Source organism: Papio anubis, chromosome 4 (assembly GCF_008728515.1).
Source record: "Papio anubis isolate 15944 chromosome 4, Panubis1.0, whole genome shotgun sequence".
NCBI classification, from domain to species: Eukaryota; Metazoa; Chordata; class Mammalia; order Primates; family Cercopithecidae; genus Papio; species Papio anubis.
In genome coordinates, this window is record NC_044979.1 from 138,803,681 (window position 1) to 138,940,059 (window position 136,379).

The 136,379-nt window shown below is 53.0% G+C and overlaps 8 protein-coding genes and 2 pseudogenes across 12 annotated transcripts; 8 read left to right on the forward strand and 2 right to left on the reverse strand.

Moving 5' to 3' along the window:
- Positions 1-5,532: 5,532 nt before the first annotated feature.
- On the forward strand, positions 5,533-5,631 carry LOC116274712 (annotated as a pseudogene).
- A 25,220-nt stretch (positions 5,632-30,851) lies between these two features.
- On the forward strand, positions 30,852-36,217 carry FIS1 (fission, mitochondrial 1). The gene is made up of 5 exons (XM_003895820.5): positions 30,852-31,001; positions 31,843-31,975; positions 34,953-35,029; positions 35,601-35,706; positions 35,923-36,217. Exons 1-5 carry the CDS (start codon positions 30,957-30,959, stop codon positions 36,018-36,020), a joined length of 459 nt encoding a protein of 152 aa, XP_003895869.1. The 5' UTR covers positions 30,852-30,956; the 3' UTR covers positions 36,021-36,217.
- A 125-nt stretch (positions 36,218-36,342) lies between these two features.
- CLDN15 (claudin 15) lies at positions 36,343-43,799 on the forward strand. Of its 2 annotated transcripts, none has more exons than XM_003895819.4 (6): positions 36,343-37,905; positions 38,018-38,491; positions 41,426-41,590; positions 42,978-43,059; positions 43,169-43,285; positions 43,374-43,799. In XM_003895819.4, the coding sequence occupies exons 2-6, from the start codon at positions 38,275-38,277 to the stop codon at positions 43,477-43,479; spliced, it is 687 nt and encodes a 228-aa protein (XP_003895868.1). In that variant the 5' UTR covers positions 36,343-37,905; positions 38,018-38,274; the 3' UTR covers positions 43,480-43,799. The 2 variants fall into 2 exon arrangements, with proteins under 2 accessions (XP_003895868.1, XP_021791397.1); XM_021935705.2 differs by having other exon boundaries at positions 38,058-38,491.
- Positions 43,800-52,439: 8,640 nt separating this feature from the next.
- ZNHIT1 (zinc finger HIT-type containing 1) lies at positions 52,440-59,134 on the reverse strand. The gene is made up of 5 exons (XM_003919556.5): positions 58,603-59,134; positions 53,862-54,032; positions 53,076-53,155; positions 52,790-52,959; positions 52,440-52,695 (listed from the first exon to the last, which is right to left on the reverse strand). The coding sequence occupies exons 1-5, from the start codon at positions 58,622-58,624 to the stop codon at positions 52,674-52,676; spliced, it is 465 nt and encodes a 154-aa protein (XP_003919605.2). The 5' UTR covers positions 58,625-59,134; the 3' UTR covers positions 52,440-52,673.
- Positions 59,135-59,250: 116 nt separating this feature from the next.
- On the forward strand, positions 59,251-71,027 carry PLOD3 (procollagen-lysine,2-oxoglutarate 5-dioxygenase 3). Of its 2 annotated transcripts, none has more exons than XM_021935703.2 (19): positions 59,251-59,669; positions 60,049-60,140; positions 60,317-60,453; positions 60,537-60,700; positions 60,841-60,953; positions 61,675-61,738; positions 63,640-63,737; positions 63,901-64,002; positions 64,189-64,314; positions 64,485-64,606; positions 64,909-65,013; positions 65,143-65,268; positions 66,186-66,327; positions 66,415-66,528; positions 66,698-66,766; positions 68,195-68,299; positions 69,303-69,449; positions 70,116-70,241; positions 70,577-71,027. In XM_021935703.2, the coding sequence occupies exons 1-19, from the start codon at positions 59,564-59,566 to the stop codon at positions 70,730-70,732; spliced, it is 2,214 nt and encodes a 737-aa protein (XP_021791395.1). In that variant the 5' UTR covers positions 59,251-59,563; the 3' UTR covers positions 70,733-71,027. The 2 variants fall into 2 exon arrangements, with proteins under 2 accessions (XP_021791395.1, XP_021791396.1); XM_021935704.2 differs by having other exon boundaries at positions 59,259-59,669; positions 69,360-69,449.
- A 1,152-nt stretch (positions 71,028-72,179) lies between these two features.
- On the forward strand, positions 72,180-73,256 carry LOC101022177 (annotated as a pseudogene).
- Positions 73,257-79,268: 6,012 nt separating this feature from the next.
- MOGAT3 (monoacylglycerol O-acyltransferase 3) lies at positions 79,269-84,964 on the forward strand. The gene is made up of 7 exons (XM_031665523.1): positions 79,269-79,610; positions 79,841-79,948; positions 80,052-80,122; positions 81,498-81,702; positions 81,947-82,121; positions 84,329-84,531; positions 84,620-84,964. The coding sequence occupies exons 1-7, from the start codon at positions 79,502-79,504 to the stop codon at positions 84,772-84,774; spliced, it is 1,026 nt and encodes a 341-aa protein (XP_031521383.1). The 5' UTR covers positions 79,269-79,501; the 3' UTR covers positions 84,775-84,964.
- A 22,641-nt stretch (positions 84,965-107,605) lies between these two features.
- Positions 107,606-112,134, forward strand: NAT16 (N-acetyltransferase 16 (putative)). The gene is made up of 3 exons (XM_021935702.2): positions 107,606-108,189; positions 109,140-109,364; positions 110,006-112,134. The coding sequence occupies exons 1-3, from the start codon at positions 107,788-107,790 to the stop codon at positions 110,576-110,578; spliced, it is 1,200 nt and encodes a 399-aa protein (XP_021791394.2). The 5' UTR covers positions 107,606-107,787; the 3' UTR covers positions 110,579-112,134.
- Positions 112,135-116,979: 4,845 nt separating this feature from the next.
- Positions 116,980-120,047, forward strand: VGF (VGF nerve growth factor inducible). 2 transcript variants are annotated; one of them, XM_003895816.5, is made up of 2 exons: positions 116,980-117,194; positions 117,700-120,047. In XM_003895816.5, the coding sequence occupies exon 2, from the start codon at positions 117,720-117,722 to the stop codon at positions 119,565-119,567; it is 1,848 nt and encodes a 615-aa protein (XP_003895865.1). In that variant the 5' UTR covers positions 116,980-117,194; positions 117,700-117,719; the 3' UTR covers positions 119,568-120,047. The 2 variants fall into 2 exon arrangements, with proteins under 2 accessions (XP_003895865.1, XP_009201011.1); XM_009202747.3 differs by lacking the exon at positions 116,980-117,194 and adding an exon at positions 117,201-117,577.
- A 1,223-nt stretch (positions 120,048-121,270) lies between these two features.
- Positions 121,271-128,102, reverse strand: AP1S1 (adaptor related protein complex 1 subunit sigma 1). 2 transcript variants are annotated; one of them, XM_003895815.4, is made up of 5 exons: positions 127,979-128,102; positions 125,734-125,912; positions 125,036-125,144; positions 123,312-123,449; positions 121,271-122,016 (listed from the first exon to the last, which is right to left on the reverse strand). In XM_003895815.4, the coding sequence occupies exons 1-5, from the start codon at positions 127,979-127,981 to the stop codon at positions 121,969-121,971; spliced, it is 477 nt and encodes a 158-aa protein (XP_003895864.1). In that variant the 5' UTR covers positions 127,982-128,102; the 3' UTR covers positions 121,271-121,968. The 2 variants fall into 2 exon arrangements, with proteins under 2 accessions (XP_003895864.1, XP_009201010.1); XM_009202746.1 differs by lacking the exon at positions 127,979-128,102 and adding an exon at positions 127,475-127,544.
- Between the last annotated feature and the right edge of the window lie 8,277 nt (positions 128,103-136,379).

Genomic DNA, 136,379 nt, shown 5'->3' on the forward strand with positions numbered 1-136,379 from the left:
CCTCAAGGCCTAGGGGACACAGACAGAGAAAGAAAGAGATATTTGTGGTGTGATCTTGGCTCACTGCAACCTCTGTTTCCTAGGTTCAATCGATTCTCCTGCCTCAGCCTCCTGAGCAGCTGGTATTACAGGCATGCACCATCATGCATCCAGCTTATTTTTGTATTTTTAGTAGAGACGGAGTTTCACCATGTTGGTCAGGCTGGTCTCGAACTCCTAACCTCGTGATCCACCTGCCTCAGCCTCCCAAAGTGCTGGGATTACAGGCGTCAGCCACTGTGCCCGGCCTCTTTCTGGCTTCTCAAAGCAGAGCTAGCAGCCAGAAATCTACAAAACCTAACTCACTTCTATTAAGAACCCAATGGGAGAGTTACTGTAGGGAGAGGCAAGAATGTATTTTGGAAGACTTAGCTGGTCCAAGGTCACGAACAAGGCTGGTAGGAGAGAAGCAATCAGTTGATGAGGACTAGAGAAAGCTTTCTTCTGGTCTGACTTTCACCAAACATGGTGTGCGTGTGTGTGTGTGTGTGTGTGTGTGTGTGTGTGTTGCTTCAACACAGGACATATGCCTGATTCTTCCCTTATGAAATGCGAAGCTGAATGCAAGAGCTCTAGCCCGTCCTCTTTAAATCTCTGTTTTTGAAAATATAAAACAAAGAGAAACTGGCATCCTCCTAATGTATCTTTGAAATACATATTACTTCATTTTACCCAGACCTGGAGAAAAAGCACCCCCAGCCCCAACTCCAAATAATCTTCAGCATTTATAGAGATGTGGCCCCTGGAAGTTCATCAGATATACGGGGCCCACCCATGGTGTGTTTCGATGATATTAGAATTTGCAACTGCCATTGTTGCACCAAACCCAGCACCTCTCTTTTTTTTTTTTTTTTTTTTTTTTTTTTTTTGAGGCCGAGGTCTTGCTCTATCACCAGGCTGGAGTGCAGTGGCAGAATCTCAGCTCACTGCAAGCTCCACCTTCGAGGTCCATTCTCCTGCCTCAGCCTCCCGAGTAGCTGGGACTAAAGAAACCCACCACCTCATCAGCTAGTTTTGTATTTTTTAGTAGGCCGGGTTTCACGGTGTTAGCCAGGATGGTCTCGATCTCCTGACCTCATTGATCCAGCCGATCTCGGCCTCCCAAAGTGCTGGGATTGGGGCTTGGAGCCACGCTTGGCCTAAACCCAGCACCTCTCAATGCTGTCCTTCTGCACCCACATATTGTATGATTTTTTTTTGTTTGTTTTTTGTTTTTTTTTTTTTGAGATGGAATCTCACTCTGTTGCCTTGAGCTGGAGTGCAGTGCTTGCGATCCGGCTCACCACAACCTCCACCTCCCAGGTTCAAGCGATTCTCCTGCCTCAGCCTCGTGGCAGCCTACAGGCAAGCACCATGCCCAGCTAATTTTCTGTTTTAGTAGAGACAGGGTTTCACTATGTTGGCCAGGCTGGTCTCGAACTTCTGACCTCATGATCCACCCGCTTCAGCCTCCGAAAGTGCTGGGATTACAGGCATAAGCCACCACACCCGGCTTGTATGATGTTTTGAAGGGCAAAGTCAGTGCACCATTGATGTTTGCTTGTTGCTTTATTCACTCAACAGAGACGTAAGGAATGAAAGCTTTGACTGCGGTGAAAGAAGCAAAAAAGTTTAAACCGTACTTTAATGGGGTTAACGCTTTAATGTGAATCTTAGTAAACCCTGAATTCCTCCAGCAAGTTTCGCTGTGTATCACTGAGGATTCTCTGAAATCCAATAAGGAAAAAAACTGGAAGACATTTTCCCCTTCTTCGTCATCAAGGTTTTTCTTGGGGATGAATTGGCCTGATTAGTGCCTGAAAGTTCTCCCACGTTCTGTCCAAGCTCATTCCTTTTTTTGTGTGAATTCTCCAATGATGAGAAAGCTAAGCTTGTCCCCAAGTGATTTTCCACACTAATTATACTCCGGAGGCTTCTCTCCAGTGTGAATGATCTCACATTCCGTTTTCTCCACGCTTCCCCGAGTTTTCCGTCTTCATTACGTATGACCATTTTAAGTCCCAACCGAATTAGCTGATATTGTCTAAGAATGGAACTCTGATTGAAGGTTCTTCCTCATCCATTATACTCACAAGGCCCCTCTCTGCTACAAAATCCCAGATGTCTGATTAGCTCTGGGCACCATCTCAAAGCATTTTTACATCCATTACGTACATACGATTTTCCTCCATTGTGAATTCTCTGATGTTGAATGAGCTGTACTTTCCCGAAAGCTCTTGCATGGTTCTGCATTGAGAGAGTCTTTGTTGCATGTGAATTAGCTGATGCTGCATTGGAATGTTGACGATGCCTCCCCCATCCCCAGGGATTCTCTCCAAAATCAACGTTACAGTGTTCAATAGCATGGGAGCCCCAAGGAAAATTGCCTGTATAAACGACAAAGATGTTCTCTGTGATACAAACACTGTAATATTGAATAAATTCTAAATTCTGTTGCACAACTTGGCCATATCTTATTTGGAGTTTCTCTCACTTCTAAAACATATAAACGGGATCACAGATTTTTTCTGTATTCGTGGTACTCAGTGGGATGGGGTCCCTAAAATGGTTCTCCACAATGTCCCCATATTTGTAACGGCTCGAGGGGTTCTTCCTGACCACCACACAAACAAAATCCACTCAAGACCGTGGCATTAAAGAGTTTCACTGATGTGAAGAAGCCAGCTATGCCACGTGAGAGATGGAGATATTACTCAAATCAATCTTGCCAATGGCTTGGAGATTAGGGATTTTTCCAAGATAGTTTGGTGGGCAGGGGCCAGGGTAGGGGGCCCGCTGATTCGTTGGGTGGAGGAGATGAAATCATAGGGGATTAAAGCTGTCCTCTTGGGCTGAGTCAGATCCTGGGTGGGGGCCACAGGACTGGTTGGCAGGTGGGGATATCCAGCTGTCAGAAATGCAAAAATTTGAAAAGCAATTTTTTCTTTTTCTTTGAGATGGAGTTTCGCTCTTGTTGCCCAGGCTGGAGTGCAATGGCGCGATCTCGGCTCACCACAGCTTCCGCCTCCCGGGTTCAAGCGATTCTTCTTCCTCAGCCTTCCCAAGTAGTTGGGATTACAGGCATGCGCCACCACACCCGGTTAATTTTGTATTTTTAGTAGAGACAGGGTTTCTCCATGTTGGTCAGGTTGGTCTCAAACTCCTGGTCGAGACCACCCGCCTCAGCCTCCCAAAGTGCTGGGATTACAGGCGTGAGCCACCGCACCCAGCCCTGAAAAGCTTTTTTTTGTAAGTATACATATAGATTTTCCCTATTAATCAGATTTTTATTTTATTTTATTTTATTTTATTTTTTAATTTTGAGACAGTCTTGCTCTGTCGCCCAGGCTGGAGTACAATGGCGTGATGTCAACTCACTGCTAACTGCCTCCCGGGTTGTTCAAGCGATTCTCCTGCCTCAGCCTCCTGAGTAGCTGGGATTATAGGCACCCGCCACCATGCCTGGCTAACTTTTGTGTTTTCAGTAAAGACGGGGTTTCACCATGTTGGCCAGGCAGGTCCCGAACTCTTGACCTCAGCAGATCCGCCTGCCTCGGCCCCCTAAAGTGCTGGAATTATAGGCGTAAGCCACTGCGCCCGGCCCACACTGATTTTTCAAAATGCTGTGGTAAAAACAAGATAGATATGTTGGAGTCAGTAGTCACTTAGAGATTGAAAAATGTCTTCAAGAGGGGTTAAGTGTTGTCAGTTGTGTCTGCATGGCCAAGAACTTAGATACAATGAAAAAGGATGAAAGGAAAATCATGTAACATAATCACACAAGGTTGTGTTCACAATGGTGTCAGGGATCTCACGAAGGTTCCTTAATATAGAAAACATTTTAACAGTAGACCTATTTTAAGCAGTCATCTTTTTTTCTCTGCAATGTATTCCTGGAACTGCTTTGTTAAAAAGTCATATTTTCTCTTAATAATTACTCATATCCTGCAGTAGCATCGAACAAATTCTAATTATAATAAATACATCATAAAAGCAAAAACATGGCCAGGAGCAGTGGCTCACACCCAGCACTTTGGGAGGTCGAGGCGGGCTGATCACCTGAGGTCAGAAGTTGAAGACCAGCCTGACCAATATGGTGAAACCCCGTCTCTACTAAAAATCCAAAAATCAGCCAGGAGTGGTGCCACGTGCTTGTAATCCCAGCTACTCATGAGGCTGAGGCAGGAGAATCGCTTGAAACCGGAAGGCGGAGGTTGCAGTGAGCCAAGATCATGCCACTGCACTCCAGCCTGGACAACAAAAGCGAAACTCCATCTCAGGAAAAAAAAAAAAAGCCAAAAACATAACAATAGGATAGTCTTTAGAAATGTACAGGGGTTATACTATGCTTAGAGTCGTATGACTTCGGATATAGATGTCTAACAAGATTGGTTATTTTATAGGCTTCAGTGTACTCTGAAGTCCACACAAAACACAAACTATTCTGCTATTCTATCCAGTCTAAAAATAGCCCTATTAAAAAAATATATAACATTAACAATGTGCTTTCCTGTTTAGAATTCTAGAGACTCACGAGGAAATTATGTGTAAGATCTAGGGCTCTTTTTAAAATAAGTTTGTCAGAGAAAACTGAAATAATCCTTTCTCTTTCTTAGGATAAATTTCCCTGAAAGAAACAGAAATACGCCAAGTAATCCCACTGATCTTTTTTTTTTCCTGAGACGCATTGTTGCTCTGTCATTTCATCTGGAGTGCAGTGGCATGATCTCCACTCACTGCAACCTCCGCCTCCCAGGTTCAAGCAATTCTCCTGCCTCAGCTTCCCAAGTAGCTGGAATTACAGGCACTCACCACCAAGCCTGGCTAATTTTGGCATTTTTAGTGGAGACAGGGTTTCACCATGTTGGCCAGGCTGGTCTCAACCTCCTGACCTCAGGTGATCCACCCACCTCTGCCTTCTAAAGTTCTGAGATTACAGACGTGAGCCACTGTGCCCAGCCTCAGTTTCGGTTCTTTTTTTCTTTTTGCTCTTGTTGCCTAGGCTGGAGTGCAACGGCGCAATCTCGGCTCACCACAACCTCCACGTCCCAGGTTGAAGCAATTCTCCTGCCTCAGGCTCCTGAGTAGCTGGGATTACAAGCGCGCACCACGCCCAGCTAATTTTGCATTTTTACTAGAGACCGGGTTTCGCCATGTTGGCCAGGCTGGTCTCGAACTCCTGACCTCAAGTGATCCACCCACCTCGACCTCCCAAAGTGCTGGGATTGCAGGCGTGAGCCACAGTGACTGGCCAGTTTGAGTGCTTTCTATCAATCCACCTTTGTCTACTGACTCTTCCTCACCTTCATATTGTTACTGAGTCCATCTAGTGAGTTTTAAACTGTTGTTACTGTATTTTTGTTTTGAAATTTCCATTTGAGGGTAGGTGCTGTGGCTCATGCCTGTAATCTCGGCACTCTGGGAGGCTGAGGTGGTCGAATCACTTCAATTCAGGAGTTTGCAACCAGCCTCAGTGACATGGCAAGACCCTGTCTCTACAAAAAATCAAAAATTGTGCTCGCTTCGGCAGCACATATACTAAAATTGGAATGATACAGAGATTACTATGTCCCCTGCGCAAGGATGACATGCAAATTCATGTTCCATATTCTTGCTGTAGTCCGCTACTCCTTACCTAGCTTTGCTTCCCTTCCCCGTATCCTGCCATAACGTCATAAGGCCCGTGACGTCATAGCCTTCCCATGTCTGTCTCCCGTTGCACCACTGAGGTTGGCGACTGGAGAACAATCTGGTCATCCGCACTCAGGTGTGGCACCTTGCCACCTACTGCTGTAGGCCTCATGCAACAATAAATAAATAAAAATACAAAAATTAGCCAGGCATGGTGGTACACACCTTTAGTCCCAGCTACTAGGGAGGCTGGAGGTGGGAGGATCACTTGAATCCGGGAGGCAGAGGCTGCAGTGAGCTGAGATCATGTCACTCCACACCAGCCTGGGCAACAGAGTGAGACTCTGTCTTTAAAAAAAAAGAGACCAGCTACCATCCTGGCTAACGGTGAAACCCTGTCTCTACTAAAATACAACAAAAACTAGCGAGTGGTGGGGCGAGGCGCCTGTAGTCCCAGCTACTCGGGAGGCTGAGGCAGGAAAATGGCAAACCTCAGGGCTGGAGCTTACAGTGAGCTGAGATCCAGCCACTGCACCAGCCTGAGTGACAGAAGCTGAACTCCGATCTCAAAAAGGGAGGCCAGGTCATGGTGGCTAATGCCTGTAATCTCAGCTACTCGGGAGGCTGAGGCAGGAGAATCACTTGAACCTGGGAGGCAGAGGTTGCAGTGAGCCGAGATCTTGCCATGGCACTCTAGCTTGGGCAACTCCAAGAGTGAAACTCCATCTCAAAACCTCAAAACAAAACAAAATAAAGAAACAAGGCCAGGTGCCGCGGCTCATGCCTGTAATCCCAGCACTTTGGGAGGCTGAGGTGGGTGGATCACCTGAGGTCAGGAGTTCAAGACCAGCCTGCGCAATATGGTGAAACCCTGTCTCTACTAAAAATACAAAAATTAGCCTGGTGTAGTGGCTCACGCCTGTAATCCCAGCTACTCAGGAGACCAAGGCACTAGAATCGCTTCAGGAAGGCGGAGGTTGCAGTGAGCTAAGATTGCGCCATTGTACTCCAGCCTGGGTGACAGAGCGAGACTCCGTCTCAAAAAAAAAAAAACAAAAAAAGCAAAAAAAAAAAAAACTAATAAAAGAATAGTAAGGCGGTACCAAACAACTCTTCCCATATAAATCCAACAAGTTGGATGAAATGACCAATTCCTTGAAAACTACAAAGTACCAAAAACACTCAATATGGAACATCATTTTTAAAATCTTGTAACAATTTTAAAAATGGAATTCATCAGTTTTATTTTATTTCATTTTCATTTTGAGACTACGTCTCACTTTGTCACCCACACTGGAGTGCAGTGGCACAATCACGGCTCTCCGCAGCCTTGACTTCCTGGGCTCAGGTGATCCTCCCACCCCAGCCTCTTGAGTAGCTGAGACTACAAGCACCCGCCACCACACTCAGCTAATTTTTAAATTTTTTGTAGAGATGGGGTTTTGCCAAGATGCCCAGGCTGGTCTCCAACTCCTGGGGTCAAGCAATCCACTTGCCTTGCCTCCCAAAGTGTTAAGATTACAGGTGTGAGCCACCATGCCCAGATGAATTCCCTTTTTTTTTTTTTTGAGATGGTGACTCACTTCATCACCCAGGCTGGAGTGCAGTGGCGCGATCTTGGCTCACTGTAACCTCTGCCTTCCAGGTTCAAGCGATTCTCCCACCTCAGTCTTCTGAGTAGCTGGGTTTACAGGAGCCCACCACCACGCCTGGCTAATTTTTTGCATTTTTAGTAGAGACGGGGTTTCACCATGTTAACTAGGCTGGTCTCAAACTCCTGACCTCAGGTGATCCACCCACCTCAGCCTCCCTAAGTGTTAGGATTATAGGCATGAACCACTGCACCTGGCCTTGAATTCATAGTTTTAATAAAACAATTTCTTGTCTTCGTGGTCACATACAACTAGTTTGGTGATTGCCTGGAAGGACCCACGTGACTGCAGATCAAGTTCTACTCTAGGTGAAGATTTATTACAGTGGAGGACACAATACAAGAACAGCAGGAAAAAGGGTATTAATAGATGAAGGCTGGAGAGGTCAAATGCACACTTTTTTATCCTCTCTCTGCAGGGATGCACAGACACATCTTTTCCCGGAGCAAACTGCAAGGATTTGTGTGAGATGTCCTTGCCCAGGAAATCCCACTTGAGTTCTGGTGTCAAAATTTGTGTGGTTAGACCAGGCACAGTGGCTCACCCCTGTAATCCCAGCACTTTGGGAGGCTGAGGTGGGAGGATTGCTTGAGTCCAGGAGTTTTAGACTAGCCTAGGCAACATGGTGAGACTTCGTCTTTATTTAAAAAAAAAAAAAAAAAAAAAATTAGGCCGGACGTGGTAGCTCACGCCTGTAATCCCAGCACTTTGGGAGGCCAAGGCAGGCAGATCACCTGAGGTCAGGAGTTCCAGACCAGCCTAGCCAACATGGTGAAACCCTGTCTCTACTAAAAATACAAAAACATTAGCCAGGCATGGTGGCAGGCGCCTGTAATCCCAGCTACTCAGGAGGCTGAGACAGGAGAATCGCATGAACCTGGGAGGCAGAGGTTGCAGTGAGCCAAGGTCGCACCACTGTGCTCCAGCCTAGGCGACAACAGCAAGACTCTATCTGGAAAAAAATGAAATAAAATAAAAAATTTGTGGGCCGGGCGTGATGGCTCATGCCTGTAATCCTAGCACTTTGGGAGACTGAGGAGGGCAGATCACTTGAGGTCCCAAGGTCGAGAGCAGCCTGGCCAATGTGGTGAAACCCCGTTTCTACTAAAAATATAAAAAACTTAGCCGGGTGTGGTGGCACACGTCTGCAAACCCAGCTACTCAGGAGACTGAGGCAGGAGGATCGCTTGTACCCAGGAGGCGGAGGTTGCAGTGAGCTGAGATTGCACCATTGCACTCCAGCCTGGGTGACATTCCTGCCATGTGACCAATCACAGCCCTAAACCGCAGGTTGGGCATCATGAATCTTTTTTTCTTTTTTTTTTTCAGAAATGGGATCTCACTATGTCACCCAGGCTAGAGTGCAGTGGCATGATCACAGCTTACTGTAGCTTCTTCTTCTTCTTCTTTTTTTTTTTTTGAGACAGAGTCTCACTGGGTGACAAGAGTGAAACTCCATCCCAAAAGAAAAAAAAAGAATATCACCCTGAGTGGGCATGGTGGCTCACACCTCTAATCTCAACATTGTGGGAGGCCGATGAGAAAGGATTGCTTGAGCCCAGGAGGTTGAGACCAGCCTGGATGACATAGCAAGACCCTGTCTCTACAAAAAATTTTAAAAATTAGCTGGGTGTGGTGGTGCACCTGTAGTCCCAGCTACTTGGGAGGCTGAGATGGGAGGATCACATGAGTCCAGGAGTTCCAGGGTGCAGTGAGCTATGATTGCAACACTGTCCTCCAGCCTGGGGGAACACAGCGAGATCCTGTCTCAAAAACAAACAAGAAACAAAAAACAGACAAAACCTCAGTTCTGCCATTACCTCTTCAAAACTTTTTCTTAACTTGCAGTCTAGAGTTGAAGACCCCTCCGCTAAGCTCTGGTGAGAGGCTAACTGAATAAGAACACTTTGACCATCATATTATAATAATTGCTTTATTTATTTATTTATTAATTTACTGATTTTTAAGACAGGGTCTTGCTCTGTCCCCCAGGCTGGAGCGCAGCAGCACAATCATGGTTCACTGCAACCTCAACTTCCCAGGCTCAAGAAATTCTCCCACCTCAGCCTCCTCAGTAACTGGGACTGCAAGCATGCACAACCACATCAGGCTAATTTTATGGTTTTTTTTTTTTTTTGAAATGGAGTCTCGCTCTGTCACCCAGGCTGGAGTGCAGTGGCGCCATCTCGGCTCACTGCAAGCTCCGCCTCCGGAGCCCACGCCATTCTCCTGCCTCAGCCTCCCGAGTAGCTGGACCACAGGCGCCCGCCACTGCGCCCCGCTAATTTTTTGTATCTTTTAGTGGAGACGGGGTTTCACCGTGTAAGCCAGGATGGTCTTGATCTCCTGACCTTGTGATCCGCCCGCCTCAGCCTCCCAAAGTGCTAGAATTACAGGCGTGAGCCACTGCGCCCGGCCTAATTTTATGTATTTTTTATAAAGACATAAAGGCTTTTTTTATAAAGGGCATCGGTCAGGCACGGTATCTTAAGCCTGTAATCCCAGCACTATGGGAGGCCAAGGCGGGTAGATCACCTGAGGTCAGGAGTTCCAGGCCAGCCTGGACAACATGGTGAAACGCCATTTCTACTAAAAGTATAAAAATTAGCTGTACGTGGTGCCATGTGCCTGTAATCCCAGCTACTTGGGAGGCTGATGCAGGAGAATCGCTTGAACCCGGCAGGAAGAGGTTGCAGTGAGCCGAGATCGCGCCATTGCACTCCAGCCTGGGTGACAAGAGCGAAATTCCATCTCAAAATAATAATAAAAATAAATAAATAAATGAATAATAAAATAAAATAAAGAGGGGCGTCTCGTCATGTTGCCCAGACTGGTCTCGTAGTCATGTTGCCCAGACTGGTCTCGTATTCCTGGGCTCAAGCAATCCACCCACCTCACCCTCCCAAAGCGCTGGGATTACAGGCGTGAGAGCCACTGTGCCCGACCACAGCTGGGCTACATATCCGTATTAAACTTTTCTTTTCTTTTCTTTTCTTTTTTTTGTTTTGTTTTTTTTTGTTTGTTTGTTTGTTTTTGTTTTTTTTTTTGAGACGGAGTCTCGCTCTGTGGCCCAGGCTGGAGTGCAGTGGCCGGATCTCAGCTCACTGCAAGCTCCGCCTCCTGGGTTTACGCCATTCTCGTGCCTCAGCCTCCCGAGTAGCTGGGACCACAGGCGCCCGCCACCTCGCCCGGCTAGCTTTTTGTATTTTTTAGGAGAGACGGAGTTTCACTGGGTTAGCCAGGATGGTCTTAATCTCCTGACCTTGTGATCCGCCCATCGGCCTCCCAAAGTGCTGGGATTACAGGCTTGAGCCACGCACCCGGCCTTTTTTTTTGGATAGAATTTCCTCTTGTTGCCGGGCTGGAGTGCAATGGCATGATCTCAATCTCACAACCTCCGCCTACCGTTTTCAAGTGATTCCTGCCTCAGCCTCTGAGTAGCTGGGACCTACAGGCCGTGCACCCAGCGCCTGGCTAATTTTGTATTTTAGTGAGACGGGGTTTCCTGCGTTGGTCCAGACTGGTTTTGAACTCCTGACCTCAGGTGATCACCCAGCTTGGCCTCCCAAAGTACTGGGATTACAGGCTGAGCCACTGCAGCCAGCTCTGTAAACTTTTTCATCAGGGTCCAGCTGGACCCTGGCTCCTGCCATCCTATGAGGCTGCAGTGTACGGCTAATAAAGATTCTCCCGGGCGGGCGGTGGCTCAAGCCTGTAATCCCAGCACTTTGGGAGGCGAGGCAGGCGGATCCAGAGATCAGGAAGTCAAGACCATCTGGCTAACACGGTGAAACCCGTCTCTACTAAAAATACAAAAAAGTAGCGGGTAGGGTGGTGATACATAGTCCCAGCTACTCGGGAGGCTGAGGTGGGAGAATGGCGTGAACCCAGGAGGCGGAGCTTGCAGTGAGCTGAGATCCCGACCCACTGCACTCCAGCCAGGCTGACAGAGTAAGACTCTGTCTCAAAAACACAATCCCCTACCCCCAGATCTTCCCTGCAGGTTGGCAGAGCTGGATGTTCTGAAACTAGGGCAAGTGGGACAACGGTGCCTGGCCAGAGAAGGGAGGAAGACAATGTGAGGGCTGGTAGGTCTGAGTCTAGCTGCCCATTTGAACACAGGAAGCTGAAGGGGTGGCCTCTGCCCCCTTCTCAGCCCTCCTCCCAAACACCAAATGGGTTTCTGAGAATAGTAAAAGGCTAGCAGATCCATCTTCAGGGCCTCTGTGGTCAGAAATGTGCAAATACCTTTTTCTTTCTTTCTTTCTTTCTCTTTCTTTCTTTCTTTCTTTCTTTCTTTCTTTCTTTCTTTCTTTCTTTCTTTCTTTCTTTCTCTCTCTCTCTCTTTCTTTCTCTCTTTCTTTCTCTCTTTCTTTCTGTCTTTCTTTTTTTCTTTCTTTCCTTCCTTCCTTCCTTCTTTCCTTCTTTCCCTCCCTCCCTTCCTCCCTCCCTCCCTCCTTCTTTCTCTTTGTCTTTCTTTTTCTCTCCCTCCCTCCCTTCTTTCCTTCCTTTCTTTTCTTTCTCCCTTCCCTTCCTTCTTTCCTTTCTTCCTTTCTTTCTTTTCTTTCTCCCTTCCCTTCCCTTTCTTTCTTTCTTTCTTTCTTTCTTTCTTTTCCTTCCTTCCTTCCTTCCTTCATTCCTTCCACTGGTGCACTTTCTGCTTACTGTAACCTCTGCCTCCTGGGTTCAAGTGATTCTCCTGCCTCAGCCTCCCAAATAGCTGGGATTACAGGGGCCTGCCATGTTGCCTGGCTAATTTTTATATTTTTAGTAGACATGGGTTTTTTCCTTGTTGGCTAGGCTGGTCTCCAACTTCTGACTTAACTGATCCACCCACTTAGGCCTCCCAAAGTGCTGGGATTACGGGTGTGAGCCACTGCGCCTGGACCAAAGACCTTTTTCTTCACGCCTTTTGGGAGTTAGTAAAACAGCATTATCTGAAAAGCTGTTTCTGCATCCCACACTTAGAGTGCATGGCGGAATGCACAAGGCTTGCCTGGGAATCACATTCAGCAAGTTCTGGGATAGAAAAACTGAACCTAAGGGAAAATTGTGTTGTGTACTCACCAGTACTTTGTAGAGTGTTTCAGTACCATTATAACAAGAGGCCAGGCGTGATGGCTTATGCCTGTAATCCCAGCACTTCGGGAAGCCGAGGCAGGAGGATTGTTTGAGGCCAAGAGTTCAAGACCAGCCTGGGAAACATGAAGAGACCCCATCTCTACAAAAAATACAAAAATTATCCAGGCATGGTGGTGCATGCCTGTGGTCCCGGCTACTCTGGAGGCTGAGACGGGAGGATCCCTTGAGCCCAGAAGGTCAAGGCTGCAGTGAGCTATGATTGTACCACCGCACTTCAAACTGGTCAACAGTACAAGACCTTGTCTCAAAAATAAAAAAAAAGAAAGACATGAGCTAGCTGACTTTTTTTGTTTGTTTGTTTGTTTGTTTTGAGACAGAGTTTTGCTCTTGTTGCCCAGGCTACAGTGCAATGGCACAATCTTGGCTCACTGCAACCTCCACTTCCTGGGTTCAAGCAATTCTTCTGCCTCAGCCTCCCGATAGCTGGGACTACAGGTGCGCACCATCACGCCAGCTAATTTTTGTATTTTTAGTAGAGACAGGGTTTCACCATGTTGTCCAGGCTGGTCTCAAACTCCTGACCTCAGGTGACCTGCCTGCCTCAGCCTCCCAAAGTACTGGGATTACAGGGGTGAGCCACTGTGCCCGGCCCCATCTCCCCTTCTTATAAGAACACCAGTCAGATTGGATTGCGGCCCACCCCAATGACCTCATTCTAACTTAACTTCTTTACAGACCCCATCTCCAAATATAGTCACATTCTAAGGTCCTGGAGGTTAGGACTTCAACATATAAATTTGGGAGACGCAATTCAGTTCATGACACAGATACATCTCCGGCAATTCAACACCTAACAAAAGCGTGATTTCTTCACGTTTTCCACCGCTTTCATCTTCTCAGTCGTTAAGTCAATAAAAGCCTCCGAGTTTTAAAAATATCTTAGCAATTTTGACATTTAGGAAGGTTCATAGCTCTCAGATTTGCCCAGCTTGACGTGATCTTATTTTTCAGAGGAAGCAGCCTCTATTCAGCTCCTAGTCACAGCCAGCCTTCTGGAACATTCTTTCGAGCATTTGAAGGCTTCCAAGAGGTGGGAGGGGGTGTCTTTTATACTGGAACACTTTGAGTAATCTAGCTCATGCAGGCATTCCTCTTCATGAAGGACTTAGCTACCTGACTTTTGACCAGAAACAGATTATTTTACCTCAAAATTACTTTTTAAAAAAGAAGTTGACCTACCACATATCAAAAAGAGATAATCGTGAATAGAAAAATTACTGCAGACAATTTATAGAGTCAAGAGACCTAGAAAGGCTTCCATTCCCGCTACTACACCTTGAGAAAATTACCCAACCTCTTTGATCATGTTTTGCCAATTAAAAAATGGGCAACTCATCCAGACGCCATGGCTCACGCCTATAATCCCAGCACTTTGGGAGGCTGAGGCAGGAGGAGCACCTGAGGTCAGGTTCAAGACCAGCCTGACCAACATGGAGAAACCCCATCTCTACAAAAAATACAAAATTGGCCAGGCGTGGTGGCGCATGCGTATAATCCTAGTTACTCGGGAGGCTGAGGTAGGAGAATTGCTTGAACCCAGGAGGCAGAGGTTGCAGTGAGCCGAGATGACCCCACTGCACTCCAGCCTGGGTGACAGAGTGAGACTCCGTCTCAGGAAAAAAAAAAAAAAGTGAACAACTGAAGATCTTCAATTACTGGCCAGGTGTGGTGGCTCACACCTGTAATCCCAGCACTTTGGGAGGTGGAAGTGGGAGGATCTCTTGATGTCAGGAGTTTGAGACCACCCTGGGCAACATAGTGAGACCCTGTCTCTACTAAAACTACAAAAATTAGCTAGGCATGTAACATGCCTGTAATCCCAGCTACTTGGGAGGCTGAGAATCACTTGAATCCAGGAGCCAAGATCACACCACTGCACTCCAGCCTGGTAGACAGAATAAGACTCTGCCTCAAAAACAAACCAAAACATAGCAAAAAAAAAAAAAACAATGCAAAGTTGGCCAAATGTGGTGGCTCACGCCTATAATCCCAGCACTTTGGGAGACTGAGGCAGGCGCATCACCTAAGGTCAGGAATTTGAGACCAGCCTGACCAACATGGAGAAACCCTACCTCCACAAAAAATACAAAATTGACTGGGTGTAGTGGCGCATGCCTATAATCCTAGCTATTGGGGAGGCTGAGGCAGGAGAATTGCTTGAACCCAGGAGACGGAGGTTGCAGTGAGCCGAGATTGTGCTACTGCACTCCAGCCTGGGCGACAGAGTGAGACTTCATCTCAAAAAAAAAAAGTGAGCAACTGAATTAACGATCTTCAATTACTGGCCAGGTGTGGTGGCTCATGCCTCTAATCCCAGCACTTTGGGAGGCCAAGGTGGGCAGATTGCTTGAGCCCAGAAGTTTGACACTAGCCTGGGCAACATAGTGAGACCTCCTGTCTACAAAAAAATCAAGGAAATTAGCTGGGTGTGGTGGCACGTGCCTGTACTTACTTGGGAGGTTCCACTTACTGGGGAGGCTGAGGCGGGAGGATCACTTGAGCCCAGGAGGTGGAGGCTGCAGTGAGCCATGCTCGCAGCACTGCACTCCGGCCTAGGTGACCTCAAAAACAAATCAGTGTGGAATTGTGGAATTGTGGAATTGGCCAGGTGTGGTGGCTCATGCCTGTGATCCCAGTACTTTGTGAGGTCAAGGCACAAGGATTGCTTGAGACCAGCCTAGGCAACAGAGTGAGATTCCATCTCTATTTTTAAAATTTATTTATTTATTTATTTTTTCTGCAACAGGGTCTCGCTCTGTCACCTAGGCTGGAATGCAGTGACGCAGTCTCAGCTCACTGCAACCTCCACTTGCCAGGCTCAAGCAATCCTCCCACCTTAACCTCCCAAGTAGCTGGGACTACAGGCACATGCCACCATGCCCAGCTAATTTTTAAAATTTTTGTAGAAATGTGGGTTTCGCCATGTTGCCCAGGCTGGTCTCGAACTACTGAGTTCAAGCTACTCAAGTGATCCTCCCGCCTTGGCCTCCCAAAGTGCTGGGATTACAGGCATGAGCCACTGTGCCCAGCCTAAAATTTTTAAATAATGATAAAAAAAAAAGTCTTCAATCTTTTCCTTCTATAAAATTCTAAGACTTTAATATAAAACAAACAAGCATCTTTCATCACACTGGTATCCTCGTAATTTACCCTACAAATGAAGATTATTCCATTAAAGGTTGAACTTAAGCCTAGTTGCCCCACCATATCCATCTGAAGCAATCCTTAAGAATGCAGAATTGGCCAAATATGGTGACTCACGCCTGTAATTCCAACACTTTGGGAGGCAGAGGCAGACAGATCACCTGCAGTCAGAAGTTCAAGACCTGCCTGGCCAACATAGTGAAACCCCATCTCTACTAATACAAAAATTAGCTGGGCGTGGTGGCGGGCACCTGTAGTCCCAGCTACTTGGGAGTCTGAGGCAGGAGAATTGCTTGAATTCAGGAGGTGGAGGCTGCAGTGAGCCGAGATCGTGCCACTGTACTCCAGCCTGGGTGACAGAAGGAAACTCCATCTCAAAAAAAAAAAGAAAGAAAGAAAGAAAAAGAAAAAAAGACTCTTAACTTGTCCTTGAATTTCCTTCCATATTTGATGGAGTTCTGGACTCTTCTAAAGGTCTCTTTTTTCCCATATTTATTACTTCTTAGATTTAATAAATATGTGTTAAACCCCCCATGATATAAGAGAAAACCTCATGCAAGTCAAAATACAAGACCATGTGCTAAATGGCATTATGGGAGTATAAAGTACTAAGAGAGTTTTGGAAAGGAGAGGATTACAAACTTCAGAATAATTTATAACTGTGTACATTAAAAATCTTCTTTTAAAACTTTTATTTTAGGCTCAGAGGTACATGTGCAGTTTTATTATTTAGCCAAACTCGTGTCACGGGGGTTTGTTGTACAGATGATTTCATCATCCAGGTACTAAGCCCAGTACCCAAGAGTTATTTATTTTTTTCTTCTCCTCTCCTTCCTTTTTTTTTTTTTTCCACTCTGTTGCCCAATTTGCAGTGCAGTGGTGAGATCGTAGCTCACCGCAGTCTCAAACTCCTGGACTCAAGCGATCCTCTTGCCTCTGTCACCCAAGTAGCCGGGAATATGGGCAATACCACCATGTCTGGCTCATTTTTGTATCTTTTGTGGAGATGGGGTTTCACCATGCCTCCCAGACTGGTGAAAATCATATGTCTGCAGAACTTATCTTTGGTATAAATGCTCTGATGTTTAATAAACTTTTAGTGCCCTTGGAAAGCTTCCCCAGCTCATTTCTTTACTATGAATTCGCTGATAGCCAATAAGAGGTGAGCTTGGTGGTCAGGCGCAGTGGCTCATGCCTGTAATCCCAGCACTTTAAGAGGCCGAGGCAGGCGGATCACATGAGGCTAGGAGTTCAAGACTAGCCTGGGCCGGGCGCGGTGGCTCAAGCCTGTAATCCCAGCACTTTGGGAGGCCGAGACGGGCGGATCACGAGGTCAGGAGTTCGAGACCATCCTGGCTAACATGGTGAAACCCCGTCTCTGCTAAAAAATACAAAAAACTAGCCGGGCGAGGTGGTGGGCGCCTGTAGTCCCAGCTACTCGGGAGGCTGAGGCAGGAGAATGGCGTAAAAACCCAGGAGGCGGAGCTTGCAATGAGCTGAGATCCGGCCACTGCACTCCAGCCTGGGCGACACAGCGAGACTCCGTCTCAAAAAAAAACAAAACAAACAAAAAAAAAGACTAGCCTGGACAACATGGTGAAACCCTGTCTCTACTAAAAATACAAAACTTAGTTGGGTGTGGTGGTGCGTGCCTGTAGTCTCAGCTACCTGGGTGGCTGAGGCAGGAGAATCGTTTGAACCTGGAAGGTGGAGGTTACAGTGAGCTGAATTGCACCACACAGCACCCAGCCCTGAGTGACAAGTGAGACTTCATCTCAAAAAGAGGTAGCTTAGTTGAAACTTCTTCCATCGTCTTCACATTCCCTAAGGCTTTTTTTTGCACGGGAGCGAGGTCTAGCTCTGTCGCCCAGGCTGAAGTCTGTGGCCAGATCTCAGCTCACTGCAGCTCCGCCTCGGAGTTCACATCATTCTCCTGGCTCATCCTCCGAGAAGCTGGGACTTCTGAAACCTCCCTCACCCGGCTTAGTTGTATTTTTAGTAAGAACGAGGGTTCACCGTGCTGAGATGGTCTCCATCTCCTGACCTTGTGATCCGCCCGTCTCGGCCTCCCAAAGTGCTGGGATTACAGGCTTGAGCCACCGCGCCCGGCCTCCCTAAGGCTTTTTTCCAACATGAAGTGTCAAATGATGAATGAGGCTCAGTCACCACTAAAAACTTCCCCACATTGTTGCACTTATAAGGTTTTTTCTCCAGTAGGAATTTTCTGATGAGGAGAAAGGATTGAACGTCCTCCAAGCAATTTCCTGTATGCTCTGCACAAAGAGAGTTTCTCTCTCGTGTGAATTATTTGGTGCTAAAAAGTTGATTGTTTTGGTTTGGTTTTACTGAGACGGTCTGGCTCTGTCATCCAAGCTGGAGTGCAGTGGCACAACCATAGCTCATTACATCCTCAATCTCCTGGGCTGAAGTGATCCTCCCGCTTCAGCCTCCTGAGTAGGTGGAACTACAGGCAAATGCCACCACACTCGGCTATTTTATTGTTTGTTGAGATGCAGTCTCGCTCTTGTTGCTCAGGCTGGAGTGCAGTGGCGCGATCTCAGCTCACTGCAACCTTCGCCTCCTGGGTTCAAGCTTCTCCTGCCTCAGTCTCCTGAGTAGCTGGAATTACAGGTGTGCGCCACCACACCCAGCTAATTTTTGTGTTTTTAGTCGAGATGGGGTTTCACCATGTTGGCCAGGCTGGTCTCGAACTCCTGACCTCAGGTGATCCGCCTGCCTCGGGCTTCCAAATTGCTGGGATTACAGGCATGAGCCACCGTGCCTGGCCTTTTTTATTTTTTTTGAGATGGAGTCTCGCCCTGTCGCCCAGTCGCCCAGCCTAGAGTGCAATGGTGCGATCTTGGCTCGCTGCAACCTCTGCCTCCTGGGTTCAAGCGATTTTCCTGCCTCAGTCTCCCAAGTGGCTGGGATTACAGGCGCCCGACACCATGCTCAGCTAATTTTTGAATTTTTAGTAGAGATGGAGTTTCACCATGTTGGCTGGTCTTGAACTCCTGACCTCGTGCGTGATCTGCCTGCCTCAGCCTCCCAAAGCGCTGGGATTACAGGCGTGAGCCACTGTGCCCCGCCTTTTTTTTTCCGCCGTAGAGACAGAATCTCACTATGTTGCCCAGGCTGGTCTTGAGTTCCTGAGTTGAATTGATCCTCCCACCTCAGCCTCCCAAAGGTAGAGACGGGGTTTCACCATGTTGGCCAGGCTGGTCTTTAACTCCTGGCCTCAAGTGATCTGCCTGCCTCGGCCTCCCAAAGTGTTGGGATTATAGGCATGAACCACTGTGCCTGGCTTTGTTTTGTTTTAAGGGAACAGGTCTTGCTCTTTTGCCCAGGCTGGCCTTGAAATCCTAGGCTCAAGCTATCTTCCTTCCTCAGCCTCTGGAGCAACTGGGACTACAGGCACACACCAATGCACTCAGCTTTGAGTAAGTTTTACACTTTTTTTACACTTTGTTTTTTGAGACGGATTCTCACTCTGTCACCCCAGGATGGAGTGCAGGGGTATGATCTCGGCTCACTGCAACTACCGCCTCCCAGGTTCAAGTGTTTCTTCTACCTCAGCCTCCAGAGTAGCTGGGACTACAGGTGCCCACCACCATGCCCATATAATTTTTGTATATTTATTTATTTATTTATTTATTTAGAGAGTCTCACTCTGTTGCCTAGGCTGGAGTGCAGTGGGATAATCTCGGCTCACTACAACCTCTGCCTCCCGGGTTCAAGCAAATCTCCTGCCTCAGCCTCCAGAGTAGCTGGGATTATAGGTGTGTGCCACCACGCCCAGCTAATTTTTGTATTTTTAGTAGAGACAAGGTTTCACCATGTTGGCCAGGCTGGTTTTAAACTCCTGACCTCAGGTAAGCCACCCACCTCAGCCTCCCAAAGTGTTGGGATTACAGGCATGAGCCACCATGCTCAGCCAACTTCTCCTTCTTCTTGAGAAAGGGTCTTGCTCGGTCACCCAGACTGAGTGCAATGATGCAATCATAGCTCACTGCAGCCTGAAACTCCTGGGCTCATGCAATCCTCGAATGTCAGCCTTTCAAGTAGCTGGGACGACAGGCACACGCCACCATGCCTGGCTGGTTCTTTAATATTTTGTAGAGACAGTCTCACTATGTTGCCCAGGCTGCAGATCTGTTTCTTGGTGATAACTAGTCCAGGTTTCCTTTGTGATCACCTTGAAACAACTGACTAATATGGGGTGTCTTAGATACTTACAAGCTTGGAGCTAGGATATGGAGGAAAAAGGGGAGCAGACCAGTGAAAGTTCTAGAATAGCTATAGAGGAGGGACTTGGGGGTAGTAGTGTACTTGAAAGGGGTTGAAGCTGGATCTACACCCTAAGCATTCAGATTTCAGTAAGACCATAATCTAATTACTTGTGGTGGTTTTGGGAAGGAAAAGCTAATGAGGATTAGAGGGAACTAAATCCTCCTAAACCGTTTCTACTGCAGCCACAGCTCTACATCATTGCAATGATAAATTAAATTCTGGGCCAGGCACAGTGGCTCACACCTGGAATCCCAGCATTTTAGGAGGCCAAGGAGGGAAGATTGCTTGAACTTGAACTTAGGAGGTGGAATCTGCAGTGGGCTGTGATCGGGCCACTGCCCTCCAGCCTGGGCGACAGAGCAAGACCCTGTCTCGAAAAAAAAAAAAGAAAGAGGTCTGTCGCAGTGGCTCACACCTGTAATCCCAACACTTTGGGAAGCCGAGGTGGGTGGATCATGAGGTCAAGAGTTTGAGACCAGCCTGACCAACATGGTGAAACCCCATCTTTACTAAAAATATAAAAATTAGCCGGGCGTGGTGGCGTGCACCTGTAATCAGAGCTACTCAGGAGGCTGAGGCAGGAGAATCGCTTGAACCCGGGAGGCAGAAGTTGCAGTGAGATGAGATCCTGCCACTGCACTCCAGCCTGGGTGACAGAGCGAGACTCCATTTCAAAAAAAAACAAAAAACAGAAAACAACAACACAAACAACAACAACAACAAAACTGTGCATAAAGCCATTAAGTATGCCGGTGACACCATCAAAAATAACAATTGTAATTGTTAACTTTTAGAACATGAGGTAGCGGTTAGAGTAGGAATGCTGTCCTTAGCTGACCTGAGTCAACTCTAGACTCATTTTTCTACCAATAATTTGCACATATTGGATAAATATTTGCTAAATGAACAGGTGAATGAATGAATACATCTGGACTCCCTTGTGTAGTTTAGCAAAAGGGGAGCATGCTGGCTGGGCACAGTGGTTCTTGCCTGTAATCCCAGCACTTTGGGAGGCTGAGGCGGGAGGATCACTTGAGGTCAGGAGTTTGAGACCAGCCTGGCCAATATGGTGAAACCCTGTCTCTACTCAAAATACAAAAATTAACCAGGCGTGGTGGTGCACACCTGTAACCTCAGCTACTTGGGAGGCTGAGGCAGGAAGATTGCTTGAACCCGGGAGGTAGAGGTTGCAGTGAGCCGAAGTCATGCCACTGCACTCCAGCCTGGGAGACAGAGTGAGACTCTGTCTCAAAAAAAAATAAATAAATAAAGGGCCAGGCGTGGTGGCTCATGCCTGTAATCCCAGCACTTTGGGAGGCCGAGGTGGGTGGATCACGAGGTCAGGAGATCGCGACCATCCTGGCTAACATGGTGAAACCCCGTCTCTACTAAACATACAAAAAACTAGCTGGGCGTGGTGGCGGGCGCCTATAGTCCCAGCTACTCGGGAGGCTGAGGCAGGAGAATGGTGTGAACTCGGGAGGCGGAGCTTGTAGTGAGCTGAGATCTGGCCACTGCACTCCAGCCTGGGCGATAGAGCGAGACTCCGTCTCAAAAAAAAAAAAAAAAAGGGAGCATGCTAATATCTATTTGATCTTTTCCTTTCCCTCCCTCCCTTCCTTCCTCCTTTCTTCCTTCCTTCTTTCTCTCCTTCCTTTCTTTCTTTTTCTTTCTTTCTTTTTTTCTTGAGACAGTCTCACTGTGTTGCCCAGGCTGGAGTGCGGTGGCACAATCTCTGTCCACTCCAGTCATTAACTCCCGGGCTCAAGCAATGGTCCCATCTCATCCTCTAGAGTAGCTGGGACTACAGGCATTCAGCACCGTGTCTGACTTACTTTTTGTAACATTTTTGTAGAGAAGGGGTTTCGCTATGTTGCCTAGGCTGGTCTCAAACTCCTGGCCTCAAGTGATGGCCCCCGCCTTGGCCTCCCAAAGTGGTGGGATTACAGGCAGGAGCCATCGTGCCCAACCTAGAATACTTAATTCTTTTCTTTCATGCATTATTATTATTTATTATTATTACAGTGTCTTGCTCTGTTGCCCAGGCTGGAGTGCAGTGGCGTGATCTCGGCTCACCGCAACTTCCGCCTCGCGACTTCAAGTAATTCTCTGCCTCAGCCTGCCGAGTAGCTGGGACTACAGGCACACGCCACCACGCCCGGCTAATTTTGTATTTTTAGTAGAGACGGAGTTTCGCCATATTGGTCAGGCTGGTCTCGAACTCCTGACCTCAGGTGATCCGCCCGCCTCAGCTTCCCAAAATGCTGGGATAACAGGCGTAAACCACCACGCCCGGCCGATCAGTACTTTTTAAAAACTCTTAGGTTCAGGGTACATGTACAGGTTTGTTATATAGGTAAACTAGTGCCACGGGAGTTTGTTGTACAGATGGTTTTGTCACCCAAGTCCTAAGCCTAGTACCTGAGATGACAACTTCTGAAAATAAAATAATCTGATAAAAGCGATGGACACTCTTTCACTTACAGGAGGAGCGGCGCGGAGTGGCGCCGCTCCCCGCCCCTCCTGCTGAACTGAGTCGTTAATTGGCCAGTGGGGTCCCTGTGCCCCGCACCGGCCTAGGGCGGCTACAGCGCAGATGCCTTGAGCGTTGCTCCCAGTCCTCCAGCCCACCGAGTCCTCCTCCTAGATCGGCCCCAGAAGAAACGCTTCCTCTTCCCTCTTCGGAGCCAACGAAACCGCCACCCGGAAGCCTAGACGCCCGGAGGTTCTGAGCGTCCTGTTCGGATCTCCTACCGTTACTCTTTCATTCACCCCAGAAATGATTTCTGAGTTCCCGGCCTTTGTCAGAGAGATGAACGAGGCACGGTCCGTGTCCACCTAAAGGACGGTAGGACTGGATGAGCGTTGTTTTCCAAGGTACAGGATGCCGCGCCTCCAAGGAGCCGAAGGGGCGGGAGGCCGCGTAGAGGAGGGGACGGTCCCGGAGCCTCGCCGAGCCTGCGGTGTAGACACCCCTGGTGTCTAGTGGTTGAGGATCTTCTTTTGGCCGAGCATAGTGGGTAGAAGGAACGCTCTGAGCAGAAGAAAAGTGGCTGTCGTGAAGACATCTGCGTGTGGAGGGTGCGTGGGTGCCTGGAGCTGAAGCTGGAAAGGTGAGCAGGGGCGAGTCTGGAGGGCTTCGTGTGCGTGATAAGAAATTTAAACAGGATCCTGAGTAACCTAGGCGGTATTTTAGGTTTTTTGTTTTTGTTTTTTTGTGAGACGGAGTCTAGCTGTCACCCAGGCTGGAGTGCAGTGCCGAGATCTTGGCTCACTGCGGCCTCCGCCTTCCGGGTTCAAGCGATTCTCCTGCCTCAGCCTCCGGAGTAGCTGGGATTACAGGCACGCGCCACCACGACTGGCAAATTTTTGTGTTTTTAGTAGAGACCGGGTTTCACCATGTTGGCCAGGCTAATCTCGAATTCCTGACCTCCAGTGATCCTCCCGCCTCAGCTTCCCAAAGTGCTGGGATTATAGGCGTGAGCCACCACGGCCAGCCTAGGCGGTATTTTAATCTGGACATATGAGCTTGGATTTGCACTTCGAAATACACCAGGTAACCAGGTTGGGTTGAGGAGGAAAAGTCTGTAGCCTGTTTGGGTATGGTGACAGAATCGAGGCGGGGATGGCCTGACATGTGTTTATTGGTGAGTAGTCTTGTGTCTCTTCCATTGACATGTAACTCTCATGAGAGCAAGGACTATTACCTCTTTAGTTCGTTTCTCTTACCCAGCACTTAGAAGAGCGATTAGCCTGGCAAATGGTAGGTTCTTTTTTTTTTTTGAGATGGACTCTCTCTCGTTGCCCAGGCTGGAGTGCAATGGCACGATCTCAGGGCCCACTGCAACCTCCACCGCCCGGGTTCAAGCGATTCTCCTGCCTCAGCTTCCCAAGTAGCTGGGATTACAGGTGCCTGCCACCACACTTGGCTGATTTTTGTATTTTTAGTAGAGATGGAGTTTCACCATGTTGGCCAGGCTAGTCTGGAACTCCCAACCTCAGGTGATCCGCCCACCTCAGCCTCCCAAAGTGCTGGGATTACAGGTGTGAACCACCGTGCCCGGCTGGTAGGTTCTTTTTGTAAGATTTTTATGTGTTTATTTTTTAACTTAGTGTCGGGGTCTGGCTGTGTTGCCCAGGCTGGTCTCGAACTTCTGGGTTCAAGCAATCCTCCCACCCTCCCACCTCAGCCTCCTAAACGTAGTAGGTTTTTTTTTTGAGAGGGAGTCTCTGCTCTCTCGCCCAGGCTAGTGGCACGATCTCGGCTCACTGCAGTCTCCGCCTTCCAGGTTCACGCCATTCTCCTGCCTTAGCCTCTGGAGTAGCTGAGAATACAGGCGTCCACCACCACACCTGGCTAATTTTTTGTATTTTTAGTAGAGACGGGGTTTCACCATGTTAGCCAGGATGGTCTCAATTTCCTGACCTCGTGATCCGCCTGCCTCGGCCTCCCAAAGTACTGGGATTACAGGCGTAAGCCACCGCGCCCGGCTGGTTCTTAAATGTTTTGATGGGTGAATGAATTAATTGATAGTTGACAGAACTTTCTAACTGAATAGCAGATGGAACTGCGAAGTAGAGTAGACAGATTACTGAAAATTGGAAGAACGCAAATACGGAATCCTGTTCAGTGGGTGTTTTTGCTGAGCCCTTCTGGTGCAAAAGGCTGAAGCGGGAAGTGCAAAATAGGCCCCAGCTGCCGGTGTACTCCAGGGAGGGGTCCAGAGCCCAGAATCTGCCCATATACACCAGTTCTAGGTCTTAGTCTCACCACCTAAGATGTCAGTTTCCTTTCTGCCCACCCGCCTGTCTGAATTTGAGAAGTAGCTACTTCTTTGTTTTGTTTTGAATATTGCCATCCACAGGCATAGAATCTATATGACTGTGACTTTAAGCTTTTATATTATTTCATTATATTGATGTATTATCATTTAATAAAACCATTGCCTGGCATTTTTGTTTTTTGTTTACCTTCACAGATAATGCAGGAATGAATATCTTCATGTCTTCCTTTTCCTCCATTTTTTTTTTCTTTCATTGAGTGTTTTCCCAAAGGAGTAATTTTTGTTCTGTTTTGTTTTGTGTTCTTTCCTTTTTTGAGATGGAGTTTCGCTCTTGTTGCCCAGGCTGGAGTGCAATGGCGCAGACTTGGCTCACCACAACCTCCACCTCTCAGGTTCAAGCGATTCTCCTGCCTCACTCAGCCTCCCAAGTAGCTGGGATTACAGGCATGCACCACCATGCCTGGCTAATTTTGTATCTTTAGTAGAGACATGGTTTCTCCATGTTGGTCAGACTGGTCTCGAACTCCCAACTTCAGATGATCCGCCCGCCTCAGCCTCCCAAAGTGCTGGGATTACAGGCATGAGCCACTGCGCCTGGCCTTGTTTTGTTTTGTTTTGACAGCGTTTTGCTCTGTCGCCCAGGCTGGAGTGCAGTGGTGCAATCTCAGCCCACTGCAGCCTCCACCTCCCAGGTTCAAGCAATTTTCCTGCCTCAGCCTCTCGAGTAGCTGGGAGTACAGGCACGTTCCACCTCGCCTGACTAATTTTTTTTAGTAGAGACAGGGTTTCACCATATTGGCCAGGCTGGTCTCGAACTCCTGACTTCAAATGATCCAGCCACCTTGGCCTCCTAAAGTGCTTGGATTACAGGCGTGTGAGCTACCGTGCTGAGCTGAGTTTAAGGGATTTTTATGGAAGCTTGATCACGTAGACATGATCAGTTATTAACTCAATCTCCAGCTCCTCTCTCTTCCCCAAAGGATGAGGGAGGAGGCTAAAAGTTCAAGCTTAGAGTCTAAGCTTCAAATCCTGGCTTGGTCTTCCTGGTGACCAGCCCTCATCCTGATGCTGTCCAGGAGCCCAGCAAGTCACTTCATTAGAACAAAAGGCACTCCTGTCACTCAGGATGTTGCAAGGGATTTTGGAGCTCTGTACAAGATGCTCTTACTGGCCAGGCGCTGTGGCTCACACCTGTAATCCCAGCACTTTGGGAAGCCAAGGCAGGCGGATTGCTTGAGCTCAGGAGTTCTAGACCAGCCTGGGCAACAAAACAGCCTGAACAACATGGCAAAATCCCATCTCTACAAAAAAAAAATATAAAAATTAGCCAGGCATGGTGGTGCGTGCCTATGGTCGCAGCTACTTGGGAGGCGAAGTGGGGAGAATCGCCTGAACTTGGGAAGTCGAGGCTGCAGTGAGCCAAGATCACGCCACTGCAGTCAAACCTGGGGTCAGAGTGAGACACTGTCTCAAAAAAAAAAAAAAAAAAAGATGCTCTTATTTCTTCCATCACTCAGGAAATTACAAAGATTTTAGGACCTTTGTGTTGGGAACCAGGGCAGAGACCAAATATATATATATACACACACACACATATATACACATATACACACACAGATACACACACATATACACATATATGTGTGTGTATATATATATATATTTTTTTGAGACAGCGTTTTGCTCTTGTTGCCCAGGCTGGAGTGCAATGGGGTGATCTCTGCTCACCACAACCTCCTCGTCCCCAGGTTCTAGCGATTCTCCTGCCTCAGCCCCCTGAATAGCCGAGATTACAGGTGCCTGTCACCACGCCCTGCTAATTTTTATATTTTTAGTAGAGATGGGTCTCAAACTCCCGACCTCAGGTGATCTGCCCGCCTCGGCCTCCCAAAGTACTGGGATTACAGGCCCCAGATATATAGTTCTTATTATGTCATGGTGCTTTTATTTGTTTAGTTATGTTTTCCTGTTTTCCCGATGAAAATGTAAGCTCCATAACAGAGCTTCCATTGTGCCAGGCCACTATTTGTAGGCGACTAATTGAGCACCTACTACGTAGTAGTACTACATGGTGAAACCCGCCACCGGGGGTTTGAGAGCTGAAGGATGGCCTATAGGGCTGGTGTACATAGTATATACCAGGAGAGGCAGTGATAGATGAGGAAGAGAATTAAGCATGGCTAGACCCTAACAGACCTTGAAGGCTGTGTTTGTTCTAAGGGCAATGAGAAGAATGAGAAGGCATGAAAGGGTTTGATGTAAATTGAGAACTGCTTTTTTTTTTTTTTTTTTTTTTGAGATGGAGTTTATCTCTGTCACCCAGACTGAAGTGCAGTGGCACGATCTCGGCTTACTGCAACCTCCCTTCCTGGATTCAAGCAATTCTTCTGCCTCAGCCTCCCGAATAGCTGGGATTACAGGCGCTTGCCAGCACATCTGGCTAATTTTTGTATTTTTAGTAGAGACAGGGTTTCACCATGTTGGCCAGGCTGCTCTCGAACTCCTGACCTCAGGTGATCTGCCCACCTTGGCCTCCCAAAGTGCTGGGATTACAGGCGTGAACCACTGTGTCCGGCCAGAGAATTGTGTCTTTGTAAGAGTCTTCTGACTACTGGGTCGTAAATGGATGGTAATGGGGTAAATGGAGGCATGAGACCAGTGAAGCAGCTGTTGAAGTCATCCAGGCAGAGGTGACACCAGTTTGAACATAATTGGGTGTAAATTTTTTTTTTTTTTTTTTTTTTTTTTAGACGGAGTCTTGCTCTGTTGCCCAGGCTAGAGTGCAATGGCACAATACTGGTTCACTGCAACCTCCGCCTCCCGGGTTCGAGCGATTCTCCTGCCTAGCCTCCTGAGTAGCTGGCATTACAGGTGCACGCCACCACGCCCAGCTGATTTTTGTATTTTTTGTAGAGACGGGTTTCACCATGTTGGTCAGGCTGGTCTTGATCTCCTGACCTTGTGATCCCCCTGCCTTGGCCTCCCAAAGTGCTGCGATTACAGGCATGAGCCACTGCGCCCAGCCATTGGGTATAAAATTAACAGGGACTACTTCCTATCACTATGTCGAAGGTGGATGGCTATGCTAACTAGACTGGAAAAGCCACAGACTTCGGATCTCTTCATTGGCACACAACTGAGCCACCTGAGTAAATCACTCTCCCTTCATTCCTTGTTGACATTCAGCAAATCCTGATGGTGCTTCTGCCATGTACCAGGCCTCTACCAAGGGCTGCAGCAAATATAAACATGACTGTGGTTCAGGCTGCCCCCCAAAAAGGAGCCTCCTAATAGAAGTAGTGTCCCCTTTGTCTTCCTGTGTTCCCTGCCTTGCCAGTGTTTGCCTCCCGTCTTCAGTACTGTTTTCAGTCATCTGCTTCATATTGTGTCCATCTTTTTTTTTTTTTTTTGAGACGGAGTTTAGCTCTTGTTGCCTAGGCTGGAGTGCAGTGGTACAATTTCAGATCACTGCAACCTCCACCTCCTGGGTTCAAGAGATCCTCCTGCTTCAGCCTCCTGAGTAACTGGGATTACAGGCATCCACTACCACACCCAGCTAATGTTTTGTATTATTATTATTTTTCAATTAAAAAGTAAACTTCAGTGTCCAAAATGCAAACTTGGGGAGGGCAGAAAGATCACATACAAGGCTGTCACTTCACACGTGGAGAGTTGCACAGCAGCGGGCAGAGGCGCTCCTCACTTCCCAGACAGTGCTGGGGCCAGACAGAGGCGCTCCTCACATCCCAGATGGTGCGAGGGCCAGGCAAAGGCGCTCCTCACTTCCCAGACAGCAGAGGCGCTCTTCACTTCCCAGATGGTGGGTGGCGGGGCAGGGGCACAGTTTTTTGTATTTTTAGTAGAGATGGAATTTCATCATGTTGGCCAGACTGGTCTCGAACTCCTGACCTCGGGTGATCCACCCGCTCTGGCCTCCCAAAGTGCTGGGATTACAGGTGTGAGCCACCGCGCCCAGCCCTAGTGTACTCTGTGCCTATCCCAAGGCCCAGGCAAAATTAGGTGCTCTATATGTCTCTGAATGAATGTGAAGTCTTCTCCTTGAGGCTTATGCTAGTGGGCATCAGGGAGCCAGTTCCCCAACCTGGGGATTCTCTCAAGGCTTACAGAGCTCATTGTATCAGTCATTGCAACCATCCAAGCCAAACAGGGAAGAACAACTCTTGCCTTTCTAACTCATGAGACTATTAAGAGAAAAAATATATAAGAGGCTTGGCTGGGTGCGGTGGCTCATGCCTGTAACCCCAGCACTTTGGGAGGCCGAGGCAGGCTGATCACCTGAGGTCAAGAGTTTCAAACCAGCCTAGCTAACATGGTGAAACCCCATCTCTGCTAAAAATACAAAAATTAGCTGGGTGTGGTGGGCGATGCCTGTAATCCCAGCTACTTGAGAGGCTGAAACAACAGAATCGCTTGAACCCAGGAGGCGGAGGTTGCAGTGAGCCGAGACTGTGCCACTGCACTCCAGCCTGGGTGACAGATGGAGACACTGTCTCCAAAAAAAAAAAAAAAAAAAAAATTACCTGGGTGTGGTGGTACACACCTGTAGTCCTAGCTTCTTGGGAGACTAAGGCAGGAGGATTGCAGGAGCTCAGGAGGTCAAGGCTGCAGTGAGCTATGATTGCGCCCTCCAGCCTGGGTCACAGAGTGACCATCTCTAAAAAATAATAAAAATTAAAGGGGCTTTGCAAAAGCGGAAGGTGTCTGATTATCCCCTGCCTGTGCAGTGCCTTGTTTACAATTAATTTGCTTTTCCCGTGTTTATTCAACACATATTTATTGAGCACTCACTCTGTGCCAAGCCCTGTGCTAGATGCTAGATAAGCAAGATAAGCCTCTGCCCTCAAGGAGCTTACACTCCAGTGTGACTCAAGGGAAAAAAGAATTTGAAAGTTAAGGCCGGGCACGGTGGCTCAAGCCTGTAATCCCAGCACTTTGGGAGGCCGAGACGGGCGGATCACGAGGTCAGGAGATCAGACCATCTGGCTAACATGGTGAAACCCCGTCTCTACTAAAAATACAAAAACCTTGAGGCGGTGGTGGGCACCTGTAGTCCAGCTACCGGGAGGCTGAGGCAGGAGAATGGTGTAAACCCGGGAGGCGGAGCTTGCAGTGAGTGAGCTGACCTCCGGCCACTGCACTCCAGCCTGGGCGACAGAGCGAGACTCCGTCTCAAAAAAAAAAAAAAAGTTACTACCTACCCAGTCCCCTCACTGCACAGAAACCGAAGCCAGAGGTGTCCACCTTTCTCCTTCCCATGCTCTGATAGCTCGTCTCTGCTAAGCTCCCCATTGCCCGTGACCCCATGTGGCAGGTTTCCCGCCTGGGGTCCACTCAGAAAATGGTTTATGTAAATAATATTGAAAAGATTGGACCTTCTCTGCAAAGAAGGGGGCCGTTGCTTTTTGAAAAACTTCCTGTTGATAGTATCTCCTATGACTACCCCAATCTGGCTGTGTGGTTTATAGATCCAGTTGCCTCTGCTCTTGCATTGTGAGAGTCAGCAGAGGCCCAAGAAACCCCGATACTAGTTTGCTGCTGTTGGTGGGTTTTTTGAGACAAGGTCTCAGTCGCCCAAGCTGGAGTGCAGTGGAGTGCAGCCTCAAACTCCTGGGCTCAAGCGATCCTCCTGCCTCAGCCGCCCCAGTAGCTGGGAGTACAGGTGCACGCCACCACGCTGGTTAATTTTTTAAAACATTTTGTAGAGATAGGGTCTCGCTGTGTTGCTCAGGCTGGTCTTGAACTCCTGGCCTCCAGCGATCTTCCCGTCACGGCCTCCCAAGGTGTTGGGGTTACAGGCGTGAGCCACGCGCTCGGTCCCCAATTCTAGTTACGATTTTGTTGCAGGCGGTGAAAAGTCACGTGGCCTCCAAGGTCCTAGATTTCTGAGGGGCGTCAGCTTGGCAGCCTAATGTAAAGTGATCTCCGACTGGCTACCCACCCTCCGCTTTTTGCTCTTTTCATCCTGGGGGCTAACCGCTAAGACATAGCCTTCAGTTTCCCTAGGGAAGCCTCCGCGGAGGAAGGCACCGGCTGGGGCATCCGGGAAGACCCATCTGGGGAAAGTCTCCCTACGTGCAGTCTGCGGGCTGAAGGGGCCGGCGGAGCCTGCGTACTAGCGTCCCGCTGGCCCTGCTGCGCTGAGAGGAAGGGGCGGGGCGTCGCCCGGTCGTGCCCGCATCCGCCGGACGCCGGAAGTGGCTCTCCGCCCCTGCCACTGGGCCATGGAGACTGTGGCACAGTAGATTGTAGTGTGAGGCTCACGGGGGCAGTGGCCATGGAGGCCGTGCTGAACGAGCTGGTGTCTGTGGAGGACCTGCTGGTGAGGCCTGGCCCGGACAGAGGGAAAGGGAAGGTCGGAGGGCGGGTCCTGAGGAGAGTCAGGTATGGGCCGAACCCTCCTCCCGGCATCGGCTTGGCCGAGGGAAGCCGAACTACGGCTCCCGGCAGCCTCCACGGCGTCTGGCTCCTGCCCGGAGGGCCCGCTATGCCGCAGAGGCTCCTGGGAGTTGTAGTGTCCTGAGCCCCCACACCTCAGAGTACGGGCCTGTTGCCCGACAGTGGTTATAACGACTGACGGGTTCTGGGATTATGCAGGAGCTGTGAGCTCAGGGCGCTCCTCCAGCGGTGGAGGAATACAGTGACCATCAGAAGGCGTCACCTATTACTGCGTCCGGCACGGTGCTAAGGCATCGCATGCCAGATCTCAGTCCTTGTAGCTCTAGGAGGTAGGCACTACTTCTATTCCTGGACAGTAAAAGGTCCAGGCCCGGCAGGGTGGGGCAGGATGGGGCCAGCAGGCTCAAATGAGGACCGCGTGGGCTGTTGTTGAGCAGTTCTGACAGTGTGTTTACTGTTTGGCCGCCGGGGTCAGCTGCTCCGGGAGCGGTGCCTGGAGCTGCCACCAGGTGGCATCTCCGCTCGGTACCGCCGGGGGGAGGGGAGACCAGGGGCATCTGTCCCAAGAGCTGGCCCACAGGCCAGGAGGAGCCGAAAGCCTGGGTCCCGTGCATGGAGATAGCAGACGCTGGGGTGCCAGATACCGAGACCCACGAGGGAAAGGAGGCAGAGCCAGGGATATGGGGTGTGACTGACACCATGTCCAGATAGAGAATGGTTGACGCCCTTTATTTCTAAATGATTCCTTTCTTCCCCTGTGGCAGAAATTTGAAAAGAAATTTCAGTCTGAGAAGGCAGCAGGCTCGGTGTCCAAGAGCACGCAGTTTGAGTACGCCTGGTGCCTGGTGCGGAGCAAGTACAATGATGACATCCGTAAAGGCATCGTGCTGCTCGAGGGTGAGGCGCTGTACTCTCCCCTTCCGGCTGCCATCTGGGCTGCTGTACGATGTGGGCCCCCGTAGTCCAGGCACCTCTCAGTTGTCTCCCGTAGATTTACTGCACCAAGGGCTATACTTAGCTTGACGTCTCCCAGTGAACTTTTGGCTACTTACCGCCCACCGTTGTTTTGCCAGACGGAGTCGTAGCTTGTCATTTCCCCCAGGACTATCTTGATCTGGGAAAGTGACTTGAGGTCACGCAACTAATAAGTTCATGGCTGAATTGGGACTAGAAGCTCCCGTTTTGTGAGACCTAGGCCCATGCCCTTCCCCCCAACACCACCACCGTGTTGCTTAGTTAGCAGCTATTGAGAATCTTTTGTGGCATGGAAGAGGCCCAGAGGACTGTCCTACAAAATTGTGAGCACATAGTGCTTTTTGTTTTTTTGGTTTGAGACGGAGTGTTGCTCTGTCCTCCAGGCTGGAGTACAGTGGTGCTGTCTCAGCTCACTGCAGCCGCCCCCTCCCGGTTCAAGCAATTCTCCTGCCTCAACAACAGGCGCCCACTACCATGCCCGGCTAATTTTTGTATTTTTAGTAGGGACAGGGTTTCACCTTGGTCAGGCTGGTCTCGAACTCCTGACCTCAGGTGATCTGCCCACCTCGGCCTCCCAAAGTGTTGGGATTACAGGCGTGAGACACCGCGTCCAGCCAGATAGTGCTTTTTGGATTGGACCCCTATTTCCCATTGGTTTTGTGTGGGTCATCATTTGTCAGAGACCACAATACTTAACCACTTAATTTCTCTGTACCTCCTTTCTTTTGTTCAAGTAATCATTTATAAGCACACAGTCAGTGTACAGCCATCCCTCTGTAGCCATGGGGGATTGGTTCTAGGAACCCTGCCCCACAAATACCAATAGCCATTCAAGTCCCTTATATAAAATGGTGTGGTATTTACATGTAACCTGTGCACCTTCTCCTACATACTTTCAATCATCTGTAGATTACTTATAATACCAAATACAATGTAAATGCTGTGTAAATAGTATACTGTATTGTTTAGGGAATAATGGCAAAAAAAAAGGTCTGTTCATGTTCAGTACATATGCAACTATCTTTTTTTTTTTCCCTGAGTATTTTTGATCCATGTTCGTTGAATCCATGAATACAGAATGCCAACTGTGCTAGCAAAGGATGCCTATTGAAAATCTATAAAAATGGCCGGGCGCAGTGACTCACACCTGTAATCCCAGCACTTTGGGAGGCCAAGGCAGGCCGATCACGAGGTCAGGAGTTCAAGACCAGCCTGATCAACATGGTGAAACCATCTCTACTAAAAATACGAAAATTAGCTGGGCGCGCACCTGTAATCCCAGCTACTCAGGAGGCTGAGGCAGGAGAATCACTTGAACTCGGGAGACAGGTTGCAGTGAGCCAAGATCACGCCATTTCACTCCAGCCTGGGCAACAGAACGAGACTCCGTCTCAAAGGAAAAAAAAAATCTATAAAAGATTCTTTCTTAAAAGATACAAATAATTTTACCCTATGTTTGTCTACTTCGGCAATTCAGATTTTCAGGTTTATTCTACAGCAGGGTGTAGCTGTAGAAGAAACAGCCTCTCTAAGTGATTATCAACAAATTCTAGTGCATAGAGTACAGTTATCCTCTGGGAAGTCTCTGAATTAAGAAAGTTAGGTGGGGCCAGGCACTGTGGCTCATGCCTGAGAAGGTAAGGCCAGAGGATGGCTTGAAGGCAGGAATTCGAAACCATCTGGCCTGTCTCTATAACAAAAATTTTTAAATTAGCCAGGCGTGGTGGTGTGTGCTTATAGTTCCAGCCACTTGGGAGGCTGAGGCAGGAGGATCAGTGACCCCAGGAGTTCGAGGCTGCAGTGAACCATGGACGTGCTACTGTGCTCCAGACTGAGTGACAGAGCAAGACGCTGTCTCTTTTTTTTTTCCTAAGACAGAGTTTCACTCTTGTTGCCCAGGCTGGAGTGTGCAATGGTGCAATCTTGGCTGACCACAACCTCCGCCTACTGGGTTCAAGCGATTCTGTTGCCCCACCCTCCTGAGTAGCTGGGATTACAGGCATGTGCCAACACGCCCGGCTAATTTTGTATTTTTAGGAGAGACGGGGTTTCTCAATGTTGGTCAGGCTGGTCTCAAACTCCCGACCCCAGGTGATCCGCCCGGCTCAGCTTCCCAAAGTGCTGGGATTACAGGCGTGAGCCACCGCTCACAGCCAACCCTGTCTCTTTAGAAAAAAAAAAAAAAGGAAGGAAGACAAAGTCAGGTGGGGTCTTTGGGGAAGGCTGATTGAAGGCAAGTTTTGAGCTATTTTTGTAAAGGGGGATTTTTTTTAACAGTAATTGGACAGCAGGCAGTTTAGTTAAAACCACAACAGCAGCACTTTGGGAGGCCGAGGCAGGCAGATCACTTGATGTCAGGAGTTTGAGACCAGCCCGGCCAACATGGTGAAACTCCATCTCTACTGAAAATACAAAAATTAGCCCGGCGTGGTGGCAGGCACCTGTAACTCCAGCTGCTTGGGAAACTGAGGCAGGAAAATTGCTTGAATCTGGGAGGCGAAGGTTGCAGTGAGCCGAGATCACGCCATTGCACTCCTGCCTGGGCGATGAGTGAAACTCCGTCCAAAAAAAAAAAAAAAACACAGCAGATGCCAAAACTGAGTCGTGCTGCCTTTGGCTTCTCCAGGGCCCCAATTTCCTCATTTCGGTTGGATGGACCAGTTGACTGTAATGCTGCTAAAGGGATGTTCTGTCATTGGTGTTGGGGCAGCTGGGGTTCACCCTGCTCCAGAGCTCTGGCTAGTGTGCTGGGAGTGACTGGATCTGAAAGGGAGGCTTAGGACCGTGACCCTCCCAGGATCACAGAGGCATTCAGAGAGTGCAAGGGGCCTCTGGGACACAGTATTAGGAAAGTATTAGGAAAGAAGCATTTCTCACCCTCTTCTCTGCCCCTCCCCAGAGCTGCTGCCCAAAGGGAGCAAGGAGGAACAGCGGGATTATGTCTTCTACCTGGCCGTGGGGAACTACCGGCTCAAGGTGAGATGGGGCCGCAGTTCCCTTGACCCTCCTCTGGGGCTACAGGACCTTCTTACTACGTCCTCCAGGGTGGATCCCTGGACAGCAGGAAGGCTGAAGGGGTGCAGATGTGCAGAGCGGTGTCAGATGAGGACTCTAAGGGAAGATCAGAGTGGCGAGGGTGTGGGGAGGAAGGTGACGTCAAGAGATTGGGTGCAGGCCCCAGCCTTGCACTGTTATCTCCCGCAGAGTTGGGGTTGTTTGTGGACTCTACTCTGTGGGGTGGGGCTGGAGGGAGGGAGGGGGTGGAGGTCGAGGGAGGAGCCCCCAGGGCTGAAGAAGGGAAGGCCCTTCAAGTGGGCAGGAGGAGTGGTGGATACTGAGGTGTAGCTGGCCCGGTGGCTCACACCTGTAATCCCAGCTACTCAGGAGGCTGAGGCCGGAGGACTGCTTAAGCCTGGGAGTTTGAGGCTGCAGTGAGCTGTGATTGCGACGCTGCCCTCCAGCTTGGGCAACAGAGCAAGACCGCATCTCTTATTTAAAAAAAAACTGCTGAGGTGTGTTTGAAGCGTGCATGTTTCCCCGAGTGCAGGAATACGAGAAGGCCTTAAAGTATGTCCGCGGGTTGCTGCAAACAGAGCCCCAGAACAACCAGGCCAAGGAACTGGAGCGGCTCATTGACAAGGCCATGAAGAAAGGTGACAGCCTCGGCCCCTTTGTTCAGCCCCGCTCTTCCCCATGCCTGGACGCTTTGGTCTCTCTGTAAATGAACCCCTGCAGGCAGCCCCTCAGCCCCGCCCCTTCCAGTCCTCAGAGCCCCTTGCCCTGCGACTCCAGGTAGGGGTGTGCCTCCGTTGAGGAGCAGGGCTGGCGGAAGGGGACGGGCTCCTGACACTGTCCCTTTCCTTCCCCAGATGGACTCGTGGGCATGGCCATCGTGGGAGGCATGGCCCTCGGTGTGGCGGGACTGGCCGGACTCATCGGACTTGCTGTGTCCAAGTCCAAATCCTGAAGGAGGCGTGGGAGCCCGTGGAGAACGCTCCAGGAAGGCCCATCCATCCTCGCTGTCCCTTCCCTGTTCTCCCCCTGCACCCCTGTCTCTGTCCTCTGTGGCCTTCAACTAACTTCTGCTCCCCTGAGACCCGTTCTTCAGCCCCAAATCATGTGCTTTGGGATGAGTGTAAATAAAACGGGGCTGTGGCTTGGGAACCCCCGTGTCTGCATTGAGGGGAGGGGTGGGTTCCGAACGCTGGGCACAGGGGGCGGAGGTGTCACTCCTGGTCCTCTCCTGCCCCTGCCCTCCAGGTTGGCACGGGGTTCTTTGTCCACTGCGCAGCCCAGAGCCCACACCCCTCCTTCCTCCCTTTCCTGAAGCCACGTCCTTGAGAGTGCCGGGCAGCTCGGAGACACGGGGCTTTTCTCTGGTCCCAGAGTTGTGGGAGGAGGCAGTGACTGGAGCAGGGGTGGGCAGAACTGCGGGGTCAGGCCGGGCTTCAGGCCTGCGTTCTCCTCTGACCCACGCAGCTGCCTCTGTGGACTTTACATAGCAAGCCCCCTTGGCTTCCTCCTCCCCGCCCTCCCCTCTCCTCCCTTTTTCTTCCTGTGGCCTCCCCTTCCTCCTACCTCCTCCTCCTCCGGGGATGGGGGGGCCCGGTGGGGGAAGGAATCCTGCATCTGGTATGGAGTAGGCGGGGGTCCTGGGAGGGGTCAGAGCCCAGGACGCCCCAGCTCTCGCCTGTGGGCTGGAAGGTCAGGACTCCGCCCCACCTGGCCAGTTTCGCCCCCTCGTGCCAGGCTCAGCATGGGCCTGTTTTGCTTCACTGCATACCTCTCGTTCCACAGCCCAGGCCAACTCAGCCAGGAGTGGGGAGGAGACACCTGAGGGGAGGCCAGAGAAGCCCAGTAGGGCTGTGGGACCAGGGAGGTGTGCAGCCAGCACTGATGGCCCCCAGGGACAGAGCCCTAGGGAACTGGAGCAGGAGATAAGAGTGTCCACCCTGGGACAGGTGCTCTGCACTGGCTCGGGATGGGAACCCAGAGGCTGCTAATCCATCATCATTAATGAATAGAGTGGGTGACAGTCCCGATAACTGGGAACAGGTTGCAGAGCTTAGCCACAGGATCACGCTCCAGGCTCTTGGCAGCAGGACCAGCTCGATGCTGAGTCAAAGATCAACTTAGGAGGAAATTCGAGTTTTGGGTGAAAGCGACTCCCTGGTGGCCTCACTCAGCCCTGCGGCACTCACATCCAGGACAGTCCCGGGTGCTGAGCGCTGGTTATGTGCAGGGGGCTTGACTCCCTGGTCCCAACGAGGTCTTAGTGTGTTGCCCAGGCTGGTCTTGAACTCCTGAGTTCAAGTAGTCCTCTCAGCCCAGCCTCCCAAAGTGCTAGGATTACAGGCGAGAGCCACTGTGCCTGACCCCTGGTCCCAGTTCTCAGGATAGCCCATGCAGTAAGCAGTCGGGTCTGTCATTGACAGAGCAGAAGCAGGCTCAGGGGACTAACACTCCCTGTCTGAGTTCCCTGGTGAATGGATTGTGGGGCCAAGTTCCAGTCCAGGCTGGATGGAGCCCAGAGCTATGGGTCTCCCAGCTTCCCGTCCCCTCATTCCAGCTTCATCTTCCTTAAGAGACTCACATGCCCCAAACCCTCAGTCTGCGAGTATCTTAGATTGTTCTCACGGTCCCTCCATCCTTCTCCACTGAAGGCTGCTGTTCATTCTCTCTGTCTCTGTCCCTTGTTGCTCTCACGTCTGTCTCTATCATCTTTTCACTCCTTGTCCCTCTTACTCCGTTCTCTGGCCCCCAATGAAAGCTGAGTCAGACAGATGCTTCCCCTCAGTTCCCAGTACCTCCCTTGGGGGCCCCTCGTTGGCTGTATCGTCAGTGGCTCCAGGGTAAGTCTGCCCCCCCACCCTCGTGGGGCGGGGAGCCCGGGGCAGCCCAGAGGCTGGGGGGAGGGGGTGGACTTTTGGCCCGTTTCGGTTATTCCCTCCATCTCGTCAACAGCTGCCGCGCGCAGGCTTAGCTCATTCCTCTGACCTGCCAGGAAGCAGAGAAACCCAGAGAGCGGGAGGGAGGCAGAAACCTGGAGGCAGAAAGTGGAGACGGACCTGAGCCCGAGGAAGACGCAGGCAGAGGCCGTGGCTGATTCCACCCCAGCCTGCCCAGACAACTCTCCTTAGCCGCAGCCCCGTCCAGTTCCCTAGGGGTTCTGCCCCTCCCCCTCTCTGGGGCACCAGCCCCCCAGGGCCCTGCATCCCACCATGTCGATGGCTGTGGAAACCTTTGGCTTCTTCATGGCAGCCGTGGGGCTGCTGATGCTGGGGGTGACTCTGCCAAACAGCTACTGGCGAGTGTCCACCGTGCACGGGAACGTCATCACCACCAACACCATCTTCGAGAACCTCTGGTTTAGCTGTGCCACCGACTCCCTGGGCGTCTACAACTGCTGGGAGTTCCCGTCCCTGCTGGCCCTCTCTGGTATGGGGTGGGGAGCGCTCCAGGGGGAGAGGGCGGCGGGGAAAAGCTGCAGAGACCCCAGGGGAGGGCGGGTACTGCCGTGAGGATGCAGGGAGCCCTGGATTAAGCTCTGGGGGTCTGGGTTCCTGCAGCCAGGAGTGCTGGGGACAGCCCCTGCCTAGAACTGGAGTGAAGACCTTGCCACACGTGGCCCCCTGTGCTAGCGTGGCGCTTTTAGCTGTTACAGGTGCAGGCACCGGAATCAGACCCCCTTTCCCAGCCCTGTGCTGTGGACAAATGATGAAACCAGCCTCATCTCACCCACCTGTAGGGTCGGGGTGAGAGTCCCAGTTCCCAGGTGACTGAGAAAGTGCAGAATGTTAATGTGATGTTAACACACACAGGCATTCAGTACAGTTGAGCATGTGTTGGGGATGGGATTGCTGGGATGGGCAGGGGGAGGCGGCCCCATCTTGGATTCTTGTAGGTTGATCAACTTCCAGGCTCCACAGCCTCCCCAGCCTCACTGTGGGGGCACTGGTCTCCTTGTCCAGCTAATGTCTAAAGGGCCCCTGTGAAGGGAGGCGTCTTGCAACCTGCAGGTTGAGCGTCCGCTTTAAGGAGGCGGTGTGTGTGCAGGTGTGTGGGTCTTTTCGGGGTCTTAGAGGGCTGGCGCCGACAGCTCTTTGGGCCCAGGGCAGTTCTTTCTGTGGCTGCGGCAGCTTCCCACTCCCTGCTCCCTGCTCCCCACTAGGATGAGGCCGCCCCATTGTTTCTCTAGGGCAGTCTCCTTTCCGTCTGCCCCATGCCAGAGACCAAGCGCGGGCGACTGTGAACTGCGTGTGGTGCCACTGCACGCCCTCCTGGGTCCCTCGGGGCCAGTCCGCTTACCAGGCACCGTGTGGCAGGGAAGGAGCCAAGGGCGACACTGGGTGTGAAGCGGGGCTTGAGAGCTCATCCCTGGGGATGTCAGAGCTGCTCTGAGCAGTTAGGGGGCCTGGGTGGGTCTCCTGTGCTCCCACTACTCCCAGCCCCTTCTGAGGCAGCGGCAGAAGCTTTGTGTTGTCATCCATCTCTCCAGGACTGACTATGTTCAGGGCTGGCGCCCCCCCCACCTTCCCTCCCCCCACCCAAAAAAACCCTATAAAAGCTGAGTACAATCTGGGCCAGAAGCCCAGAGTGCTGAGTGGCCAGAAGGGACACTGGAGGCAGCCCCTACACCCACTTCCCAGACACATCATACTGTGAGGAGGGGCCTCTGCTGTAAGCCTGCACACCTGAGAGGGGCACCCCTGGGAACTGCATGAATGACAGTGCCAGAGTCCCCAGGGCACGGGAGTAGAGGGTGGCTGGGTTCTGGGCCTTGGGCTAGGTGCTTCCACCTACATTATTTCCACGGTGGGGAAGTAGAGGGAATCTTTTACAGAAGCTGAAAAACCTTGGCAAGGTGCAGCCCCCCACCCCGAGTCACACAGGCAGGAGAGGGGAGCCGGGATTCAGACTCCACGGCTGGGGTGGTCCTGAGAGAGAGACCTGACTGTGTCTCCCAACCGTGCTCCCCAACCCCTGGCCATGCAGCCCATGTGCCCCGGGCTCTTCCATAATCTCTCCATTGACTGCCAGAGCCACCTGGGGACTCAGACTCGTGTCGGCCCCAGAGGGAGTGGCTGGGAGGAAGAAAGTGCTCCCGGAGAACTTTGCCCCTCCTGCCTACCCCCCCACTCTGCACCCTGCATCTCCTGGCAGGGGCCCAGCCTTTCCCCTTCAGCACCGACGGTTATGCCCCACCCGGGAAAGGGGTGCAAGGTCCTTGGAATGCTTGGCAACTATCAAAGACAGAGAAGGGAGGAGAAGGGGGAAGCAAGAGGGAGCCAGCAGCCTCCTTCAGCCCTGAGAAAAGGGAAACTGAGGCACTGAAAGACTGAGCTAGACTGACCTGGATGGGTCCTGGGCCCAGGATTCCACCTAGATCAGAAACTCGACCATTTGTGGTGGTCCTGAGCTACTCAGGAGGCTGAGCAGGAGGATCGCCTGCACCCAGGAGTTCAATCAAGGCTGCAGTGGTGAGCTGTGGTGGTGCCACTGCACTCTGGCCTGGGTGACAAAGCAAGACTCTGGCTCTAAAACTGCCCTAGACCCTCTGCTATACAGCACTGCTGCCCCCTACCTGTTATTCCAGGAAGAAACCAGGTCAAAATGTCCAGCACTGGGCTAGGACAGTGGGAAGGACTTGGAGTGGAATCAGACATGGGGAAGGCGACAGGGATGCTTAGCTGTGGTTTCTGTAATACCCAGTCACGCGAGAGCAACCTGATAGGGCATCTGTTCTCAGTCAGGCGACTTCGCACAATGATTGTCAGGGCTTGTGGGGAGGGGGTTGCTACTGGCACCCCGTGGGTAGAGGCCAGGGAGGCTTCTGAACATCCCACAGTGCACAGGACGGCCCCCAGAACAGAGTTACCCAGCTCAGGTGTCAAGAGTGCCCTGGAGAAACCTGTAATCCAGGCACAAGCAAAGCATGCCAGGTGCATGGGAGGAGTGAGGAGCGGGGTGGGAAGCGTCCAGATGCCGAAGGAGGGAGGGGTGACTGCAACTGGGTAGGCTGGAGGAGCCCAGGGGAAGGACAGGACTTGGGGACTGTTAGGTACAAGAGAGCAAGAAGGTGAGGGGGGCCTGGCGCAGTGGCTCATGCCTGTAATCCCAGCACTTCGGGAAGCTGAGGCAAACAGATCACTTGGGGTCAGAAGTTCGAGACCAGCCTGGACACCATGGTGAAACTGTCTCTAAAAATACAAAAATTAGCTGGGCGTGGTGGTGCATGTCTGTAATCCCAACTACTGGGGAGATTGAGGCAGGAGAATCACTTGAACCCGGGATTGTGAGGGGCTGTCGGGCTGGCTCCGTCACGGAGGGGAGGAGATGGGGGGAAAGGCTGACGACTGTGCCTGCCCCCAGGGTATATTCAGGCCTGCCGGGCACTCATGATCACCGCCATCCTCCTGGGCTTCCTCGGCCTCTTGCTGGGCATAGCGGGCCTGCGCTGCACCAACATTGGGGGCCTGGAGCTCTCCAGGAAAGCCAAGCTGGCGGCCACTGCAGGGGCCTTCCACATTCTGGCCGGTAACTGGGGGAAGGTGATGGGGCGGGGGTCTGCATGGTGGTGGGGGCTGGGGGTCCCCCTCAGCCGCAGACTTCAGGCTGCTTTGTCCTCACCTCATCTCCAATTCCCGCTCCTCATGCTCACCTCCCCTGCCCTGCTGCATGGACACCTGCTCACCCCTGCCTCATCCGTACTCCCCAAATCTCCTGGCAGCAAATCAGCCCAACGGCACTGTTTCTTGAGCTCCCAGTAGGGGCCAGCCACGGCCAGGTGTGGGAGGGACTTCAAAGATGACAGTGAGCGGCTGCCTCTGGGAGCTTACATCCTGGCTGGGGAGCAGAGTTAGGGTGCACACTGCAGCACACACACAGTGCACAACCACAGTGCCATACCATGGGGCATGGTGGCTCATGCCTGTAATCCCAGCACTTTGAAAGGCCGAGGCAGGGCCGGGTGCAGTAGCTCACACCACCAATCCCAGCACTTTGGGAGGCCAGGGTGGTGAGGATCACCTGAGGTCAGGAGTTGAAACCAGCCTGGCCAGCATGGTGAAACCCTGTCTCTACTAAAAATACAAAAAATGGCGTGGTGGCAGGCACCTGGTCCACCGACTTGAGGCAGGGCAGGGAGAATCACTTGAACCGCCTGGGAGGTGGAGGTTGCAATAAGCAGATTGTGCCCTGCACTCAGCCTGGGTAAAAGAAGCGAAGAGACTATCAAAAAAAAAAAAAAAAAAAGGCCAAGGCAGGAGAACTGGCTTGAGCCCAGGAGTTCCAGACTAGCCTGGGCAGCATAGTGAGACCCCATCTCAGCAAAAAACAAAAACAATGCCATCTGGCCACTGCTTTTCAATTTGCACCCATTGCCTCACAATAAACCTTCGAGGTAGGGTGGGTATTTCTGCTTTCCAGAGGTAAAACAGGCCCAGAAAGGTCAGGAGGCTTGCAGGAGGACAAGCCCCTAGTGAGTAGGGTAGTGCTAGCCTGGGGGTCTTCCTGGCTTCAGGAAAGGACGACCCTGGGCTCCCAGGGCCCAGCTGGGCTTTCAAGGGTGGGCGGGATTTGGATGAGGCTCTATCTGGGTGAGGAGATGATGGGATGAAGGCCCTAGAGGTGAGCATGAACTAGGCAGGTCTGGGATCAAAGAGAGAAGAGGCAGGAGGAGGTCGAGGTAGTGGGAGATGAGCTGGGTGGGCTGGAGTTGGGGGCCTAAGGGCTACCCTGAGAAGTTGACCCCAGGAAGGAGGAAGGCTTATAAACCGGGGTAGGCAGAAAGGAATTGAGTGAAATTGCTGCTCTTGGACTTGGTGCCCCCGTCCTACTCTGGGCAGCCCCTGCCTGCCTCTCCCCCTAAGCCCCCTCCCCCACTATCCCTCCCCCTGGACTGGGGTCGTCCTCCGGTCCCCAGGTATCTGCGGGATGGTGGCCATCTCCTGGTACGCCTTCAACATCACCCGGGACTTCTTCGACCCCTTGTATCCCGGAACCAAGTGAGTGAGGGGACTCCCGCCCCGCCCTCGGGGCAGCGGATGGGACTCAGCCCTGCCCCCCGGCTGGTGCCTCACTGGTCCCCTGCCCATGCGCCGCCTTTGTGCGCAGGTACGAACTGGGCCCCGCACTCTACTTGGGCTGGAGCGCCTCCCTGATCTCCATCCTGGGTGGCCTCTGCCTCTGCTCCACCTGCTGCTGCGGCTCTCACGAGGACCCCGCCGCCAGGTGAGCGGGGAGAGGCACAGGCTGGGACCGGGCAGGATTGGGGAGAGGAGGGCCGTGCCCCGGCTCTGACCCGGGCCTCTCGCCGCAGCGCCCGGCTGCCCTACCAGGCTCCAGTGTCCGTGATGCCCGTTGCCACCTCGGACCAAGAAGGCGACAGCAGCTTTGGCAAATACGGCAGGAACGCCTACGTGTAGCAGCTCTGGCCCGTAGGCCCCACTGGCCTTCCTAGTGCCCCAAGGAGAGGGGTCCTGGCCTGGGCCTATTCCCCTGTAGTAACCTCAGGGGCCGGCCACGCCCTGCTCCCGGAGCCCCGCCTTGGCCACGCCCCCGTGTCTTGCACTCCCGCGGCCCCTGCAGGTCAAGAACTGCTCTTGGGAAGTCGCATATTCCCCCCCTGAGGCTGGATCCCTCATCTTCTGACCTTGGGTTCTGGGCTGTGAAGGGGACGGAGGTGTCCCCGCACGTTTGTATTCTGTATAAATACATGCATTAATAAATGTATATTGTGACCGTTCAGGGCTTGAAGATGTCAGAAGCGGCCGGCCAAGCAAGGGGCGGGGGGTGGTGCCAGGGGTCGGTTCAGGTCTGGGACCCCAGACTGTCACCCTGTCCACCACTTTGGGGCTGTGTCGTACATCAAAATAGAAGGGGGTTGCAAGTGACTTCGCGAGTGGCACATAATTGCTGGTAAGAGTCACCAAGGAGCAGATCCCGGAAGCCCCCGCTCCAGGAAACTGGAAATAGCAGAGCTGACCCCTGGCCAGCCTGAGATCCCAAGCTGCTCCTTTCACTCTCCTCGCTGGTCTAGTGCAGAGCCGCGTGCCCTGGGCCTGAGCGTGGATGGTTATCAGGAGTGATAAGCCTTTTGAAATTCTGTTTAACATTAACTTGGGACTGGTGCAGACTTTCTCTGGGGAAGGTACAGTACCTTCCAGAAGAGCCTCTGGAGGTCTGTCGGCAGGGGTGTGTGGGCATCTCGGTGGTGTCCACCTCAGACACGGTTCTGGGTTGTGGGTGGATTTGCTGCAGGCCCACTGGGTGCTGAGCACAGAGCAGCACCCACTTAAGACCGGACAGTGAGACCAGGTGTGGTGGCTCATGCCTATAATCCCAGCACTTTGGGAGGCTGAGGCAGGGGGTGGCAGGGGAGGATCACTTAAGGTCAGGAGTTCGAGACTACCCTGGCCAACATGGTGAAACCCCTTCTCTACTTAAAAAAAAAAAAAAAAATTAGCCGGGCATGGTGGTGCATGCCTGTAGTCCCAGCTACTCAGGAGGCCAAGGCAGGAGGGTCGCTTGACCCCAGGAGTTGGAGGCTGCAGTGAGCTGTGATTGAACCACTGCACTCCAGCCTGGGCGACAGAGGGAGATCCTGTCTCATAAAAAAGAAAAAGAGAAAACAAAAGGACAATGAGGCTGCTAGGAAAAAGTCTGGTATCCAGTGAAGTGGGGAATGGAGCCCTATCCCAGCACTATCCTCTGCCGTGCGAACAAGTGGCCAGTCCCTTGGGGAGTCCTGGATTCTGACCGCAGCCCCCTCCCCTTTCTCCTTCATCTCATTCATTCGCCCTCACCAACTCTCCCCTGGAATGGAGAGATCTGCATCCGCATTCCACCTGTGCCTCTCCCCTGCGCTTCAGAGGTACATGTATGTTCCTACTACATGGGCTCCAGATACATCGAATTCATCACTTTCCACAGAGCTGCAGTCCCCATCGTCCCTGTCACCAGCATGGCTGACATCTCTATCTGCAGATGGACAACCTCTCCCTCCCCTCTGCTCCACCATTTCCTCTCCTCTGTTCATTGCCAAATCCTCCTGACTCTCCCTCTATAGTGTTTTTCACACCCATCTACTTCTCTCCCTTTTCCACTGCCTGGTCCTGGGGCAGGCCCTCATCCTCTCCTGCCCACCCACTACAGGGTTTCCCCAACTGGGCGTCTCAAGCACGGTCTTCCTAATGCACTCCTGGAGAACCACTGACCACCCTGCCTTGGCAGCTCCTGGCCCCGCTAGAAGAAAGCCCCAGTTATGAACTTGACATGCCGCCTGGCCCTAGCCCACCTTTCCATCCCCATTGCTCCCTTTCCTCTGGATAAACCATGCTCCACCATCACACCAGGCTGCTTCCTGGGCCCTGGACACACCTACACATTGGGGCTGGGATCCATTTGGCTGGGCTCCAGCCAGATACACTGGTGCTTTTTTTTCTTTTTTTTTTTTTGAGACGGAGTCTCGCTCTGTCACCCAGGCTGGAGTGGTGCAGTGGCGCAATGTTGGCTCACTGCAACCTCTGCCTCCTGGGTTCAAGCGATTCTCCTGCCTCATCCTCCCGACTAGCTGGGACTACAGGCGTAGTCCCATGCCCAGCTAAGTTGTTTGTATTTTTAGTAGAGACGGGGTTTCACCATGTTGGCCAGGCTGGTCTCGAACTCCTGACCTCAGGTAATCTACCTGCCTCAGCCTCCCAAAATGCTGGGCTTACAGGCATGAGCCACCGCACCTGGCCAGAAGCCCTGGTACCTTTTGAGCTGCTTCCTACATAAAGGGTCCTGTGGGCAACAAGTCTGTGACCATCTGCAATCCTCTCCCACCACACCGTCTGCAGAAAGTGTGCGGATGTCCCACTGGCCAAGGCCAGAGTCAACGTGGAAGGGACTGTACATGTGCTCAGTACTGGGAAGCCTGTCTCACGGGGGTCCCTAGTGCAGTAACTCACCACGGAGAAGTCAGGGGCCATGTGCCTTGCTTTATTAGCACATTGACAAGTGCCTTTAAAGGTGTCTTTTACAGAGCAGGCTCAGTGACTCATGCCTATAATCCCAGCACTTTGGGAGGCCAAGGCGGGAGAATCCCTTAAGCCCAGGAATTCAAGACCAACCTGGGCAACATAGTGAGACCCCCATCTCTACTAAAAAAATAAAAATTAGGGCCAGGCACAGTGGCTCACACCTGTAATCCCAGCACTCTGGGAGGCTAAGGTGGGTGGATCACCTGAGGTCAGGAGTTCAAGAGTAGCCTGGCCAACATGGCAAAACCCCAATTCTACTAAAAATACAAAAATTAGCCAGGAGTGGTGGCACACACCTATAATCCCAGCTACTTGGGAGGCTGAGGCAGGAGAATTGCTCGAACTTGGGAAATGGAGATTGCAGTGAGCTGAGATCACGCCACTGCACTCCAGCCTGGGCGACAGAGCGAGACTCCGTCTCAAAAAACAATCAAACGAAAAGTGTCTTACAATCCTGAAAGGCCATGAGAGTGCTCCCTACAGTGAAGGAAGACAAAAGTCAATTACAACTGCTGACGCATCCAGGTGCTTCCAAAAGTCTCCGGTGTGCCACCCCCACATCTACCTCCTTTTCCCAACATCAGCCTGCCTCTTCTCACTCCTTCCCCCTTCAGGGAAAGCAACCTGTGCCCAGTTTCACAACTGAGCATTTAAGTGTGTGCCTTAATATGGTCACTAGGTTGAGTTTTGATTTCTTCCTGGGTGGTCACGTGACTACAAAGGGTTATGGAGACATTTGCCCTTTTTCAGAACACATACTGAGCTGCTTTCCTGCTAGAAGCAGGAGTGGGCCTGTGCCCTCAAAGAACCCACAGCCTAGGAGCAAATACAAATGTAAACCACTGGCCGGGTGCAGTGGCTCACACCTGTAAACCCAGCACTTTGGGAGGCCGGGGCAGGTGGATCACCTGAGGTCAGGAGTTCGAGACCAGCCTGGCCAACATAATGAAACCCCATCTCTACCAAAAATACAAAATTAGCCGGGCGTGGTGGCGGGTGCCTTTAATCTCAGCTACTCAGGAGGCTGGGGCAGGAGAATTGCTTGAACCAGGGAGGCAGAGGTTGCAGTGAGCTGAGATCACGCCATTGCGCTCCAGCTTGGGTGACAGAGTGAGACTCTGTCTCAAAAAATAATAATAATAATAAATGACCGGGCGCCACGGCTCACGCCTGTAATCCCAGCACTTTGGGAGGCCGAGGCGGGCGGATCACGAGGTCAGGAGATCGAGACCATCCTGGCTAACACAGTGAAACCCTGTCTCTACTAAAAACACACACACACACACAAAAATTAGCCGGGAGTGCTAGCGGGCGCCTGTAGTCCCAGCTACTCGGGAGGCTGAGGCAGGAGAATGGCGTGAACCCAGGAGGCGGAGCTTGCAGTGAGTGGAGATCGCGCCACTGCACCCCAGCCTGGGAGACAGCGAGACTCTGTCTCAAAAAAACAAACAAAAAATAAATAAATAAAAAACATCTGAAAACTAGTGGGGCATGGGGCGGGCACCTGTAATTCTAGCTACTCAGGAGGCTGAGGCACAAGAAATCACTCGAACCTGGGAGGTGGAGGTTGCAGTGAGCCGAGATCACACCACTGCACTCCAGCCTGAGCAACAGAGGGATACTCTGTCTCAAAAAAAGAAACGTAAGCTGCTGACTACCTGACAATTGGGCCAGGTGCTGGGGTTAGTCCCCAGGGAGCTGGCTGTGAAAAACTCAACAATATGCTTTAGGTCTTGGCAGTATCATCAAGGGCTCTCATTTGCTGCGTACTCACTGGAAGCCAGGACTCGGGCTAGATGTGTATTGAATCCTTGCAATAGCTGCAGCATGGCTCCAACAGAATCAGAGAGGTGAAGTGACCTGTCCAAGCTACACCACTAGTAAGCACTCAAACCAGGATTTCTCCAAGACTGAAGACACAACTGTCCTGCTTCCCAGAATTCTTGGCTCTCCTAACTCACATCAATTACAATCAAGATCTTTTTTTGTTTGTTTTTTTTTTTTTCTGAGACAGGGTCTCGCTCTGTTGCCCAGGTTGGACTGCAATAAAGTGATCACTGCCCACCGCAGCCTCAACCTCCCAGGCCCAAGCCATCCTCCCCTGAGTAGCTGGGACTATAGGCATACACCACCATACCTGGCTAATTTTTAAATTTTTTTGTAGAGACGGGGTCTCTGTATGTTGCCCAAGCTGGTCTTGAACCACTGGGATCAAGAGACCCTCCTGCCTCAGCCTCCCAAAGTGTTGGGATTACAGGCCTGAGCCACAGCACCCAGCCTCATTGAGGTTCTTAGGAGTAACCGCCCCAGTGTCCAGACTTCCAAATCCTGGCACCAACCTCTTCCTCCTCTGTGCTCCCAGGAAAGGGTGGTGCTGCCCCTATCTCATGACACTAGGTTTACCTTCTAGAACCTTCTAGCATAGTACAGATTTCCCAAAGACCAGGTGTCTCCCAAGGTAGGAAAAAATCGTCCCTCACGAAGGAAGCTGGCAAAATTGTTTCAGGCTCTCCTTGGGGAATTATGGTTTTCTTTCTTTTTTTTTCTTTTTTTTTTTTTTTTTGAGAGGGAGTCTCGCGCTGTTGCCCAGGCTGGAGTGCAGTGGCCGGATCTCAGCTCACTGCAAGCTCCGCCTCCCGGGTTTGCGCCATTCTCCTGCCTCAGCCTCCTGAGTAGCTGGGACTACAGGCGCGTGCCACCTCGCCCGGCTAGTTTTTTGTATTTTTTAGTAGAGACGGGGTTTCACTGTGTTAGCCAGGATGGTCTCGATCTCCTGACCTCGTGATCCGCCCGTCTCGGCCTCCCAAAGTACTGGGATTACAGGCTTGAGCCACCGCGCCCGGCCTTTTCATTTTTTTGAGACTGAGTCTTGCTCTGTCGCCCAGGCTGGAGTGCAGTGGCGCAATCTCAGCTCACTGCAACCTCTGCCTTCTGGATTCCAGCAATTCTCCTGCCTCAGCCTCCCGAATAGCTGGAATTACAGGCGTGAGCCACCACACCTGGCTAATTTTTGTAATTTTAGTATAGACTGAGTTTCACCATGTTGGCCAGGCTGGTCTCGAACTCCTGACCTTAAGCGATCTGCCTGCTTCAGGCTCCCCAATTATTGGAATTACAGGCATGAGCCACCATGCCCGGCCGAATTATGATTTTTCAATGGGGGTGCAAAGACCCTGGACTCAGCTTCCTAGAGAATGTCATGGATGGCATCAGAGAGCAACCAGAGGCCCTCAGGGTCTAGCCCTGTCCTCTCAAGGTCATTTTAGAAGGCGGAGTACGTCACTGGGGAGAGAAATCTTACATTGAGCAGAACCAATGTGCCTCTTTTTATAACCACAAAATATGAAACAGTCAGCTAAGTTAGGAAAGAATCCAAAGAGATTGTGCTGACAGTGCAAGCTGGACGGGAATCCCGGCCTAGGACGCCACGGAGAAGCACAGATGGTGTTGTTCAGCCCTGAAATAGTCTTTTCTTTTCTTTTTGGAGACGGAGTCTCACTCTGTTGCCCAGGCTGGAATGCAATGGTGCGATCTCAGCTCACTGCAACCTCCGCCTCCCGGGTTCAAGCTATTCTCCTGCCTCAGCCTCCTGAGTAGCTGGGATTATAGGCATATGCCACCATGCCTGGCAAATTTTTTTTCTTTTTTTTTTTTGAGACGGAGTCTTACTCTGTTGCCCAGGCTGGAGCGCAGTGGCAAGATCTCAGCTCGACCTCCACCTCCCAGGTTCAAGCAATTCTCCTGCCTCGGCCTCCCAAGTAACTGGGATTACAGGCGCCCACCACCATGCCCGGCTAATTTTTGTACTTTTAGTATACATGGAGTTTCGCCATGTTGGCCAGGCTGGTCTCAAACTCCTGACCTCAGGTGATCCACCTGCCTTGGCCTCCCAAAGTGTTAGGATTACAGGCGTGAGCCACTGCGCCTGGCCTTTTTTTGTTCTTAGCCAGGGTCTCATTCTGTTGCCCAGGCTGGAGTGCAGTGGTGCGATCTCGGCTCACTGCAACCTCCGCCTCCCAGGTTCAAGTGATTCTGCTGCCTCAGCCTCTAGAGTAGCTGGGACTACACGCACACGCCACCATGCCCAGCTAATTTTTGTATTTTTAGTACAGACAGGGTTTCACCATGTCGGCCAGGCTGGTCTCAAACTCCTGACCTCAAGTGATCTGCCTACCTCAGCCTCCCAAAGTGCTGGGATTACAGGTGTAAGCCACCGCGCCCAGCCATAACACTCCACTTTCTACTGGGAGGACAAAGAATTTTGAGCCATCTTGAAAAACCACCTCACCTGGATTGTCTCTGAATCCTGACATCAGCCCCGCAACATGAAGCTAACACCAAAACCAGTACCGCGTGCCCAGCTGCAAGTCTTCAGAGAAAGGGAGGCAGTTCCTCAGGAAAACCCTGGCGAATACTTGAGCCAACCCCCAGGAAAGAACCCAAAAGTGAAGGCCTAAGATGGTGACTGGCCAGGCATGGTGGCTCTCACCTGTAATCCCACCACTTTGGAGGCTGAGGCTGGTGGATCATCTGAGGTCAAAAGTTCGAAACCAGTCTGGCCAACAAGTTGAAACCTCATCTCTACAAAAAAATACAAAAATTAGCTGGGCATAGTGGTGGGTGCCTGTAATCCCAGCTACTCAGAAAGCTGAGGCATGAGGTCACTTGAACCTGGGAGGTGGAGGTTGCAGTGAGCTGAGATGGTGCCACTATACTCCAGCCTAGGCGACAGAGCGAGACTCCATCTCAGGGAAAAAAAAAAAAAAAAAGAAAGATGGTGCCTAACATTGACTTTGCTGGATCTCTCTAATATCTTAATGAGGTCATCTGTTCAACGGATACTTACTAAGCACTTGCTTTGTTATGAGGTTAACAGGGTTCAGCAACCAAAAGGACCTTACGAGATCACAGTTTGCAATTCATTTAGACAAGGGATAGGTATAAGAAGTTCACGTGTCACAGCACCCAGGGCCACCAAGACCAGGGGCCTCTAATCCAGGGCTGTCCACTCTTTTGGCTTCCCTGGGCCACACTGGAAGAAGAATTGTCTTGGGAAACACATAAAATTCACTAACATTAATGATAGCTGATGAGCTAAAAGAAAAAAAAAATCGCAAAAGAATCTCATAATGTTTTAAGAAAGTTTACGAGCCGGGCGCGGTGGCTCAAGCCTGTAATCCCAGCACTTTGGGAGGCCGAGACGGGCGGATCACGAGGTCAGGAGATCGAGACCATCCTGGCTAATATGGTGAAACCCCGTCTCTACTAAAAAATGCAAAAAACTAGCCAGGCGAGGTGGCGGGCGCCTGTAGTCCCAGCTACTCGGGAGGCTGAGGCAGGAGAATGGCGTAAACCCAGGAGGCGGAGCTTGCAGTGAGCTGAGATCCGGCCACTGCACTCCAGCCTGGGCAACAGAGCGAGACTCCATCTCAAAAAAAAAAAAAAAAAAAATTTACGAATTTGTGTTGGGCTGCACTAAAATCATCCTGGGCCACATATGGGCTGCAGGTTGGACAAATTAGATCTATACCATGAATTCTGTCATGTTTCCCAGAAACTTCTGGGTTTTCTGTACTGCTAATAACTTCACACACTGCAGCTCCTGGTAACGGGCTTCCTAAGGACAACTGCTCCCTCGGTCTGCCAGCACCAAGGATAAGGACTCGACCACTCCCCTTTGCTTAAGTACCTTAAGACAAAGACAGGCCCAGCTCCCTCCGGGGTACCATTCTGCACCTGTTCCACAGTCCTCCCGCCACCTCCCTGTCACCCATCCCTGGAGCCTAGCTGTACTTTGAAAATATAGCAATTGGAGAAATACAAAGTAAAATCATGGCCGGGCGCGGTGGCCCACGCCTATAATCTCAGCACTTTGGGAGGCCGAGGCAGGTGGATCACCTGAGGTTGGGAGTTCGAGACCAGCCTGGCCAACACGTCAAAACCCCAACTCTACTAAAAAAAATACAAAAACATTAGTTGGGCATGGTAGTGGGCACCTGTAATCCCAGTTACTTGGGAGGCTGAGGCAGGAGAATCCCTTGAACCTGGGAAGCGGAGGTTGCAGTGAGCCGAGACTGCACCACTGCACTCCAGCCTGGGTTACAGCGTGAGACCCTGTCTCTAATAAATAAATAAAATAGTTTAAACAACTAAATCAATAACCAAAAAGACTTAGAGAAGTAGCCAAGGAGGGCAGGGGCTCGGGGGTGGCAGGAGAATGGGACAGAATCTCTCATGATCAGGGACACAGAGGGGCAGACAGTGGCAGGGGTGAGTGGGAGGCAGGAGGAAGAGATGGAGCCATGAGCAGGAGAGACAGGTGACCCATCGCCATCACCTCAAACACACCACGACCAAACAGGTAGGCTTCCGGCACGAGGCTCTTTATTCTAACAGCACTGGGGGCCCAGCCTACCTGCCAGACCGTTCCCAGGAGTGAGGTTGCTCTTTCCTGGCAGATAAGACACAGTTTTGTTGGGTGAATGAGCGGCTCCTCCCTCGGTCCAGGAAGAGCTCCCCCTCCACTGGGTGATGAAACTGTCTTTCTGAAGGCTAGGCAGTGCACAGCGGCGCTTCCTCTCTGGGAATGCCCAGGCTCACACAGTCCACTTCAGACACCTGCAGACAGAGAGGAAGCCAGGATGAGGGGAGAGAGGTCTGGGGAGGCTGTGGGAAGGAGGCAGTGGGTGTGGACAGCAGGTCTCACACTCACCTGGTCTCCTGGTGGGTCCCCAGACAGCGCACGGTACAGTACCGGGCACCGCAGCTGACACAGGTGTAGGGGGAAGGGAAGCCGCAGACAGCACAGAAGGGGCGCTGGGGCCGCGATGGGGGTCCCGCACAGGCCGTCAGGTAGTTGGGGCCCTCGGCCACACTCAAGTTCTGCAGAGACAAGGGGCCGGCTCTAAGACTCCTCCACCCACCCGCGCAGCAAACACCTGCTGGGGCCAGGCTCACCCCTTCCCTGTGAGGTCCTCCCAGGCCGACCCTCCTCTCACCTGCTCCTCCAGCAGGGCCTGAAAGTTTTTTCGGAAGCGAAGTTTAAAATGATCACCTCGGGTTTTCTTCTTTTTCTTTCCTAGGGGTCAAAGGCGATCAGTTGCTTGGCACTTGCCCAGAAAGACAGCAGCTTTCTCTGGTTCATCACTCCCCGTGCCCATGTGCCCTCCTGGTTCTTTTTTTGAGACAGAGTCTCACTCTGTCATCCAGGCTGGAGTGCAGTGGTGCAATCTTGGCTCACTGCAACCTCCACCTCCCGGGTTCAAGTGATTCTCTTGCCTTGGCCTCCTGAGTAGCTGGGATTACAGGTGTCCACCACCATGCCTGGCTAATTTTTTTTTTGTATTTTTAGTAGAGATGTGGTTTCACCACGTTGGCCAGGCTGGTCTTGAACTCCTGACCTCAAGTGATCTGCCTACCTTAGCCTCCCAAAGTGCTGGGATTATAGGTGTGAGCCACCACACCTGGCCCTGCCCTCCTGGCTCTAAGTCGGTCTCTCGCTACCAGCCTCTGCCCTCCACCCCAATTCTCCAATCCCAGCCAACCGTCACCTCCATGCCCCCAAGCCTAAGGCCTCATGTCAGAGCTCATCCAGTCTCTCTTGTTTATTTCACATACACGAGAGGAAACTGAGGCACAGAAAGGGGGTGTGGTTGCTCACAGCCATGGGAGCCAGTCACCGGCAGAGGCACCAGGAGCTCCTGGGTCCTCCCGCAGCCTGAGTTGGGCAGACTCTCCTGCCTCCTCTCAGTCCCATCCCCCGCTTCCTCCTCCATCCACCTCACCAGTGTCCGCATCATCATCAAACTGAGGCAGCCTCTTGCCAAGCTGAGGGAGTCCTGCGTGGGGGTCATCCTGGAAGTTGTCATTCTCCAGGGCCTCCAGTTGCCGGTTGATGCGACGCTGCCGGGCTGCCCGGTCCAGCACCCGCCGCTGCCCGGGGTCCTGGGAGCGAACTGCATGGGGCAGGGCACACAAAGTTACAGGGCTTCTGAGAAAGAGCAGTGTGGCTGCCGCTCTGGGCAGGGCAAGGAAGGCACCCAGGGTGGAAGCTGCAGCTCTCTGATCTCATCCCCATCGCCAAGGCCTGGGTCTCCTCGTCTCCTCCCAGGCCAGCCTCCGGGCCCATGCTTCCTGTCCCGCCAGCTGAGACTCTTTCAGTCTTTCCCGCCTGTTTTCTCCAGGAGCCCCCTCCTGGAGACAGCTCACTGCAGACTGGGGAGGTCATGGCACCCTGGGGCTTCCAGGTTGTCCTGAGCCCTCAATGCACATGGCCCTCACGCTCAGCATCTCACCTCCTACCTCAAAGGAATCAGGGGCCACCCACGCTTGGACACGCTCATCTTCCAGGCCACCCATTCGCAAACATGATGCCAAGTGGGCACACCCCTGCCCCGGGGCCCCCTAAGTCCCACCACTGAACCCGAGCCTTCACCTCCAGCCCATTCCCTCCATCTTCCATCTTCAACCCCTTCTCCTCAACCGGCACTTTCCTTTCCATCAAAAAGCTGGTAACACTCGTGTGTCTACTCGGCTTCACGGCTCCTTCTCCTTCAGAATAACTCATGTGACAGTGTTGCTTCTTCACCTCCCATCCTCTCCTCAACCCCCGAAATCTGACACCTGCGGGGGGACCACCCACACTCCAGGCTCCAGTGTGCTTTCCTCCTCCTCCTCCTCCTCCTAGGACCTGAGCCCTGTCCACCCTGTGGCGGTGCTGACTACCTTCATCGAGTAGAAAGAGACCCTTTGCTTGCTTCCGTGACAAGACTGCAGGCCTTCTCCACATCTAGCAATCCTCCGGCTCCAGCTCGGCTGCTCTCCCTGCCTCTATGGAGGTGGCTGGCCCCCTTCTCTGCTCAGTCTACGCACTCTTCCTGGGATTTCGAACCCAAACAAAGGGCTCTGATGATCACCCACAAGCAAATAACTCCCAGGGTGACTCCCTCAACCCAGAACCTGCTCCTGGGCTCCAGAACTGGCCATGCAGCCAGTGCTTGGTGAGGCCGGGCGTGGTGGCACACGCCTGTAATCTCAGCACTTTGGGAGGCTAACGGATCACTTGATGCCAGGAGTTAGAAACCAGCCTGGGCAGCATAGACAAATCCCATCTCTACAAAAAATTGAAAAATAAGCTGGGCGTGGCTGCACACGCCTACAGTCCCAGTTACTTGGGAGGCTGTGGTGGGAGGATTGCATGGGTCCGGGAGGTTGAGGCTGCAGTGTGCACCAAGCCGTAATCACACCACTGCACTCCAGCCTGACTGGCAGAGCAAGACTGTCCCCAAAACAAAAAAAAAAAAAGAGAGAAAAAAAGAAAAAAGTCACTGACTGGCCCCGTGGACACTGCAACTCAAAATAAAAAAAAATTTTCCCATCCAAATCTGCTTCTCCTGCAGATTCCCTTTAAGCGAATAGAACCATCTATGCAGATATCCAAACTAGAAACCTAGAAGTTATTTTAAACCTCTTTCCTCGGCTGGACATAGTGGCTCACCCATGCAATCCCAGCACTTTCAGAGGCTGAAGTAGGCAGATCACTTCAGGTCAGGAGTTCGAGACCAACCTGGCCAATGTGGTGAAACCTGGTCTCTACTAAAAATACAAAAATTAGCGGGGCGTGGTGGCACATGCCTATAATCCCAGCTACTCGGGAGGCTGAGGCACAAGAATCACTTGAACCTGGGAGGTGGAGGTTGCAGTGAGCTGAGATCGTGCCACTGCACTCCAGCCTGGGCGACAGAGCGAGACCCTGTCTCAAAAACAAAAAACAAAAAACCTCTTCCTCATTGCCTTATCAGCTGTTTGCCACATTCTGATAATTTTACATAATATATCTCTTTATTCGTTAGCCACCTGTTAACCATAATAATAACAGCAGCAGCCCCAGTAGCTATCACTTGTTGGACACTTACTATGAGCCAGGCACCGTGCTCAGCTCTTTGCATCGCTTGAATCGTTTAACCCTTATAACAACTGTATGGGACAGTATCATTCCATCTCCAACTTACCAACATTCAGACATTAAGAAATGTGTCCCAGTGAAACCCCGTCTCTACTAAAAAATACAAAAAACTAGCCGGGCGAGGTGGCGGGCGCCTGTAGTCCCAGCTACTCGGGAGGCTGAGGCAGGAAAATGGCGTAAATCCGGGAGGCGGAGCTTGCAGTGAGCCGAGATCTGGCCACTGCACTCCAGCCTGGGCGACAGAGCGAGACTCCGCCTCAAAAAAAAAAAAAAAAAGAAAAGAAATGTGTCCAAAGTTCACACAGCTAGCAAGTGGCCAGGTCAGAAGTCAAAGAACTGCCCAGCATCAAAAAGCATGACCTTGCCAGGCGCAGTGGCTCATGCCTGTTATCTCAGCACTTTGGGAGGCCAAGGTGGATGGATGGCTTGAGCCCAGGAGTTTGAGGCCAGCCTGGGCAACATGGCAAAACCCTGTTTCTACAAAAAAATACAAAAATTAGCCGGGCGTGGTGGCACACACCTGTAGTCCCAGGTATTCAGGAGGCTGAGGCGGGAGGATTGATTGAGCCCAGGAGCTCAAGGCTGCAGTGAGCTGTGTTTGTGCCACTGCACTCCAGCCTGGGCGACAGAGCAAGACCCTGTTTCAAAAAAAAAAACCAAAAAACCCAAAACCAAACGAACAAAAAAACCATGATTGTGATCACCGTACTACTCTGTCTCCCTTCCAAATGCCAGGCAGTGCTCTAGGTTCTAGGGATACAAAAGCTTACAGTCCAGTGGCCAACACAAATGATTAATCAAACAAACAAAGAAAGTACGGCATGGGGTAGGCTAGGATACGGAAGTATAAAGTGCTGCGGAGCCCAGGACAGAAACACCCAACCTGGCCTTGGAGTAGTCAGGGAAGACCTCCCAGAAGAAGGTAAGTCTAGGTTAAGGCCTAACTGCTGAATGGCCTGGCTCAGGGGAGACAGCAGGGTGTTTCAGGCCTTGAGGCCAACATGAAAACAGTAATGGCTGGGAGACTGCGATGCCTTTGAAAAACTGAGGGCCAAGTGCAGTGGCTCATGCCTGTAATCCTAGCATTTTGGGGGGCTGAGGCAGGCGGACCACGAGGTCAGGAGATCAAGACCATCCTGGCTAACACGGTGAAAACTCATCCTTACTAAAAATACAAAAAATAAGCTGGGTGTGGTGGCAGGCGCCTGTAGTCCCAGTTACTTGTGAGGCTGAGGCCGCAGAATGGTGTGAACCCAGGAGGCGGAGCTTGCAGTGAACCAAGGTTGCGCCACTGCACTCCAGCCTGGGGGACAGAACGAGACTCCATCTCAAAAAAAGAAAAGAAAAGAAAAACTGAAAGGGCCAAGCGCAGTGGCTCATGCCTGTAATCCTAGCATTTTGGAAGACTGAGGCAGAAGGATCATCTGAGCTCAGGAGTTCAAGACCATCCTGGGCAACATAGTGTGACACCCATCTCAACAAAAAATATAAAAACTAGCCCAGCATGGCGGCCTGCACCCACCTGTAGTTCCAGCTACTCAGGTGGCTGAGACGGAAGAATCACTTGAGCGTGGGAGGTTGAGGCTGCAGTGAGCTATATAGAATCACTGCATTCCAGCCTGGGTGACACAGCTGAGACTCCATCTAAAAAAAAGCCTTTGCTAGCTCGCCAATGCTTCCCCACAGAGTTCAAACTCCTGGGCAGTGTGTATAATGCCTTTCAAAATGTAACCTTTCCCCAGTTTTCCATCCTTTCTTATCACTCTGTAAAATCCAAACTATGGACTTGGTTTCCTAAGGGACTAGGTTTTTTCTTGTTTTACTGCCTTTGCACGTGAGGTTCCCACTAAGAGAAACCCTAACTAGACTTTCAAGACTCAATTCAAGCTTTTTCGTTTTTCCTTCAGGTTTCACAGTCCCCTGCCTCCCAGAACCTGGGCTAGAAGCCACGCCTCCCTGTTCGCAGGCGCTGTGCCTCCCTCTGCCATAGCACAAATCACAGTGAAATACAGTGGTAAGTCTGCATTTCTGTCCCCCTTCCAGAAAAAGCCAATGCTTGGATAACAGGGATCTTTCTCCTCTTCATCCCCAGCGCCCGGTTTGGGGCAGGCATCAATAAAACGTGAATGGTCAACGCCAGGACCCGAGGGCTAAGGAAGGGATTTAAGAGGAATAGCTGGGGTCGGGCGCGGCAGCTCACGCCTGTAATCCCAGCACTTTGGAAGGCCCACGCGGCAGGATCGCTTTGAGGCCAACAGTTGGAGACCAACCTGGGCAACATAGCGAGAGCCCGTCATCACATAACAAATTAAAAATTAGCCAGGCGTGGTGCCTCATGCCTTCAGCTCCAGCCACTCGGGAGGCTGAGATGGGAGGATGGTTTGATCCCAGTAGTTCGAGACTGCAGTGAGTTATGACTACGCCACTGCACTCCAGCCTAGGTGAAAGAGCGAGACCACGTCTCAAAAGAAAAAAAAAAAGAGGAATGACTAGGTAAGAAAATTCTAAGACTGGTTTGGACTTGGGAAGGGGAAGGGGGCGAACCGCGGGGGCTCACATACCCGAAGTTTTCTTCTCCACCATTTGCACAACACAACTGTCGGAAGAGACTGCTGCGCACGCGTACTAAACCCACGGCGTTGGTAGGGGCGCCATCACTTCCGGTGGCTTGTACTTCCGCGCGTGCGCCACCGCTTTGACTCATTACGTGGCGTTTCCTTGGAGACAAGAAAGCTTTTTGCCATGTTTTATAGGGGCAAAACTACTTCCGGCCTCAGTGTGGAGGTGTAAATCTTGTAGGAGCCACGAAATGGGTCATTTTAAAGATGTGCTCACGGTGTTCTTACGAGAAACCTTATTTTCCTTTGGTCCTTGTGAAGATGCTCTGATCACAAAGGCAGACCCTGGAGCTTCTCCCCGGGCAGAAAAGGAAGTGGGCCGAACTGTCAAAGAAAGTGGCTTTGATCCCAGCGGACTGGCTTCCGTGGGCAATCCGAGGTTCCTAGTGGCCCTCTGCAGAAAGCTCAGCTCCCAGTTGCCCCAGGCCTCCGTCCCGCGGCGGACTCCTGGGCTTCCTCCCTCCCTGTCGTCGCCACCCCCTAGCTCTCCCCGTCTTCCGCCCGCACTCTCCCAGCAGGGCTGCTGCCAGGACCCGCCCCCGCGTCCCTCCGGACCCACCGCCAGGGGTCACTTCCCCTGTCCAGGTTTCAGCTTCCACATGTGTAAAGCGGGGGGCTCGGCCCAGAGTCGCTGTCTCCCGCCCGCCGGCCCGAGCTGCCGCCCCTCCCCCGCCTCCCGTGCGCCCGGGACAATCCTCGCCTTGTCTGCGGCGCCGGCATCTGGAGCTTTCTGCAGCCTCCGGATACGCCTTTTTTCCAGGGCGTGGCCCCAGCCCAGCTGCTCCCCGCGGCGGCTGCACAGCAGCCCGAGCGCCCCCTTCCCGGAGCTCCCCTCCGGAGCTGGGATCCAGGCGCGTAGCTGAGGTCCCAGGATCCTGGGTGCTGTCTGGGCCCGCTCCCCACCATGACCTCCTCGAGGCCAGGACTCCGGCTCCTGCTGCTGCTGCTGCTGCTGCCCCCTGCGGCCTCAGCCTCCGACCGGCCCCGGGGCCGAGACCCGGTAAACCCAGGTGAGATCCCGGGGAGGCCCGGCGCGGCCAAGGGGGCAGAGGCTGACGTGCCTGCCAGCCTGGCCCGGAGAGGGTCGGGGGCTCGAGGAGGTGTCTGTCCCGTCCGCCGCCCAGCGTGCTCTTGGGGCTGAGTCGCGCCAAGCCCCTTGCCCATTACCACCCTGAACTGAGGTTTCCAGCCTCCCTGTGCAAACGGACTCGGAATTCCTGGGCGCCACTCCCACCCTGTCCTCCCTGGGGTCAGAGTGTTCCTGGGTGAGAAGAGTTTAAGAATGGGAAGGAAGAAAGAGAGAGAAGTCGAGTGAGAGGGAGGACAGCAAAGCACGTGGGGCCCGGAGCTGGGCGGTGGATCCCAAGTGCCAATTCCCTCTGGTAACAGAGAAGCTGCTGGTGATGACTGTGGCCACAGCTGAAACCGAGGGGTACCTGCGTTTCCTGCGCTCTGCGGAGTTCTTCAACTACACCGTGCGGGTGAGGAGAGGGAAAAGCCTCTGGGAGGGGGTCCCAGCAAGAGGGGTAGGCTGAAGTCTGGATGCCCAGGTCCCCACGGTGAGCCTGGTCAGGAGCTCCCCCCTCTCCCCCCCCCCCCCCCCCCCCCCCCCGACAACTCCCCACCCCTTGCCTGGCATGAGGCATCTTCTCCGCAGACCCTGGGCCTGGGAGAGGAGTGGCGAGGGGGTGATGTGGCCCGAACAGTTGGTGGAGGACAGAAGGTCCGGTGGCTCAAGAAGGAAATGGAGAAATACGCTGACAGGGAGGATATGATCATCATGTTTGTGGACAGGTAACGGGGCTTGGGATAGGGAGCAAGGTAAGGATGCTGAGGTTCCCAGTGGACCCCTGCTCATCCTCCCCTTCCTCACCCAGCTACGATGTGATTCTGGCCGGCAGCCCCTCAGAGCTGCTGAAGAAGTTCGTCCAGAGTGGCAGCCGCCTGCTCTTCTCTGCGGAGAGCTTCTGCTGGCCCGAGTGGGGGCTGGCGGAGCAGTACCCTGAGGTGGGCACGGGGAAGCGCTTCCTCAACTCTGGTGGTGAGTGGCAAGGTGCCCAAGGCAGAGGGGCCAAGAGCGGTGGGACAGAGTGTTAAAGGTGCCTGAGGGCTGGAGAGGGCCTGGGGGACAGGCCCTGGGACCCTGGGAGTCTCGGGGTCAACACTTCCCCTCCCCACTAGGATTCATCGGCTTTGCCACCACCATCCACCAGATCGTGCGCCAGTGGAAGTACAAGGATGATGACGATGACCAGCTGTTCTACACACGGCTCTACCTGGACCCAGGACTGAGGGTAGGGAAGACAGAGGAGTGGAGGCCTCAGGCTGAATGGGAGTGGAGGGGCAAAGGGAGCTGTAAAGAGAAAAATGTGTGCCTGGGCGTGGTGGCTCACGCCTGTAATCCCAGCGCTTTGGGAGGCTTAGGCAGGAGGATTGCTTGAGCCCAGGAATTCAAGACCAGCCGGGACAACGTAGTTGAGACCTCATCTCTACAAAAAAAAAAAAAAATTAGCCAGACTTCATGGTGTACACCTGTAATCCCAGCTACTTGGGAGGCTGAGGTGGGATGATCACTTGAGCCCAGGAGTTTGAGGATGTTTTGCACCACTGCACTCCAGCCTCTGTGACAGAATGAGACTCTGTCTCTCACAAAAAAGAAAAAGCACGGTGGCTCACACCTGTAATCCCAGCACTTTGGGAGGCCGAGGCTGATGGATCACTTGAGGTCGGGAGTTTGAGACCAGCCTGGCCAACATGGTGAAACCCTGTCACTACTAAAAATACAAAAATTAGCCAGGCATGGTGGTACTCTCCTGTAGTCCCAGTTACTTGGGAGGCTGAAGCAGGAGAATCGCTTGAACCGGAAGGCAGAGATTGCAGTGAGCTAAGATCATGCCATTGCCCTCCAGCCTAAGCAACAAAAGCGAGAGAAAAAGAGAGAGAGAGAGAAGAGAGAAATGATGTCCTTCCCACTCCTTCCATTTTAACCACTCTATCGCATCTCATTCCATTTAGGAGAAACTCAGCCTTAATCTGGATCATAAGTCTCGGATCTTTCAGAACCTCAACGGGGCTTTAGGTGAGGAGGAAGACAGCCGCAGGTGGGCAGTGCGCAGCCTCTGCAGCTTGGGGTCTTGAGCTGGGAGAGGCTTCTGGAGGAGCTGGGCTGATCTGAGTCCACCTCTATGTGGTTTTATTGGGCGTCTGAGTGGCTGGTTGTGTGAGTTGCACTGTGCTGATGGTACTAGAAGCAAGGGAGGCAAAAATGTGTCTGGCATCTGTTGCACACATGCTGCGCCTGGGCACCAGGCCAGGGGCTTTTTTTTTTTTTTTTTTTAGATGGAGTTTCGCTTTGTTGCCTGGGCGGGAGTACAATAGTCCAATCTCAGCTCACCGCAATCTCCGCCTCCGGGGTTCAAGTGATTCTCCTGCCTCAGCCTCACGAGTAGCTGGGAGTATAGGCATGCGCCACCACGCCTAGCTAATTTTGTATTTTTAGTAGAGACAGGGTTTTACCATGTTGGCCAGGCTAGTCTCGAACTCCCAGCCTCAGGTGATCCGCCTGCCTCAGCCTCCCAAAGTGCTGGGATTACAGGCGTGAGCCACTGTGCCCGGCCTACTCTGTGATTTCGTTTAACAAAGGGAAGGTCCCTGGTTATCCTTCTCATACAGATGAGGAAAGCAGCTTGTGGAGGGGTTGGTGACTTGCCTCAGGGGATGGGGAGAACGGAGAGAGAGAGGCCAGGCACGGTGCCTCATGCCTATAATCCCAGCATTTTGGGAAGCCAAGGCAGGAGGATCACTTGAGGTCAGGAGTTCGAGACCAGCCTAGCCAACATAGCAGAAACCCGTCTCTACTAAAAAAAAGTACAAAAATGAGCCGGGCATGGTGGCGAGCACCTGTAATCCCAGCTACTCAGAAGGCTGAGGTAGGAGAATCACTGGAACCCAGGAGGCGGAAGTTGCAGTGAGCCAAGATTGCGCCATTGCACTCCTGCCTGGGCAACAGAGTGAGACTCCCTCAAAAAAAAAAAAAAAAGGAGGCCAGGTGCAGTGGCTCATGTCTGTAATCCCAGCACTTTGGAAGGCCGAGGCGGGCAGATCATGACGTCAGAAGTTTGAGACCAGCCTGGCCAACATAGTGAAACCCCGTCTCTACTAAAAATACAAAAATTAGGCCGGGTGTGGTGGCTCATGCCTGTAATCCTAGCACTTTGGCAGGATTGATCACCTGAGGTCAGGGCAGGTGGATCACCTGAGGTCAGGAGTTCGAGGCCAGCCTGGTTGACATGGCGAAACCCCGTCTCTACTAAAAACACAAAAATTAGCCAGGTGTAGTGGTGTGTGCCTGTAATCCCAGCTACCTGGGAGGCTGAGGAAGGAGAATCGCATGAACCCGGGAGGTGGAGGTTGCAATGAGCCAAGATCGCGCCACTGCACTCCAGCCTGCGTGATAGGAGTGAGACTCCATCTGAGAATAAAAAACAAAAAATACAAATACAAAAATTAGCCAAGTATGGTGGTATGTGCCTATAGTCTCAGCTAGCTGGGATGCTGAGGCAAGAGAATCATTTGAACCCAGGAGGCAGAGGCTGCAGTGAGCCAAGACCGCACCATTGCACTCTAACCTAGGCGACAGAGTGAGACTCCATCTCAAAAAAAAAAAAAAAAAAAAAAAAAGGAGAGAGGGAGAATATGAGGAGGGGTAGGGATGCTGAGGCTCCTAGTGGACCCCAGTTCAGCTCATCCTCCCCTTCCACCCAGCTGTGATGTGATCACACAGGTAGTAGGCAATGGAGCTCTCTGGGCCAGCAGCCTGGTCAGAACCCAAAGGTTCCTGCCCCACAACGAGGGACACTCTAGGATGGCCCTGGTGTCCCTTTATTCCCTGGAGAATATGGGACCCCGTATTTAGAAGAACATGTTGCTTGGCAGCTCCCAGAGAAAGGGAGTCTGAAGCCTGACCTTTTTCTTCCCCAGATGAAGTGGTTTTAAAGTTTGATCGGAACCGTGTGCGTATCCGGAATGTGGCCTATGACACGCTCCCCGTTGTGGTCCATGGAAACGGTCCCACTAAGGTGCCACCAGTGGTCTCAACCGCCGCCCTGCCCTGCCCCAACCCCCGGGCACCTCCAACCTTTCTGAGAAGCCGGCCCTTCCCAGCCCCCATACCAGAGGTGCCTGATCCCCACCTCCACCCCTGGAGGCCTCAGCCACTCAGCCTCAGTCTCTCCCCGACAGCTGCAGCTCAACTACCTGGGAAACTACGTCCCCAACGGCTGGACTCCCGAGGGAGGCTGTGGCTTCTGCAACCGGGACCGGAGGACACTCCCGGGGGGGCAGGTGAGGTGGGGGTGCCGGGGAGGGGCACGAGAGGGCAGCGTGCTGAGCAGGAGGTGCAAGGACAGTGGGCTGGGTGGTGGTGGGGCCACCGCTCGTGGGTCCCTGCACCTGTCAGGGTGGAGGGTGGGTGGGGGCAACGGAGAAGTCCGGGCTTCCCTCTGAGCCCATGTGTGGTGCATCTTCCAGCCTCCCCCCCGGGTGTTTCTGGCCGTGTTTGTGGAACAGCCTACTCCGTTTCTGCCCCGCTTCCTGCAGCGGCTGCTGCTCCTGGACTATCCCCCTGACAGGGTCACCCTTTTTCTGCACAACAACGTGAGACCGCCCCCCCACCCCGATCTTGGAGCCTCTCCCGAGGCACCCTTCCCCTGCCCTGATTAGAACTCCCGTGCCCCTACCCCCATCTCCTTCCCGCAGCACCCCCCATACTTCAGGTGCCGCCTCCCTGCCCTCTGAGCCCATCCCCCTATGTCATCCCCTCCCAGGAGGTCTTCCATGAGCCCCACATCGCTGACTCCTGGCCACAGCTCCAGGACCACTTCGCAGTCGTGAAGCTGGTAGGGCCGGAGGAGGCTCTGAGCCCAGGAGAGGCCAGGGACATGGCCATGTGAGCGGGTGCTTGGGGGGAGGAGGGGGTGGGATGAGGGTGCAGGGTGGGAGTTGCTGCCACCTGATGCCTGGCCCTCACCTCACCTGTCACCCGTCCAGCCCCTCCTGGGCCTCCCCATTCGCGTCCTTGCAGCCCCCACGCTGTCACCCCCGCCCTTGCCAGCTCACCCAGACAGCAGAGAGCCTAGGGAAGGAAGGATAGACACTGCCTCCCTCCTTTTCTCCTGGGGGCGTGGGCCAGTCCCCCCATCCACACTGCCTCCCCACCCGCCGCTGTCTCAGCTCGCCTCTCACCTCCAGGGACATGTGTCGGCAGGACCCCGAGTGTGAGTTCTACTTCAGCCTGGACGCTGACGCCGTCCTCACCAACCTACAGACCCTGCGCATCCTCATTGAGGAGAACAGGTGGCTTACCCCCTCTCCCCGCAGCCGGAGGGCACCCCAACAGGCCCCGGGAACCCCACTTCTGCCTTGGGTACGGGGCTCCCCAGGCCTGCTCCCGTCTGCCCAGCCCTCACCCCCGCCTGTCTGTAGGAAGGTGATCGCCCCCATGCTGTCCCGCCACGGCAAGCTGTGGTCCAACTTCTGGGGCGCCCTGAGCCCCGATGAGTACTACGCCCGCTCCGAGGACTACGTGGAGCTAGTGCAGCGAAAGCGAGTGTGAGTCCCGCCAGCCTGCAGCCCCCCGCCTCCTCCGACCCAGGGCCCGGGTAGACCCAAGGCCCCCACTCTCGGGTTTGGAGTGGTCACCAGTCAGAGGTGCCACGAGGCCGGGTGCAGTGGCTCACACCTTTGATGCCACCACTTTGGGAGGCCGAGGTAGGAGGACTGCTTGAGCCTGGGAGTTTAACATCGGCCTAAGCAACATAGCAAGATCATGTCTCTACAAAAAACTTAAAATATTAGCTGGGCACGGTGGTGCGTGCCTGTAGTCCCAGCTACTACAGAGGCTGAGGTGGGAGGATCACTTGAACTTGGGAGGTTGAGGCTGCAGTGAGCCATGTTTGCACCACTGCACTCCAGCCTAGAAACAGAGGGAGACCCTGTCTCAAGAAAATTTTAAAAAAGGGCTGGCCGTGGTGGCTCAACGCCTGTAATCCTAGCACTTTGGGAGGTCGAGGCAGGCGGATCACTTGAGGTCAGGAGTTCAAGACCAGCCTAGCCAACATGGTGAAACCCCATCTCTACAAAAAATACAAAAATTAGCTGGGCATGGTAGTGGGCACCTGCAATCCCCGATATTTGGGAGGCTAAGGTGGGAGAATTGCTTGAACCTGGGAGGCAGAGGTTGCAGTGAGCCAAGATCACACCACTGCACTGCAGCCTAGGTGACAGAGCAAGACTCCATCTCAAAAACCAAAAACAAGAAACAAAAAAGAAGTGCCACAGCTTGGGGTAGGGACTGACTGCGTTTTGGGAGATAGGGCGGTTGTGACAAGCAATGCTTGACAAGGGACACGCAGGAGCCTTATGTTCAGGGACTGTGATACTCTAAGGGAAGAAGGACTTCCCGGGATGAGCTGGGCAGAATTTGGGGAGCCGCCTTCCCAGCTGACCATGGTTGTCGGTGCCTCCAGGGGCGTGTGGAACGTGCCATACATCTCGCAGGCCTATGTGATACGAGGGGATACGCTGCGGACGGAGCTGCCCCAGAGGGACGTGTTCTCGGGCAGTGACACGGACCCGGACATGGCCTTCTGTAAGAGCTTTCGAGACAAGGTGAGCGCGGGTGCGCGGTGTGGCTTGGGGGCAGCATCCTGGACTCTGGGCATGGCCTGCATCATGGACACCCCCACCCCACTACAGGGCATCTTCCTCCATCTGAGCAATCAGCATGAATTTGGCCGGCTCCTGGCCACTTCCCGATACGACACAGAGCACCTGCACCCCGACCTCTGGCAGATCTTCGACAACCCCGTCGTGAGTGGGACCCCTGCGCCCAGAGCACACAGGTTCCCCGCCCTGTGCTAAGGAAGACGCCAAACGTGATGGCTGCTGCCAGCGCAGGATGCTGAGCGGGAGGGGGCGGTCCCCTGAGGGCTGGGAGTGAGGGGGTCACAGATCTGCTGTACCCCCCACCCTCCCGCAGGACTGGAAGGAGCAGTACATCCACGAGAACTACAGCCGGGCCCTGGAAGGGGAGGGAATCGTGGAGCAGGTGAGCCCGTGCAGCCCCCACTGCCCTCATGGCCATCACCTCTTGGGGGCCCCCACCTGGATTCAGAGTTTTCACACTGAGTTTTCCAGGGGCCTGAGGGTTTTCTGTTCAGGCAAGATGAAGGCAAAGGCCGAGCAGATAGGGCTCTTGATCCCAAACCTGGCATTGATCAGATGGCCTCTCCTCTCCTGTGTGTTGGGTATATTGGTGTTACGAATGAAATCACATCGTTTTTTTTGTTTTGTTTTGTTTTTTGAGATAGTCTCGCTCTGTTGCCAGGCTGGAGTGCAATGGCGTGATCTCGGCTCACTGCAACCTCTGCCTCCCAGGTTCAAGCGACTCTCCAGCCTCAGCCTCCCAAGTAGCTGAGATTACAGGTGCATGCCACTATGCTCAGCTAATTTTTGTATTTTAGTAGAGATGGGGTTTCACCATGTTGGTCAGGCTGGTCTCGAACTCCTGACCTCAGGTGATCTGCCCGCCTCAGCCTCCCAAAGTGCTGGGATTACAGGTGTGAGCCACCGTGCCCGGCTGGAATCACATCTTTAAAGAAGAATGGGGCCGGGCACGGTGGCTCATGCCTGTAATCCCAGCACTTTGGGAGGCTGAGGTGGGGAGATTGGTTGAGGCCAAGAGTCCAAGACCAGCCTGGGCAACATAGCGAGAATCTGTCTCTACAAAAAAAATTTTTTTAATAAAAAATTAGGCCAGGAGTGGTGCTTATGCCTGTAATCCCAGTACTTCAAGAGGCCAAGGCAGGCGGATCACTTGAGGTCAGGAGTTTGAGACCAGCCTGGCGAACATAGCAAAACCCTGTCTCTACTAAAAAAAAAGAATACAAAAATTAGCCAGATGTGATGACGCGCACCTGTAGTCCCAGATACTCTGGAGGCTGAGGTGAGAGAATCGCTTGAACCTGGGAGGCGGAGGTTGCAGTAAGCCAAGATCATGCCACTGCACTCCACCCTGGGTGACACAGCGAGACGCTGTCTCAAAAAAAAAGAAAAGAAAAAATTAGCTTGGCATGGTGACATGTGCCTGTAGTTCCAGCTACTTGGGAGGCTGAGGCAGGAGGATCGCTTGAGCCCAGAAGGTCGAGGCTGCAGTGAGCTATGATTGTGCCACTGCACTCCAGCCTGGGTAACAGAGCAATACCCTATCTCAAAAAAAAAAAAGAGGGATGCACTGTTATGGAAGTTTGGAAACCCCTGTCCCAGCACAAGGGGCTCTAGGACCCTCTGCCACCTCTGCTGTGCCAGATACCAGCTCTCAGCCTTGCCATTCCCCCAAGCCCTACCTGGCAGGTCCCCGGCTGCTCTCACAGAGCCTTCCCTGCTCCTCCCTGCCCCTTCCCATTCTGCCCACTGCCTGTCCCCTTCCCCATTCTGTGGCGTCAGCTAGCCCTGTTCTCCCCCGCCCCGTCCTCAGCCATGCCCGGACGTGTACTGGTTCCCACTGCTGTCAGAACAAATGTGTGATGAGCTGGTGGCGGAGATGGAGCACTATGGCCAGTGGTCAGGCGGCCGGCATGAGGTAAGGGCCTGGGTGAGGAAGGCAGAGGGCTCCCCGGAGGAGGAGGTGCGGGATCTGGTAAAGGAACAATGGAATCAGGAAAATGGGAGCAAAGAGGGGGAACTCCCTTTTTCTCTACTAAAACCCCAAGGGGGAGACAGACCCTGGGGTCACAACTGCATTCATTCATGTATTCAAGAAATATTTACTGCTGGGCGCAGTGGCTCATGCCTGTAATCTTAGCACTTTGGGAGGCCAAGGCAGGAGGATTGCTCGAGCCAGGGAGTTTGAGGCCAGCCTGGGCAACATAGCAAGACCCTGTCTCTACAATAAATTTAAAAATTAGCTGGGTTTGGGCCAGGCATGGTGGCTCACGCCTGTAATCCCAGCACTTTGGGAGGCCGAGGCAGGTGGATCTCCTGAAGTCGGGAGTTCGAGACCAGCCTCATCAACATGGAGAAACCCCATCTCTACTAAAAACACAAAATTAGCCAGGCATGGTGGCATGTGCCTGTGGTCCCAGCTATTCAGGAGGCTGAGGCAGAAGGATCACTTGAGCCCCAGAGTTAGAGGCTGCAGTGAGCTATGATCATGCCGCAACACTCCAGCCTGGGTGACAGAGCAAGACTCTGTCTCTAAAAAAAGAAAAAAGGAAAGTTTCTGGGTCACTGTCCTAGCTTGCACTGCAGGAATGCCTCGTGCTGGCCGAGCTCTGCCCTGCTGTGAGCAGCAGCCGCCACACAGCTTCTAAGGCTGCGATGAGCAGCCTGGGTACTGTGGAAGCCACGGGGAAGCCTTGACCCAGACTTGGGAGGACTAGGGGGCTTCACAGGACAGGTGACATCTTAGCTGAGACTTGAAGGGCCGGGAGCAGTGAGTCAGGCTGAGAAGTAGCAAAGAAGACTGCTCCACACAGAGGAGCACAGGTGTAAAGGCTGGGGCACAGGAGGAAGGAGGCTGGACTGCCCCTTGGGGGGGGCACCATGGCTGGAGGGGCGGGTGGCTCAGTGCCCGCCGCCCCCAGGATTCAAGGCTGGCTGGAGGCTACGAGAATGTGCCCACTGTGGACATCCACATGAAGCAGGTGGGGTACGAGGACCAATGGCTGCAGCTGCTGCGGACATATGTGGGCCCCATGACCGAGAGCCTGTTTCCCGGCTACCACACCAAGGTGCGCTGCCCATCTGCCCGCTGCCTCCCCACCTTCCCCACCCCAGTCCGAGGCTGGAAGTCTCCACAGAGACCCCTTTTGGCCCCCGCAGCATTTGGGCTCCATGCACTTTAGTTCCCAGGGAAATGAGATGCTGCAGGAGGCAGCCCAGGGGAGGGAGGGAGCCAGGCTGAGACCCGGGGCAAGACTTGGCCCTAATCTAATGCCAGTGAGCAGTGAGACTCTCCCATGCAGGAATCCTGCCGCCCCTCCCCTCCCTGGGCAGGGACCATCATCTCCCTGAAGATCCCCTGCAATGGCCAGGTGTTGGTGGCTCACACCTGTAATCCCAGCACTTTGGGAGGCCGAGGTGGGCGGATAACCTGAGGTCAGGAGTTCAAGACCAGCCTGGCCAAGATAGTGAAACCTAATCATCTAGTAAAAATACAAAAATTAGCCGGGCGTGGTGGCAGATGCCTGTAATCCCAGCTACTCAGGAGGCTAAGGCATGAGAATTGCTTGAAACCAGGAGGCAGAGGTTGCAGTGAGCCGAGATCGCACCACTGCACTCCAGCCTGAGTGACAGAGCGAGACTGTCTCAAAAATAATAATAATAATAATACAAAAAAAAAAAAAAAATCCTGCGCTCGCAGCCATCCCTGCAGCGTCTTCTCTCCTCTCTCCCAGGCGCGGGCGGTGATGAACTTTGTGGTTCGCTACCGACCAGATGAGCAGCCATCTCTGCGGCCACACCATGACTCATCCACCTTCACCCTCAACGTCGCCCTCAACCACAAGGGCCTGGACTATGAGGTGCGCCCCAGCCACACCACCCACCCATGCTTCACCTCGGGACCCTCGGGTCCCCACCTAGAGCCCTTGCATGCACCCCCGGCTCCCCGCCCTGCCCATTCCCCAGTGATTTTGTGGGTGTCAGCTCCTAGATCTCTTCTGGGCAGGCGGCCTCAGCCTTCTCCTGGATCTTCCTGTTTACGGGCACCCCAGCCCCCCATATCTGCCTTCTCCCTTGTTGCACTGGTCTGTCACCGCACCGTGTCCCCTCACCTGGCCGCCCCGCCCCCTGTATCTGCCTGCTCCCCAGGCCCCATGTCTGCTCACTCCATGTTTCCTTTCCCTTCTCTTTTCAGGGAGGCGGCTGCCGCTTCCTGCGCTACGACTGCGTGATCTCGTCCCCGAGGAAGGGCTGGGCGCTCCTGCACCCCGGCCGCCTCACCCACTACCACGAGGGGCTGCCCACGACCCGGGGCACACGCTACATCATGGTGTCCTTTGTCGACCCCTGACACTCAACCACTCTGCCAAACCTGCCCTGCCACTGTGCCTTTTTAGGGGGCTTGGCCCCCATCCTTGGAGTGGGAGATGGGTCTCTCTCACTCCCCGCTTCCTGAGTGCATGTTCCGTGTGCCTGGACTGAATATGTCATCTTGCTCCCAACACACGGCCCTCTCAGGAAGCACCCGGAGTCCCTGCCTCTCTCCTCCGCCCACAGGGGTTCATGGGGACAGGGCTTCTGGGGACTCCCGTGTGATAAATTATTAATGTTCCTCAGCCTCAGTGCCATTAAAGGACAGTTTGTAAGTCTTGAGTCCATTCGTCTGCCCATTAACCCCATCTCCCCTCCTGCCACCAGCATAGAGGGAGAGACCCTGAAAAGGGAAGATGAGAGGAAAAGGGAGAGGCAGAATGTTAGACCCTCGTGGGAACCTGGAAGCTTCCCTGGCTCCCACTTTCCCCTTCCCCTGTATTGGCTGAGCTGGAAAGAGTGTGTGAGAGGGCACAGACCAAAAGAAGGACTTCCCAGGCTGGGCACAGTGGCTCACACCTGTAATCCCAGTACTTTCGGAGGTCAAGGCAGGCGGAGGATCACTGGAGGCCAGGAGTTCAAGGCCAGCCTGGACAGCATAGCAAGACCTCCATCTCTACAAAAAATAAATTAGCTTGGCGTGGTGACTCACGCCTGTAATCCCAGCACTTTGGGAGGCTGAGGTGGATGGATCACCTGAAGTTGGGAGTTTGAGACCACCCTGGCCAACATGGTGAAACCCTTTCTCTACTAAAAAAAATACATAATTAAGCTGGCCACAGTGGCTCACGCCTGTAATCCCAGCACTTTGGGAGGCCAAGGCGGGCGGATCACAAGGTCAGGATTTCGAGACCAGCTTGGCCAACACAGTGAAACCGCATCTCTACTAAAAAATACAAAAATTAGCTGGGCATGGTGGTGGGCACTTGTAATCCCAGCTACTTGGGAGGCTGAGGCAGGAGAATCATTTGAACCCAGGAGGCAGAGGTTGCAGTGAGCTGAGATCGCACCATTGCACTCCAGTCTGGGTGACAAGGCAAGACTCTGTCTCAAAAAAAAAAAAAAAAAAAAACCCAGGTGTGGCATATGCCTGTAATCCCAGCTACTTGGGAGGCTGAGGCAGGAGAATCGTTTGAACTTGGGAGGTGGAGGTTGCAGTGAGCTGAGATTGTGCCATTGCACTCCAGCCTGGGCAGCAAGAACGAAACTCCATCTCAAAAAAATATGCCAGGCATGGTGGCTCATGCCTGTAATCCCAGCACTTTGGGAGGCTGAGGCAGGCAGATCACCTGAGGTCAGGAGTTTGAGACCAGCCTGGCCAACATGGTGAAACCCCATCTCTACTAAAAATGCAAAAATTAGCTGGGCGTGGTGGCACATGCCTGTAATCCCAGCTACTCGGGAGGCTGAGGCAGGAGAATTGCTTGAACCCAGGAGGTGGAGGCTGCAGTGAGCCGAGATTGTGCCACGGTACTCCAGCCTGGACGACAGAGCAAGACTTCGTCTCAAAACAAACAAAAAAAAGCTTTCCACGCTACCCACAGAGGGGTCCATCTGGCGTTGTTCTGGATTCCTGTTGTAACTTAAAGCTTCACAGCATCCGGAGCCCTTGATGTCCCTCCTGCAAATGAAGGAGGAAGATGTCCTTAATTTCCTTGCAGCAGGAACCCACTTAGGTGGCACCAATCTTGACTTACAGATGAAACAGTATATGTATAAAAGGAAAAGTGGTGGCACCTACATCCTAAATCTGAAGAGGACCTGGGAGAAGCTTCTTCTGGCAGCTCGTGGCATTGTTGCCACTGAAAACCCCGCTGATGTCAGCATCACGTCCTCCAGGAATACTGGCCAGAGGGCCGTGCTGAAGTTAGCTGCTGCCACTGGAGCCACTCCAATTGCTGGCCGCTTCACTCCTGGAACCTTCACCAACCAGATCCAGGCAGTCTTCCGGGAGCCACGGCTTCTTATGTTTATTCACCCCAGGGTTGATCGGCAGCCTCTCACAGAGGCATCTTACGTTAACCTACCTACCTTGCTCTGTGTCACACGGATTCTCCTCTGCGCCATGTGGACATTGCCATCCCAAGCAACAACAAGGGAGCTCACGTGGGTTTGATGTGGTGGATGCTGGCTCGGGAAGTTCTGTGCATGCGTGGCACCATTTCCTGTGAACACCCATGGGAGGCCATGCCGGATCTCTACTTCTACAGAGATCCTGAAGAGATTGAAAAAGAAGAGCAGGCTGCTGCTGAAAAGGCTGTGACAAGGAGGAATTTCAGGATGAATGGACTGCTCCAGCTCCTGAGTTCACTGCTACTCAACCTGAGGTTGCAGACTGGTCTGAAGGTGTATACGTGCCCTCTGTGACTATCCAGCAGTTCCCTACTGAAGACTGGAGCACTGCCACGGAAGACTGGTCTGCAGCTCCTACTGCTAAGGCCACTGGATGGGTAGGAGCAACCACTGAATGGTCTTAAGCTGTTCTTGCAAGAGCTCTTTTTTTTTTTTTTTTTTTTTTTTTTGTTGGAGTCTCGCTGTGTCGCCCAGTGCAGTGCCGCAATCTTGGCTCACTGTAACCTCCGCCTACCAGGTTCAAGCTGATTCTCCTGCCTCAGCCTCCTGAGTAGCTGGGATTACAGGCGTGTGCCAGCACACCCGACTGATTTTTGTATTTTTAGTAGAGGGGGTGTCACCATGTTGGCCAGGCTGGTCTCGAACTCCTGACCTCAGGTGATCCACCCACCTTGGCCTCCCAAAGTGCTGGGATTACAGGCGTAAGCCACTGTGCCCGGCCCTTGCATGGGCTCTTAAGCAACATGGAAATAAAGTTGATGGAAAATAAACATCAGTTTCTAAATAAATAATAAATTTAAAAAAATAAATTAACTGGGCATGGTGGCACACGCCTGTAGTCCCAGCTACTCAGGAGGCTCGGGTGGGAGGAGGATCACTGGAGCCCAGGAGTTGGAGGCTGCAGTGAGCTATGATTGAGCCACTGCACGCCAGCCTGGTTGACAGAGTGAGACCTTGACTCAAAAAATATATGTAGGCCAGGCGCGGTGGCTCACGCCTGTAATAATATATATAGGCCGGGCGCGGTGGCTCACGCCTGTAATCCCAGCACTTTGGGAGGCCAAGGCAGGTGGATCACAAGGTCAGGAGATCAAGACCATCCTGGCTAACACAGTGAAATCCCGTCTCTACTAAAAATACAAAAAATTAGTTGGGCGTGGTAGCGGGCGCCTGTAGTCCCAGCTACTCAGGAGGCTGAGGCAGGAGAATGGCGTGAACCCGGGAGGCAGAGCTTGCAGTGAGCTGAGATCGCGCCACTGCACTCCAGCCTGGGCCACAGAGCGAGACTCCATCTTGGGGAAAAAAATATATATATATGTGTATATATATATATACACACACACACACATATATCAAACAGGCTTGTTCACCTCTCCTAAGACATCTCTTGCCTCCAACATCTCACCATCCACATCTATAATCCTCTTATTTTTTTAATTTACTTTTTATTTTTATATTTATTTATTTATTTTTGAGATGTAGTTTCGCTCTTGTTGCTTAGACTGGAGTGCAATGGTGCCATCTCGGCTCACGGCAACCTCCACCTCCTGGGTTCAAGTGATTGTCCTGCCTCAGCATCCTGAGTAGCTAGGATTATAGACATGTGCCACCATACCCGGCTAATTTTGTATTTTTAGTAGAGACGCAGTTTCTGCATGTTGGTCAGGCTGGTCTTGAACTCCTGACCTCAGGTGATCCACCTGTCTCAGCCTCCCAAAGTGCTGGCATTAGAGGTGTGAGCCACCATGCCCAGCCTTTTTATTTATTTTTTTTGAGACGGAGTCTTACTCTGTCACCCAGGCTGGAGTGCAGTGGTGTAATCTCAGCTAACTGCAACCTTCACCTCCCAGGCTCGAGCAATTCTCCTGCCTTAGCCTCCCGAGTAGCTGAGACTACAGGCGCCTGCCACCATGCCCAGCTAATTGTAGTATTTTTAGTAGAGACAAGGTTTCACCATGTTGGTCAAGCTGGTCTCGAACTCCTGACCTCAAGTGATCTGCCCGCCTCAGCTTCCCAAAGTGCTGGGATTACCAGTGTGAGCCACCGCTCCTGGCCTTATCTTGACTTTTTTGAGATGGGGGGGGTCTCACTATGTTGACCAGGCTGGTGTCAAACACCTGGCCTCAAGTGATCCTCCCATCTAGGCCTCCCAAAGTGCTGGAATTACAGATGTGAGCCTCCATGGCTGACCTGGAATCCCTTTTCTTTCTCCTCTCTAGTCTTCAGGGAAAACCTCCTTTAAGGAGCCTGCCTTCCTGCTAGGTGGAGCTGATTATCTGGTTGGTTACGTTTCCACGGGATTGAGCATCATTCTGGCCAGACTTTGGAACCCATCTCACCCTGGGCCCCACTACCCTTGTCCCATGTCCTGTGGATGGCGGTGAGCCGAGTAGGGACAGGAGAAAACACCTCTTGGCAAGTGTTTTCCCACAGAGGCCTATGCTGCTCTTGCATGTCCTGGGCCTCAGGGACCAGCCTCGGTGACTAGCAGGTTTTCAGGCTGTTTCGATTCATGCGGGAGCCCTGCCCTTTATAGGACACCCCATTCAGACCACCTCTCTCCTTCCCAGAGGGTCCTGGTTTGTGTGTGTGTGTGTGTGTGTGTGTGTGTGTTTTCTGGTTTCATTTTGTTTTGTTTTTGTTTTTTGAGACAGCCTCTATTGCCCAGGCTGGAGTGCAGTGGTACAATCATGGCTTACTGCAGTCTCAACCTTCTGGGCTCAAGCAATCCTCCCATCTCAGCCTCCCAAGTAGCTGAGACTACAGGCATGTGCCACCACACTTGGCTAATGTTTTTTGAGTTTTTTTTTCTTTTGGTAGAGATGGGGTCTTGCTTTGTTGCCCCAGGTGGTTGAACTCCCGGGCTCAAGTTATCCTTGGCTTCTCAAAGTGTGCAGGGATTATAGGTCTGAGCCACCGAAACTGACCAGCCCCCTGACTTCTGCAGAGTTCAAACACCTCCCCCAGGCTCCGGGCCACACCCCTGGTCATCTCTGTTGGTCCCATTGATCATAGCCTTGTGAGCCCAGGTAGTGATTAACCTTTCCTTCCCTGGGAGCATGGGCTCCAGTGTGCAGAGCTGCAAAGGGGGCGGAAAATGGGGGCGGGACCAAGGTCAAGGGTCAGGGCCAGTGTGTTGGGCCAAAAGGAGGTGTGCTTAAGAGATGGGGGTGGCCCCTGTGTGACATTCCTCCAGAATATGGTGGCCTCCTCCAGCCTTCTCCAAAGGGGTCTCCAAGTGTTTGCTGTCCTGCAATGGGTTTTCTCCTTGTTAGGGCTGCATGAGTCCCCAAGGCCTAGGGATCTGGGCAGGGCCCCAGCAGCTGATGGTCTGTTTTCCTTTACCCCAAGGGAGGAGGGGTAGGGAGGGAGTCTGGGGAGCAGGTGGGATGGAAGGGGGCAGACGGAAGACTTAGGTTTACACACCTGTACTGTGAGCTCCCCCTGCCCCGTCTTCCAGCCCAGGTACGCCCAGCAGCCTGGCTCCCTGCATTCCTCGGCCGGGCTTGGATGCTGGTGGTCCTCTACCTGGCCTGGCTCTATTGGGATAGAAACACACCCAGGGCTGGAGGCCAAAGATCTGCCTGGGTTCGCAACTGGGCAGTTTGGAGACATTCCCGTGACTACTTTCCCCTCTTGGTGAGGACCTCGGGCAGTGGGGTACTGGGTGCAGTTGGGGCTTCAGAATAGACTCTTGGGACCACCATCTCCCAAAGTGCAATCTCACTGTTGGGGTGGGGTGCGCCCCTCTGCTCCCCAGCTGGTTAAAACTGCAGAGTTGCACCCCTCCCGGAACTACTCCTTTGGCTTCCACCCTCACGGGGTCCTGGTTGTGGGAGCCTTCGCCAACTTCTGCACAGAGCCCACGGGCTTCTCCTGCCTCTTCCCCAAGCTCCGGCCACACCCGCTCATGCTGCCTTGTTGGTTCCATCTCCCTTTCTTCTGGGACTACATCATGTCAGGTGGTGAGAAGAGGGGGACCTTGCTGCTGTCCCACCATCTTCCTCCTGGGGGGCTCTGGGACCCAGTTCTCTCTTCCCCATGTCCTCTCCGCTCTTCTTTCCAAGTCCTAGGCTTTGGCTGGGTGTGGTGGTTCACACCTCTAATCCCAGCACTTTGGGAGGATCACTTAAGGCCAGGAGTTCAAGACCAGCCTGGGCAACACGGTGAAACCCTATCTCCACATGTACAACAAAAAACAAAAACAAAAATTTAGCCAGGTGTGGTAGTACACACCTGTGGTCCCAGCTACTGGGAGGCTTGAGGTGGGAGGATCACTTGAGCCCTGAAGGTCAAGGGTGCAGAGAACCAAGATCAGGCCACTGCACTCCAGCTTGAGCAACAGAGCAAGACTCCATCCCCAAATAAATAAATAAATAAATAAGACCCAGGCGTTGAGTCCCCCAACTTCTGCCCTCTCCCCAGGTCTGGTCTCCTCTGACAAGGCCAGCACTGCCTCAGGGGTGGCCAAGTGTCCGTCCTGGCCGTGGGAGGGCCCCTGGAGGCGCTGGTGGCAAAACTCGGAGCACAGAGCTTTCGGATTCGGAATCAGAAGGGATTCGTTAAGTCAGCTCTGGAACTCGGGTGAGGACCCGAGCGTGGCCCGGTGGGGACGCCAGGGATGCCGGGCCCGGGAGGAGGAGAGCGGCGCCACCCGCGGACCCCGGGGCCAGGAGTCAGCCGCGCCCTGCTCCCCCGCGGCCTCCCTGGTGCCTGTCTTCTCCAGGGAGAACGAGCTCTTCCAGCAGTTCCCGAACCCGCCGGGCTCGTGTTGCGGAGGGCGAAGGAGGCGCTGCATCCGCTGCTAAGCGTGGCCTTGCCGCTGTTCCTTGGCCGCCGGGGCCTCCAGCTGCCCTTCCGCGCGCCCATCCGCACCGTCGGTGAGCCCCTGCCTCTGTCCCGCGATTCCTGCCCTGTGCCCGCTCCCTCCCCGTCCCGCGTTGGTGCCTCGCCACCCAGACTGGCCTTTGGCCACCGCGGCAGCCCTGAACTCTGTCCCCGCCGATCCCCGCGGGCGGAAGGGAGAGAAGGAGGAAGGGAGGGGAGGGGGCGGGCCGGGGATCCCAGCCCCGATCGCGTCCGGTCCCGCCCGCTGTGAGGGCGGCGATTCCAGTGCCCCAGAGCCCCCAGCCCAGCCCGGCCCAGGTGGACTGGCTGCAAGCAAGCTACGTGGAGCAACTCATGCAGTCTTCGAGGCGCACAAGGCGCGCTATGGTGTACCCGCCGACAGGCACATGGTCCTCCACCTAGGCGCGCCCCACCGCCTGGCCTCGCCTGTCCCCTGGGTGACTGCGGGTGGAGGAGTGAAATTAAAGACTGGCCGCTGGGCGCGGTGGCTCACCCCTGTGATCCCAGCACTTTGGGAGGCCGAGGCACGTGGATCACTTGAGGTCAGGAGTTGGAGACCTGCCTGGCCATCATGGTGAAACCCCATCTCTATTAAACATACAAAAAAAAATAGCCGAACGTAGTGGCGCGCCTGTAATCCCAGCTACTCAGGAGGCTGAGGCAGGAGAATCGTTTGAACCCAGGAGATGGAGGTTGCAGTGAGCCGAGATCGTGCCACTGCACTCCAACCTGGGTGATGGAGTGAGACTCCATCTCAAAAAAAGGAAGGAGGAGGAGGAAGAGGAGAGAGGAGAAGAGAGGAGAAGGAGGAGAAGGAGGAGGAGAAGGGGGAGAAGGAGGAGGAGGGGAAGAAGAAGGAGGAGGAGGAGGAGGGGAAGGAGGAGGAGGAGGAGGAGGAGGAGGAGAAGAAGAAGAAGAAGAAGAAGAAGAAGAAGAAGAAGAAGAAGAAGAAGAAGAAGAAGAAGAAGAAGAAGAAGAAGGAGGAGGAGGAGGAGAAGAGAAGAAGGAGGAGGAGAAGGAGAAGGAGGAAGAAGAAGAAGAAGGAGAAGGAGGAGGAGGAGAAGAAGAAGAGGAGGAGGAGGAAGAAGAAGAAGGAGGAGGAAGAAGAAGAAGAAGGAAGAGAAGGAGGAGAAGGAGGAGAAGGAGAAGAAGGAGAAGAAGAAGAAGAAGAAGAGGAGGAGGAGGAGGACGATGAGGAGGAGGAGGAGGAAGAAGAAGAAGGAGGAAGAGGAGAAGGAGGAGGAGGAGGAGGAGGAGGAGGAGGAGGAGGAGGAGGTAGAAGAAGAAGAAGAAGAAGAATTAAATGTGGGAAACAGACCTGCAGCCTATGTGTGTGTATTTGCACAGCAGGGGAGGTCCAGGTAGGGGTAATTCCTGGAGATGTGGACCAGGCCCTGCCCCCCAACTAGAGGTCAAATAGTCTCAGCAGGGCTCCTGGCCCCTGCCAGCACCTGGGACCCAATGGCTGGGCTAGCCAGATCACTCTTGTCCACTCCAACATCAATTCCTGGGACACTCAGGTGTCACCTCTCCCTTGCACACCCTTTACGCCTCCCAGCCCCACCCAGCAGCCAGCCCAAGCTGGTGACTGACAGGAAGTTCAAAGATCAGGCTGAGAAAAAACCCGGAGGCATCTGGGGCTCTGAATCCAAAGGTCTCCCCACTCACACACCTGGGGACACACGCTACTCCGGGAGGTGATTTGCGACTTAGCCAGGCCCCCAAGGTTGGGCTGCTGTACGGAGAAAGTCTGCCCAGGTCCACATCCGAGCCTTCATCGTTTGTCCTCCAGGTTCTGGGGTCCTGCTGGAAGAGGGGAGCTTCTACAATGGGAGTTGCCACAGCCCCGCCGCCCCCCACCACCTCCAAAACCCTACAGAAGCAGTATCTAGAAGCAGTGGGCGCCTACCAATATGTGCTCACTTTCCTCTTCATGGGTGAGAGCAGGGGAGGCATGGGTGCCTGGGGTCTGCCAGGGGAGTAGGCCTTGGAGGGAGAGTGGCTGGGCTGCTGGCTTGCATGCCTAAGGACAGTGAGCAGGTGACTGGTCTGGGAGAGGGCCACAGGAGATAGCTGGTTGATCTGAAGGGGAGGAAGGGAAGGGAGCAGCTGGAGGGAATGATGGAGTTTCAGAAGTGAACTCTTTTCTTCCTCATCCTTCACCCAGGCCCTTTCTTCTCCCTTCTTGTCTTTGTCCTCCTCTTCACATCACTCTGGACCTTCTCTGTTGTTTACTTGGTGTGGCTCTACGTGGACTGGGACACACCCAACCAAGGTGAGCTCCGGATGGGGGCCCAGGTAGCCAGAGATGGTGGGGACATGGGGGGTAAGGGGAGGTGGCTCCAGGGGTTCTTCCACCAGTATCTCATTGTCTGCAGGTGGAAGGCGTTCGGAGTGGATAAGGAACCAGGCAATTTGGAGACAACTAAGGGACTATTATCCTGTCAAGGTGATGGGTCACCCTGAAGAAACTGCTTCCTCCCTCTCCCCATCTCCCACACCTAGGAGCCCTTCCCTGTGCTGGGGCCTGAGCTCCCTGCTGCCTAAACTCAGGCAGGGGACAGGAAATGGATGGTGGGTTTTTTTTTTTGTTTTTTTTGTTTTTTTGAGACGGAGTCTCGCTCTGTCACCCAGGCTGGAGTCCAGTGGCGCGATGTCGGCTCACTGCAAGCTCCGCCTCCCGGGTTCACGCCATTCTCCTGCCTCAACCTCCCGAGTAGCTGGGACTACAGGCACCCGCCACCATGCCCGGCTAATGTTTTTGCATTTTTAATAGAGATGGGGTTTCACCATGGTAGCCAGGATGGTCTCGATCTCCTGACCTCGTGATCCGCCTGCCTTGGCCTCCCAAAGTGCTGGGATTACAAGCATAAGCCACCACACCCAGCCTTGTTTTAAGACCGAGTCTCCTTCTGTCACAGAGGCTGGAGGGTAGTGGTACAATCTCAGCTCACTGCAACCTCCACCTCCTGGGTTCAAGCTCTTCTCATGCCTCAGCCTCCCTAGTAGCTGGGATTATAGGCGCCCGCCACCATGCCTGGCTAATTTTTGTAGTTTTAGTAGAGACAGGTTTCAACATGTTGGCCAGGCTGGTCTCAAACTACTGGCCTCAAATGATCCAGCTGCCTTGGCCTCCCAAAGTGCTGGGATTACAGCCATGAGCCACCGCGCCCGACTTGGGAGTGGATGATGTTCAAGAGTGGGCCCTTGGTGGGGCACCATGGCTCATACCTATAATCCCAGCACTTTGGGAGGCCGAGGTGGGAGGATCGCTTGAGCCCAGGAGTTAGAGGCTGCAGTGAGCCGTGACTGCACCACTGTACTCCAGCCTGAGCAACAGAGTGAGACCCTGTCCCTAAAAAATAAAAATAAAAAATAAAAAGAGCCTGGGTGTGGTGGCTCAAGCCTATAATCCCAGCACTTTGGGAGGCCAAGGTGGGCAGATCACAAGGTCAGGAGTTCAAGACCAACCTGGCCAACATGGTGAAACTGCGTCTCTACTAAAAATACAAATACAAAAATTAGCTGGGCATGGTGGCACGTGCCTGCAATCCCAGCTACTAGGGAGGCTGAGGCAGGAGAATAGCTTGAACCTGGACGGAGAGGCGGAGGTTGCAGTGAGCCGAAATCGCGCCACTGCACCTCAGCCTAGGCTACAGAGTGAGACACCATCTCAAAAACAAACAAACAAACAAAAAACAAACCTGGGCCCTTGACCGTATCCGAAGAACCTTTAACTCGGAACTCTGTTGGGGTGGAGGGCCCCTCTTTTCAACCAGTGTCTTGCCTTCCATCCTCCGTTCATCCTGCTCAACACCCGGAAGCTGGTGAAAACGGCAGAGCTGCTCCCGGATCAAAACTACGTGCTAGGCGCCCACCCTCATGGGATCATGTGTACAGGCTTCCTCTGTAATTTCTCCACCGAGAGCAATGGCTTCTCCCAGCTCTTCCCAGGACTCCGGCCTCGGTTAGCCGTGCTGGCTGGCCTCTTCTACCTCCCGGTCTATCGCGACTACATCATGTCTTTTGGTGAGCCCAATGGGAGGAGGCGACTCCTAACCAGATGTTCCCCAGCCCCTCTGGGATCCCCCCCCCCATAATAAGTCCCCCACCCAGGACAGGGGCCAGCCTGAGCATTGGCCAGACTTGCAGTGAGAATTTGGGTAGGTTCCCTGCCTTGGAGATGGGGATGGCTTTAAACTGAAGGCTGGGTGAGGGGCGGGGGTGCCGTGGAGGCAGATGAGGACTACTTTCCACCTCCTCCTGCCCACAGGACTCTGTCCCGTAAGCCGCCAGAGCCTGGACTTCATCCTGTCCCAGCCCCAGCTCGGGCAGGCGGTGGTCATCATGGTGGGGGGTGCGCACGAAGCCCTGTATTCAGTCCCCGGGGAGCACTGCGTCACGCTCCAGAAGCGCAAAGGCTTCGTGCGCCTGGCGCTGAGGCACGGGTGAGTGCGCGGGCAGGCCCTACCTGTCAGTTCTCTGCTGGTTTATGCCCTCTCTCAGTCCCCAGACATCTAGGTCCTTGCAGGGGGCATCTGGGTGCCCAGAGACCAGCGCCGTGCCCTGCACCGAGGCCCACGTGGGCTCTCCAGGGCATGACTCGGTGCCAAACATGGGGCCGGCTTACCCCAGCCTCCCTTCCACCTCCGTGGAGACAAAACCATAATGCAAATAGCAGGGCCCTCGGGCTCAGAAGCCCTGTCTTCCCTCTCTGACCCCATCTCAAAAGCAAAACCTTGTGCTTGTTTCTCTTTTTGTTATTGTTGTTGACACAGAGTCTGGCTCTGTGGCCCAGGCTCGAGTGCAATGGCGTGGTCTCGGCTCACTGCAACTTCCGCCTCCCCGGTTCAAGTGATTCTCCTGCCTCAGCCTCCAGAGTAGCTGGGACTACAGGCGCCCACCACCACACCGAGCTAATTTTTATATTTTTAGTAGAGACGGGGTTTCACCATTTTGACCAGGCTGGTCTCAAACTCCTGACCCCAAGTGATCCGCCCACCTCAGCCTCCCAAAGTGCTGGGATTACAGGTGTGGTTAGTCACAAAACCCACAGTGCTGGGATTATAGGCGTGAGCCACCATGCCCGGCCAGACTTGTTTCTTTACTTGTGAAGAGGGCTGATACCTACCTTGCCACAATGTTGTTATTGCAAAGACTGAGAGAAAATGACTATGAGAAGGCCCACTACACAATTCAAGAAGAGTGAGTCCTGGCTGGGTGTGGTGGTTCACACCTGCAATCCCAGTGCTTTGGGAGGCCAAGGCAGGAAGATCTCTTGAAGCCAGGAGTTCAAGACCAGCCTGGGCAATGTAGGGAGACCTCATTCTCTACAAAAATATATTTTAAAAAAATTAGCCAGGTGTGGTAGTGCTCGCCTGAAGTTTCAACTACTCGGGAGGCTGACGTGGGAGGATGACTTGAGCCAAGGAGGTTGAAGCTGCAGCGAGCTATGATTGTACCACTGCCCTCCAGCCTGGGTAAGAGAGCAAGGCCTTGTCTCTTTTTTAAAAATTTAATTTATGTATTTATTTTAAATTTTCTAATTTTTAATTTTTTTAATTTTTGGAGATGGAGTCTTGCTCTGTTATCCAGGCTTGAGTGCAGTGATGCAATCTTGGCTCACTGCAACCTCTACCTCCTGAGTTCAAGCAGTTCTCCTGTCTCAGCCTCCCAAGTACCTGGGATTACAGGTGCACATAACCACATCGGTTAATTTTTGTATTTTTAGTAGAGATGGGGTTTCACCATATTGGTCAGGGTGGTCTTGAACTCCTGACCTCAGGTGATACACCCACCTGGGCCTCCCAAAGTGTTGGGATTACAGGCGTGAGCCACCGCGTATAGCTATTTATTTTTTGAGAGTCTCACTCTGTCACCCAGACTGAAGTGCAGTGGTGCGATCTTGGCTCACTGCAACCTCTGCCTTCCAGGTTCAAGCAATTATTATTATTATTATTATTTTTTTTTTTGAGACGGAGTCTCGCTGTGTCTCCCAGACTGGAGTGCAGTGGCACGATCTCGGCTCACTGCAAGCTCCACCTCCCAGGTTCACGCCATTCTCCTGCCTCAGCCTCCCGAGTAGCTGGGACTACAGGCGCCCGCCACCACGCCCGGCTAATTTTTTGTATTTTTAGTAGAGACGGAGTTTCACCATGTTAGCCAGGATGGTCTTGATCTCCTGACCTCGTGATCCACCCGCCTCAGCCTCCCAAAGTGCTGGGATTACAGGCGTGAGCCACCATGCCCAGTGTCAAGCAATTATTGTACCTCAGCCTCTGTAGTAGCTGGAATTACAGGTACGCACCTCCACACCTGGCTAATTTTTATATTTTCGCAGAGACGGGGGTTTCACCATGTTGGCCAGGCTGGTCTCCAACTCCTGACCTCAAATGAGCCTCCCCTCAACCTCCCAAAGTGCTGGGATTACAGGTGTGGTTAGTCACAAAACCCTCTCTCTAAAACAAAGAAAAAGAACAAGAAAGAAACGTGAGTCCTGTCTTCTAGATCTTTCTTTGTAGCCATAGTCATATGCTTTGAATGGCCCTGGAAAGTAGCGTCTGGATGTAGTGGGAGGGACTTGCAGCCTCTGGGGGTGCCCATCTGGGAGCAGTCCAGCAGCCTGAGCCCCCTCTTCTCTCTTGCTCCTTCCCAGGGCATCCCTGGTGCCCGTGTACTCCTTTGGGGAGAATGACATCTTTAGAGTTAAGGCTTTTGCCACAGGCTCCTGGCAGCATTGGTGCCAGCTCACCTTCAAGAAGCTCATGGGCTTCTCTCCTTGCATCTTCTGGGGTCGCGGCCTCTTCTCAGCTACCTCCTGGGGCCTGCTGCCCTTTGCTGCGCCCATCACCACTGTGGGTGAGTGCCCACCTCCGGGGAGACAGCCACCAGCCGCTGAGTGGGCATCAGGGACCCCTCACCCACCTATGTCTCCCTCTCCCTGCAGTGGGCCGCCCCATCCCGGTCCCCCAGCGCCTCCGCCCCACCGAGGAGGAAGTCAATCACTATCATGCCCTCTACATGAAGGCCCTGGAGCAGCTCTTTGAGGAGCACAAGGAGAGCTGTGGGGTCCCCGCTTCCACCTGCCTCACCTTCATCTAGGCCTTATGCTGAGCCCCTGAGCCCAAGGCACTGAGACCTCCATCCACTGTGGACTCCATGCCTCCAATAAAAGGTAGTTCTGGGCCCAGCGCAATGCCTCATGCCTATAATCCCAGTACTCTGGGAGGCCGAGGTGGGAGGATCGCTTGAGCCCAGGAGTTGAAGACCAGCCTGGGCAACATAGTGAGACTTCATTTCTACAAAAATTAAAAAATAATATTGCTAATTAGCCGGGCATGATGGCATGTGCCTGTGATCCCAGCTACTCGGGAGGCTGAGGCAGACCTGCTTGAACCCAGGAGGTGGAGGTTACAGTGAGCTGAGATCGCACCACTGTACTCCAGCCTGGGCAACACAGCAAGACTCAATCTTGAAAAAAAAAAAAAAAGAGTTGTTAAAGCTATAGTAGGCTGGGTGTGGTGGCTCATGCCCGTAAATCTCAACACTTTGGGAAGCCGAGGCAGGTGGATCACCTGAGGTCAGGAGTGCAAGACCAGCCTGGCCAACATGGCAAAACCCCCTCTTTACTAAAAATACAAAAAGTAGCCGGGCATGGTGGCTCATGCCTATAATCCCAGCTACTCAGGAGGCTGAGGCAGGAGAATCACTTGAACCCAGGAAGCAGAGGTTGTAGTGAGCTGAGATCGCACCACTGCACTCCAGTCTGGGCAACAGAGCGAGATTCTATCTCAAAAAAAAAAAAAAAGTTGTTAAATCTATAACCGTTCTGAAAGTGAACATGGCCAGGCATGACTCGCCCCCATCCTGATGTGCTGCAAAGCCGCTGCCTTAGATCGGGTATCAGGACCCTGAACTGTCCTCCCAGTGAGAGTTCAGTCTGTGGCATGACCTTGGACAAGCCTCTTCCTTTTGCTTGTTTACTTTTTTGTCCATAAATAAAGGCATCTGCTTAGCAAAGAGCTGTTGCGCATTGAGGTGGACTTAGGAGGGAGGATCTGTGGAGGGGCAGGCTTTGAAGAGTGAACAGGATTTAGGTGGAGGTGAAGTTAGGGTAGATGGTGGAATTCCAAGAGCTAAAGGTAAGAGCAGTGAAGGACACTTAACAGGACAGGGAAATGGTACCATCGCCAGTGAAGGAAAGATAGAGTTAAGAACACAGTTTACGGCCAGGCGCCGTGGCTCATGCCTGTAATCCCAGCACTTTGGGAGGCCGAAGCAGGTGGATCATGAGGTCAAGAGATCAAGACCATGCTGGACAACATGGTGAAACCCTGTCTCTACTAAAAATACAAAAATTAGCTGGGCGTGGTGGTGCTCTCCTGTAGTCTCAGCTACTCAGGAGGCTGAGGCAGGAGAATCACTTGAACCCTGGTGACAGAAGTTGCAGTGAGCCAAGATCATGCCACTGCACTCTAGCCTAGCCAATAGAGTGAGACTCTGTTAAAAAAAAAAAAAAAAAAAAAAAAAAAAGGCCGGGCGCGGTGGCTCAAGCCTGTAATCCCAGCACTTTGGGAGGCCGAGACGGGCAGATCACAAGGTCAGGAGATCGAGACCATCCTGGCTAACATGGTGAAACCCCATCTCTACTAAAAAAAAAATACAAAAAACTAGCCGGGCGAGGTGGCGCTCGCCTGTAGTCCCAGCTACTCGGGAGGCTGAGGCAGGAGAATGGCATAAACCTGGGAGGTGGAGCTTGCAGTGAGCTGAGATCCGGCCACTGCACTCCAGCCTGGGCGACAGCGGGAGACTCCGTCTCCAAAAAAAAAAAAAAAAAAAAAGACAGCATTCTTTTTTCTCTTTCTTTCTTTTTTGCTCAGTATTTGAGTTTAGCATTTGGCTCAAAATTACAGATGGTTATGAAGATTAAATGAAGATTAAATCTTAATTAAGATCTAAGGATTTAGAACAAAGACTGGCACAAAATAGGAGCCAGTCAGCATTTGTATCATCATCCTCACCACTATCATCCTTATAGGCACGGTACTGGTAAAGTGAGGGGGTGAGACTAAATGGTCTAAGAGCCCTGGTGTGGCCAGACATGGTGGCTCACGCCTGTAATTCCAGCATGTTGGGAGGCTGAGGTGGGAGAATGACTTGAGCTCAGGAGTTTGAGACCAGCTTCAGCAACACAGTGAAACCCCATGTCTACGAAAAATACTAGTAATTAGGGCCAGATGCCGTGGCTTATGCCTGTAATCCCAGCACTTTGGGAGGCCAAGGGGAGAGGATCAACTGAGGTCGGGAGTTCCACACCAGCCTGACTAACATGGAGAAACCCAGTTTCTACTAAAAATACAAAATTAGCTGGGCGTGGTGGTACATGCCTGTAGACCCAGCTACTCAGGAGGCTAAGGCGGGAGAATTGCTTGAACCCAGGAGGCGGAGGTTGTGATGAGCCGAGATCACACCATTGCATTCCAGCCTGGGCAACAAGAGCGAAACTCCGGCTAAAAAAAAAAAAAAAGGAGAAAGAAAGAAAAAAGAAAAATACTAGAAATTAGCTAGATGTGGTGGCTTATGATTGTCATCCCAGCTACTTGGGAGGCAGAGGTGGGAGAGTCTCTTGAGCCTAGGAGGTCAAGGCTGCAGTGAGCTGAGATCATGCCACTGTACTCCAGCCTGGGTAACAAAGCGAGACCCGTCTCAAACAAACAAACAAAAAGAGACCTGGGGTGGTCACAGTATCCTCCGACTTTGGTCAATCCTATTTGCTGGCTGGCTTTGTGTATTCAGGACTTCATCAAGAATAACTCATTGGAATGTAATTGGAATGTCCTGTATTTGCTTCTACCATCCTGTAAAATTTATTTGTGGGAAGAATTTTCCCTTTATTGGATGAAAATCTGGGCAGTCCCATGACTTCCCTGGGTCATTCTCAGATAATAAGTTCTACATTCATTTTAAGTTGGAGCATAGAAATGTTTCATTCAGGCCAGGCACAGTGGCTCATGCCTGTAAGCCCAGCACTTGAGGAGGCCGAGGCAGGAGGATCACCTGAGACCAGGAGTTCAAGACCAGCCTGGTCAACATAGTGAAACCCTGTCTCTACCAAAAATACAAAACTTAGCTGGGCATAGTGGTGGGTGTCTCTAATCCCAGCTACTCTGGAGGCTGCGGCAGGAGAATCGCTTCAACCCAGAGGCGGAGGTCGCAGTGAGCCAAGATAGCACCATTGCACTCCAGCCTGGGCGACAGAGTGAGACTCTGTCAAAAAATAAAAATAAATCAGCTCTGGGTTTGAGTAACCTCAGCCTGGATACCCCTGGAGTACAGGCAGGCCTCGACGTGGCCACTTGTCCTTCCCTCTTTCCTGCTGTGGGAGCATTCAACCAGTCACAATCCGGCCAATAGATTTCTCTAGTGGGCACATTTTCCAGACACTGGGGATGGGCTGGGTGTGGTAGTACTCATCTGTCATCCCAGAGTTTGAGATGCCAAGGTGGGAGGATCGCTTGAGGCCAGGAGTTACAGGCTGAGCCAAGACTGCACCACAGCACTCCAGCCTGGACAACAGAGCACAATCCTGGCTTTTAAAAAAGGGGAAGAAGCAGCAGCGTTGGCGGCGTTATGAGCTCAGCCTGTCGCTTTCTTTCGGGGCTATTCTCTCCTGCCATCCTCCATGTGGCCACCAGAGGGCGGTCTCTACACAGAAGGCAAATCTGTCCCTCTTCCTTGAAGTCCTTGGGAACGGCTAGCCAGCCTCTGCCTATAGGCTGGGTCCAAGGTGCGGCCCCACCCGGGGCAGACGACCCAGAACTGCTTGTTCTTGCAAACCAGGCTGTGTTTCAGCCCTGGGCGTTACTCAGGCTGTCCCCTCCCACCTGAGGGACCCAGCCCCTCTTATCTGGAAGGGGACTTTCAAGACTCAGTTTCGGTTCCATTTCCAAGACACCTTCCCCAACCTGCCAACCTGCCGGGCTGGTCCAGGGCCCTCCTCACCATCCGCATAGCTCTGCTTAAAGATCTATCACGGGCTGGACGCGGTGGCTCAAGCCTGTAATCCCAGCACTTTGGGAGGCCGAGACGGGCAGATCACGAGGTCAGGAGATCGAGACCATCCTGGCTAACACGGTGAAACCCCGTCTCTACTAAAAAATACAAAAAACTAGCCGGGCGAGGTGGCGGGCCCCTGTAGTCCCAGCTACTCGGGAGGCTGAGGCAGGAGAATGGCATAAACCCAGGAGGTGGAGCTTGCAGTGAGCTGAGATCTCGCCACTGCACTCCAGCCTGGGCGACAGAGAGAGACTCCGTCTCAAAAAAAAAAAAAAAAAAAAAAAAGATCTATCACGACCTTCTCCAGGCTGGCCAACATGGCGAAAACCCATCTATACTAAAAATACAAAAATTAGCTGGGCATGGTGACAGGTGCCTGTGATCCCAGCGACTTGGGAGGCTGAGGCAGGAGAACCACTTGAACCCAGGAGGCGAAGGTTGCAGTGAGCAGAGATTGTGCCACTGCACTCCAGCCTGGATGACAGGGTGAGACTCCATTTCAAAAAAAAAAAAAAAAAAACTATAACAACTTCTTTACCTTTTTGTTTTTTTTTTTTTGTTTTTTTTTTTTTTGTTACTGGGTTTAGCTCTGTCACCCAGGCTGGAGTGCAGTGGTTCCACCATTTTGCCCGGGCTGGTCTTGAATTCCTGGGCTGGAGCAATCCTCCTGCCTTGGCCTCGCAAAGTGCTGGGATTACAGGTGTGAGCCACTGCACCTGGCCCTCTGTGTTGCTTTAAAACAGCAATTTATCAAAAAATTAAATAACTTGAACATCAGTAAGAAAGGCAACTTCAGGCTGGGCGTGGTGGCTCACGCCTGTAATCCCAACACTTTGTGAGGCCAAGGTGGGCGGATCATGAGGTCAAGAGATCGACACTATCCTGGCCAACATGGTGAAACCCCGTCTCTACTGAAAATAGAAAAATTAGCTGGGCGTGGTGGTGTGCGCCTGTAGTCTCAGCTACTCGGAAGGCTGACGCAGGAGAATCACTTAAACCTAGGAGGCAGAGGTTGCAGTGAGCCGAGATTGTGCCATTGCACTCCAGCCTGGCGACAGAACAAGATTCCATCTGAAAAAAAAAAAAAAAGAAAGGCAACTGCATTGGATTGAGACATATTAAACATGCTTCAATCCATGGGTTCTTTTTTTTTTTTTTGAGAGGGACTTGCTCTCTTTCCCTTTGTGGAGACGGGGTTTCACCAAGTTGGCCAGGCTGGTCTCAAATTCCTGGCCTCAAGTGATCTGCCTGCCTTGGCCTCCCAAAGTGCTGGGATTACAAGAGTGAGCTACCGTGCCCGGCCAACAAGAGCGAAGAGGCTGACCAACATGGCAAAACCCCATCTCTACTAAAAATACAAAATTAGCTGGGTGTGGCGGCACATGCCTGTAATGCCAGCTACTTGGGAGGCTGAGGCAGGAGAATCACTTGAACCCGAGAGGTGGAAGTTGCAGTGAGCCGAGATCGCGCCATTGCACTCCAGCCTGGACAAGAGCGAAACTCCGTCTCAAAAAATCTCTCTCTCTCTCTCTCAAAGTTTTGGAATCTGGGACGTCCAAGATCAAAGCACCAGCTGAAATGGCGTCTGGAGAGGGTTCACTTCATCACAGGTGTCATCTTCTCGCCCTAACCTCACACAGAGAAGGGAGGAGGGTCTCTCTCAGGGCTCTTTTTTAAGGGCACTGTGCTATTATCTATATATCCATTTATAGATCCTATATATGGGTCCGAGGTTCTCAGCTCATAACTCCCAAAGCCCTTGTTATTTCCTAAGTAACTAAAACAATCAGCCCTTCTCTTGTTAGAGTAGTTGGCCTATGTCCTCAATTCCCGAAGCAACTTCGGAACAGCCTCAGAGCGACAAAAGTGAAAGACGGTCTTTTGTTAGAACGTGGGGGCACTTTTGACCTCAGAAGCAGGCTTCAGAAAACACAATCTTTCTGTCTCTGACCTCCTCCTGGCCTCCTCTCTCCTGCTCCTTTTTCTCACCTAGGCAGGCCATAGAAACTAAAAATATACTGGAATCTTCCCCCACCGTTCTGTCTGAAGCTGGTTATTAAGAGATGCTCTGACCTACCTTGTCCGCTTATGGGTTATGAGACCCTCATTTCAGAAGCGGGGGCAGGACCCCTTCTGAAATGCCCTGGAGGAAGGAGCACTACACAGAGAGAGGCCGAGGAGAATCTGAACAGACAGGCCTGGCTGGGTTTTCCCACTCGGTCTGTTAGTATTAGGTCGTACCCCTTTTGTCCAATCACATTTCTTTCTTTCTTTCTTTTTTTTTTTTGAGACAGAGTTTTGCTCTTGTGTTGCCCAGGCTGGAGTGCAATGGCGTGATCTCAGCTCACTGCCACCTCCGCCTCGCAGGTTCAAGCGATTCTTCTGCCTCAGCCTCCCGAGTAGCTGGGATTACAGGCGCGCGCCACCACACCCGGCTAATTTTGTATTTTTAGTAGAGACGGGGTTTCGCCATGTTGGTCAGGCTGGTCTTGAACTCCCGACCTCTAGTGATCCGCCCACCTCGGCCTCCCAAAGTGCTGGGATTACAGGTGTGAGCCACCGCGCCCGGCTTTCAATCACATTTCCACACAGGTGTCAATCATGCCTATTCAAGGAAACCCCTGTAAAAGGCCCCAGAGGACTGGGTTTGATGAGCTTCTGGATCGGTGAAAATGTGGAGGTTCTCAGAGGGTGGTGCACTCTGGGAGGACATGGAGTTCCAAACCCCACTCCCCGTTCCTCACCTTAGGTGCATCTTCAACTGTATAGTTTTGTTTTCTTTTCTCTGAGACAGGGTCTCACTCTGTCACCCAGGCTGAAATGCAGCCTCCGCTTCCTGGGTTCAAGTAATCCTCCTGCCTCAGCCTCCCAAGTAGCTGGGATTACAGGCATGTGCCACCACACCTGGTTAATTTTTATATTTTTAATAGAGAGGGGGTTTGGCCATGTTGGCCAGGCTGGTCTTGAATTCCTGGCCTCAAGTGATCTTCCTGCCTTGGTCTCCCAAAGGGCTGGGATTACAGGCATGATCCCAGCTCTGTTTTTGTTTGTTTGTTTTTGTTTTTGAGACAGGCTGTCACTCTGTCGCTCAGGCTGGAGTGCAGTGGCACCATCACAGCTCACTGCAACCTCCACCCCCCTGGCCCAAGCGATCCCCCTGCTTCAGCCTCTCAAGTAGCTGGGACTGTAGGCTTGCACCAGCATGCCTGGCTAATTTTTTTTGTATTTTTTGTACAGACAGGGTTTCATCATGTTGCATAAGCTGGTCTCGAACTCCTGAGCCCAAGTAATCCTTTCTCTTTGGCCTCCCAAAGTGCTAGGCTTACAGACTTGAGCCACTGCCTCCAGCCAATCTGTATCCTTTGTTTTTGTTTGTTTGTTTGTTTGTTTTATTTTTAGAGATGGGGTCTTGCTGTGTTGCCCAGGCTTGTCTCTAACTCCTGGCCTCAAACAATCCTCCCACCTCAGCCTCCCAAAGTGCTGAGATTACAAGCATGAGTCACCACACCTGGCACATCTGTATCCTTTGTAATATCCTTTATAATAAACAGGTGAATATAAGTGAGTGATTCCTTGAGTTCTGTGAGCCACTCTAGCAAATTAATCAAACCCAAAAGGGGGTCATGGGACCCCCAGTATATAGCCAGTCAGTCAGAAGTGCAGGTGGAATGACCTGAGGCTTGTGAGTGGCATTGGTAGTAGGGGACAGTCTTGTGGGACTGAGCCTCCACCTGTGGGATCTGTCACTACTCCAGGTAGTGTCCAGATTGGACTGGGTTGAGACACCAGGCTGCAGAACTGATTGCTTACTTGGTGTGTGGAGAAAAAAACCCCACACATTTGGCCACAGGAGTCTCTTTTTTAAATTTTCCTTTCCTTCCTTTTTCCTTCCTTCCCTTCTTCCCTGCCCCTGCCTTCCCCTCCCTCTCTTTCTCTCCTTCTTTCTTTTCTTTTTTCCTTTCTCTCTTCACTGAATCTCGATCTGTCACCCAGGTTGGAGTGCAATGGTGGGATCTTGGCTCACTGTAACCTCCACCTGCCGAGTTCAAGCAATTCTCCTGTCTCAATTTCCCAAGTACCTGGGATTACAGGTGTATGCCACCACGGCTGGCTAATTTTTTTTTTTTTTTTTTGAGATAGAATCTCACTCTGTTACCCAGGCTGGAGTGCAATGGCCCGATCTTGGCTCACTGCAATCTCCGCCTCCCAGGTTCAAGCGATTATCCTGCCTCAGCCTCCTGAGTAGCTGGGATTACAGGCACGCACCACCATGCCTGGCTAATTTTTGTATTTTTAGTAGAGACAGGGTTTTACCATGTTGGCCAGGATGGTTTCGAACTCCTGACCTCATGATCAGCCCGCCTTGGCCTCCCAAAGTGGTGGGATTACAGGCATGAGCCACTGCTCCCGGCCCAGCTAATTTTTAAAATTTTAGTAGAGATGGGTTTTCACCCTGTTGGCCAGGCTGGTCTCGAACTCCTGATCTCAAGCAATTCACCTGCCTCGGCCTCCCAAAGTGCTGGGATTACAGGTGTGAGCCACCGTGCCCAGCCTAATTTTCTTTTAATCTGTAGGTTTCCTCTCCATCTCTCTCTGTCTCTTCTTCCAACTTATTTGTGGAAGAAATGAGATTGTCCTGTACATTTTCACTGCAACCTCCACCTCCCAGGTTCAAGGTATTCTCCTGCCTCAGTCTCCCAAGTAGCTGGGATTACAGGTGTGCCTCACCATGCCCAGCTAATTTTTGTATTTTTAGTAGAGACAGGGTTTCACCATGTTGGCCAGGCTAGTCTCGAGTGATCCACCCGCCTCAGCATCCCAAAGTGCTGGGATTACAGACATAAGCCACCACACCTGGCTAAAATTATATATATTTATCATATACAAAGTGATGCTTTGAAATATGTATTCTCTCTGATTTTGTGTATGTTAAATATTCTCCAGATAAAAAAGTGGTTTTTTTTGTTTGTTTGCTTTTGTTTTGTTTTTTTTAGACAGAATGTCGCTCTGTCACCCAGGCTGCAGTGTGCAGTGGCATGATCAGGGCTCACTGCAGCCTTGACTTTTTGGGCTCAAGAGATCCTCCTACAACATCCTCCTGAGTAACTGGGACTGCAGGTGTGCACCACCCCACCCGGCTAATTTTTAAAATTTTTTGTAGTGACAGAGTCTTGCTATGTTGCCCAGGCTGGTCTAGCCTAGGCCAGGCATGGTGGCTCACACTTGTAATCCCAGCACTTTGGGAGGCTGAGGCGGGTGGATCACCTGAGGTCTGGAGTTCGAGACCAGCCTTACCAACATAGACAAACCCTGTCTCTACTAAAAATACAAAATTAGTCGGGCATGGTGGTGCATGCCTGTAATCCTAGCTACTCAGGGGGCTGAGGCAGGAGAATCACTTGAATCCGGGATGCGGAGGTTGCAGTGAGCCAAGATGGTGCCATTGCACTCCAGCCTGGGCAACAAGAGTGAAACTCCATCTCAAAAAAAAAAAAAAAATTAATTAAATTAAATTAAATAATAAAAAATCAAACTGTATATATATATTTTTTGAGACAGAGTCTCACTCTGTCATCCAGGCTGGAGTGCCGTGGTACGAGTTTGGCTCACTGCAAGTTCTGCCTCCTGGGCTCTCGCCATTCTCCTGCCTCAGCCTCCTGAGTAGCTGGAACTACAGGTGCCCGCCACCGCACCCGGATTATTTTTTTTTGTATTTTTAGTAGAGACATGTTTTCACCATATTAGCCAGGATGGTCTCGATCTCCTGACCTCGTGATCCACCTGCCTCAGCCTCCCAAAGTGCTGGGATTATAGGCGTGAGCCCCTGCACCTGGCCCAAAACAGTGTATGTTTAATAGCCAGCTAAAGTGAGCTACTTGTAAGAAGAAGTGGAATTAACCAGGCCCTTAGAAGATGACAATAATGCTTGCTGAATAAATGAGCAGACATTGTAGCCAGTATTGGTTTATGTGCATGGGAAACAGGAAGCTGACGACTGGGGGAGCACAGATGTGAAACTTCACGTACATCCAAGCACAATAGTCACACACTTCTAACCTTCAGAAGTGTAGTGTGAGGCTGGGCTGTGGACTGGTTTGGGATTAGGATACTGGGAATCAGGGTGCACGGTGGCTCATGTCTGTAATTCCAGCATTTTGGGAGGTCCAGGTAGGCGGATCACTTGAGATCAGGTGATGATTAACATGATGAAACCCTGTCTCTACTAAATGTGATGAAACATGTGAGGTCAATATGATGAAACTCCGTCCCTACTTAAAAAATAGGCCAGGCGCGGTGGCTCAAGCCTGTAATCCCAGCACTGGGAGGCGAGACGGGTGGATCGAAGATCAGGAGATGAGACCATCCTGGCTAACACAGTGAAACCCGATCTCTACTAAAAATACAAAAAATAGCCCGGGCAAAGTGGCGAGCCTGTAGTCCCAGCTAATTGGGAGGCTAGAGGCAGGAGATTGAGCGCCAAACCCGGGAGGCCGGGCTGCAGTGAGCTGAGATCAGTACTGCACTCCAACCTGGGCGTGGCGTGAGACTCCGTCTCAAAAGAAAAAAAAAAAAAAAAAAATAGCTCGGTGTGTGGTGGGTGCCTGTAATCCCAGCTACTTAGGAGGCTAAGGCAGGAGAATCGCTTGAACCCGGGAGGCAAAGGTTGCCAAGAACTGAGATCCGCCACCACGCTTGCCTCAGCCTGAGAGGCGACAGAGAGGGACAGAGGGACAGAGGAAGACTGTCTCAAAAAGAAAAAAAAAAACAGGCCGGGAAGCCAAGGTGGGCAGATCACTTTAGGTCAGGAGTTCGAGACCAGCCTGGCCAACATGGTGAAACCCCTTCTCTACTAAAAATACAAAATTAGCCAGGTGTGGTGGTGTATGCCTGTAATTTCAGCTACTTGGGAGGGTGAGGCAGGAAGAGTGAACCCAGGGAAGGCAGAGGTTGCAGTGGTCAGAATAGTGCCATTGCACTCCAGCCACCTGGGCGACAAGAAGCGAGAAACTCTGTTAAATAAATAAATAGAGAAATAAATAAATAAATAAATAAATAAATAGTTTATAGCTGGGTGCGGTGGCTCACATCTGTAGTCCCAGCACTTTGGGCCGAGGCGAGAGGATCACTTGAGCCCAGGAGTTCAAGACCAGTCTGGGCAACATGGTGTGACTCCTAACCTCACAAAATTTTTGAGGCGGGTCACCAAACTCCTGTCGCCCAGGCTGGAGTGCAGTGGCGATCTCGGCTCACTGCAAGCTCCACCTCCCGAGGTTCACGCCATTCTCCTGCCTCAGCCTCGAGTAGCTGGGACTACAGGCCCGCCACCATGCCCGGCTAGTTTTTTTGTATTTTTAGTAGAGACGGGGTTTCACCATGTTAGCCAGGATGGTCTCGATCTCTCTGACCTGCATTGATCCACACCAGCCTCGGCCTCCCCAAAGTGCTGGGATTACAGGCTTGAGCTGCAGCGCCCGGCCCAAATTTTTTTTTTGAGGCGGGGTCTCGCTCATCATGAGCTGGAGTGCAGTAGCCGGGATCTTGGCTCACTGCAAGCTCCGCCTGCGGGGTTCCTTCATTCTCTCCTGCCTCAGCCTCCCGAATAGCTGGGACTACAGTAGCCCACCACCTGCATTTTCGGCTAGTTTTGCCATTTTTTAGTAGAGATGGGGTTTCACTGTGTTGGCAGGATGGTCTCGATCTCCTGACCTGTTGATCATGCCCGTCTCGGCCTCCCCAAAGTGCTAGGATTACAGGCTTGAGCCACCGCGCCCGGCTCTACAATTTTTTTTTTTTTTTAATTAGCAGGGCATGGTGGTGTGCATCTGTGCTGCCAACTACTCAGGAGGCTGAGACGGGAGGATTGCTTGAGCCCGGGAGTTGAGGTTGCAGTGAGCTGTGTTTGTGCTACTGCATTACAGCGTGGGCAAAAGAGCAAGACCCTGTCTCCAAAAATCAAATGAAACAGTTCATGATCACGCGTAGTGATTTTCCCTCTTTCTCTTCTTGCCTGATTCCTGAAGCTCCTGTGGGTGTTCCTCGAGCCCTGACAGTCCTGACTGCAGAATAAACAAGAGGCTTCAGTTATGCCTGAATTCCAAAGTACAGGCTGTTATACACCCCATGTGAGAATTGCTGCTCCAGTTGGCTGGATAATAATACCTACCGTCAATTGAAATGTTGTGCCAGGAATGCTCTGCCAGGCACTTTACACACGTTACCTTATTTAATCTTTACTGGAAGTTGGGTGCTATGTCCTCTTTGAGACTGAGAAAGCCGTGACTTCATGACTCACCAGGAAAGTGTGGCATCTCTGATATCTGCCTTGTGGGATGATCTAGATGATTCCTGTTAGTCTATCATTCTGAGTAAGCCTTTTAGTCGCTCACTGGCTCTGTGACTTGGGGCCAATTACTTAACCCTTTCATCTCTGGTCTCCTTCCCTTGTCTGCAAGAGGAGCTGATTGTGAAGGTTGTAAAGCATACAAGGTATTGGCCAGAGGTGGTGGCTCATGCCTGTAATCCCAGAACTTTGGGAGGCCAAGGTGGGAGGATCACTTGAAGCCAGGAGTGTGAGACGAACCTGGGCAATATAGCAAGACCCCGTGTCTACAAAAAATTTAAAAGATAAAATAAAAAGAGAAAAAGCATATGAGGGATCCAGGTCCAGGTCATTTCCTGTAAATCATTCACATCTTTTATTTCACTGCTCTCATCACAGCACAGATGTTCCATAGATAGCTGGAGACAGCCTGGGAGGTCAAGACTTGATTTGTAGATTGGGGAATTGTCGAGAGAGAGAGGTCACTGGATAGGGTGTGCTAAGGGGGATGGCAGAAGACTTAGCATTGATTTCACAGTGGGACAGGGAGAAGCGGGGTCTAAGAGGAAAACCCTCAAAAGCAAAAATCCAGAGGAAGAAGTGTTCACCAGAATCCTGAGATGCCAAGGCTTTCAGCTTGCTGAGTATGAAGATTCAAGGTGGCTTATTATGGCCTGGAGAGGTGGCTCATGTCTGTAATTCCAGCACTTTGGGAGACCAAGGCAGGAGGATGGCTTGAGGCTAGGAGTTCAAGACCAGCCTGGGCAACATAGCAAGACTCTGCCTCTACAAAAAATACAATAATTAGCTGGGTGTGGTGACATGTGCCTGTAGTCTCAGTTACTCAGGGGGCTGAGGTGGGAGATCTCTTGAGCCCAGGAGTTTGAGGTTGCAGTGAGCTATGATTGTGCCACTACACTCCACTTCAGGTGAAAGAGCAAGATCCTGTCTCTTTTTTTTTTTTTTTTTTTTTGAGACGGAGTCTCGCTGTGTCGCCCAGGGTGGAGTGCAGTGGCCGGATCTCAGCTCATTGCAAGCTCCGCCTCCCGGGTTCTTACGCCCTTCTCCTGCCTCAGCCTCCCGAGTAGCCGGGACTACAGGCGCCCACCACCTCACCCGGCTAGTTTTTTGTATTTTTTAGTAGAGACGGGGTTTCACCGTGTTAGCCGGGATGGTCTCGATCTCCTGACCTCGTGATCCGCCCATCTCGGCCTCCCAAAGTGCTGGGATTACAGGCTTGAGCCACTGCGCCCGGCCAAGATCCTGTCTCTTAAAAAAAATTTTTTTTTTCTTTTTTTTGAGACTGAGTCTCACTCTGTTGCCCAGGCTGGAGTGCAGTGGCACCATTTTGACTCACTGCAACCTCCACATCCCGGATTCAAGTGATTATCCTGCCTCAGCCTCCAGAGTAGCTGGGATTACAGGCACATGCCACCATGCCCAGCTAATTTTTGTATTTTTAGTAGAGAAGGGGTTTTGCTATGTTGGCCAGACTGGTCTTGATCTCCTGACCTCAAGTGATCCACACGCCTTGGCCTCTCAAAGTGTTGGGATTACAGGCGTGAGCCACGGCACCCAGCCTATCTCCAGTATTAATGGCACTAATACTTGATTGGTGCTTTATTCTCTCTCTCTCTATATATATATGTATGTATATATATGTATATATGTATGTGTATATATATGTATGTATATATATACACGCACACATACACACACGTAGATACACATATATACATATACATATAGATACACGTGTGTGTGTGTATATATATATACACGTGTGTGGGGGGGGAGAGAGAGAGACGTGTCTCCCTCTGTCACCCAGGCTGTCACCCAGTGGCACCTTCAGAGTTCACTGCAACTCCAGACTCCAGGGTGCTAGCGATCCTCCCGCCTCAGCCTCCTGAGTAGCTGGGACCACAGGTGCATGCCACCGTGCCCGGCTAATTTTTTTATTTTTGGTAGAGACAAGGTCTCACTATGTTGCCCAGACTGGTCTCAAACTCCTGGCCTCAAGAGATCCTCCTGCCTCGGCCTCCCAAAGTGTTGGCATTACAGGCCTGAGCCAGGAGGATCACTTGTGGTCAGGAGTTTGAGACCAGCCTGGCCAATATGGTGAAACCGTGTCTCTACTAAAAATACAAAAATTAGCTGGGCATGGCCAGGTGCCGTGGCTCACGCCTGTAATCCCAGCACTTTGGGAGGTCGAGGCGGGCGGATCACCTGAGGTTAGGAGTTTAAAACCAGCCTGACAAACATGGAGAAACCCAGTCTCTACTAAAAATACAAAAATTAGCCGGGCGTGGTGGCGCATACCTGTAATCTCAGCTACTCGGTAGGCTGAGGCAGGAGAATCTCTTGATCTCGGGAGGCGGAGGCTGCGGTGAGCCAAGATCAAGAGACTGCACTCCAGCCTGGGCAACAAGAGTGAAACTCCGTCTCAAAAAAAAAAAAAAAAAAAAAAAAAATTAGCTGGGCGTGGTGGTTTAGCTACTCAGGAAGCTGAGACCAGAGAATCGCTTGAACCCGGGAGGCGGAGGCTACAGTGAGCCGAGTTCGCGCCACTGGACTCCAGCCTGGGCGACAGAGCGAGACTCTTTCTCAAAATAAAAAATAAAAATAAAATAAAATAAAATAAATCCTATGGGATCTAGTCCATAGCCTTCTCAGAAGCTACTTTGCTCTTCTGTAAAATGGCTAAACAATCCCCCCTCCCCTACAGCGTTATGAAGATTCAGCTACAGTGCTTAGTAAACATTCACCGCATCACCACCAGTACTGGGTAGAGGGTAGTCCTGGAACCGAGGCCAGCCACTCCAGGGCTGTCTCCTCTCAGCCAGAGCTCTCCTCCATCCCAGAGTAGGCCGCCTCCCTGCATCCTCTGAACACTTAAGAAGCTGAAAGCCACTTGTTCTGTTGCTGAGAGGGAAACTGGCTTTCCTAGATGTCTGAGAATGAAGCCTGGAACAAGATGGCTTTCCATTGGTCCAGTGAGCGGTTTGGAGGCGGGACTTACAGTGACAAGTTGCTTCTGAGTGGCTTGGATTAAGGGGAGGGGTGGAAACGTTGGGAAACTTTTGATTCCGATTGGCTGATGGAACTGGAAGTGTGTGAGTGTTGGACCAATCCAAGAGTTTCTGTTGGTGGAAGGTGTGGCTTCTGGCTAAAGGGGCGGGATTAGCATATGATGGTCTCTCCCTTTGGCCACTAGTGATTTTTTCCTTGAAATCTGTAACTTTTTGAAGTTCTTTCCCACTGTGAAGCATATGGCACCTTAACTGCAATCTGCAGTTTGGTGAGACGCACAGTTAGCCCTTTCAGAAATCAGAAATGGGGGAAGTCCTATTATCAAAAGGTTGAATAACTTGTCAGTTGCCTTTCGCCCTGCCTCAGCCTAGAAGTCCTGATTCTCATCCCTTTAACCCTTGGTGTTATTTCTGTTTAGCCCTTTAACCCTCGGTTGGAATTCCTGTATGTGGGATTCCAGGAACATGACCTTCCTTCTTATTACATTGGCACATCCAATGGGGTCAGTTTGCCTGGCTATGAAGTTATCACCTCCGAAAGTAAAAAAAAAAAGGAAAAAAAAAATGGAATAAGATGAGTGAACAATGAATTTCAGGGTGGGGGAGAGGGTAGGGGGAGCATGAGAGCTGGGCAGCCCCTGGAGAGAGGACTCCAGCAGACCTTGAAAGTCCTTAACATTTTTCCCTGCATCTCCAAAGCAGTTTACAGTTATTACGTCCATCACTTCCCATCATCTTTCCATCAGTTACTATGTCCATTACCCAGTTTACAGTTACTTTGTCCATCACTTTCTTGGTTCCTTACAGGGTAGAACTGAAGGTGTTCTGATCTCACTTTATTTATTTATTATTTTATTTTATTTTGAGTTGGATTCTCGCTCTGCCGCCCAGGCTGGAGCGCAATGGCGCACTGCAGCCTCTGCCTCCTGGGTTCAAGCGATTCTCCTGCGTCAGCCTCCCGCATAGCTGGGATTACAGGCGCACGCCACTGTGCCCGGCTGATTTTTGTATTTTTAGTAGAAACGGGGTTTCGCCATGTTGGCCATGCTGGTCTTGAACTCCTGACCTTAGGTGATCCGCCCACCTCGGCCTGCCAGAGTGCTGGAATTACAGGGGTGAGCCCCCGCGCCCGGCCAGGCCAGGCTAATTTTTGTATTTTTAGTAGATACGGGGTTCCACCATGTTGGCCAGGCTGATCTCCAACTCCTGACCTCAAGTGATTCGCCCGCCTCGGCCTCCCAAAGTGCTGGGATCACAGGCGTGAGCCACCGCACCCAGCCTTAAGTTCACTTTATAGGTGGGATGGAGAACCTTGTAGGAGTTAAGAGCCTGGGCCACCAGCTTATTAGAGTCAGGGGCAGCGCTGCACCCACCCGGGTCCCAACTCCACACTTTCCTCTTCCTCCCCAGCTACCAGGATCAGCATGGAGTGCAGAGCCTCCTGCGTGCAGAGGTCTGTGTGAATGTGCCACAGTATGCGCTGCCTACCTGGAGGTCTTTCTGCCTGCTGCCCCGCGGGGTACTTTGTGGACTAAGGGGCCTTGTGCACCTGGGGGACCAGGGTGCTCGGGCGCCCACACCGTGGTGAGAAGATGGAAAGGTCTTGGCCTCCCTCTGCCCTTTTTAGCCTCTCAACTTCTGTCTCTTGATGTCTCTTCGCCTTCCCGGTGTTCTAAGGTTTCTGATTCCCTCGATCAGTTTCCGGGGAGGAAGGCTCGGAGTCTCCCTTCCCAGCCGCTCTTACAATGGAGGCAGGAGATTTCATTGAGGGGTGGCTCCTGAAGGAGGGGGACTTCGGGGCAATGGGGGACCCCCAGACAGAGAACAGAGGTGCTGGGCGTGGGGTGGGGAGATAACTAAGCCAGCAACTCCAGCATTACCACCACCAAAACCCGAGACATCCCGATCCCCAGTCCCACTCCCCAGCCGGGATACGGGGCGGAGTCTTGGAAGTAGGGCTTAAGGCCACCCAGCTGCCCAGGGCGCACCCCGACCCCCGGCCCGCCAGCAGGGCACGAGTCCGCTCCGGATCCGTCCCGGGTTTCTTCCGTGTCGCCGGGGTCTCCGCCCCTCTAAGCTGCCGCCGAAGCGTCGCCGCGGGAGCCACGCGTGCCACCCGAACCCCTGAACCGCTGGGCGCCCCGGCCCGCGTCGCCAACGGTGCTGCGGCGCAGCCCCGGAGCTGACCTTCGACGTTCGAGTCGGGCTCCGACAGCGCGGCGGAGTCCCCGAGCATCATCCTCCTTTGACTCTTGGGGGCTCCAAAGGGACCTCTCGCTTGGCACCGGGGGTGTCTGCGCCCGCCGCCCGCCCCAATTGGCTTTGCGGCATCTCGGCCCTGGCTCCAGCTCCGGCTCTGGCGAGGTAGGGGGGCGGCCGGGCCTGGGGACTGGGGAGGGGGCTAGCGTGCTCCTTCACCGCAGAATGGGGCAGCAGAAGGCCACCGCCCCCCAGGGGTACCAAGGAGCTGCGCCGCCTTCTGCCCACCCCTCCCAGTCCGGTGACCCAGAAAACTGAGTCAGAGGCTGCGCTTCAGGTGTCCAGAAGGGCTCCCCCGCCCCCCTCTGTTGCCATGTCGCTCCCACCTGTCCCCAGGGTCCGGTGCCCAGGGGAACCCTCGCCAAACAGACCGCTCCCTTCGCAGTCTTCCTCTCGCCCAAGCCCAAGCCCCCACTCCGGGATAGAGGCAGGGGGATGACCCTCACTCGGGAAGACCCTCCAGGACAGCCCCCCTCCTCCACGACTATGGCCCTCTGGGGTCCCCACCCCTATTCGCTGGGCCAACTTCCTCAGCCCCTGCCTCTGCCCACTCCCTAGGCCTTCCCTCCCGCCCCCATTCATCGCCTCTCCCTTGTCTCTGTTTCCAAGGTTGTTCTCTTCCAGCCTTTTTTCTGACTTTCTTTTCCCCTTGACCCCTTCCGCCCCCGGATCCCCGCCCTCCACACCCCGGGGCGAAGGGGGTGTGTCACGCTCCTTTCTATTTACAGTGTCCCAGGGGAGGGGGTGCGTGCTAGGATTTTTTTTTTTTTTTAAATCTGCTGGGCCCGGAGTCACGAGGTGTCATGTCTGTGATTCAGTGTCGAAGCCTCCTCCCGCTTCCCGGCCTGTCCCCTGCGGCCGCATCTCCTGTCTGCTTTTGTCTGCTCTCTGCCTCCATTCCCGTTCTTTTCGCTCTCATCTTTGGGCGCTTTGTGCAGCCGCCTTCTTTGTCTCCGCCTCCCCGGCGACTGGGCTCTCCCTTCCCTCCCTCTGCTCCCTCCCCCAGTGTCAAGAAGCCATCGGCCTCAAGGGCATCGATATTTCAGGTGTGTGGGGGTGCGGTGGGAGTGGGGTGCGGGTGGGTGGGCTCCCGGCATTCCCAGCTCTGACTCCGATCATGCCCAGCTATGACTCGGATCACCCCCTCCCCAAAGCAATCATTCATATTTATGAGATTTAAAGAATGTCCCCAAGGATGTGGGGATAGGGATGAAGAAAGAAATGCTGTCCCTCTTTTTTTTTTTTTGACGGCATCTCACTCTTGTTGCTCAGGCTGGAGTGCAATGGCACAATCTCGGGTCACCACAATCTCTGCCTCCCGGGTTCAAGTGATTCTCCTGCCTCAGCCTCCTGAGTAGCTGGGATTACAGGAATGTGCCAGCCCGCCAGGCTAATTTTGTTTTTTGTTTTTTTCGTTTGTTTGTTTGTTTGTTTTAGTAGAGACAGGATTTCTCCATGTTAGTCAGGCTAGTCTCCAGCTCCTGACCTCAGATGATCCGCCTCCCTCGGCCTCCCAAAGTGCGGGGATTAAAGGCATGAGCCACCTTGCCGGGCCAAGAAATGCTGTTCCTCTTTTAGGAGGGTGTTTGGTCCAGGAGATACCTGGACTACGTCCCCGACAGTGCCCTGGACTCACCAGCTGCCTCCACCTCTGCCTAGACATCTGATGAGAGTTAAGAGTTCCATGGAACCAGGCTAGAGGGTGCTGGACTGGAGGGTAGGAAGCGGTCAGCGTGTGAAGCAAGGGTTACGGGCCAGCCCACAGGTTTGGCTTGGTCTGGAATCCCTGACCTGTTTTATTACTCACCTCCTCCAAGGTTTAAGGACCTGGGAAGCTTTGTTCATGTCCCCAAAAAGGGAATGGGGTAGAGGTGGTGCCTAGGTTGAAAGATGGGGGATGCGTTGGAAAGTTCTTCCTTCCCCGTGACTCTGGGAACTCCCCACATCCACCCCTACCCTTACCTCCTGCCACAAACAACCTTATCTGAGATGTAGAAATACCATTTGGAAAAGGTCTCCCCACTGTAAGCAAGCGAAGGAGACTGGAGCCGAATGTCTTGAATGAGTCAGGTGGGTTCCAGTCTACCCGTTGCTCACACCTCATCACCTTTGGGGGCAGCGAGGGAATTGCTGGAGGCACCACTGAACCACCAGCTTGCATTTTCCTGGGAGCCATGAAGAGCTGCTTCATGTTGCCTGGAGCTGCAGATGGAGTCAGAAGCTAACTTGCTCTTCTTTGGGTCGCATTGTCCCCAGAGTGTGGTGCAAGAGGTCTGGGGCTTGGGTTGGTCCCAGGCGTGGAGGCTTGTGTGTTGGCATAGGGATTGCTGACCGTGTGGGCCAGACAGTGAGGGAGTTCCCAGCAACTCCATCTCTGGTTCTTCATCATCTTATCCCACCTGGGCCCTTCAACTCCTGTTCAAGGACCCAGTAGTTCCCCTCCTTGCTCTTCAGGCTGAGTTCAGAGATCCAGATACACTACAAAGAGATCTTGGCTGGGCATGGTGGCTCGCACCTAATATCCCAGCACTTTGGGAAGTGGAGGTGGGAGGATCGCTTGAGCCCAGGAGTTCAAGACCAGCCTGGGCAACATAGTGGGACCCCATCTCTAAAAAAAAATAAACATTTAAAAAAGTAACCAAGTGTAGTGGCACACGCCTGTAGTCTCAGCTACTCGGGAGGCTAAGGTGGGAGGATCGCTTGAGCCCAGGAGGTTGAGGCTGCAGTGAGCTATGATGATGCCATTGCATTCCAGCCTGGGCGACAGAGCAAGACCCTGACTCAAAGAATAAAATAAAATAAACAAACAAGCAACAACAATAATAACAGGCTTCTCCCCTGGCCTGGAAGCCAAGGAAACTTAACTTTTAGTCTGGCTCTACCCAGACTGAGTCACCTCAGGCAAGGCTAATCTCCTTGATTGTGAAATCAAGGGTAATCTCCTTGATTGTGAAAACAATGGGTTGAAACTGATGGTCTCTAATGGCCCCAGCAGGGGATCTAAATCCTCTGAGCTTGGTTTCCTCCTCTCCTCTGATAATTCTGGCTCCATATCCAGGTAACCTCCAGGTATTGGAATCAGATGAGAAAGAATCAGAAAACAAAGAGGGAGATGGAACTCTTGTCTTGAAGCTTGGTTTGTATAGCGAGCATACCGTGTTTAGGCAAGCTCTGTTTATGACTTGGAAGTGCAAACCACTCCTTGGTCCCACTGCTGGTCAACCTTCCCCAAACCTAGGAACCTAGGTCAGGCTTTTGTAAAAAAAAAAAAAAAAAAAAAAAAAAAAACAAAAAAACTCCAGTTAAGTCAATATCACCCCCACAGAGTAGCTGGTCTTTGTGCCCTTGGGATGTTGGTTAATGAGGCTTAATGTAGGTTATCTGAGGTGAGCAATATCATTGGCTGAAAGAGAGAGGGGGGATTTGATTGGTCGATTTGGCTGATCTGGAAGAGACAGGCCCAGAAATAGAAGTCGCTGGGACTTGGTTAGGGGGCTTTCTCTTTCGTTTTGATGGAACTCGGACAGAACCCTTTTCAAATGGTTCCTAGTCCTGGAGTGGACAGAGCCCAAGTCTCCCTATGGGGAAGAGGGGCAGAAGGAAGGAAAGGAGGGTGGGGGGTGGGGGTTGATTGGCTTAGAAGGAATGGCTCGACATTTTCTTTTTCTTTTTCTTTCTTTCTTTTTTTTTTGACAGAGTCTCTGTTGCCCAGGCTGGAGTACAGTGGCTCAACCTCGGCTCAGGCTCACTACAACCTCCACCTCGGCTTCAAAGTGGGCTCTTGACCTCAGCCCCTCCCTAGTAAGCAGCTTACAGGCATCACTGCAGCAAGCTGAGTTTTGTATTTTGGTAGAGATGGTGTTTCATCATGCTGGCCAGGCTGGTCTCAAACTTCTGACCTCAGGTGATCTACCCACCTTGGCTGAGCCACCGTGCTAGGCTGCCTTGACATTTTCTAGTGGAGCTGTCTATCTTGCTTATATTTGAATGTGTATGTCAAGAGGTGGAGGTGGGGGGATGGGGAACTGGGGCAGCAATATGGAGGATATTTGGGGTCTACACTCTCCTCCCTTTGCCCTGGCTGGGATTGTAACTGGCAGTGTCAGGAAATGGGGGTGGGGGTGAATCCTCCACTGTTCTCTGGGAACTTTCTTGTGTACAGAGGGGAGTTTCTTTCTCATGTTGTCCTTGCAGAGGTCTTAGAGAGGTTATGGGATCCTTGAAGGAGTGTGCCTCTTTTTTTTTTTCTTCTTTTTCTTTTCCTTTTCTTTCTTTTTTTATTTTTATTTTTTGACAGGGTTTCTCTCTGTCACACAGGCGGGAGTGCAGTGGTATGATCATGGCTCACTGCAACCTTTGCCTCCTTGGCTGAAATGATCCTCCCACTTCAGCCTCCAGAGCAGCTGGGACTACAGGCCCACTGCACCACTATGCCCGGCTAATTTTTTTGTATTTTTTCTAGAGACAGAGTCTCACTATATTGCCCAGGCTGTTCTTAAACTCCATGACTCAACCAATCCACCTGCCTTGGCCTCCCAAAGTGCCGGGAGTACAGGTATGAGTCTTCGTGCCCGGCCTTCCTGTTTTGTGTGTTTTTTTTTTTAACTACCCCCAAATGCCTTTTTTCTTTTGCCTGGGTCCCTGGTTGCCGGCTGGGCCTGGAGGAGATCTGGGGCTGGTCTATGGAGAGCTCACAGGGTTCTAAGTTTCTGACTGTTAGGGAGCATCCCGTAAGAGTGGAGTGGGTAGAGCTGAGATTTCTGGAAACTGGTGGGAAGAGGGAGGGAGGTGGGAGCCCTCCATTCCCAGGGTCTGTGTGGACAGCAGAAAAGAAAGGGTGTTTGTGGGCCAGGTACAGTGGCTCACACCTGTAATCCCAGCACTGTGGGAGGACAAGGTGGGAGGATCTTGAGCCCAGGAGTTTGAGATCAGCCTGGGCAACATAGCGAGATCCCTATCTGTATTTAAAAATAATAATAAGAAGAAGTGAAGAAAGGGGCCGGTGTGGTGGTTCATGCCTGTAATCCCAGCACTTTGGGAAGCTGAGGTGGGAGGATCACCTGAAATCAGGGGTTCAAGACCAGCCTGGCCAACATGGTGAAACTCCATCTCTACTAAAAACACAAAAATTAGCCAGGCATGGCGGCACCGTGCCTGTAGTCCCAGCAACTCAGGAGGCGAAGGCAGGAGAATAGTTTGAAACTGGCAGGCAGAGATTGCAGTGAGCCGAGATCGCGACACTGCACTCCAGCCTGGGCGACAGAACGAGACTCCATCTCAACAAATAAATAAATAAATAAATAAATAAAAATAAAAGAAAGAAAGAAAAGAAAAGAAAAAGAAAGGGTATTTGTGTAGGAAGGGGCATTAGGACCGTTTGTGTGCAGGGGCCCAGATGTGGAAAGGAAGGGCTCTGATCCACGTGCTGCATTCTCTTTTTTCTGCAGGGTCATGAAGCTGGAAGCCAGCTGTGGCACAGCCACCTCAGAGGTCACTAAGCCAGAAAAGGAGGCTGCCCGAGATGCAGAGCCAAGCTCTGAAACCCGGCCACAGGAGGTGGAGGCCGAGCCCAGGTCCCGATCGGGGCCTGAGGCTGAGGCTGAGCCCCGGGGGGCCGAGTCAGGGCCTGAGGCCAAGGCCGAGTTGTCGGGGGCCGAGCCTGGGTCCAGATCGGGGCCTGAGGCTGAGGCCGAGCCATTGGACTTCGTGGTAGCCACGGAACGGGAGTTTGAGGAAGTGCTGGCCATCTCGGGGGGCATCTACGGCGGCCTAGACTACCTTCCCAGCCGCTACCACAGCTGGCTCCGGGATCCCGACCGCACGGTGGTGCTGGCCAAGCGCAACGGAGGCGTGGTGAGCCCGGGGGCAGGGCCCAGGTGACATGGGGTGAAGCCACCTGCGGGTGCGTGGACCTTAGGAAGAGGAGGATGAGAGCTTCTCCCCAGCCTTCGTCCGGATGCTGAGGAAGCGCAGGGCTTGCAGCGCGGATCCAGGGGCTATGTCAGTGAGGGTGGGGTGGAGGACTCCTAAAGCAGAGGAACCAGGGGGACAGGTGAGCACTTGGAAGTTTGAGGATCCACTGGAGGATTTTTCTGGGGGTAAAAGCAAAAGAGGTGGGGAGCAGGAGAGACAGGGTAGGCTAAGGGTGGGAGCAGGATGAGCTTAGAGTTGGGCTGGGGGAGGAGCTAAGAGGATGTGGAGCGTGGTAAACTCCCCGGGAAGGAGCCAGAGAAGGGGCGTGGCTAGCGGTCCAGGACTTGACACACTCGGAGCTGGAGCATCGCACAAGGTAGAAGGGGCCGGGCGCGTTGGCTCACGCCTGTAACCCCAGCTCTTTGGGAGGCCGAGGCTGGAGGATCACTTGAGGCTAAGAGTTCCAGACCAGCCTGGGCAACATGGGAGACCTCCGCTCTAAAAAATAAAAATAAAGAAAAAGCCGGGAGTAGGGGTGCGTGTCTGTGGTCCCAGCTACTAGAAAGGCTTGGGGGTGGGAGGCATCGCTTGAGCCCAGGAGTTTGAGGCTGTAGTGACCTGTGATCGCACCACTGCGCTCCAGCCTGGGTGAGGAGACCCTGTCCTAAATTAAAAAAAAAAAAAAAGGTGGACGAGGCCCCGGCGATTGACTGTTCTGCCGGCTCTGTAATCTGAGGCCCAAGGGCCGTGCCAACCCAGGCCTGGCCTGGTGCCCGAGTGGTGACGACGACGGAGTGCTCAGCGTGTGGGAAGTGGAGAGCCCAGTGAGCCGACAGCCCTGGCAGGGGCGGAGGCGGGGAGGGCCCCCGGCTAACGGCCTCGGTCCGCAGATCGCGCTGGAGTCGGTGAACGTGATCGACGCCGGGGAGACGGCGCTGGTGGAGGGCCTGCGCGTGGCGCCCTGGGAGCGCGGGAAGGGCGTGGCCGGGCTGCTGCAGCGCTTCTGCTCGCAGCTGGTCAAGCGACAGCACCCGGGGGTCAAGGTGGCACGGCTCACCCGGGACGACCAGCTGGGCCCCCGGGAGCTGAAGAAATACCGCCTAATCACCAAGCAGGTGAGAAGGACGGGGAACTCGGATGGCTGGGCCTCTCTGCTGGGGCACACGAGGAGACCCTCCCCACCCCCAGCAGAACACGGGCTTGCCTTCTCTGTGGGCTCTACCGAGTGGCGCGGCCCCTGAGCCTTGCCCTGGGACTCCCAGTCCTCACCAGACCTTTTGACCCAGGGGAAGCCAAACTCCCGACTCCCAGCTTGAAACCCTAGTCCTCGCTTCCCAACTTCGGGCACCCTGCCTCCCCTAGGATCCTGCCTCTGTTCAGGGACCCAAGCATCCTCCTCTGAGCCTTTGTCCTCCCTCTGCGCCTCTCCAATCCTACTGACTGATCGGCCTCCCTGGCTTTCACGTCCCTAGAGACTCGGGGACCCGCACCCTCGGTTCCCTGGCTACTCCATACTGATCCCACCTCTTCTTGGGGATCCACGTATTGGGAGCCTGTGACCCTGGTCCCTGTCTGGTACCCTTGAAACCCAGGCTTTCCCATACCCTACTCGGCCCGGAGCCCTCACAGTCGCTCCTCCGGAGGGACGCAGGTGGGAGCCGGTGGCCGTGAACTTGGGAGTGAAGATGCCTGCCGAGAGGCACCGGGCTCGCTAGCCCTCCCGCGCCGGCCCCGCGCTCACTCGTGCCCCCCGCAGGGCATCCTTTTGGTCCGATTCAACGCGTCCGCGCTGCTGGCCGGTCTGAGCGCGCGGCTGGCGGCTCTGCGGACCTCCGGCACCTTCTCACCGCTGCCCACCGAGGCCGTGTCCGAGGCAGGCGGCGACGTGGCACGCCTCCTGCTGTCGCCCTCCGTGCAGCGTGAAGTGCTTCCGGGCGGGACCATCATCCAGGACTGGCAGCCCTACCGGCCTAGCGAGAGCAACCTGCGCCTGCTGGCGGCCAAGGGCCTGGAGTGGCGCGTGGACAGCCGCGCGCGCCCGCGCGTGCTCACACTGTGCACGCGCCCCTTCCCCATCCCGCACGGAGGGGACGGCACTTGGCGCTATCTCAACATCGACGCCTTCGGCAGCGACGGCGCGCAGGTGCAGAGCCAGCTGCTGTGGCACCTGCAGCGCCAGGCCCCGCGCCTCGCCGGCCTCAACGTTATGTGCCAGCTCTTCCTGGAGCCCCAGCTGTGGTCGCAGCTGGCTGACTTCTGCCAGGCCGGGCTGGGGTTGGAGCTGGTGAAGGGTTATACTGAACAGTACCTGCTGGAGGCCGATATCTGAGGCCTCTCCTCTGGCGGGGAATGGGAAAAAGAAGTACTTTGGACCCGCCCCCTTCCACAGTTTCCCCCACCAGCCTCTCTCCTGCCATTTCCGACGCTGCATCCCCTGGGAAGTCCCCTCTGAGTCCTGCCCTCCTGCCGTTACCGGCGCAGGTCCCCCCACTCTGTCCCTTTTCCCCTTACTATCTTGCCTCTAGCTCCCCCAAACACCATTGCCCATTCCCTGACCTGAACTTGCCGACTATTGGGTGTGGGGTGGAGGTGGGGGCCTTGAGTTGCTATTATCCACCCTTTTCCCAAAGAACTGGTCCCTGCACAGGCTTCAGAGTCCTTCCTTCCTTCTCCATCACCTCAGCCCGGGCGTGAACTCCCCCTTTCCTGGCTTCTCCCTTCTGCCCCCTCCCGTGGAAGCGCTCAGGATTGTGTGGGATGCCAATTCACATTTCTTTTCTTCCTCCTGCCCTTTCTAAAGCCCTAAAAACTGGCCCTGCACTGCCCTCTCCACCTCAAGCCCCTCCCCCCGCTCAAGTGCCAGATATTTGCTCTGGTGCCAGAGATCAGTGCCCTCTCCCCAATTCTCTTTAGCCTCCCATCCTCATCCTCTCTGGATCTCTACCATGCTTAACATCACAGTGCCCATTTTTCTGTCCCTGTTTCTCTTCCTATCACCAGCCCAGTGTGCAATCCAGAGAGAGAGAGAGAGAGAGAGAGAGAGAGAGAGATCCTGTAAAATGAAATGTATTTAGATTGCTCCCCCATTTGAGTCCTTGTTCATCTTGTGATGCACTTTCTGAGCCTGCCTCTCTCACTGGGGTTCCCTCCAGCTTTGCACAACGTTGCTATTTCGCAGGCTCCCCCGTGCCCCAGCTCACCCGGGAGCGGGGATGGTGTGGTTCTGGCTGGAGAGTTTGGTACAGTGGAGGGCAGGTCCCTCAGCCTGGCATAGGGGCTGTCTCCTGGTTCCAACCAGGCCGCCTTCTAGTGCAACTGGAATCCCCACCTCCTGGTATTTCTGGACACCACTCCCTTCCTCTGGATCATTTATGCTTTTAGAACTTTGAGAGTCTTCTATTTAATTGCAAGTAGTAACAGCTGCATCTGCACAGCGCTGTCTCCAATACTGGTTCCCCACATCAAAGGCAGAGGGAGAAAACAGAAGGCTGGGAAAGATCAAAGTGACTTCTAAGTCATTCATAGTAGCTAGGAGCCTCCCAGTGAAAAGAACCCAGGTGTCCCAAGCCTAGAGCATGACCTAGAACTTCACTCTGTGTGATGATGTTAGCTTGAGCAATGCATAGGTGCTAGGAGAATGTTGGCAGTGAGTTCGGGGTTCGCTGGGGATGGGATCCAAGATGTGGGCAGAGGTGGACACCAGCAGGTGGAAGAATGTAGACAAGGTGGGGGAGGAGGGGCAACCGCCGCTTCGCCACTTGCCCCAGCTCTGGTTTTGCTACTGTGCTGCTCTGCTTGGCTGCCTCCTGTGCCTGGCCACGCTGCCACCCTCCTTGTCAAGGTGACCATGACTGTATGACAATAAAATGGACCTTTTGGCCACCCTCTGTGTCTGTTTCACTTCCCAGTGAAGAGGAATGAGACACATTATCTTCCCTTTTCCCCAGCAGCCTGTATCAGAGAGGATCTCTAAGCCCTGTGGCAATGGGGCTAATGACTCCCCAGGGAGAGGGGGGAGGTGGGGAGGGGTTCTGGGGAGGGCTGCCGGCTGTGCGCCCCTACCCCACCCCTGCCAAGTGGAGGAAAGAAGCCGCTGCTCAGGACCGAGGTGGGCAGCGGCGCGGCCTCCTGACTTGCCCTGGGCCTCGCTTTTCCCTGGACCTGGGAGTCGGCAGCTACCCAATTCTGTGGCATCCAAGTCCCTCTTGGCATCCAAGACCAGCTTCCATCAGCCAGGATCCAGGCCTCTAACCCCCCAGTTCCAGACTCGCCCGTGGCCAGCCGGGCTTGCTTTCCCCTTTTCTAGGTGGGCAACCCGTGGTGGGTGGAGGAGGTGGAGAGAGCCTGGGCACCGCCCCCGCGAGCCTGCTCTGGATCTGCGGAGACTGCGATCCCCCAAAGTAACACGCGGGGGCGCCAGGACGTGCGCGGACGCGGGCGAGGCAGCACAAGGTGGTTTTCGTCCGTGTGAGTGTGTTCGTGGGCGTCTTTGTGTGTCTGCGTTTCTGTACATGTGTGCACGAGTCAGGGGGTGTCTGGGTGGGATGGATTCGGGACAACGTGCCTGGTGTACCCCAGAATCAGGTACCTCAAGTGGTTTTTTTCTGTTGTTTGTTTTTTGATGAGGACGATGCTTGATATGTTACTATGTACGTGTGGACGGGGAGGCAGGCGACTTGTGTGTATTGTCGAGTGTGCACAGCGCAGCCTGTGAGTCCCTGCAACCGTGTCTTGGATTTCTGAAGTCGCATTCCTTGAGGGTTTTGGCGCCCCTCCCTCCACCTGGTAAAAGGAATGAATGAGAACACTTAGAGCACATCTCCATTGCCCTGCACACATCTCCAGCCTAGGTCTGGGTAACTGCTAGGCTAGGTGTGACATTGTGTTTGTGTAAGTGGGTGTGTCTCCGAATCTCAGTGTGATTCTGTAGGACAGTGTGTTGTGTGTGTGACAGGTGGAAGTTGCAAGAGGCTGGTTCAGGATGATTGAAGTGGTTTTCTTTCTCTTGGTGGGTACCACCTTGATGGTGTGTGTGTGTTTCTGTGTGTATTTGAGTGTGTGTGTGTGTGTCTCTCCAGTGGCTCTCTCCTCGTGTCTCTCCCCATCTCTGTCTCTTTCTCTCTCTCTTTCTTGGTGACTCATCTCTGCGGCGTTGCCCTCCCCCGCTTGCTGGGTCTCCCCTCCCCCACTCAGGAGTGGGTGGGGGTCTGAGGGCGAGTGGGACCTAGGCACTAAAAATCAGGGTGGGCATCGCCTTCCCATCACTCATCATTCCAGACCCTCCCCTAGCCCCCAGCCCACCCCTCAGTCCCTTCCCCAGGACTCCCCAGCTCTGGGATGGGGAGGGGATAGGGCAATATTTTAAATGGGGCAATTTTCAGGGGGCCTTCAGCATCTTCTGTAAGTTCAAAGTGGAGACCCCTTCCCCTCTCATAAAGTGGCCCCTTCCTGCCTGCCCCTCCACCATGGCTGACGCAGTTAAAGGCTGCAGAGGTGAGTCACCGGTTAGGGGGAGGGGGAGGAGAAGAGGGGAACGGTGAGCTTCGGGGTCCACAAGCCCCTGCTCTCTTTCTCTCCCAGACCTTCCCAGAGGAAAGACCCAGTGCTCTTCCTCACTCTCCTGGTTTTCCAAATCTTCAGCTTGGATTCCTACGATGCTGGATCCCATCTTCTCCAGCTACCCTCTTGGAGGGAGATTCAGAAACAAATACAAAGAGAGATGATGGATTCACACAAACAAGTCAGAGCCAATACCAGGCATCCCCAACCAGGTCCCCATATCGGCTCTGCCTTTTCCAGCACTCTGTCTCTCCCACTCTCTTCAGTTCTCTTTCTTTTTCTACTGTCTCCCTCCTTTCCCCACCCCAAGAACCTGTGCCCAGTCCAGAAGCCCCTAGAGGCAGCAGGGTATGAAGGACACAGCTCACCCCCAGTAGAGGGGGGGAGTGTGTGAATGAGCTGACCCAGTAGGGAACTGGGATGGAGAGTGGCAGAAACAGAATGAGTCCAGAGGCCATGCAGACAGAGTCAAGACCCAGATTGTGGAATCTCCAAGCTTTTGGTGCCCCAGGCATTCACATCCACCCCGTCCCTCACCACAGGATGACTGGAGCCTTGAGGATGCTGATTTCTGAGAAGTTCTCCTGGGCTTTTGAACTTAAGTGCAGGAAGGGAGGGATGGGGAGTGGGGGCATGTGTGTGCTTACACATACATTGTTGTGTGCCACCAAGCCAGGCACACTTTTTGGACACCAACGGATGCCCAGAACTGGGTGTGCTCAAAGACTCCAAACTGCACGGGCATACAGGCATGCAGAAGAGATAAGAACCCCCCAACACACACACACATGCACACACACCTGGAAGCACACACAATCACAGCCACACAGACCGGAATAGAACATCACGTAGTTAAATTGGAAACACGACCATGCCCATCCACTCTTGATCTGATTAAATGCACAATTGCTTCCCCCAATTCCCTTTATTTTTCTCCCCACTCCCAGCCATGTATCTCATTCATCTCCACACACACATAAACACACATGCACAAGCCACGTACATGTACACGCAGGTGTGTGTGCACACACAAGCCCACAGGCAAATACAGTTTCTCTAGGTGCCTGTCTCCTCTCCTCTTGCAACTTGGTCTCTAATCCCCATCAGCTACTCAGTCAGCCCCCTTGGCTGGCTCCCTCCCCTCTCCCTTCTCTCTTGGATGGCTTCCCCTCCCCCTCTCCAGATGTCTGAGCCATCTCTCTCTGATTCATCCTCCTCAGGAAGGTAACGTGACCCCCTCCCCATCCCACTGCTCTCTGTATCCAGGCTGGGAAGATGAAGGGGAGATGGGGGGCAGGGAGAGGAAGGAGGGGAGGCCGTGGCTAGTTGTGTGTGGGGATGGGAGGCATTGCCTCGGGGTCTCCTATCCCCTCTTTTCCCTCCTTTCTTTGGAATTTCCACTGTCACCTTGGTTCTCAGTTTTTTTTTTTCTCCTTTAGCTTGCTCCTTCTACCTGTTCCAGATCCCTTCATTCCTTCCTCCTCCCCTGCCATCTCTTCTCTCTTTTCTCCCTCTCCACTCCTCCCCATTTCTTTCCCCGCAGAGCTGATGGGCTTTCTTCTGGGAAAGTCGAGCCACTGATGGAAGCGAGAAGCCACTGCTGGTTATAGAGAGAAAGCACGTGAGTGTGTGTGTAGGGAGGGGGAGGTTAGAAGGAGGGTCAGTGCCAGGAAGAGGTGAGGAGGGGGGCGAGGACCATTTCTGAAAGAGTCTCTAAGCCCCTGACAGGCAGCCCTGACCTCGGTTTCCAGAGTCTCAGGGTGCGGGTGCCCTGCGTGTGCCCACGAGCACCCCTGTGTCCGCAGTTCGTGTGTGTTTGGCGTGTGTCATTGTCATTCCCCCCTTCCCTGCCCACGCCCCCGCACGCTCTCTGCCAGCACCGCAGCCCCCTCCAGGCTTCCTCCCTCCCTCCCCTTCATTCCTGCAGTGGCTGCCCCCCTTGCCACCCTCTCCTCTCCCCTGCCCCCTCCCCATTTCCGTCCTCCCCCCCACCCCCGCCCACGGCTGGTCTCCCTTCACCGGACCCAGCTCGCTGATGGATTCTCTTTGCGCAAATCTGTGCGTCATCGCCCCCCACCCCCGGAACCTCTAGCTGTCCAAGCCCCCAGCCCCAACCTCTCTGGCAGGAGATACGGTCGAAGGGGCTGGCGGCAGAGAGGGGCTATCTCTGACGTTGCAGGCCCCCCTCCCATCGCGTTCAAACCTTCCCTTTAAGCGGTGGAGAGAGCTGGAGTTGAGTCACCCCCCACCTGCGCAACCCCCTCCCCACCTGGTCTGGTCTCGCCCTCCAAACGTCCTTGGGGGAGGGGAGCGGCAGGAGGGAAAGCGACGGGGGAGGGTGGGAAGAGATGGGCTAAGGAGGCACAGCAGGGGGCCTTGACACAAGCGGCAGTCAGGGGACAGAAGGACAGACACACCTTTTTCTCCAGACACAGCACGGGTCGTGAAACAGACACGACCCAGAGGCACACACATGCTCATTCTTTCCCCCTTCTCTTCCGACTCGGACCCTTCCCGATGGGATTACCAAAACCGCAAGATCCACCCATCTGACCCTGCCAGGGGGCTGCCACCCGCACCGCTGATCCGCGGACAGCGCCTGCAGGCGCGCAGATCTGTCCCTCCGCGCTCAGGTTCATGCTGTCCTTGGGCGCGTGGTCTTGGGGTAGGGAACCCGCCCCCTCCTCGGCTCTTGAATCTTTATCCTTCCCCTCCCCAGTATTGATCTCCCACTGGTGTCCAGTCAGACGCTGGGGCTGCCCTTTTTCTATTCCACTCAGCAACGCGGGCTCCATCCAGCAGCTCCAAGTTGCTCTGCAACCCACCCTCCCGCCTTCCAGCGCCTCTGCACCCACCCTTCCATTCATTCTCCCATTCATTCATTCATCCTTTTCTCTTCGTCCCTCCTTCATTCATTCATAGCCCCCCGCCCTGCCCGCTTCAGCATTTCATTCATTCATTCATTCATTCATTTCCCGGAGCTCCGCTAGCGCACACCCCTTCAGCCGAAGGCCCGAGCGCGCAGGCGCAGGCCGGGAGAGGCAGGCACCCTCCAATCATAGGGCGTCCTCCCTCCGCCGGGCGCCCGCCCGCTTCCCCATGAATGAACATTGACGTCAATGGGGAGGGGCGCGCCCACGTGACCCCGCGCGCTCCCCTTTATAAGGCTGTGGAGGCGCGGGCGCTGTCCAGCGTGCTGAAGCCGGAGCGAACGAGCCGCCCGAAGCCGCGCCGACCCAGCTGAGCCCAGCCCACGGGACGCCAGACCTCGCCCGTCGCTCGTATCCCGGCCACCGCTCCGAGCCGAGGCGGACGCGTCCCGATCTTCCCCTGTCCCCACCCCGCCCCGACCCTCCTCTCCACCTCTCGCGTCGTGACACCAGCTGGTAAATACTCCGCTGTCCGTCCCTCAAACCCTCGGCAGCCGTGGGCGTGAGGGAGGGTTCTCTCTCCTCTCGATGCGGGTGTTGCAAACACAGCAGGGAGCCCCCTGGTAAGGGTCCCCAGTAAACGGGGGAGTCGCAGCTTTTTCTCTCGCTGCTGAAGTCGCCCACGCACCATCCGGGGAGTCCTACGGGGAGGGAGCAGAGATTTTTTTTCCCCCATATTGCTGCTGCTTAGTACGTGGGCGATGGCAGTGAGATGGCTCAGGGAAGGGGGCGAGGAGACCCTGGGTAAGCGAGGGCTTCGGTGGTTATTTTCCCATTTACACGGCTCCAGAGATCGGCACAACATCTTCCTCCTTTGCTCCTAAACGTTCCTCTTCTGGGTAAGGTTTGGGGGATCAGGGAAGCCCCGGGTTTCCTGCTGAAAGGTGGGGGAAGGGAACGTAGACCTAGAGAGGGGAATTCTTACAGAAATCCTCTTTTTTTGGTCCCTTCTATTTTTCAGTCTCCGGCAGCCCCTTGGTCATGAAAGCCCTCAGATTGTCGGCTTCGGCCCTCTTCTGCCTTCTGCTGATCAAGGGGTTAGGGGCAGCACCCCCGGGTCGCCCTGAGGCGCAGCCTCCTCCCCTCAGCTCTGAGCATAAAGAGCCGGTAGCCGGGGACGCAGTGCCCGGGCCAAAGGATGGCAGCGCCCCAGAGGTCCGAGCCGCTCGGAATTCCGAGCCGCAGGACGAGGGAGAGCTTTTCCAGGGCGTGGATCCCCGGGCGCTGGCCGCGGTGCTGCTGCAGGCACTCGACCGCCCCGCCTCGCCCCCCGCACCAAGCGGCTCCCAGCAGGGGCCGGCGGAAGAAGCCGCTGAAGCTCTGCTGACCGAGACCGTGCGCAGCCAGACCCACAGCCTCCCGGCGCCGGAGAGCCCGGAGCCCGCGGCTCCGCCTCGCCCTCAGACTCCGGAGAATGGGCCCGAGGCCAGTGATCCCTCCGAGGAGCTCGAGGCGCTAGCGTCCCTGCTCCAGGAACTGCGAGATTTCAGTCCAAGTAGCGCCAAGCGCCAGCAGGAGACGGCGGCAGCAGAGACGGAAACCCGCACGCACACGCTGACCCGAGTGAATCTGGAGAGCCCGGGGCCAGAGCGCGTGTGGCGCGCTTCCTGGGGAGAGTTCCAGGCGCGTGTCCCGGAGCGCGCGCCCCTGCCGCCCCCGGCCCCCTCGCAATTCCAGGCGCGTATGCCCGAAAGCGGGCCCCTTCCCGAAACCCACAAGTTCGGGGAAGGAATGTCCTCCCCCAAAACACACCTAGGCGAGGCACTGGCACCCTTGTCCAAGGCGTACCAAGGCCTGGCCGCCCCGTTCCCCAAGGCGCGCCGGCCGGAGAGCGCACTCCTTGGCGGCTCGGAGGCGGGCGAGCGCCTTCTCCAGCAAGGGCTGGCGCAGGTGGAGGCCGGGCGGCGGCAGGCGGAGGCCACGCGGCAGGCCGCGGCGCAGGAAGAGCGGCTGGCCGACCTCGCCTCGGACCTGCTGCTCCAGTATTTGCTGCAGGGCGGGGCCCGGCAGCGCGGCCTCGGGGGTCGGGGGCTGCAGGAGGCGGCAGAGGAGCGAGAGAGCGCAAGGGAGGAGGAGGAGGCGGAGCAGGAGAGACGCGGCGGGGAGGAGAGGGTGGGGGAAGAGGATGAGGAGGCGGCGGAGGCGGAGGCAGAGGCGGAGGAGGCGGAGAGGGCGCGGCAGAACGCGCTCCTGTTCGCGGAGGAGGAGGACGGGGAAGCCGGCGCCGAGGACAAGCGCTCCCAGGAGGAGACGCCGGGCCACCGGCGGAAGGAGGCCGAGGGGGCAGAGGAGGGCGGGGAGGAGGACGACGACGAGGAGATGGACCCGCAGACGATCGACAGCCTCATTGAGCTGTCCACCAAACTCCACCTGCCAGCGGACGACGTGGTCAGCATCATCGAGGAGGTGGAGGAGAAGCGGAAGCGGAAGAAGAACGCCCCTCCTGAGCCCGTGCCGCCCCCCCGTGCCGCCCCCGCCCCCACCCACGTCCGCTCCCCGCAGCCCCCGCCCCCGGCCCCCGCCCCCGCTAGAGACGAGCTACCGGACTGGAACGAGGTGCTCCCGCCCTGGGATCGGGAGGAGGACGAGGTGTACCCGCCAGGGCCGTACCACCCTTTCCCCAACTACATCCGGCCGCGGACACTGCAGCCGCCCTCGGCCTTGCGCCGCCGCCACTACCACCACGCCTTGCCGCCTTCGCGCCACTATCCCGGCCGGGAGGCCCAGGCGCGGCGCGCACAGGAGGAGGCGGAGGCTGAGGAGCGCCGGCTGCAGGAGCAGGAAGAGCTGGAGAATTACATCGAGCACGTGCTGCTCCGGCGCCCGTGACCGCCCCCCCGGCCCCGCCCCCGCGCGCCCCCGCCGCGCGCGCCGCCGCCCCCCTCCGTGTCGCCCGCTCCCCCTCGGTGTTTGCATGCGACCCGGCCCCGCCCCTCGGCCCCGCCCCCGTCCCCGGGCTGCGCCGGGACCTGCCAGACCCCCTTCCCGGGTCCAGAGCCCGAACTCCCAGAGCTCACCCGCGGGTGACCCGGGGCCAGCCCAGGACGGCGGGTGGTTTGTGCGAGTTCCCTCCCCACGCGGGGCCCCAGCCCCATCAAGTCCCTCTGGGGACGTCCCCGTCCGAAACCGGAAAAAGCAGTTCCAGTTAATTGTGTGAAGTGTCTGTCTCCAGCCCTTCGGGCCTCCCACGAGCCCCTCCAACCTCTCCAAATCGCTGTGAATTGACCCCTTCTTTCCTTTCTCTGTTGTAAATACCCCTCACGGAGGAAATAGTTTTGCTAAGAAATAAAAGTGACTATTTTATTAGGACTTTGTTCTCGGTTATTCACCCGTCCCCTTGGGCCTGTGTGGTCCTTCCCAAGGGGCGGTGAGGGAAGCGCCAGCCACAGTCCCCATGTCCTCCTGCTTCCTGCCCCCAAACTAAGGCGAGGGGTAAGTGGGGAAAGTCTGAAACTGTTTTTAGAGGAGGATATGGCTTGCACCCATTAAAAAACCCGAAATTCCACTTCCAGCTTGGGGGATGGTGGGAAAGTCATCTTTCCCCAGGGCTTGACAGAGAAAGGCCCAGCGGAATGCAATAAAAGAGCCAATTGTCTGCGATGAGTCCAGCCACCTCTGATTCAAAAGAAAAAGGCGACCCGCAGAAGGTGCCACAGCTCTGGGCACCACTCGGCTCCTTCTTCCCAAGATCCTGGGGCCACACGGGTAATGCCAGAGCTTCCTGTTTTCACCCACCCACCTCCCTCTACTGCTCCCTAAATTCCTGGTCCTAGGTACTTTGCAAGAAATGCGGGGAGGAGGGGGTGGCAGCCACAGGGACACCCTGGCTAAAGCCACTTCTTAGCTTTTTTTTTTTTTTTTTTGAGACAGGGTCTCACTCTGTTGCCCAGGCTGGAGTGCAGTGGTGCAATCACAGCTCACTGCAACCTCGACTTCCTGGGCTCAGGTGATCCTCCTACCTCAGCCTCCTGAGTAGCTGAGACTACAGGTGTGCACCATCATGCCCAGCTAATTTTTGTATTTTTTTTGTAGGGATGGGGTTTTGCCATGTTGCTCAGCTGGTCTGGAATTCTGGGTTCAAGCGACCTGCCCACCTTGGCCTCCCATCTTAAGCCTTTTCTAATCACAGGTACTTGTGAACTGATTCAAATAAAACTAAACTGGGCAAATGAAATCGCCCATAACAGACCCGCATCCTGAAGAGTTGTTCCTCCTTTCGTAAAGGCAGCTCAGGGAGTTGGGGGCAGCCTGTTTGGAGACTCATTGGGCATTAAAATCCGTTTAAGGTAGGGTGGCCAGATAAAATACAGGAAATGGAAATTTGAAATTCCAGATAGACAACAGATGAAGTTTTAGAGTTCAATGTGTCCCAAACATTGCTGGGACACATGTATCCCCAAAATGATTTGTGTATCTGAAATTCTCATTTAACTGCGTGCTCTCCCTTTCTTCCCAAGGCTGGCAGGATCCCCTTGGCCTCCCGATGATGCCAGCAGCCCTGCCTTCCTTCATGGAGCCCGAGGCCAGCAAAGTCCAGAAATGCTTTTCCTTTTATTTCAGAAGAAAGGAAATAAAGGCAGACACTTCCCCCTCCCCACCCCTCCCAGCTCCTGCCTCACCCAGAACTGGAGTGAAAGAGGGACAAGACCAGGACCAGGGTCCCATAAAGCTCGCCCTTCCCCCAACCCTTCCTTCCCTCAAAGTGGCAAGGTTAGAAAAAAATTAACTATGTTGTTCCTCCCTGGCACTGGATAGAAGCCCCACTGCAGCCAAGGAGAAAGAGAGGGGTCTGGCTCCCCTCCCAGGCAGAGAAGCCGCCCTGGCTGGCTAGGGGGAGGGTGGAGGTAGGTTACGGGGCAGAGAGGAAGAGAAGTGCCCTGAAAACCTTTTCCCTTTAACCTGACATATTTATATATTTACAGTTATTAGGGAGGGAAGGACATCAGTTCTGCAAAGGCAGGGAATAAAAGCCAAATAGCACCCCCATCTGGGTCACATTTTCCTGCCTCCTAGCTCCTAAAACCTTTGGTGGGTAAAGGGGAAAGTGGAGGTAGGGGGTGGAGGGAGGGAATGTTTGAAGGGCCTGAGCCCACAGCTCACTCTGAAAGAAGGTGAGGCAGCAGAGGAGGGGCAGCCGAGTCCCACCAAGAATAGGGGCCTGGGCAGAGGAGAAGCAGCCGTTCCCGCCATGCTGCCAGGACCCCATCGCCATGCCCCAGCCCAGCGGGGGCTATGCCAGACCCATCTCCTCCAGCACACTCCGCGGCGACTCATCCTCCTAAGGCAGAGACAGACAGAGGGTGACGCACAGACACCAGGAGAGGCCGACAGGGTGGGCAAGACAGCAGTCACGAGGAAGAGTCAGACGGGGGAGGCACAGACACGGGGGAGGGGGAGAGAAGCCAATGTGAGCCCAAGGCTGGACCAGCGAGCCCTTCAGGGGGTGCCCACCAGCCTCCCAGGGCCAGCCCCAGAGCCAGCCAACGGTGGCAGGTGGGGTCCAGGTTGAGTCCGTCACCACCCAGAGAGCCCAAAGCTGGGAGCTTGGTGAGCAGGGGCCCCGCCTTGACACCTGGGAGTAAAGGGAGTGAAGCCGGGACAAGGAGGTGGGGGATCTTTCTGGGGCCCTGGGGGGTACAGATGGCTGGGTCCTGTTTTTCAGAGTCGGGTGAGGCAGTGGGAGGTGAGTGCCAGGTCCCCGAGGGAAGGTGAACGAGGCAGCAGGGAGATGTGTCATTAGGGTCTGAGCGCAACACTGGTGACACGGTGGGTGTGTGTGCCAGGCCATGTGTGTGTGTGCCAGGGTGCGTATATGCGAGTGTGTGGGAAGGTGAAGCTCAACCAGTGAGGTGGCAAGTTCAGCTCTGCCCTCTCTCCCACTGCAGAGATGAGCCCCCCCTCACCCCCCATCTCTCCCCCTCCTCAGAGCCAGCTCAGGCCGGGCTCGCTCATCACTGCAGATTCCGGTGACTCATCTCCCTGCACCAGGGCTCGGTGATGGCACAGCAGAGAGGGGGCAGGCAGTAATGGGGTGAGAGCGGGGGCGCTGGGGAGCAGGGAGAACCAACATCCAGGTGCCCTCTGCCCCAGCCCCCAAATCCCCATAGCCTTTTCCTCCTGAGATGCAGAGGCTTTGGAGTATGTGTGTGTTGAAAAAAAAAAAAGAGGGGTGGGGGAAGAAACCAGGGAAGAAAAGAATGACCTACCAGGTGCCCCTTCTCCAATTCTCCAAGCAACCCTTAACTCCAAAGCAAACCCTTAACCCCTTGGCGTTAAGCCTTGCTCAGAGAATTGGACAAAGGAGACTGGGTGGCCATGAGACATCTGGGAGCTTGGGGGAAGGACAGAGCTTGGAATGAGGGGTGCACAGGTGGGCTATCTGCCACCCTACCTCCCACCCCATGGGGTCAGGGCTTGAGGGTAAGCTGGAGAGCCGGGCGTAGTGGGGGTCAGATACCACAGGAAGGGGGGCCCTTGGTGACGATGGGCAGGGCAGGCAGGGCGTCCAGGGGAGGGAAGGCCCTGTCCACCACTGTGAGCTTCCTCCTCCTCCTCACTGTCCCTGGCCCATACCTCCTGCAGTAGGTCAGCCTGCTCGATGGCTTTCAGTACACTCTTCTTGGAGGTGTCCTGGACATCCCCCCCCATCAAAAACTCATCCAGGATGAAGTAGGCCTTCTCAAAGTTGAAGATGATGTCCAGCTCACACACCTGGGAGGGCGGGGAGAGGCTGAGTTGAGCATGGAGGGTCAACTGGAGCCACTTCCTTTTCTAGACAATGCCTCCCACCTTGGGTTCTGCCCTCAACCCCCAAGCCTTAGTAGTTGGTTCAGCTTTTTCACTTTTTTTGTTTTGTTTCGTTATTTTGTTAGAGACAGGGTCTCTTGTTCTGTTTTCCAGGCTGGAGTGCAGTGGCATGATCATAGCTCACTGCAGCCTCGAACTCCTGGGCTCAAGTGATCCTCCTGCCTCAGCTTCCTGAGTAGCTGGGACGACAGGTGCACGCTATCATGCCCAGCTAATTTTTAAAATATTTTGTAAAGACAAGGTCTTGCCATGTTGGCCAGGCTGGTCTCGAACTTCTGGCCTCAAGTGACCCACCTGCCTCGGCTTCCCAAAGTGCTAGGATCACAGGCATGAGCCACCGCACCTTGCCTTGGATCAGTTTTTTCCCTCTTCCTCTTGCCTCTTTCCTCCTGATCATGAAACATTAGTTGCTTCATCTACCCTTGCCTGTGGTTCCCCTTGCCTTCCCCACAAAATCTGTGACGTTGTTCCCACCAAAGGTTGCGGTAGCCCCGCTTCCTAGACACCATGGGGCAGGGAAGGAGAGAATTCTGGACCATGGGGTGGAAGACTTGAGTTCCAAGCAGGGCTCTGCCACTAACCATCTAGCTAAACATGTCCTTAAACATCTGTAAGTCTCAGTTTTCTGGCCTCAAAAATGGAGATACCAACACCTACTGCTAGGATGGGATAAGGAGCAAACAAGAGGACCCAAAAGCATTTTATAAATGTTAAGTGGGACACAAATTATGGAGTTATTACGACACCCCATCTAAGATCTGAGCTATCCCTCAGATAAGTTAATTCAGAATCTCTGATAGTAGAACCTGGACATTGTTATTCAAAAAAATTCTCCAGAAAATTCCAATGCAAATCCAAGATCAGGAACCAGTGATAAAAATCTGAATATGGGGCCAGGTACAGTGGCTCATGCCTGTAATCCCAGACTTCGGGAGGCTGAGGTGGGAGGATCACTTGAGCCCCAGAGACTAGCCTGGGCAACATAGCGAGACCCCATCTCTAAAAAAAAAAAAAATACAAAAATTAGCTGGGCGTAGTGGTGTGCACTTGCAGTCCCAGCTCCTCAGGGTACTGAGGCAGGAGGATGGCTTGAGCCCAGAGGTTAAGGCTGCAGTGAGCTATGATTGTGCCACTGCACTCCAGCCATAGGACGCATTCCTCCAGGTGACGGGGTGAGGCTCTGTTTCTAAAAAAATAAAAATTTAAACTAAACAAAAAATCTGAACTTGGTCTCTGTGTGAAAAGTCCGAGCTAAGCTCTAAGTGGAGATTAACTGCCTGATCCTGCCCCCACTCTCCCCACTCAGGGACGATTATGGGACATGGTTAATAGGCTTAAAGCTTAAAAAGGGAAATTAATTACTGTTCTTATTGCTCCAACTTCACCTCTCCCCTGAGACTTCCAGAGCAGAGACTGGAGGTGCCTCAAAGTTTGGTAGATTACCAAAGGGGATTGCTGGGAATGGAAACTGGTGGGCAGAGGAGACTTACACTGCCAAAGTATTTGTCTAAGAGCTCCACGTATCGGTGGATCAGCTCCAGTGTGATGAGCTCATTGTCTTGGCCCTCGATGGCGCAGCAGAAGTAGAGGCTGGCATATCTGTGGAGAGGAATGCATGAGACATGCTATAAGCTTGCTTCAGGACCCAGGCATTCTGGGCTCAAACCTCCCACCAGCCTGGGGGTGGTCTGTGCCCTGGCTGGCCACAGGTGGGGTGGCCCCAGGGCATGTAAAGAGTAACTCACTTGCCTCTTTGTGCTGTCTTTAAAACACGCAAAGAATGCACGCTTTTTCCTTCCTGCCCTCTGACCTCCTAAGTCTGACTCAGCAAAAACCTGAGCCAAGTAATTTACCTGCTCCGAAGAGAAGGAACTGGAAAGGGTGTGTGCGCGTGTGTGTTAGGAAAAGTAGGGCAGGACCGACTGCAAGGGACATGTGCGGTGGGGCAAGATAGGGCCCAAAGGGACACGTGAGTGAGGCAGGTGTTGCGCGTGAGCAAAACCAAGTGGTAAACAAGAACTTATTTAAGAGTTTGGGGGGGAAAAAAAAGGAAGCTGACATTCATCACTGTCCTCCAGAGGTCCTCAGCTCCCAGGTCTACCTGACCTAAAGGATGACCATTTCTCAGCCATTTTAACCCACTGCCCAACTCGAATCTAGGCAGGTCTGAAAGTAGGTGGGGAGTCACCTCTTATAGACAACTTTGAGGTCCCTCCACTCCAGGAAGCTGCACATCTTGGGCTTGCGAGCCAGGACAACCTGCATAAGCTCCCGCACCATCTTCTTCCGTTCCTTGTCCGAAGTGGCCAGGTACCATTTTTGCAGCCGCAGTTTTCCCTGCCGGCTGAATAGCAGCATGAATCGCATCTGCGGGGGATGGGAGGGCAGAACCAAGGGTAAACACATATTCCCCAAACTCATCCCGGCTAATTCTTCTCTACTTTCTTCCAACATCCAGCCCCTTGCTCTCAATGCTGGGTATTTCCACCAGCAGGGGGAAGTCAGAGCTTCTGAGTCCATCATTTGGGTTCAAATCCTGGCTCTACTAGTTATGCAGGGCCTTGGGCCAATTACTACTGTAAGTCTCTGGGCCTCAGTTTCCTTATCTGTAAAATGGACATCGTACCTGCCTTGCACAGTTGTTGAGACTAAATGAGTTAATATATGCAAGTCCCTAACACAGGCAGGCAGTATAACATGTTAGCTATTATTATTATTTTTGAGACAAAGTCTCTCTCTGTCGTCTCTCTCTGTCGTCTCTCTCTGTCACCCAGGCTGGAGTGCAGTGGTGCGATCACTGCTCAGTGCAATCTCCGCCTTCTGAGTTCCAGTGATTCTCCTGCCTCAGCCTCCTGAGTAGCTGGGATTACAGTCATGTGCCACCACACCCAGCTAATTTTTGTATTTTTAGTAGAGATGGGGTTTTACCACGTTGGCCAGGCCCTGGTCTCGAACTCCCGACCTCAGGTGATCCGTCCACCTCGGCCTCCCAAAGTGCTGGCATTACAGGTGTGAGCCACTGCACCCGGTTGTTAGTTACTATTATTATTACCATGATTCCCTGACCTCTTGCTTACTGGTTCTGCTTTCTAAAGGTAAGTAAAATGCCTAGCAGAGCGACAAGAAACCAGTAACCAATGCCAAAGAAATGCCTGTTCTCTTCCACCCTCTCTCTATCCACCACCGTGCTGAAATCTGGTATTTTGTCCCTGGAGAAGCTACCTCAATTTTCCACCCCATCATAACCATAAGATCTTAATGATATCCCAAACACACCACCCTCCAGTGCCAGGGGTATCCTCCTCTGCAGTATGTATTTCCAACACCACACAGGGTATGGAGATGCCCAAATCCCACCTTCCTCTCTGCGGGCACCCAGATGTCTTTGACATTTCTCTTTAACTTTTCTCCCTTTTAGGGTGCCTCCTGCTAAGCGCCCACTCCTCCCCAGACACCAGGTGACCAATCTCCCTCAGGGCCCCGCCACCCAGGGGGTTCCCCTAAAGAATGTCTGCAGAACAGACAGCAAGCTGGGTCAAGTGGGATGGAACACAGAACCCTCACTGCCCAGTGCACCCCAGCTTCCCAGTTTCAGGGGGTCTGGGCCACATCCTTGAGTTTTCTCCTTCCCCCAGCAGCTCTCCTATTCATGGACATGCCCAGGGTTGGAATCCCTGGGTGTGTGGCACTGTATAGTTTAGTAGGTGAAAAATCAGAATTCAGGAGAACTGATTTTTTTGGTGGAGGGGAAAAGAGGGGCGCCGGGGAGCCTCGTGCGGCGCTCAGATAGGGGGGTGGGGAGCGAGCAGGAAGACGGAAGGCCTGGGTTCCGGAAAGAGAGTGGGATTGGGGGCAGAGAGCCCTGGAGCCCGGGATCCCAAAGCCTGGGTCCCTCGGAGCAAAACCACGAGTCAACCTCTCTTCCTTACCTGGGCCCAGCCTCTAGGCAAGCACCGCCACGAACCCAATAGGGCGCTCTCTTTTCCGACCCGGAAACTCCCCTCCCACACCCCTTTCCCCACCGGGGTCCCCGCTCCCGCCCGTGCCGCCCGGGAAGGGGTTCTAGGTGACCCCCACTCCCTCCCTCCGCAAAGAGACCCCCACAACCCTCTGCTTTAGGCTGCTTCCCTGCGGCGGGGATCGAGGGACCCCCGGGAGCCAAGACCCGAGCGCCCCTCCCGGCTCGGGACTGCCCCGCCGCCCCTTCGTCAGCCCACGCTCCCCTGCAAATGCACCCCCTCCCCGCCCCTCTCCCGAATGCCACCTCCCACTCTTCCTCCCGAGCCCGGCTCGCCCACCAGCTGAGGCAAGGGAGGCCTCTGAGGACCAGAGGGAAGACAGAGCGGCTCACCCCGAGGGCGGCCCCCGAGGACCCCCGCAGGTGCAGCCCACGCCCCTCGCTTCCCCCTCCCCTCCCTCTTCGCACAGCCTACCATCCTGCAGCCTCCGGCTCGGCGCGTCCCACTTCGGCCACCGTAGGCGCCAGTCCCACTCCCTTTCTTATCCTTTCTCCGGCTTCCCTCCCTCTCGGCCGAAGCCCCGCCCCGTCCCGCCCAGGTTCTGACTCCCGACACGCCACACACTGCGCAGGCGCCGACGCCGCAGGGAGCGCGGGCGGGGCTGGAGGAGGAGAAGCGGAAACCATGGCAACCAGGTCCTTGACTGCAGCTTCTAGGAGCCCGGTCGTCATGGTAACGCGGCTGTCCTGTGGGCTGGTTGGAGGATGGGGGAGGAGGACAATGAGGTCCTCGCGCTTTGAAGCCTTGTGGGGCAAAAAGGCGGGAAAAGGGGTGAGAGGTGAATGGGACGATCATTGGAGTTCGAGGCAGCAGGCAGGACCCCTGGAAGGGGCGTGAGCTGTGAAGAGGGAGCAGGGTGGGAATTAAGTGTAGGGGAGGAGGAATGACCTGAAAAACAGGAGACAAACGGTCATGAAAAAAGTATAGAACTCAAGCTAAATATCTATTGAGAGCGTGATAGATACACCCCTCTATTTTTTTTCTTTTTAGAGACAGGGTCTGGTCGCGTCACCCAGGCTGGAATGCAGTGGTGAGATCGTGATTCTCTGCGGCCTTGAACTCCTGGCCTCAAGCGAGCCTCCCGCCTCAGCCTCCTGAGTAGCTGGGACTACAGACGCACACCATCATGCCCAGCTAATTTTTAATTTTTTTTTTTTTTTTGTAGAGACAGGGGTCTTACTATGTTGCCCAAGCTGGTCTCGAACTCCTGGGTTCAAGAGACCCTCCCGCCTTGGTTTCTCAAAGTGCTGGGATTACAGGCATGAGCCACCGCGCCTGACTTCTGATCTTAAAGTAAGAGAAATGTGTAGAAAATGAATAAAAGAGAAAAGGAGAGGCTGCTATAAAAGGCATGTAAGGAGAAGGAGGAGGAAAGTGAATTGAGGCAAAAGGGGAAGAAATAAAGAGAGTCTTAAAAGGTTAACTTGGGTCAAAACTCAAAAAGGGACAGATGTAACCCAAATCTCAGTGTGAAGATGAGGTGGATGTACATTGTAATATGGGCTTTTAAACTGAATGTGTGTGTGTGTCTACGTGTTACTGGAAAAAGGGGTCCTGATCCAGACCCCAAGAGAGGATTCTTGTATCTCATGCAGAAGAAATTCAAAGCAAGCCGCAGAGTGCTATGAGAAGAGAGAGTTTATTGAAAGCTGTCCCCTTACGGAGTAGGGCGTCCTCAGAAAGCAAACAGAGGAACACACTGTCTTAATTTTTCCTTTTCTTTCTTTTTTTTTTTTTTTCTTTTTTTGAGACAGGGTCTTACTCTGTTGCCCAGTCTGGAGTGTAGTAGCATGATTATAGTTCACTACAGCTTCCACCTCCTGGGCTCCAGCGATCCTCCCACCTCAGTCTCCCAAGTAGCTGGGACTACAGGCATGCCCCCCCAACACCCAGCTAATTTTTGTATGTTTTGTAGAGACAGGGTTTTGTCATGCTACCCAAGCTGGTCTGGAACTCCTGGGCTCAGGCTATCCAACCTCCTCGGCTTCCCAAAGTGTTGGAATTACGGGCATGAGCCACCGCCCCTGACCTTTAAGTTTTTCTTTTTTTTTGAAACAGAGTCTTGCTCTGTCGCCCAGGCTGGAGTGCAGTGGCGCGATCTCAGCTCACTGCAAGCTCCGCCTCCCGGGTTTAGCCATTCTCCTGCCTCAGCCTCCCGAGTAGCTGGGACTACAGGTGCCCGCCACCACACCTGGCTAATTTTTTTGTATTTTTAGTAGAGACGGGGTTTCACCCTGTTAGCCAGGATGGTCTCAGTCTCCTGACCTCGTGATCTGCCCACCTCGGCCTCCCAAAGTACTGGGATTATAGGCGTGAGCCACCGCGCCCCGCCAAGTTTTTCTTATATAGGGGTCTTGTTTTTGTACAGACTAAACTAAGCTGAGTCAATGTGCAGATGGGCCAATGGCATGACAAAATTTATTATTCTGTTGATTTAACTATCCTTGACATTCTAGTAGGTAAGTACATCAAAGCAAAACTATAATTATCTTTCTTCCTTTTTTTTTTTTTTTTTTTTGAGACAGAGTCTTGATCTGTCGCCCAGGCTGGAGTGCAGTGGTGTGATCTCAGCTCGCTGCAACCTCCACCTCCTGGGTTCAAGCCATTCTTGTGTCTCAGCCTCCCTAGTAGCTGGATTACAGTTACATCCTTCCATTTCAGCCTCCCAAGTAGCTGTGACTGCAGGCATGAACCAGTGCATCCAGTTAATTACAAAAATATTTTGTTGTAGAGATGGGGTCTCACTACTGGGATTATAGGCATGTGCTACCACGTGCAGCTAATTTTGGTATTTTTAGTAGAGAGGGGGTTTTGCTATGTTGGCCAGGCTGGTCTCGAACTCCTGGCCTCAAGCAATCCTCCTGCCTTAGCCTCCACCCCCAGCCAGAACTATAATTATCTTAAAAGCATATATTGTTATGGGTATTGGGACATCTGGATTTTCTGTAGTTGGAGGAGTCTGTCCTTGCAGGTATCTTTAAACTGTTTACCCAACTGTAAACAGGTATGGGTTGTGACTGACAAGGAATGTGCCTTGTTAGTTTCAAGATGGAGCTGAACTTAAAATGGTTTTAGACTGGCTCTCTGAGGCCCCTGCTTCCCTAGCACAAGTGATAAAGCAAAGAGGTCTGGATAGAAGGATAAGGGAAAATCTTAAATTTTGTCATGCAGAAAAGTTAATGATAGATCATTGTTGGCAACTAATGTGCTGTTATTTTTGAGTAGCATGTGATGCAGTTGTTGGTAAGGCCTCACTTCCTGTCTCCACTTTATTTATTTATTTATTTTATGTATTTATTTTTTTGAGATGGAGTCTCGCTCTGTTGCCCAGGCTGGAGTGCAGTGGTGCAATCTTGGCTCACTGCAACCTCCACCTCCTGGGTTCAAGTGATTCTTCTGACTCAGCCTCCTGACTCAGTCTTCTGTCTTAAAAAAAAAAAAAAGAGGACAACAGTACCTATCTTGCAAGGTGGTTCTGGTTCTGAGGATTAGAGGTAATTATAGAAAGTATCTATAAACACTTCATAATGGTACCTATCATTTCCTCTTCCCAGCCTCTTTTTTTTGTTGTTGTTGTTGTTAGTGTTGTTGAGACAGAGTCTCGTTCTTGTTGCCAAGGCTGGAGTGCAGTGGCACAGTCTTGGCTCACTGCAGCCTCTACCTCCCCGGATCAAACAATTCTCCTTCCTCAGCCTCCCAAGTAGCTGGGACTACAGATACCTGCTACCACACCCCGCTAAGTTTTATATTTTTAGTAGAGATGGGGGTTTCATCATGTTGGCCACGCTGGTCTCAAACTCCTGACCTCAAGTGATCCGCCTGCCTTGGCCTTCCAAAAGTTCTGGGATTACAGGTGTGAGCCACCGTGCCCGGCCCCAGCTTCTTTCTTCTTTTACTTTTTCTTCTTCCTTTTGCTTTTGTTTCCTTTTCTCCTCTCTCTCCACCTTAGCTGCCAGGCTTGGTGGCTCATGCCTGTAATCCCAGCACTTTGGGAGGCTGAGGTGGGCGGATCACCTGAGGTCAGGAGTTGGAGACTAGCCTGGCCAACATGGTGAAACCCCGTCTCTACTAAATACAAAAATTAACCAGGCATGGTGGTGGGCACCTGTAATCCCAGCTACCCAGGAGGCTGAGGCAGGAGAATCGCGGGAACCCAGGAGGCAGAGGCTGCAGTGAGCAGAGAGCGCACCACTGCACTCCAGCCTGGGCTACAGAGCAAGACTATGCCTCAAAAAAAAAAAAAAAAAAAAAAAAAATCTGGGGACAGTGACTCACGCCTGTAATCCCAGCACTTTGGGAAGCTGAGGCGGGCGGATCACCTGAGGTCAGGAATTTGAGACCAGCCTCAACATGGAGAAAACCCGTCTCTACTAAAAATACAAAATTAGCCGGGCATGGTGGTACCTGCCAGTAATCCCAGCTACTCAGGAGGCTGAGGCAGGAGAATTGCTTGAACCTGGGAGGTGGAGGTTGCGATGAGCCGAGATTGTGCCACTGCACTCCAGCCTGGGCAACAAGAGCAGAAAACTCCATCTCAAAAAGAAAGAAAGAAAGAAAAAGAAATAAAGCAGAGGGCCAGGCAGCAGCTTGCAGAAGTTTGGAAGCTCTAGAGATATCAACTCCTACACTTCTTGGAAAGCCGACACTCTTTAAAATTCCTTGCCTCAATGTGATATGCGTAACTGCAGGAAAGATAGGCTTCGTGAGAGAATTGTTAGAAATGTGGGTTTTGCAGCCAGGCACAGTGGCTCACGCCTGTAATCCTAGCACTTCAGGAGGCTGAGGTGGGAGGACTGCAGGAGCCCAAGAGTTCAAGACCAGCTTGGGCAACCTGGCAAAACCCTGTCTCTACAAAAGATACAAAAATTACTTGGGCATGGTGGCACACATCTGTGGTCCCAGGAGGTTGAGGTGGGAGGATCGCTTAAGTCTGGCAGGTGGAGGTTGCAGTGAGCCGATATCTCACCACTGCACTCCAACCTGGATGACAGAGAAAGAACCTGTCTCAAAAAATTAAATAAGTTACAAATGAAAAAGAAATATGGGTTTTGCTTGTAGGGAGTCATAGAATTCAAGTGGTTGAAACTAAAGTCTTGCCCTGTCTCCCAGGCTGGAGTGCAGTGGTGCGATCTTGGCTCACTGCAACCTCTGCCTCCCAGGTTCAAGTGATTCTCCTGCCTCAGCCTCCTGAGTAGCTGGGACGATAGGCGTGCATCACCACACCTGGCTAATTTTATCGTATTTTTAGTAGATACAGGGTTTCACCATATTGGCCAGGCTGGTCTCGAACTCCTGACCTCAAGTGATCCACCTGCTTCAGCCTCCCAAAGTGCTCGGATTACAGGCATGAGCCACCACACCCGACTGGGATTTCTTCTTTGTTAGCGAATGATGAATGTGGAGGATCTATGAGTTAGTGGATGGGATACAGCTTGTGCATGGAGCTGAATTGAGATTTGATGCAGTTGGCAGTTGAGAGTCATTATGGCTGTGTGAACTAGTGAATAACTTGGTGAAAACAGTGTTAAGAAAGTTAATCTTGGCCAGGCACATAGTGGCTCATGCTCGTAAACCCAGCACTTTGGGACGCTAAGGTGGCAGGATTGCTTGAGCTCGGGATTTGAGACCAGCCTGGGCAACACAGACCCTGTTTCTAGAAAAAAATAAACAAAATTAACCAGGCATGGTGGCACGTGCCTGTGGTCCCAGCTACTTAGGAGTCTGAGGTGGGAGGATCGCTTGAGCCCAGGAGGTAGAGGCTGCAGTGAGTCATGATTTTTCCACTGCACTCCAGCCTGGGTGACAGAGCAGGACCTTGTCTCAGAATAAAAAAAAAATTAATCTTATAGTCATATGTGGGAGAATTTGAAAGGACAACTGGAAAGCTGAAAGATTGTCTGAGAGTTTTGGGAATCCTGGCTCCAGGATGAAATGGGAGGGACAAATTAGAGAGATCCCTCAAAGGAGCTGGTGATCTGAAGTTGATCATCATCTAAGTAGACAGGAAAGGAGAAAAATCCTGGAGGGTTAGTGGTGCCAGTTGTATAAACGGAAACATGGAAGAGGTGAATTCTTATTCTTATTCTTATTCTTATTCTTCTCCTTCTTCTTCTGTTTTTGAGATGGAGTCTCGCTTTGTGGCCCAGGCTGGAGTGCAATGGCGCGATCTCAGCCGGCTGCAACTCTGCCTCCTGGGTACAAGCAGTTCTCCTGCCTCTGCCTCTCCAGTAGCTGGGATTACAGGCGCACGCCACCACACCTGGCTAATTTTTGTATTTTTAGTAGAGATGGGGTTTCACCATGTTGGCCAGGCTGGGTTTGAACTCCTGACCTCAAGTGATCCACCCACCTCGGCCTCCCAAAGTGCTGGGATTACGGGCCTGAGCCACCGCACCTGGTTGAAAAGGTGAGATTTATCTTCATCATTAGGAATGGTGTTTGTACTGTCATCTTATAAACCACACTGACACCTCCCCATGCCTTTACTCATGTGGTTGTAGAGGTGATTCCTGTGGTGGTTGAGAGGGTAGCCAGATGGCTTCTGAAGCCTCTCATATTTGTAAGTCTATGATCCATGTTCCTCCCCACCATTTTTTTTCCCATTTTTTTGAGTCAGGGTCTCGCTCTGTTCCCCAGGCTGGAGTGCAGTGCTGTGATCATGATCACTGCAGCCTCAAACTCATGGGCTCAAGTGATCCTCCTGCCCCAGCCTTCCAAGTAGCTGAGACTGTAGGCACGCACCACCATACCTAGCTATTTTTAAATATTTGTTTGTAGGGCTGGGTGCGGTGGCTCACACCTATAATCCCAGCATTTTGGGAGGCTGAGGTGGGTGGATCACTTGAGGTCAGGAGTTCAAGACCAGCCTGGCCAACATGGTGAAACCCCGTCTCTACTAAAAATACAAACATTAGCCGGGTGTGGTGGTGCACACCTGTAATCCCAGCTATTTGGGAGGCTGAGGCAGGAGAATTGCTTGAACCCGGGAGGCAGAGGTTGCAGCGATCTGAGATCTCGACACTGCACTCCAGCCTGGGCAATAGAGTGAGACTCTGTCTAAAAAAAAAAATTGTTTGTAGACACCAGGTCTCGCTATGTTTCCGAGGCTGGTCTCAAACTCCTGGGCTCAAGTGATCCTCCTGCCTTGGCCTCCCGAAGTGCTGGGATTACAGGCGTAATCCCATACACCACACCCGGCTGGAACACTCTCTGTGGTTGATGTTTGTCATTCTTTCAGCACTCAGGTTCTAACCCTGCTTCTTGGAGTGTGGGAATCCCCTGTCTTACGAATCTAGGGAGGAGATAGACCAACCTCCCAGAGTAGCATTTGCAATTTCCAGATATTCACTTTCGCAGCATTGTTTCTGGGCATAGTATGGGCATGTCAGCTGGACTCTGCCCATCTGTGCACCTGCCAGACTTTGCTCCAGGAGAGACTGGGGTGGGCATTAGGAGATGGAGGGTAGTTAAGACCCTGGCAGAAGGACAGAGGATCAAGTTCCTAGGGTGGCAGTAGAGTGGCGCTAATGGCAGTGTCTTGTGTCCACAGGACAGGTAGGGGCACAGGTATGATGTGGGGCATTGTTCCTAGTGCGATAGTGTGAGACCTCCCTCCAGTTTGGTTCTCTGGCCGCCCTGGCGATTTCCTGAATTGCCCAATTTCCTTCCTTTCTTTTCTTTTCCTTTCCTTTTCTTTTCTTTTCTTTTCTTCCTTCCTTCCCTTCGCCTCCTCCTCCTTTTTTTTTTTTTTTGGAGCCCAGGCTGGAGTGCAATGGCATGATCTTGGCTCACTGCAGCCTCCGCCTCCAGAGTTCAATCAATTCTCCTGCCTCAGCCTCCCGAGTAGCTGGGTTTACAGGTGCCCGCCACCATGCCAGGCTAATTTTTGTATTTTTAGTAAAGATGGGGTTTCACCACGTTGGCCAGGCCAGTCTCAAACTCCAGACCTCAGGTGATCCACCTGCTCGGCCTCCCAAAGTGCTGGGATTACAGGTGTGAGCCACTGCACCCAGCCAGTTTCCATTTTTAAAAAATAAAATGAAATAAAGTAAGTATTCCATTGTCATCTCAAACTTCACTTACCAAAAACGTGCTGCCACTTCCTTCCCCTGAAATTATCCCCTCTTGGTTTCCCACTGTGGTTGATGTCACTGCCTTTTTCTAGCCTTGTGAGCTGTAAGCCTGGGACATGAGGCGGGTGACACGAAATTGTGGCTTATTCAAGGGCCCTAGGGAAGACTTGCTGGACTAGATTAGGAGAGGGCCTAGAGAGGAATGGCTGGGTTATCAGAGGAGGGACGAGGGGACAGGCTGAAACCAGCTGGAGATCTGAGACTTCATTCTCAAGTGTCCCTTGTATCTGCCTTGCTATACGTTTTCCTTCGGGATTTTGTTCATGCTGTTTTCTGGAATGCCCTGCCATTCCCTCCCTATAGACGCAAACCCATCTGATTTATCCTTTATGGTTTCAAATAGCCCCTCCTCTAATGAGTCTACATTATAGTCCAGACTATAGTGATCATTTATACAGTGTTCCTTTCAATTATTTTTGCAGTGACTTGCATAGCTTTTCTTCCGTTTCTTTTCAAGACAGAGTCTCGCTCTGTTGCCCCGGCTGGAATATAGTAATGCAATCACAGCTTACTGCAGCCTCGACTTCCCAGGGCTCAAGTGATCCTCTGGCCTCAGCCTCCGGAGTAACTGGGATCACAAGCATGCACCACCATGCCTGGCTAAGTTTTTTGATTTTTAGTTGAGACAATGTTTCGCCATGTTGTCCAGGCTGATCTCAAACTCCTGGCCTCAAGTGGTCCTC

Coding starts and splice junctions, on each gene's coding strand:
- FIS1 (XM_003895820.5), top strand. CDS start 30,957: ATGGAGGCCGTGCTGAACGAGCTGGTGTCTGTGGAGGACCTGCTG. Junction 31,002..31,842: donor TGTCTGTGGAGGACCTGCTG/GTGAGGCCTGGC, acceptor CCCCTGTGGCAG/AAATTTGAAAAGAAATTTCA. Junction 31,976..34,952: donor AGGCATCGTGCTGCTCGAGG/GTGAGGCGCTGT, acceptor GCCCCTCCCCAG/AGCTGCTGCCCAAAGGGAGC.
- CLDN15 (XM_003895819.4), top strand. CDS start 38,275: ATGTCGATGGCTGTGGAAACCTTTGGCTTCTTCATGGCAGCCGTGGGG. Junction 43,060..43,168: donor CCCTTGTATCCCGGAACCAA/GTGAGTGAGGGG, acceptor CTTTGTGCGCAG/GTACGAACTGGGCCCCGCAC. Junction 43,286..43,373: donor CACGAGGACCCCGCCGCCAG/GTGAGCGGGGAG, acceptor CTCTCGCCGCAG/CGCCCGGCTGCCCTACCAGG.
- ZNHIT1 (XM_003919556.5), bottom strand. CDS start 58,624: ATGGTGGAGAAGAAAACTTCGG. Junction 53,156..53,861: donor TGATGATGATGCGGACACTG/GTGAGGTGGATG, acceptor TTTGACCCCTAG/GAAAGAAAAAGAAGAAAACC. Junction 52,960..53,075: donor AGGCCCTGCTGGAGGAGCAG/GTGAGAGGAGGG, acceptor TTGTCTCTGCAG/AACTTGAGTGTGGCCGAGGG.
- PLOD3 (XM_021935703.2), top strand. CDS start 59,564: ATGACCTCCTCGAGGCCAGGACTCCGGCTCCTGCTGCTGCTGCTGCTG. Junction 60,141..60,316: donor TCTTCAACTACACCGTGCGG/GTGAGGAGAGGG, acceptor TCTTCTCCGCAG/ACCCTGGGCCTGGGAGAGGA. Junction 60,454..60,536: donor ATCATCATGTTTGTGGACAG/GTAACGGGGCTT, acceptor TTCCTCACCCAG/CTACGATGTGATTCTGGCCG.
- MOGAT3 (XM_031665523.1), top strand. CDS start 79,502: ATGGGAGTTGCCACAGCCCCGCCGCCCCCCACCACCTCCAAAACCCTA. Junction 79,949..80,051: donor CTGGGACACACCCAACCAAG/GTGAGCTCCGGA, acceptor CATTGTCTGCAG/GTGGAAGGCGTTCGGAGTGG. Junction 80,123..81,497: donor GGGACTATTATCCTGTCAAG/GTGATGGGTCAC, acceptor AACACCCGGAAG/CTGGTGAAAACGGCAGAGCT.
- NAT16 (XM_021935702.2), top strand. CDS start 107,788: ATGAAGCTGGAAGCCAGCTGTGGCACAGCCACCTCAGAGGTCACTAAG. Junction 108,190..109,139: donor CCAAGCGCAACGGAGGCGTG/GTGAGCCCGGGG, acceptor CTCGGTCCGCAG/ATCGCGCTGGAGTCGGTGAA. Junction 109,365..110,005: donor ACCGCCTAATCACCAAGCAG/GTGAGAAGGACG, acceptor TGCCCCCCGCAG/GGCATCCTTTTGGTCCGATT.
- VGF (XM_003895816.5), top strand. CDS start 117,720: ATGAAAGCCCTCAGATTGTCGGCTTCGGCCCTCTTCTGCCTTCTGCTG.
- AP1S1 (XM_003895815.4), bottom strand. Junction 125,145..125,733: donor CTCAAAGTTGTCTATAAGAG/GTGACTCCCCAC, acceptor TCCTCTCCACAG/ATATGCCAGCCTCTACTTCT. Junction 123,450..125,035: donor TAGACAAATACTTTGGCAGT/GTAAGTCTCCTC, acceptor CCGCCCTCCCAG/GTGTGTGAGCTGGACATCAT.